This window comes from Micropterus salmoides, unplaced genomic scaffold (genome assembly GCF_014851395.1).
Source record: "Micropterus salmoides isolate LMB-PRFRI ecotype aquatic unplaced genomic scaffold, ASM1485139v1 Ms_hic_scaffold_13, whole genome shotgun sequence".
In the NCBI taxonomy this organism is placed as follows: Eukaryota; Metazoa; Chordata; class Actinopteri; order Centrarchiformes; family Centrarchidae; genus Micropterus; species Micropterus salmoides.
The window spans coordinates 23,402,523-23,530,771 of NW_024040374.1; the positions used below are offsets into that span (position 1 = coordinate 23,402,523).

Below are 128,249 nucleotides of genomic sequence, written 5' to 3' on the forward strand. Positions count from 1 at the left end.
TTATCAGTTTTTTTTTTTTTTAAAGGGTTTGAAAAGCTAAAGGATAATAAAGTTGTGGCTAATGCCACAGAGGATCTTTCAATTGATATTAAAAGATAACACTTTTTCATACAACAGCAATAATACTGTTAATGAAGACAAAATCAAAGTAAATCTAACCTTTAGTTTGAATCTGGACGTGCGAACATTACTTAACACTTTACTGGACAGCAGATTTTCACTACAAATTCCAACCATTATACATTCAACAAGGGACAGGCAGACACAGTGGGAAGAAGTATATTTATTGAAATGTTGCAAAATGTAAAGGTTGCTTTAACATATCCATTTTATTTTGTCACTTACCAAATAACAGAGAAAAATCAAAATACCAATCTCGGCAATTGGCCATGAAGGACACTTTTGTTTCTTCGTAAGAAAAGAAAAATAGTCAAAACTATGAGGCAGGCACCTTTAACTTCCAGTCGGTGCTTACACATCATATAGGTTTGACTGGACCATTGAGCCAAAATAAAAGTCACAATTCATTGGGTTTAATCAGATTCTTAAAAGAGGCTTGTTGGAATGACAATTAGTTCCAATTAAAGTAAAGACAATTACAATAAAAGACAATTAAGTAAATTAGTTCATACTTGGACTATCAGACTGCATTTAAAAAGATTGTGACTTACATGCAAAATTTCACTAGACTGCTGACCCATTTGCAGTTATTGTTTCAGTCAGCCAGTTGAGTCCGTTTAGGTTACATGAGGTCAGATTGAAATAATCCTGTTCAGTCCCACTCCCACGATAGGCTGCATGCAAGCACACTGCAGTCACTAAACAAAAAAATTCAGTCTATCTGAGGGAAAGTGAGAGTAACATTGGCAACAGCTGATAAGGTGCTTTCACGGCAGGGCGCTGACCACTAAAAGCAAACAGTGTAGCTTTTGAAACTTCAGAAACTAAATACTGAAACAGAGTACAAAATAACATCTCCTTTGGGTGTGATCGTTTTCAGAACCAAAATAAAGAAAAGAGGCAAGTGTTTTGGCACATCAGCGCTCAGGATTATGCACTTGTGAAATGTTGCCACACGTTGTTTCACTGAAGCATAAGTCCAGTTTGACAAAAAAGCAGCACTTGTTAAGGCAAAAGTCAAGCAAGATATTTTTTACATGCAAAGTCTGCACGCAATATTAAGGCGCAAGTCAAGAAATCACAGCCAAAGCAGGAAAGCATGGAGATATGAAGCAAAACATATCAAAAATAAACTGAACTCAGAATACACGTATTACATTACACAAGAATTCCACCAGATAAAAATCGTGCAGTTTGCAGACGTTCTCCTGTTGCTCAAGAAAAAAAATCTGGTCCTTAGCATACTATGATTTCTAGCATGCAGATCTGGCAAATACATAAAACAATTCTATCATAAAAAAGGTCCATAAGGCACACGTCCTTCTTATGCTGCTATCCTCAAACAGTTCACACTCTTCTTGGGTTTCCAATTGCATATTTGCAAGACTGTACATTTTCCTAAATACATTTCAAGCATAAAATTGTATTTCTTTCTCAGTCATTTTAATAAACTACATGTAAACAAAGTTGAAATGGAATGGTACATTTTGAAGATAACCCTCTTGTTATGAGAAGTGGGGCTTTAATGAGATTTGGTGCCAAAACTCTTTGATGAAACTTTTATAGCAATCTTATCCTCTCATTAAAAAATAAAAATAAAAATACATTATGCATTTTGTCATGTAAGGGTGAAATGATTTAGTGCTTTGAAGTGCTCCCTTGTGCACCACAGAAATGACCTGCTGTCTGTCTCCATCTAGAGGTGACTCTGAGCTATCACCAGTGACTGTTGTTGGGGTAGCTCGGCACTGCGGCAGGGTACTGGGGCAAGCTCGGGCCTTGGGCCGTCTGAGCAACAGCGTTGAACCCTGCTTCCCTCACTGGTGCACTCTTCCACAACCCGGTGCTCCACTCTTCCTGAGCGCGCTCCAAACTACCGCCACCTCCACGGTACAGTCTGTGCACCTGCCACGTGAAAGGAAAGGTGGGAAAAAAAAGTTATTAATGTTATTTTGTGTCTGTTTTTAAGCATGCGTGTGAGTTAATGTACATGTGGGACAAAAATGTTTGCGTGTATGTGTTTTCAGCATGTGTGCCCACTCACCTTAATGAGAACCACAGCCATTAAAGCAGTCACCAGAGTGAAGAGCAGAGTCGTGATAAGCATCACTATAGCTGAGCCCACATTTTGGCCGAAAAACATCACAGTCACAATCCAGCCGCTTTGATGTGTTGGTAATTGTGAGATGGAGTAGTACGAGTTAGTGGATCATACAGTATGCAATTAGCAAAGTGGATTTAACACAAGTCTAATTTACTAATGAGCTATTAAGCAGTGAGGAAACAGATGCAGTGACAACAGCATAATGGTGATCAGTGTAAAATTGACTTTATATGACACATTGTATCATGAGTGAATGGTGTTATTATCACAAGCAGATGTTCAGTTATTGGACATAAATATACTAAAATAAAATGAAAAAAATAAACGCTTTTCAAAAAAAGATTGATGTGGCATACTGAGTGTAAGAATTTAAATGTGAACACACATGATTTTATAACGTCAAAGCCACTGTAGGATCTAATACATCCTAAATTAATAGCATTTTCAAGAACAACTATTAGTAACATTATTTAGTATCTTTATTTGAAAATAACATCTTTAAAATCATTTTGATGGTACACTGACTTGGGCACTAGCTACTTCATTATTTAATGTTGGAATCCCGGGCAGGACATTTATCACCACAACAGCGTAATGGTTTACAGCACCAACACGACTCTTCAGCAAGGTAGTTATAAGAAGAAGCACAGAAAAAGTAACATACAATGTAAGTTCTTTGAAAGAAACTGGCTCAGTATTCTCTGTAAAGAGACTGAAAAAGACGTCGGAGGGAGCGAGGAAGAGAAAAAGAGAGAGTGATTATGCAAGAGACCAGACAACAGTAAATATGGGACTGGCTTTTGCTCGGCGTGAGCAAAAAGAGCTGAAAGGATGCAAGACAGATTCAGAGCTGGCCTTCTTGTTAGACTAGTAAGTAATAACTTATTAGCTGGCTTGCTCTGTCTTGTGTTTTGCACTTGCTTGATGTTTCCTGTCTTAGCAAAGTTGTCGACTCAAACAAAATCAGCCAGAGGTTTCACAGACAGAGATTTAGAAGCTAACCAAATTTCAAGTTGATGTTAACAAACTTACTAGCTAACATACTTGCACATCTGTAATGTTACAGCAAGTGCTCTTGCGTCGGTTGCTGTATAGCTTTGTTGGCTAACTTGCCACCCAAGTTTCAAGCAACATTATGCTGCTGATGGTGGAGACCGGCGCCACAGCCAGGTAAGCCGGCAGTCTCTGTGGTCATAATGTTAGCAGAGGCGAAGAGACAGAAGAAGACGCTGACGGAGAAGGCTAAGAAGAGAAAAAGAGAGTGACCAAACAAGAGGCTCCTGGACGTTGGCGAGAGCATTGTGAAACAACAGGCTGCAATACAGACGCTGAGCTGGCCTTTTTTCTGTTGGACTAATAAATAATATTGCTATGTTTTGCTTGATGTTTGGCTGTGTCAGCTAAGTTGTCGACTTGCTAGTATTTTATTGTAATGTAAACATAACAAATACAAGTGTACAGCTGTCCTTATTTAAGATAGCTGTGAATTACACTCTAAAATGGCAGGGGCGCCAAATTGCACAAAAACCCCCCCCCCCATACATAATGTTGGTTTAACAAAGCAGAATTGATTACAGCTGATTTGGACAAATGTGAATTATTTTCACATAATTTTACCATATTATTCCACACTTTCAAAAACAATTTTGTGAGCAACACTGTGACATATATTGTGACATGTTTGTTGACAGGTTGCTCAAAAGCCACAGAATTGAGAAAAATCAGTGTTTAGAGTTGAACCCTTCTGTCTTTCAGAAACTCAAGTAAGCCTTCTTTCTGACCAAAAAGACAAAAAAAGATGATCTAATATTTGAAATCAGTGGATATCCCTACAGAAGGCCTCCGGTAGTCTTAAAGTTATGGCTCACACCATCTAATCACCAATTTACACTGAACATCAGGAGTCTGAAGGTTCAGCAAACTGGCCGGGCCAGCAATTCAAAAACAGACTTCAATTGGCAATTAATAGAAATAAAAATGAAGAAAGCAGCAGATAGTGTTTGACTACCCAGTTATGTTAACAACCTCATCATGTGTTAGCTTAATGATTTTATTTTAGTGTTAAATCTATCTTAGCATCTTAATTTGAACAGACATGTGAAAATGCAAGTGTCTGATGGAGAACTCGCTCTCCAGCTGCCTTGATCATTTGACATAAGCCCTCATGACCCACCCTCTGGTAAAAACTGGCAGGCAACATGCACACAGTCTTCAAAGCTGCTTTGGTTCAACTCACCATACTCCCCAGCCAGAGAAACCGATTGCCTGGACGAGGGCCAACACACACTGAAGGAAGAAGACGAAGAAGAAGGCCATGAAGTTGAACGAACTATCGGCCCTATGAACATGAAAAAAAGAGAATACAAAGAGATGATACATTAGAAAAACAAACAAGCCAAGAGTTGCTCTATTTTTGTTGCAATGTTGCTTCTTCCTACTAGTTGTCAACATGTGAATACAGTACTTGTTTCATCATACTGTCCAAACTATGAAAGTACAAAGGAAAAGCAGTAGGTACAATATAGCCAACAACTTATTATATTCCCGCAATACTTTCCAGCATTATAAAACAATAATTCCATGTGATACATTTGAATAAATAAACACAGCCTGAACCCAGATAGGCTGCAAGAAATGGATGTATTAACTGATGAGGTAATGAGCTTCCAAGCTACTGTAGCTAGCTTTCACTGACCCTGATGGTGTTGACTGAAACTGTCTAAATAATCCCACTTTTAGTTGATATGTGCGTGATGCTTCCTAACAACCCACAGTTTTATAATAATACCATTTTATAATTAAATGACTGTCTATAGCAGGCATTACCAAATGAAATGTAAGAGTTTTAATAGCGTGTAAGGCCTTTTTAAGGTGCACTGATGATGTAGAAAAACAGCCTAAGCTGATATGAAATGTTGGATGGATAATACATCATTGATGAATTATCTGACAGTGTTCCATGCCCCTTAAAGTTACAGATAAGTCATAAATCGAAAGAAGCAACACCAGATGTCTCATTTAAAAACCACCCTGCCCACACAGGTTTCCTGTTTGACAGCTGATCAGATTAGGAAAGGGATCACTGCTAAGATGATGTCTCTTTTCACAGATTCTGTTCCTGATTTTTGCAACATCCTACATTTGAATACCCAACGGACCAAATGCTGCTTGTTGGACCAACCAGACAGACACCGTAAATAAATGATTAAATCTTCATGGCTGCACATTTTCACAGATCCCTACAATCAAGAATTTGGGCATAGCTTCTGAACATTCTCTTACCTTTGAGCCACATATCAAGCATGTCCCAAAAACTTCTTTCATTTACATAACATAGCCAAGATTCCCCCATTTTATCCAATTCAGACACTGAAATCCATGTACCACCCATGGCAGCAACAAGAGTCTTAATTTGGTCTTTTAATCCCCACAAGATCTACACTGAACAAAATTATCAACACAACACTTTTGTTTTTGCCCCCATTCATCATGAGCTGAACTCACAGATCTAAGACTTTCTCTGTGTACATAAAAGGCCTATTTCTCTCAAATATTGTTCACAAATCTGTCAAAATCTGTGTTAGTCTGCACTTCTCCTTTGCCGAGATAATCCATCCACCTCACAGGTGTGGCATATCAAGATGCTGATCAGACAGCATGGGTACTGCACAGGTGTGTCTTAGGCTGGCCAAAATAAAAGGCCACTCGAAAAGGTGAAGTTTCACTGTATTGGTGGGGTCCGGGGGGGGTCTGGAAACCAGTCAGTATCTGGTGTGACCACCCTTGCCTCACGCAGTGCAACACATCTCCTTCGCATAGAGTTGATCAGGTAGTTGATTGTGGCCTGTGGAATGCTGGTCCACTCCTCTTCAATGGCTGTGCAAAGTTGTGGTCGAGACCCCAATGAGGATGCAGATGAGCTTCCCTGAGACGGTTCCTGACAGTTTGTGCAGAATTTCCTTGGTTATGCAAACCGATTGTTGCAGCAGCTGTCCGGGTGGCTGGTCTCAGACGATCTTGGAGGTGAAGATGCTTACACGCGGTCTGCGGTTGTGAGGCCGGTTGGATGTGCTGCCAAATTCTCTGAAACGCCTTTGGAGACAGCTTATGGAAGAGACATGAACATTCAATTCATGGGCAACAGCTCTGGTGGACATTCCTGCAGCGGGGAGGCCAATTGCACGCTCCCTCAAAACTTGCAACATCTATGGCATTGTGCTGTGTGATGGAACGGCACATTTTCGAGTGGCCTTTTATTGTGGCCAGCCTAAAGCACACCTGTGCAATACCCATGCTGTCTGATCATCATCTTGATATGCCACACAACTTGTAAAGTTGCAGAGACTCTTACGGAGATGTGCACTTTGAATAAAATGAAGCAGAAATTATTCTGATTCATGAGATTTACCAGATGGTGACTAACCTGAAGGCTTTGTAGAGTGGTCTGAACCAGCAGGTGTAACTGCAAGGGCTGAAGAGGAAGAGCCAGAGTAGGGAGTAGCCAAAGTTGATGACACTTCCACCCCCAGCCCACCAAGCAATACATGAGATCACATTCATGCACAGCGTGCCTGAATACACTGTGAGGAGAGAGGACAGTGGAGATGTGGAGAGAAGCGAAACAGACAAGAATGATAGTGAATGATTTTTTTTACGGTGACAGTAGAGGGAAGAATGCATCTTCTCCTCCCAAAAAATGACTAACACAAAGGTGGAAATTTTTTGTGAAAACACTCACTCATCCAAAGCGTATAGACTCGGCGCACCAACTGCTGGTGGGGTGCAGGGATTTCCTCTTCAATGTTGTGGTAAAAGCATGGTTTTATTCTCACGAACTTGGGCAATGGAGGAAAGTTATTAACCCGATCTGAAACAGGCAGCACCGTGTACATTGGGAGTATTTTACGACATTTACATAGCATAGGAGAGAGGAATGTGGAAATGTTTAGTGTCAAGTGTGACTTTACAGACCTGCCATTTTGAAATCCCAGTTCTTTCCTGGATAATAGGAATATACAGATATTGAAACAAGCAGTTAACATTTCAGGTAGGAAACCCTTAACCAATGTTCATATGTCTTTTTACTATTTATATAAATTACTGCTTTTTTTTTCATGTTTTAATTAGCTTCACGACTAAAGAACATTCCTAACATTGATCACATTTACCTCCTACCGTTAACCTTCATCCAGTTAAAGTAACGGTGACGACATGAACCGGTTGCCCTTCCGGACTGCACGTTATAACTTTGGTCAAACTGCGAACTAATGTTCATTTTTATACAAAAACATGAACTTCTCCAATTTACTTTTTAACTACACCTATGCGAAGTTATCATGTGTTTCCTTTATGTGTGATATTATACAGTAATGTCAGCAGCTAAAGCACATCGTTATTTAGACAGCTCACTAACGTTAACGTTACTCCAACAGCAGAGCAGAGATGACTGAGCTCAGTGTCTCTTTATCTTACGTTGCTACTTCCTTTGACTAACTGGTTGGCAGTTGACAAAAACTACAAAGGACTGTTCTTCTTCTTCTTCTGTTCCTTTCCGGCAGACTAGGCACTGTCAGTGCATTGCTGCCTCCCACTGGTGATAAAGACAGTCTTCATTAAAGCTCCCCCTGACCTATATTTTCCAATATAGGCCCTTGGCTTTTAGGAAGTGAAATAGTTCCAATGCTTTTTCTGTTTGATTAGGACCATCACCCATCAGAATTTTTACAGATAGTGTCCACACCATTGGAGGTCTCACCTGATCTGTTATTTCATCTAACTTATTCATTTCCAACCGAAGACAAGGATTATAAAAATTCACCAATGAAAACCTACCTGCCGTGCTCCATACCTCAATTGCTACACATTCCAATCCTGAGGTAATATTTAATTGTCTATATTGAACAACTTTTTTAACAAATATTGCACAACCCCCTCCAGATGAATTTCTGTCTTTACGTAAACAAATAAAACCTGGCATCACAAAATCTAAAGACGGTTTCAACCATGTCTCCTGAATGCATATTAACTGTGGTTTGTTTTTGCAACCATCCATAAACTCCTTTAATTCCTGTCCATTAGCTATCAAACTCCTGGCATTCCACTGCAGAATACAAAACATTAATAGACTAACTATCAATTTCATCATCATCCTCCTCCATTTGGCCTCCATTATTCTTTTCCCTTCTGTCTCTTGAGAACACATATCTATAGAGGGCCGCTGGCTCAACCTCTACAACCCCAAGACTCCTCTCAGCAGCCTTCACCACACTTCTTACAACATCTGAATTATTCTTAGTCTGCTTCATGTCACACATCAATTCTACAATGAAAGCCAGGAATTTCATCTTACTCACCACCACTGAATCTTCTGTTACATAAGCTACCTGTGGAGGGCATTCTGCTTGTCTTCTCCTTATGTCACTCACCTCACCACATGTTGCAACCTTTTTGACAGCCTCAGTATAAGACACCCCTTTGTTAGTCTCCCTAAACTGCTGCACCCTCATCGCCTGCTTATATTGTTCACATTCACGATTTCCAGCTACGTGCCCTCCACCACATGAACTACACTTTACCACCTTCTCCTTGCACTCAGAGAACTCGTGTTCTCCTCCACATTTCCCACATCTTCTATTTCCTCTACAAGCAGCCGCAATATGTCCATACCTCTGACACTTAAAACACCTCAAAGGTGGCCTTCTGTATGGCTGCACTTTAAATGATAAGCACCCTGGGAACACTCGTTCTGGAAAGATCACACCACCACAGTTGATGATTCCCGCTTAGCTCCATCATGAAAGATTTTAATTCGTGTGGCCTCATCAACCTTCACCCCCTCTATGCCCTTCACCAACTCAACCATGGAAACCTCCAGAGAAACCCCATAAATCACCCCTTTCAAGCCAGCCTTGCTTCCTTTAATAAATCCTTCCACCCGCTTCTTCCCTATCGCATCCAGTGAAACAGCTGTGTTCAACTGAGCCGCAGACTTAAAATACAAGCAGTTTCCCATCAGCCAAAATTCTTGCACTCAGGATATCACCCAACTCTTCCTTCAATGCCCCAGCAAGCCTAATTGGGTTGAGAGAACTAAACCCAGACTGCCCTTCCTTCAACTTAAAAACCACTTTATAGTCTTCCGACTGGCTACTGCTTCTTCTCATTACCTTTACCTACTGATCTCTCCCTCCATCTGACTCTTGTGAATCACTAGTTTTATTTCTCCTTTTCCTATTCTTCCCCTTATTATTTCTTTCCCATCAGCACCCACCATCATCCGTGTCCTGCATTGCAGGAACAAAGTCTTAATTATTGTGCGCTACTGACTGATATTCCAGCACTAGTTAGACTAAATTGGGTAACACCGCTTGTCAAACAATTCTGCTGCCTCGTCGTCGTCCGAGCCAGTCTTCCTGTCCCGGTGAAACTGTTGCTTCTGGATGGCCTCATGTGGCCCCCCAAAGGACTGTTACAGCTAACAAGTCAATATAAAACGTAATATAATAGCCACTATTACCTGGATAACGTTTATCTCCTAATGTTTCCGTCGACAACCGCAGGGATCAGGAATCATTCAGGATGCTCTTTTTCGATCCCACCGAACATACTGCGGCTGCGCTGCACCGTAGCGCTTGTAGTTCCGAACCGTTGACAGTCAACACACTCGGGGGGCTGAAGAACTACAAGTCCCATGATTCATGTGAGCAGTAAACGGGAACCGCGTGATTCCCAACATGACACCCGTTCGCATGGATCCCACCCATGCGATTACGATTTAGGGCAGGTTCTTATCACTTAGGAGCAGAAAAGTGGAAATCTCGTTATTGATCAACATTTGAAAACTTTCTGTCAGTGACAAAAATATAGTTTGTCACTCACTCTCACCACTGACAAGCTATATTTTAGTAATTAGTAAAATTTAGTAAAATGTCTAAAAGCAATATTTCAATAAATCGTCTTCTTGTTGCTGAGACTAATGGTCCCTGTCCAAGATGGTCAGACTTTTCCAGTTGAAAGCTTTCAGGTGCACCACGCCAAATGTAAACAATAAACATGCCTGAACCTGACAAACTGGTGTTTCTTGTGTACACACAACTGAACTATCAGCAGTGCCCTTGGTGTCAATTAAAATTTAACAACAAACAAACTGGCCAAGCATTATTTCCCACCAGATTTTCAACAGCTCTGCTTCTTGAGTAAGCTACTTGTTAGTTAGGGTGGGGTTAGGAAGGGATTAGAACGGGGTTAGGACGGGGTTAGGGCTAGGGTCAGGGTTAGCCAATCAGAGGCAGAGTAGGGGGCAGAACTTGACCCAGACACCATAATAGTGCAATGGTTAACAATCAGTTTAAAGGCAACTTAAATTATGTGTGCCTGTATTTCATTAACAAAATAAATACTATCAAATAGTAAAACATGTTCTACATGTAAATTGATCTCAATATGTTGGCAATGTTATTAGGTAGCTGGTTATAAGATAAGATAACATGAGATATACCTTTATTAATCCTCCATAGGGGAAATTCAGGTTGACACATCAGTACAGAGGAATGTAAAAGAACAGATACCATCAAAGTAGAATCAGTAACAGTAACATTCTACGTAGATGTATAACACACTGTATATACGCTATACACAATCAATATACAATTAACAGTTATTTACAAACAGATAAGTCAAAGTATGATCGAGAATCAAGAATAGAGTCTGTCAGTTGGGTGCTGTGGTGTTGTGGAGCCTGATGGCACAAATGAGCCACCAAAGCGCTTTGAGGCTCGGGGCTGGATGACTCTATGGCTGAGGGAGCTCCTGAGCTGCCCCAGCTCAGCACAGCAAAGAAAATGACACTGGCCACTACAGACTGGTAGAACATCCATAGCAGCCTGGTGCACACATTGAAGGACCTGAGCCTCCTCAGCAAGAACATCCTGCTCTGTCCTTTCCTGTAGAGGGCCTCAGCGTTGTCTGACCAGTCCAGTTTTGTTGTTGAGTTACACCCCTAGTAACTTGTAGGTGTCCACTATCTTCACCCTCTCCCCTCTTATTATGACTGGGGTGTGGGGCCTCTTGCTGCGTCAGAAGTCCACAACCAGTTTCTTGGTGTTAAGCTGGAGATGGTTGCTGTCACACCATCCAATGAAGCTCTCAATAAGGTCTCTGTACTCATCCTCTCTGTCATCTGTAATACAGCCAATGATGGAGGAGTCATCTGAGAACTTCTGGAGGTGGCTCGTTCCAGGGTCGAAGCAAAAGTCAGAGGTGCAGAGAGTGAACAGAAACGTTGGCGTTCCTTGGGGTGTACCAGTGTTTCTCGTCACCACGTCTGACAGGCAGCCACGCAGCCTGACATACTGTGGCCTGTCAGTGAGGTGGTCTGTGATCCAGGCCATACATTATAGTTAAGAAAAAATTTATAATTAAACCACAATTACTTATGAAAATGTTCATGATTACATTGGGTGTTCCATCTAAGTATTTTCTGTAAAAAGCTAGGCTATATGTTATTATAATATTCAACTTTGTATGTTTTTTTATGTGCACAATGTCTTCCTTTACCATTTCCAGTCACAGCCATTTAGTAAAATTTGAATGCAATTCTGATGCTTTTGATTGGTTCTTATGTTTAAATTTGCAGCGCCAGCCATCTGCTAGTGAAATTGCCTCTCAAGCTGTCTTTTGAAAATGCTGAAAACATTAATTCGAAATTTAGCAAAGTAATCAAAAAGTAATTAAATGTTATAAGTTACATTGCTTTGAAAAAGTAATTGAAATAGTTACAATACTATTACATTTTAAATAGGGTACCTTGTAATTGGTAACCTATTACATTTCCAAAGTAACCTTCCCAACACTGGTTATGTTAAACAATCTCTGAAAGTTATCTTCTCTGAAAAATGCCCCCCAAAATATGAAAACATTGGGAAATATATAACATTTACTAACTTTTGCAGATTACCCACCGAACACAGTAACTTATATTTCATTTGTTTTCATTAAAACTGCTATGTTTTTAATTAACACCAAGAGCACTGCTGAGAGTTCAACTGTGTGTACACAAGAAACATCAGTTTGTCAAGGTCAGCCATGCTTTTTGTTTATGTTTGGCGGTCGGAAGTTAATTTTCAACTGAAAAATTCTGACCTCCAACTTTGATATGAAGTCAGCATAACTGCCCCCTTGCGCAGACCATTCTCACAACAATACAGTTTTCCAAACACCATTCAGAGTATATTAAATTATAATGCCATGTAAAGAAACAAATATTTGGAAAACTGGAAATACTTAACTAAAAAAGCCAAAGTGGATGATAATGTTATCTGTCCCTAAAAGAGATTATGAACTGGCAAAATATGACCACAATATGGCAACAGAAAAAGGAAGACACAAAAAATGATGGCACCCAAAATGACACAGAGATGCACTTCCTCCTATGGCGTAAAATATTAAATTAAATAAGGAGCACTCGCTTTAACAAATTCAACTCTGTAATCTCAGATTTCAAAGAGCTAAATAAGCTCTTCAGGAGACAGGGCACGCATCAACCTTGGCATCAACGTGCTGCAAAATGTAAAAAATCTAATTTTTTTAAATGTTGCAGTGTTTGTATAGTTCTCAGTTACTTGTATTTGTAACTGCAAGTCTACATGTGTTATCATTATTATTATTTATATTATTTTTTCTATTTTATTGCACACATACAAGTATATATTTATCAGTTTTTAATAGCAGAATTCTTCTGTTTGTACGTTTTCACGCTTGCTTTGGCGTGCATATGTCTGTTTCCAATACCAATAAAGCACCACTTAACACAATTTAATCTATACAAGTATTTGGAATATCATGTCCTATGCCTAAATAATTATTGTCGAGTAAACAGTGATCCAGAGAGAACCAGACTAATGGAACTTTATTCTGACTCCTTTCTTTCAGTTTACGATCTCACAACATGGCAACCCTGACTTCTGAAAGTCAAACTCTGCGGCCAATCACGAAGCCCAAAACGTCAGACAGAAGGCGTGCCCTGTGAGATCCATCTGACATATCTAGGTTTATAGCACATGGTGTCCCGAAGAGGGTGGATAGTACGTTCATTAAAAAAGAAGAACACGGATTTAGACCACTGAATGGCATGAGCTCACATTATTTTGTCTTTCTGATGAAGTATCACGCATTAGAAACTCTACTGCTATTACAAACATTCAAAGGCGTTCCACCACGCGTAACACCAGGTAGATGTGCAACGCAGTTGTACAAAACAAACGCCCCGACCGGTGATCAGTAACCTGGCTTTGACCAATCAGCGACGGTATTGATGCGAGTGACACACTCCCGCCAATTCCGACAGAGGAGCGCGAGGCAGGCAGTGGGGTAAACGGAGGGAGTATGTGGGAGATGCGGAAAGAGGAAGAGCTATGTTTTATGAGAAATAAATTAGAAATACATGTTGTTTAAATAGCAGCATAATATTAGGTGCGTTATCGGGGGGCATTCTCGGGTGTTTACGCAGCCTGCACCGTAGTTTTGAAGTTGTTTATCTCAAAGGAGAGGAGCACCGGGTTAGTGTTTGGGATGTTGGCGGCGGAAACCCCATCTGTGGACGGACACTTGGCAGCATCGACTCCCCGCAGAAGAGGTAATTCAAATATAGTAAGCTAATATAGGGTTCTGTTTAACTTGTCAAAATGTCTACTATTATACTACGGACGGAGTGCAGTTTGTTTCGTCTGTAACGTTAACTTACGTTTAGGTCCGAAAACAATGCCATGACAAACTAAACATAAATCTTTCTGTTGGTTAACGTTAAGTTAGTTAATGCTAGTAACCTCCTTTCCCGTAAAGGCATCTGTTAGCGACTGTCATTTTTACGAGCCAGACGATAACTGACTTAATCTGGACACTTTTCAAAGATTAAAGCTAACGTTAGCCCTGTTACAGCTAACCGGCTACCCGGCTTTGCTAATGTTATCGTGTTAGCTACCTAAAGTTAATTCGGTAACTTTAACGTCAGACTAGGAAGAATAACGTTGTGTTGAAGTAAGTTAGGCCTTAAACTAAGTTACCATACTTTTCCATTCACGAGACTGTAACCGTGCCATTAAAATGCGTGTAGCTTGGTAACCTGCGGCAAACATGTCGGCTTGCTCTGATATAAGTTAGTTGCTTTGCTAAGCCATAGCTCTACCCGAGGTGCCTAGCAGAGTTGCTAGTTTTGTTAGGTTAGCAGATAGGCTAGTCATGTTAGCATCTTTGAGTTGACCTCGCATGAAAGCTGTTTTCAGAGGTGAAACTTCAGAGCTAACTCTGTTGTCTTCGCTCTTAAAACAGCCACGTCTCTTGTAGCTGTAGTAACGCAAGTTACACCGAACAACTCTCCCTAGTTCATAAGTTTTTCAGCATTGTGGTCGGGCATGCATCCTTTGCCTGACAGCCGGACAAAGTGCCTGCCCTGCGGACTCGACCGGGCCTGCGGCATCCACTGATACACCGGTTGGCGGGAGAGCAAACCAAACACAAATGCTACATTAATTGTAATAACGTTACTGTATTAACGTTACATCGACGGTTCAATATAGTGTGACATTTTATGCAACACCTTCAAAAATAATACTCTCTGTGCGTTTTTGCTATTCGATAGACTTTCACGCCAATACAGGGTGATCAAGACTTGAGGACCCACCGTACACTCGACAGCTGCACTGGTATGTGGTTGTTAAAGTAGCGTTAGTAACGTTGAGTTGCTTCAAGCGGTGTCTTATCAATAAAGTTTCTGGGTGGAGTGGTAATGCGTTAATTTTGTGATCCGCGCCTTGGCTGTTAGTCCAAACTCAGTGATTCAAATTATTTGTATATGCAAAGCTTCAATTGCAGTGATTGTCATTTAAACTCAGCATTGTGTTCATCTGATAAAAGCTTTTTGTTATCACAACAGTTTTCAGTTCAACAGTGGTCAAAACGTGTTGATTTATTTTCTGGGACTAATATCAGTGCCATTTGAATGTTTCAATAATTCATTTATTGAAGTGAAGTTGTGGCATTCAGTATTATTTTCTGATGTGCATATGTTTTTGTTCTTTTCAGGCATGGATTGTAAGTCAAGTAACAATGCCAATAAGAAACTTATCCAAGGTAAGTACATCATTTACTTTTTATTTTTAAGAATTTATACACTATTGAAAGATTATCTATGATAAGACCGTATAATTATCATATTGAATATTTTAATAATATCTGTCTTACAATACCTTGCATATACAGTGCCTGTTAATTATTGCTGCACCTCATCATTCCTCATTTATGCGTATTTTGAGGGACTATCAACCTTACTCATACAGATAAGAGCTTCACAAGTTAAAATTCAGTCATGGTTATTTGTCCAGTACAGTAAAGAGCCCTGAATTTGTTAAACCCTTTAAGTCTGTGTTGTCACTGACATTACTTTGTATGTAGTCTATCAATTAATACATTCAGAAATACGGCACAAAACAAATATATATAAATATTTATTTAACTTGTTTAAAACCTTGTTACTCTCAGACTGCATTTTGATGAACAACTTTGCGATAGCCCTATCATCATCGTTTTCTACATTATGTGGACCGTTAAAACACAACAACCATTATGGTGACTGCATCTGTTTTAATTCTGCCTGCAGCTCGTCTCCCATTCAAGCGCTTGAACCCTGAACCCAAAGAGAACCAGCCGTCTAAACGTCCCTGCGCACATGCCTGCCCTGAACCAGGAGTCCCAGACAGGGAGAATGAGACCTCTGCACTCCCTGTGCACAGTGGACCACCCTTGGTCAATGGTCGCGGGCCCCTTGATGGCTTCCTGAGCCGTAGGTGCCCTGCACCATCAGATGAGAACATGGTAATAGATCTGACAGTGGACAACAGTTCGTCTCCCGTAAAGTGCCTTGTTTCACCTGCTCCTGCCTCTACCTGCCTCCCAACAAAACACCAACATCAGGGCAAGGACAGAACTGCCTCTTCTGGGAAATCCAGCAACGCTGATCAAACTTCTGAAACAAACGTTTTAGACTGCACAATAGACAGCGAAGATGAAGTAGACGAGGTTGAGGAAAAAGATGGGAATCAGACAGCATCTATCTCGCAGCTTGACACAACTCAGGATTCTGAAAGTGAGCCAGAGGAGGAGAACGAGTCAGGAAATGTTTCCAGTTTAGGAAACAGGTCCATGCTGTCGGCTTCATCAGCCAGCTCCTCATCCGAAAGCTCACCAGAGAAATCCAAGTCTGATGATCTGACACCCACTACTACACCTACAGTACGTACATCTCCGACGCAACATTTTTATCCCACATAGTGATGTGCAGTATTACCTGATGCAACATCACACAATGTTAATTAATCAGTATTCCCAATAGTTTGTTTGGTAATGTTGTTATTTATTAAAAAGTACAGCATGGTCAGCAAGTGTGTGATGAAATAGTTTTTCAAACAATAAGCTGTAAGTGGTTCAGTGATTAGAGCCTTTGTTTAGTGTTTGCTTTCTGCTATTAATAGAATTTGTAACATGTCTATTATTGAAATCATTTGTCTATAATTTGCGGAAATAAAACATTGACTAGGCTGGATTGTGTCAGACAATGATTATCAGTTTAATTTTTGTTTTTTTTCCTATCCTCATAGGAGCCAAAGACAACCCCCAAGATACCAGCAGATGAGAAAAAGATCAAAAGACGCTCATTGAAGGTAGGACTCTTGATGCAAGCGGTGTTTGAAACGTGTTTCAAATTCCCTAGTTGTCGGTTTAAAAACATTGTTTCAAAATCAATCTAATTTGTTTGTGCCTTATTTCACATCCACTTTGTGATTTATTAAACAGTTATTTTAGTAGAACAGAAAAACTGACAGGAATTTTGCAATTATAGAGTTTACAAGAACAAGAGAAGAGGCTTCGGCTGCGACAGGAGAAAGAACGTCAAAAGGAAGAGGCTAAAGCCGCAAAGGAGAAAAAGAAAGAAGAGGCTCGCAAGCAAAAGGAAGAGCGAGAGAAGGAAAAACGAGAAAAAAAAGAAAAAGACGAGAGAGAGAAACGAGAGAAGAAAGAGAAGGAGGAGAAGGAAAAGGCAGAGAGGTTAAAAGCAAAAGAGGAGCAACGGAAATCAAAGCTGGAGTGAGTAACGCAGGTCTCTGTTACTATAAATCTACCATTAAAAAAAGATACATACCCATTTTAGATGTTTTCAGGACCGTAGGTGTTGGTTAAAAATGTGATAACGCACTTTGATTTTAGTGTACTGAATGTTTTGCTTTAATTTATGTTCAGGGCAAAGCTTGAAGAAAAAAGGAAGAAAGAAGAGGAGAAGCGAATGAAGGAAGAAGAGAAACGGTTGAAAGAAGAGAAAGATGTAAGTTTATGCAAATTAGTGTTGATATGAGCTAGGTAGGTGCTACATCTGTTCCAGATTTATAATGGACCATTTTACTGACGTCTGTTGATCAATGTGTATCTGTTTACAGCGCCTCAAAGCTGAGAAAGCCGAAATTACACGGTTTCTACAGAAGCCCAAGATCCAACAGGCTCCAAAGGTTAGTAAATATCACAATTTATAACAGAAAAATGCAACATTCCTTTCACTTTAGGTTTTTAGGTTATTCATGCAAGTTTTCCCTCTGGAAACTGTTTTGAGATACAATGTTTGAGTTGTGACACATGCACTGATTCCCTGTAATCCCCCCTTTTAACTAATAGTCAACTGAAAAATGAGTACAGATAATATAACTGCTACTTGCCGTGTCCGTTTTTCAGACACTTGCAGCTGCATGTGGGAAGTTTGCTCCATTTGAGATAAAAGAAAACGTGTTCCTGGCTCCGCTGTGTCGGGTTCAGTGTGAGGACTCTGTTCTGGAGGATCTGGACCGGTGTTTGTTGAACCCCCCTGATAACCTGAATGGACTGAAAGACTGGATTGGGCAAGAACCCCGCTGGTCAGGACCCACCAAACCCAGACACACTGAATCACTCAGGTGAGACTTGCAATAGTAATAATCATGGTTGTTTTGCATCTGATTCACACATTAGTCACATTATCAAAATGGATCAAGTCTACTGATAAAAACTCATATGGTGATATTGTAGTGACCAAGAAACCATTTGAGCTGAAAATACCATCGATATGAACAGAAGTGGGCAAAAAATGCATGCCAGTATCAAAGTTTTTTTCTTTTCTTTTTTCTGGCACCCAAAGTCAGTGTATCAGCTAGTAACTATCTGGAATCTCCATTAGCAGTGCTGTTGTGCCCATGAGCATATGACACCGTCCTGTATTCATGTGCGTCTGAATAGTTTATGATTTCACCGCTTTCCCTAGGTTTGTGGAAGACTAAAGTGCAATTTATACTTCTACGTCAAATTGACAGCGTAGCCTCTGCGTAGCCCCCTACCATACGGCGTCAACTATGGCGTAGCCTGACGTGCACCTCCTCAAAAATGTAACTACACGTCGAGTCGATGCAGACTGTGAGCTCTGTGATTGGTCGGCTGGGTAGCCTCGCAACGCCTCTGAGCAGACAGAAAGTGCCCGTGCTTTGAAGTAACTTTTACTAGCGGCCAAAACGGCAGCTGTAACACAGTGGATCAATATATTTGACCGTCACAACCCGAGCGAAATGACTCGTTTCACTATCAGAATGTGATCCACTCGGTCGATAACATTTGAAACGGCTATACCAGCTGCAAGTATACAATTTTACCCCCATTGACGTTAGCGGAGGGCTAAAATGGAAGTTAGCCTGCTTGGCCGGCAAGAGTCAACACAGTGGACGCTGCTGACTAGCGTTTGGGGGTGTAATTGTGGGAAGTTAAAGTATAAGTATAAATGCCTGGCTACCCTACGCAGGAGTATAAATTAAGTTTAAGGTGCATGTATTTGGTGGGGGGGGGGGTTAGGGATACCCAAGAAACCTTTACTTAAAATGTTGATTATTGAGACCAGGGGTCCTATCTTGCACTTGGCCCGTGTCATTGCTAGTTTCCAGTCGTTGCAGGTGTCATTTTCATGCCTAGCACCCACGCTTTTTAAATAGCAATTGCACTTGCGCAAATGTGTGTGCCCATGGGAGTGTTGGTCTTAAAATTAGGTGTGATCAGGTAAATTGTTGACTCATTGCTATCTTGGCAGCAGAAAAACGATTGCGCCATTGACCAAAAATACCCAGGTCTAAAGTCAATGGCGCAGCATTTCAGGTTGTGTTTTTGTTATTGTAAGGGCGCATTATTCCGATGGGAAGATGCTCTTAAGAGAGACACTGTGCGCATTTACACATGAGGCACAACAGCGTAACTAAGATGAATTCAATTTCCTCTGGAGATTTTCCTCTTTCCTGTCCTGTAATGTTTATAACTACAGTTTTTTTTGTTGTTGTTTGTTTTGATGCTTAAATGCCCCATGATATTTGCTGTGACTTTATTACGCACATGTAAACATTTAAAATGACTCACAGCACGCTCTGTAATCATGAAAGTGAATCGTTAAAGAAAACACTCGTACTGCAATTAAACACAAAATAAAGAAACCACTGGAAGAGAGATGTGTGACTCTCAACTGGTTCATCATAGTTAATAATAATGCAGCGCAGTGAGGATCCAGATGTTTCATAGATGAGACAACGTCTGTTAACAGACTCCAGTCTGCTGCACTGATAAACCACAGAGCTACAGAGTAACACTAGTCTTCATGATCAGAGACGTTTTTTTATATCATGTCCGCACTTCTGTCCATATCCCCCCTCTGCTATGAGTCAGTCAATTGATGGTTTTTGTAATGCGCCATTCACCCGCCATTATAATAGCAAGGTGCTACAGTACAAGCGTACCTGGCTTTTAAATGGAATGGGAGATGACACTGATTGGTTTATTGCATGTTACGCCCAAAACACATCCATGACTAATTCCCACACTAAGTACAACCCTTTTGAATCATGAGCCTGGCGCACTAACCATTTGTTTCACTCGCAAAATTGGAGTTTGCCATGCCCCAAATGCAACTGCGCCATGCGCTTTAACAAGCTGTGCACTGTGGCCCTGAAAGTTAATAAGTGGAATTTAATGTATCTTTAACATGCTGCAGCTGCCCCTAATTGTGTTGCAACTGTCCCCAGGTTTGGGGGTCAGTTGCGTCTGACATCTATTCAAATAAATATTGTGAATGATATGTCATATGTAATAATCATTAAATGGGATGGGTCATAGCAGACAGATGTAAGTTTAATATAACAATTTGATTGAACTAGTCCAAATAGTCTCTGAGGAACTGAGAAAAAAATCAGGCTTCCCTGCTCAGCATCCAGACTGTAGTCTGAAGCACAGGGGAGCTGTTAGTTAGCACTAACCGCCTTCACTTTTCCAGCAGTTTGAAAACAACAGACTTTTCTTCTTCATTAGAAGCTGCGGCATTTATTAACTAACACACTGTAACCTACACTGTACATTTACTGCCAGACAGACGTAATGCTAATCTTGTCCTCTTCTCTGATCACTTTCACCGACACTGCCGCTCACTTTCTTTCTCTCAACCAAACACTCTACGCACACACATTACACATTGCCATATTCCTTAGAGAAGTTACGCTACTCTGATAACGGTGACTTTAAAGTAGATTTCATGTTAATGACGAGGGGGGAGCTAGCTAACCGTGTAATCGTGCAAATGTATGTAAATCATTAGGAGCACATTGATATTAATGATATTGCGGCGGTGCTGCTGAATGAATAAAGGGAAACTGTGTGGAACTGATTAAGATTGTTCTGCTGTGTGTAAGGCAGTGTGAGGCTATAGCTTCAGTTCTTCACTATAAGTAGAGATTTTAATAATAATCTTGTTTACACTTATGCACGTTTTAATTATAGCATAAAGCTTTTTTTAATAATTGTGCATAAGGTAAGGCAAATTTATTTATTTAATTTAAAAACGCGTGGCAGCACTAGAACATCAACCTCATAACGATACCTGTGCACAACACGGTCTATGTCCTCATAAACCAAAACCAATCTGCTAAATGTAGCTCCTCAGTTATTTTTGAACATTTGAAACGGTTTTAAGTTGCTAAATCTTCATTGCTAATTAGCTATAACACCAGTCTTTGTTTTATCAATCATTGTTAATCCTTTAATAAAAAGTGGTTATAACTGTCATCATATTTTGCAGTTAATGCAGGATGTGGTGTCACTGCCTCTATTTTGGGAGTTTTGTGAAGGTTAACAACAACAAATTATGAATTGTCATTGTCTATATTTGTTGCCTAAAAATATTTTACCAAACAAACTTTCCATTTGGTTACATTAGGGTTAACTGCTCTGTAGCATTTTCTGAACAATTTGTAAAAAGCTCACCTGGCTTGGCCACCTGGCCAGTTTATGGCTGTGGGATTCCTGTTATAGTCTCAGCTGTGCGCCATGTTTCATGGCCATGGCAATCTCAGCCAGAGCAAATTAATTAATAATCAAGTTATTTTATCTGGATTGTGTGGTTTGTGTAACTTATATACATTGTATCATGTGTGCCTAAATATATATATTTAGGAAAACTGTATTTTTTTAAAATTCGCTTTATGGTTAACCAGTCATTTCCCCCTATATGTACTGTTTCTCAGCGAGTGTATAACAGTGGAAGGGCCCAAACCAGATGGTGTGCCAGATCGTAAACGATATGGGCCCATGAAGCTGCTACAATTCCATGAGAATTACCGTCCAGCGTACTGGGGCACATGGAGTAAGAAAAGCTCACACATCTCACCTCGCTGCCCCCTCAGACAAGACAAGGTAAGACTGTTCAGTGTAGTGAAATCCTAACAGTACAAAGCATTACACACTTTTTAATGGTAGATGAGATTGACTCTTTTGGCATGTGTCTAAAAAAAACCAACGTCTTTGTCGACTGAGAACCTAGATTTATTTATGTATGCTTATCGACCACTTTCAAAATTTTTGCTTTGACTCAATACTTTGACTTTATCCATGAATTGTATATGCGTAATATCTGTTATCTAATGTTATCTGTTCTGTAACCACAGGAGTTGTTGGACTATGAGGTGGACAGTGATGAAGAATGGGAGGAAGAGGAACCCGGAGAGTCCTTGTCGCATAGTGAAGGGGTGAGTTTCACTGTAGTCTGAAAATTTTGAAAAGTCTATGTAGTGCAGTTTTTCTGCCAGATATTGCGATTGTGTTTGGATTTGCAAATTTTATTTAAGTTTTGCTAAAATTCAATATTCACTGCCAGTCTGTTTTTGACGGAAGCCATGTCAAGCAGCACAGAGCAGATGAATCGGGCAGGATGTCAGAACGGCATAGAGAATCCGGTCGATTTTCAAAATAAAACACCCTGTGCAGACTAAACAAAGTTGAAACAATTTAACTACGAGGCATACTTAACCATAGTAGAAGCACAAAAATCAAGGACAAATAAGCAAAATCTGAACAATTCAACAAAATCAGGCATGCAAAATGCTCTTATTCTGAAATGCTCCATGTGGATATGTAATGTTAGCCTGCACAGAGCGGAACGGGCTCACAGAGAGCTGTGATCGTAGTTGAAGCACAGAAAATGACAAATTGTTGTCATGTTGTTAACAACATGTAGGCTAAACGCTCCACTGCTGAAATACTTCAGTGTGAGGTGACACTGGACAAAACCACGACACAGCCACTGCCTGTGACGGTTAAGCTGACGCCATTATCCCACATTTTCCTCTAGTTTCGTTTGTTGTTATAAAATGTACACGTCCTGTGCCCGCTCTGATTTGTGAGTAGGACCACAACAGGAGGCGCATGGCGCTTGTGATTGGCGAGCAGATCTGTCACACAAGAATGACAAGGGAATGAATTTGAAACTGCATGACTGTTTAAAATGGTTCAGATGTGCTGTTTAATTGACCTACATTTTAATCGCTGTCTTCACGATTAGCTAATCGCGTTCTTTAAAATCGCAATTTCGATTTGAAAACGATTAATTGTTCAGCCCTAGCATCTGTTTCTCAAGTCAACAATTACCAATAAATTGAATTAACAAACATGCAAAACAACAACTTTTTTAAAGGGTTTGAATAAAAATATTTATTAGTGTTTTGACACTGAAATGATGTCTTAAAGAATAAAATTACTTTGACGACAACAGTAATGAGTTTTATGTTGCAATCTATGCATGGCTTTTTAGCTGACCTTTGTCAGAGTCTGTATGACACCAAGTACAGAGGTCAAATAAAATTAATATCTGAATAATCAAAGCATATCATTAACTATTGTTAGTGCCTTAAATGTATCACAGGCCTAGCATGTCAGGAAATAGACTGAACTTGAACAAGCAACAAAACACTTCATCAAATTCGTCATACATCTTCACAACTAGGAAAGTAGTAAACAATGAGATGATAATAATTTCATTTTCTTTTTTAAAAAAGACTTTGAACTGTTGATAATTTTCAGGAAGATGAGGAGGAAGGAGGGGAAGATGATGATGACGATGGCTTCTTTGTTCCTCACGGCTACCTTTCAGATGATGAGGGTGCTCTAGAAGAAGAGGTATGAGGGGAGCTACAATCTTGGTTCTTTTACAACACATTTTTATTTGTCATCTTAATCGGACAAATAGGTGTTTGGATTTTCTTGTTTGTCCCAGGAGGGTGGTGACTTGGAGAAGCAGAAACTACGTCAAAAACTGAAAGCAAGAGAGTGGGATGAGCTGATGTCCACCAAGAAGAAGATGAAGGTGCTGGAGCCAGTGCTGAGGGGCTGCGTCTGGGAGGGAGAAGGACCTGCTCTGCAGCTCTTCCAGCCTTATGCTGTGTGTCTGGTCGAGCCTTTACCCAAGGCAGACACCAGCCCCAGCCCAGAGGAGCTGTCGCAGAGGTGTGAGAGAGACGCGCAATGTAAGTGTGTGTGACTTGATTCACTTGCATTAAAGTTGGAAAAACAGCCTTTCTTTAGGTGAAGATCCATTAGGGACCAGACAAACTGAGTTGACTGTCACCTTTAAGGTGCTGTTGGACTATGAGTATGATGGCTCAGTACTGTTGGTCTGTTCTTTATTTGGTGGATCAATACCTTTAAATACAGTTACGTTACATAATTATTAAGCATAGCCCTCTTTTCTCTTGGTAAACATAGTTTAATTAGGGTTGGAAATAAAAAGCAATTGCAACTTGGTTAAATAAAAAAAAAATATACCTGTATAAATTATCAAACTTTTCTACAGAGAAATTTAAATATATTTCTGTGGAAATATCTTAACTAAACTACTTTTAAATGTTTGTTTATGAGCTAATGATGCATTCTAAAAATTTCTGTTATGCTCTTTTCTACCACAGTACTTGGTCAGCTGCTGCCTCTGCTGCATGGCAATCTCAACAGCAGCAAAGTGATCATCACCGAGTTTCAGGAGTTTTGTCGTCAGCAGACCACCTCCTCATCATCACCTGCTGAACTGTCCAGTCCTCAGAGCCCAGTAGAAAACATTCCCACCAGGTGAAACCACAATATTTGACAATTCTGTGTAAAGATGATCATATAATAAATAATTTAATTAATACAATTGTCTTTGCCCAAACTAAAACAATTTACCTCTCTTTAAAATCTACAAAGTAGAATTTAGTTTCAGTGACTCCATTATCTAAACATATGTTTGGCCGTTAAAATAATAAAGCCATTGTACATCTTATTTAGAAATACATGACTTTTTGTTTTATGTCAATTAAAATGATACATTTTCCCTTTTTGTCTTTCATCAGAATACAGGTGAAGCGCCTCATTAAGAACAATGCTGTTTATGAGAAGCGCTCAACCTACAGACGCTGCTGCTGGTATGTGCATGCGGAGGTCCTGTCCCGCTTTGGTCAGGAGTCTCTTCCTGTGCCCTGCCAGTGGACCTACCTCACCACAGGAGCTCGAGAAGAGTCCCGTGAAGAACCCCAGGCAGCCACAGGCTCTCAGGGAAACTCTCCCACTACACCCCAGACCTCCACCACCACGTCTTCATCCTCCAACAAAAGAAAGAGCACCGGTAGCATGTCAATCACCAAGTTCATGAAGAAATGTACTGACCCCGAGCAGGTAGTGAAACACACTCAAACATATTGTCAAAGTACCATGCAGACTTCACTGCGACTTTTTACTTCTTTGTGTACTCTTATGTTGTGCTTTTTTGGTATATTTTGAAAGTATGCCTGTTTCTGTCTAAAATGGACTTAAAACTATTTGCCAGACGGAAGCAATGGAGGCAGACGGTTTTCAAGCTGACACTGAGGAAGACGACGAGGAAGACTGTGTCATCCTCTCCATACAGAGTGGTGAGTTATGCAGGAGGAATAAAAAGCTGTCATGTCTTTTAATGTTTACTGCTTACAGACTATTAAAAAAATTACATTATCATGATGAAAAAACTATTGCAGATGTTATTGTCACAGACCAGCTAGTGATGGAATAGGACAGCATAATCAGCTTTTACAGCTACAGCCAGACAAACAAAACATTTAGACATACTTTCTTATTACAGATTAATCAGTTTTGCCATCTTTAATTTGTATCTTAGTATAAATACTGGAAGCAGAGGAAAACAAGTAGTTTGGTTTAGTCCACAGTTAAGAATCTGGTAGGGCTGCACGATTAATCTAGTCGCAATGTGCGATTACATAACCGCAAAAAGTGTGTGATTTCATAAAACAGAAAAGGTGTGTGGCGCTGTCTTCTGTGTGCGCTACAGTCTGCTCATCATCTCCGCCCACACCGGGCTCTCGCATGTGGCTCTACAAACGTATGGGCCTAAAAATGATTCATGGGCAGTGTGGAACTTACTAACTTTTAAGGCCACAACCTCCCACCCCGCCCCTAATCGTTCAAAACATAGTCTGATGTGCCACCGGTGCACTGACAACTGCCGGCGCTCCAGTTGCTCTGTGACAGAGACGGAGAGACTGCAGCTGTCTGCAGCTGAAGCGGTCAGACAGAAGAAAACTGTGAGAAGATGAGGAAAGTTTGGGTTTGGCTCGCTGTCGTATCGGTGCCTTTTGGTTTTTTTTACTTTTCATAAAGCGGACGTGCCTGTAAGTTTAAATTTGAATCGCAATATTGTCCACAATAATGGCAATATGACTTTTCTCCAAATCGTACAGCCCTAGAAATTAAGGTTAAACAGTTGAACCATCCTACCAGTAATACTGTGCAGAGCGTCTCTGGCTATAGCGTTGGCTAAGCTAATCGTCTCCCTGCTCTTTATCAATGTATGGATAATTTTATAATGGGTCCTTGTGTGTTTTAATGCACCTGCCTCTTCATTAACAAACACCTGCAGTCTCTTGATAGACTCCGGTTTTAAAATTGATGTATATGTTTGTTTTGTGTGTGTTCATAATGTAAATGACACCTAATTAAATATTAATGTCTAGGTCCAACCAGAGAGGACTCACCCAACAAGGGAGATTGTCTGATGGAAGTCAGCCCCTCCGAAACAGCTGCTCTCCCTGTGGCCAGCGCTGCTCCTACACTTGCCACTGCCTGAGGACAGGAAAGACCGTCTCATCTAACCAAGCTACCCCGATTCCTGGTTCTGAACTCTACCCGTGTCCAAGACACAATCAAGTCTTCAAACAAGATGAAGCACCTCACACTCTGGTACATGCAACTCTCAAGCAAGAGGCGTCAGTATTAGGAGTTTCCTCTCGCCTAATTTTTTTCAAGGAGTCAGGAGTCATCTTGCCTATAAAATGTAGTTTTGCATAAAAGAGTGACTTGGTTATTGAGGGCAGGTTTGTCCAGTGCTGATTAACTATGTCTGAGTTTTACATTGAAGTTTCAGTCAGGCAGGTTTGGCATGGGCCTCTTTAAAGTGGATGGTGAACGTTTCACTGGCACTGCTTTAGCTACATCAGATGGAGTTGAACAGAGGGAGGAAGAGCGGAACAGAAATGCCCAATTTTCACGAGAAGCATCCAAGACATCAAGAACAGCGTTATTTGAAATGTTGAATTGATGATGATATTGGATTTCCTCTAGTCTAAATGTATATAGTTTACCAGAAATAAGAGTTTGGAAATGAGAGGCTTAAAGTCCATCTGTAAATTTCCCTTTTGATTTCAATGGGTGCATTTATTCTGCAATTTCTAAGTCTGACAACTCACTGGATCAGTTACTAGATCTGTACCTATACAGTTAGGTCCAGTGTCACATTGTTTTATAAATATGTATTTTCTGTATTTTTTTTTCTGTATTTTTTTTCAAGAATACTTGAACAGGATCAATTCAGTAAACATGAATAAAAGTACTGCACTTTTATATCACTTTGATTCCTTGACACTTCATCTTGGTGCCTTGGTCACCACTGACAGTCACTAGTTGTTTTTTCTATCAGGAACTGTGCTGTTTTGGTTGGGACTTGGCTGTAGAAGAATATAAGAGTTGATGCTCAACAGTGACATCACAACAGTAGTGTGTTTACTTGACAGAATGCTTCACACACATGAAGCTGCCATCACCACAATTCATGTGTGTTCCTGCTGATGTGTAGTTACAACAAACATGGCATTAAGCATTCAGATCTCAAAGTTGGTCCAATCAGACTGTAGAACCATCTTCCACTTTATTTATTAGTGGCACTTAATCACAGGTCTTACTGTAATCACAGGTAAACAAGCTGAATTATATCTGCTGTTGATTCACTGTTACGCAACAAAACATTAAACAGACGGGAGTGACCATCTTTAAAAGGCACTGTTTATTACAACTCTGGGCCAGTAATCTGTGTTTTGAGGTTTGAGGTGGAGGGGAAAATAAGTCTGCTACTTAAGTATTACATGTTCACATTTACAGTGTGAGACGTGCACTGAACTCTCAATGTTTAATTTGCTGGTTTGTTTTCAATAAATAATTATTTAACACAACTATGTCCCAACACAAGAATGCAAAACATTTCTCAGCTGAAGGAGCGTTTAGGAAATTGTAATGGTGCGTGCATGCATACGTACACGCGCACACACACTGTCATGTGTAGTAGTTGTAAAGCAGCTTAAACAGTGACTTGCCTCAAACAAAAGTTAAGATGCAGCACAAGCGATTTTTATTACAGGCAGGTTATATATTACAGAACACAACTCAGAAGGTCTGGACAGATCACAACTGCTCACGGATTCTTTTAATAAGGTTACAATGCTGCTAAAACATTTACATACTCCCAGTTAATACTTGTGGACAGGCTGAATGAGACAGCAGAGGAGTGCAGAAATGTTGCTTACAGCTGACTTGGCTTTACAAATGCTGGGGTTGTCCATCAGATTTTACACCTGACCTCAAATGACAACCCAGCAGTTACAATATGTTTTATTTTTGGTGTGCATCTATTAAGTGGAGACAATGATGTATATTGCAAAAAACAACAACCTTTTAAGATATCTATTTTTGTTCCTCGTGTGTACAACTCACCTGGAAATTTTTAGCAGTGAGAGGTAGGTAGGTTGTTGTCAACTTGACCAACCACAAGCAGGGGATCCTATAATTAGCTTTTTACAGATTTACCTGGCTTAGGTTCATGTACAGCTGAAACCACTACCAAAATAAATGTATTAACTTTCAATGGAAAAGGCGGACCTAAGACATTTAACACAATGTCGGTACATTTAAAGCTTCAGTCTTGTTTCCCAGCTGGATTTAGGGGGCTGGAAGGTGCTATGAATTGCCTTTTCATATCCTCCCACCATGTCTGAAATAGACCCTTTTTATCTCCAGGAAATGTAATTGATGCAGACAAATACAAGACTCAAAATTTATTTTAACGACCATTATTAAAACGAATTCATGCCTGCCTGCATGCCAGAACAACATGAAGCATTTGCAGTGAGCCTCTACAATTAAACTATTTATCACTTGAGTAGTGTGAACAAAACAATGTTTGAGTTGTTTTTTTTTTTTTACCATTTTACATTTAGAGCCCACTTTCTAATGAAAGTGTTTTATAAAAGTTTTAAATAATCCTCAAAATGTGCTTAAAACTGGTAAAATAAGAAAATATTTTGGTATTAGAATCTCCATCACATTATCAGCACGTGTCAATCTTCAGTGAAATTAACCAGAAAGAGAGGGGTGAAACAAATGTAATTATCGAAGCAACCAGAGAAGTTTGTTGTACAACTCCACGGAGTGCCGGGCCACTGCAGAGTAGAGGACACACGGCAGGCTAGACTCATCACACCAAATCAGACCGGACAACCACCAAAACACTGAACCAAACAAAAGCTAACTGCATTTCAAGTCAGTGCACAGACACCCTGCCGCTTTTAAAATTAGCTAGGTGCTGAGATATCCAATACAACAGTATCTGATCGGAGTTACATGGCTTCACTATTAACAGATTTTCTTCTACATGCCTGTACAGCCAAATGTGTACACTGTTAATCTGGTAAATGGACCGTTTACTTCAAAAAAGGGGGAGGAAGTGTTGACACAGTTAAAATGAGGTCTTTCGACATGCCACGTGACTTATACCTGACTGTTGGTTGCAGAGCACAGGGGACTGATGCCACAGTCTGTTCACTGCACAGCATGTACATTCAGGATGCAACAAAAACAATAAATAAACAATACTTGTCCCTTGCTTCCTTCCTTATGTTTGTTAGTAACACTTCCCTCAACACAATATGCTGCTGAGATCGTCTGTAGTGTGACATTATCCCCACGTTTAGAGAGAAGGGTGTGCTCAGCAAAACAAGCGCATTAGGGTGAAGTTGCCCCTTATCTGTCACTGCTACTGACTGACATTATAAAATAAACTTATCGCTAGTCATCTGTAAAAGGGGCAATTCCAACCCGGTAGCACTACAGAGGAGGGGAGGTAGCAGGGGGAGCTCAGAGTGTCTGCTCAGCTCAGGGTCCGAATGGTATCCAGCAGCTCTGGTTTGAGGAGGGAGGGGCTCTTTCCACCTGCAGCTGCAATATCTGCCTGCACAGCTGCATCCCAGGCAAATGTGAGCAGAGCTGCAGGGACCTGAAACATAGGCACAGTTTGTTTTAACAGTTTAATTATAACTGCAGAAATAAAGGATGACACCTTGGTTTGTGTGGGGACTGCAGCTCAACAACTTTAATTTTTAATATATTGGTTTGTTGTGTCATTAATATAGAAAAATAATGACAAAAACTTAAAAAACTGACCTAAAACATTCACTTTTATTTAAAAAAAAAAAAAGGACTGTGGATTCCTAAACAGCTGGGCAATGTAGTTTTTTTTATATAATATTGTTCAGACAAGCACAAACTCTGCCTTTGTTGGGGACTATTTTCAGCAGTGGATGAATACTCATTTGGTGCCCTAGTGTGCATTTAAAAACTAAAGTGTGTGTTTTCATGGTCACCCAGTTTAATAATGTAATGTAATAATAATAATGTGTAAAAAGGAAACAGTTTACACTCACCAAGTTACACTCTGCAAGAGCAACTTCTTCAGACTCTTGTAGTTTCTGACTTCCAGGTGCAATGAGCTCAAAGGGCTGCCAGCCATCCACCAAGGACTCCCGTACAAACCCGAACAGCACAGGCAGCCGGTCCCACGCATAAAAAGTTCCTGGAATCACACGTCATCTTTATTGACTTCCATTTCTATCAGGGCTTTCAACAAAGTTTTGTTTTGTTTCCTTGTTGACTCGTTTTGCACTGTGCTGATGTATTGACAGAAGAGGCTTACCTTGTAGCAGGTTTCCATCGGGCAGTCTGATCCTGAGCAGGGTGTAGTTGTATTTCCTTCTCTCCCTCTGCTCCTCTTTCTCCCTCATGGCCTTAGTGCGCAGCATGGCGTTCTTCTCCAACATCTCACTCCTGGGAAAAACACATAAGACATTGTAAATCATTGACTGCAGGTTCATGAAAATGAAGATGGACAAACATAAGACCAGGGAGGTGTGCCCGATGCATCCAGCGAGCACATAAGACAGGGAAAGGGTTGAAGGGATCCATTATCGTACATTATTGATGTGTGTGTTGAACGCTGTTAACAATCATGGTCAATTGCATCTGCTCTTTGTTAGGGAGAGGAGGGGGATGGCATGCAGCAAAGGGCCAGGGGTCTCATTTATAAACGGTGCGTATGTACAAAACAGGGCTGGAAACGTGCGTACGCCACTTCCCAAGCAAAGGTTGTGATCTTTAAAAAACAAACTTGACGGGAAAATGTGCGGTCCAGTAAGTAAACTCTGAACCATGCGTACACACATAAAGAGGAGAAATGAGAAATGGCGACTCGCATGGCAGAAGAATGAAACACTTTGAAATGAATAGGGCGACTATTGTGTAAATTAAATCGAAATATTACCTCTGAGTATTATAGGCTTAAAACCTTTCTGGATTTGAATGCAATATACATCAGTCAAATATTCAGCAATAATATAATATCTATTTTTCAATAGAAGTTCTGGACATAGTGAAAGTGTGACTGAAGACATGTGGTTGTTTTGCAAGAGTTGCTGCTTGTGCAAGATGTAATCGAAACAATGAATTAGCAGTGCATAATCACACTTAAAAAAAAGCAGATGTTAAGAATCCGATATAGAGCTTTACTCTCCCGCCCGGGCATCACTACCACAATCAGACAAATTGTTTTATTTTTTCTGTGTACAACATTTAGACATTTTGTACTTCTGCTGTTGCTCCTTCTTGAGGTCCTCCGCTGTCAGGTTGTAGAACTCCGGCGGCAGCTCAAAGCGTTGGGCGTTGGGAGAAGGTCTGAACGCCTGAGGCTGCCTGTCCAGCTGAGCTCGGACTGGCTCTCCTCTCTGGAGACGATCCCTCCGCTCCTTCATCAACTCCAGGTCATCGGGACTTTGCTCCGGTAACACCAGGAACTCCTCTTCCTCCTCTGATGTCCAGGAAAGGCAAGCACAAATCAAAATATGTTTTAACAACTGATGAATGTTAATGAGAGATCCGTGATAGATCATGGGAAATCCCCTGACACCAACACCCTGTTGATAAGGAACTTGTTCATGAACATGCATCAGGATTAATTTACCTTGACCTTCTACAGGAAACGTAACGCTAATGAAGCCCAAGGCCTGCAGGAACTCTCTGCTGCCCTCCACACAACGAACTTTCTCCTGAAATAAATCAAAAGAGGGAATGATACTAAAGAAATGCAAAAAGATGCCACACAATTGTCATTCAATATCATAAATGTTTGCGGGCCTGTGGTGCAAAATCACCTGGAACACCTTGTTGCTGAGTTTAATCCTCCTGTATTTCTCCTCTGTGGGATTCTTACATATATTGTCAACATACCTATTGACAAAATAAACAGGAAAGCACAAAGTCAGCCTTAGTTGGAAGATAACTTTACATCTGTCATTAGCATGATCGTCAGCCACTGCCATGTGTCTTACTTGCTCATGATGTCCACAGCAACCTTCACTTTCTCTCTGTCTTTGTTAAATGTGTGGACCATCATAACAGACGCCTCAACTGCATCCTCCTCAAACCGCTGACAGAAACAACAGTGCACACGTTTTACCACCAGTACTCAGTAAATAACATATTGTCATATTCAGATGAAATTGTTTTGTTGCTAAGCATTGCAAACACATTCTAATTGGAGCTTAAACAGCAAGAAGTGACAATATGTTCAGACGTACCATTAAAATGGCCTCTTTAATGTGTACTTCCCTCTCACTCTTAGTTAAAGTGGCTCCAGTTAGCGGACAGGTGAAATACACACCTGACACTGAGAGGCAGGCGGGATCTTTCACTGGCACTTTGGATCCCTGCAAAGAATTGTCATTCACAAATATTGTCAGACAAAATACCGACCACTGTGAGCCAAATAATCTTAATGTTTGTAATTTGTCTTAACCTAAAAAAAAAACAATCTCTGTAATACATACCTCTGCTGCAGCTGCCTTTTCTTTTTCAGCCAGTGCAGCCGCCTCTGCCTCTAGTTCTCTTTTAACTACAAGCAAACACAGAAAACTGGTGTCTTTCACATGTCAGCAGCTCATAAGCAATGAAAAACTAAATTGTGACTCTTTAATCAAGCCCTTACAGCAGTCTAAAGAACAGAAAACATTGCACTAGTGTTGTGATGTTATGTTTTTCTAAGCCAAAACCAGTCATCTGTCTGTCTCACCCTGGTTCCTGATGGCGTCCTGAGAGGTGTGGACCTTGGGCCGCTGATGCTGCTCAATCCGGGCCAGGGCTGCAGCTCCAGCCATCTGCGCTCCTTCGGTGGGAGCGTGGCGATTCTTCTTGGCAGTGGAGCTGCTCTGCACCACCTCGGGCTTGTTACGGCTTTTATGAAGGACAGAAAAAAAGCGAAGTGATGAGACATGTTGTGGCTCCACGTTGTCTCCGACCCCAAACAGCCACAATCTGCTTTATCGCGTAAGAAGTGTGCAGCTGAGCTAGCTAGGGTATTTCATATGCTAACGTAAAACGTCAGCGACACAGCTAACTTAGTATATTTTTACTGATAAGTTAGGTGGCTTAACAACTAGTTAAAGTCACTTTAGCTACTAAAACCATTGGCTAAATAACTTTAAGCTTCTTCAAGGATTAACTATTAACGTTAGCTACCTTGATTAGATGGCCGCCTTCCTCTGTGCTGAGAGATAACGTTATATAATCCAACTGCTAGCAGCGTAAAACAAACGCTACCTAACACACAGTGATCATCACTAACAAGCATTGTTTTACGACATACTAATAGCGACCCAATAATCAATAAAGCATCTAGCTATTTGCTAACTCGACGTTGCAAACGTTAGACAGCCAGCTGCGTGGCTAGCTCTGTAGCAGCTGAGAAAAGTTTGGTATTTGCCTGGCATCTTCAGTTAGTTTCTTTCCAGGTCCCGCAGATTTAAACTTGATGTCTTTCTTAATGTCATCGAAAAACTTCTTCATTTCGTTTAGCTGCCACCGGAAAGTTTGACCGCAGAACACAAACAGATGAGGAGCACCTGACGTGAGCTAAGCTTGGACAGGAGGAGGACCAAAACAAAACAGCTGACAGAAAACTGCTTCCGCCTCAAAAATGGTCGTGTCGCCCCCGTGTGGCTCAGTCCATCAAAAATATAAAATTCTAGCTGAGGAAGATTTGTGAACAGGTCGAATTTAAATAAACTGCTTCAGTAAAACATTGCTTATTCCAGGGTTGTCTGAGGGACTTCTTTAGTGGCTAACTAAATTTGACAAGGTTGCATTTATTCAGGAGAAATACCAGTGGCTCCTTTTTGAGTTGGTTGGATACAGTGCACTCTTTGCATAAGCATTGCAGAGAGAGAGATGAAGCAAGGTCCAAAGTGCACATGGCTCTTATTCATTGTAGACCATTTGGACTGACTGAACAGTTCTTAAAACATCTCACTGGTTATCAATACAATAATTTTTCAATTTTCTGCAAAAAAAGCAAAAATAAAACAACTTCACACAATCTGGTCTCTATAGCCTCTACAGGTTCTCATTCCTATTCAGAAGGTGAACAACAAATGTTATGTAGTATTTCAACCAATCTCGGTTCTTTCTTTCTTTCTTTCTTTCTAAACACAAATTTGTATGTTTTTTTTAAAACAGGCAACCTATGATTTCTATTCAACTGTCTGTTCATGACAGGACAACAGTTAAATTAGATTTATTTAATAAAAAAACATGTCAGGTATGATATTGTAACCCATACAAACTACATTTTTTCTCAGTAAGTAACCATATCCGTTAATTAATTAATATAATTTCTTAAACCCAATCCAGTTCGATCTATATTACTTCTTAACTCATTTTATACGAAGTGGGTTGAGTGGTTTTGAAAGATTATGTCTTCCTCATATGCCTCACAGTGGCTTGGTCTGCTGCCTACCTTTATCAGACCCTCAGCCACTTTATTTCTAAAAATCAATGTTTTTTTCCCCTCACCAACAGTGACATGAGATATCCACCTTGCGATCACCCTTCATATATTCTGACATACATCCTCAACTGCTGCATACCCAAAAGCACAGGTGGCCCATCTGAGCGTCAGGTGCCGCCAAGCTCGTCATTATACCCTGAACATCATCCGAGCCAAATCCAAACCATGAGATTTAAACATAAATCAACAGTCTAACCACAGCTCTGAATCGCTGTCCAAGGTTGAACTGCAGGTAAGCAAAGGATTGGTATTTTTATAATAAGTTAGTTTAACATTTAATCTTTTGGAAGTTTCACAGTGACCATCACAGTATATACACAGTGTAAATAGATTTATCTGAAAATGAAAATACATGTAATACATGGAGGCCTATATGAAAGTCCAACATTCATATAGGCCTTTCAGTAAATTTCATTTCAGTAAATTCTTTTGAAAATGTTTCCATTTCGTATGGAAACCACATAACTAATTTAACTTGCTTCAGCTGATGCCAAAATTATAAGATACAATTGACATTAAATGTTGGTAACTGAAATTTAGTGGCAAGAGGTAAACATCTTGATGTATAGACACAACCATAAGGAGCTGTTAATACAAAGACTTTTATTTTGGGACAGGCAGAGCAGTGATGAGATGAACAAAAATCAGGTTGTATGGATTCTGTGGTTGCTGTATTTTGTCTCCACGTGCATCATTCAGACGTGATCATCATTTGAACACAAACACACTTTTCAACGGGTTCACTCTGCGATTTCTTGAAAAAGACGACCTCCACCCACTGACGACCCACTAACAAGGAGCAAACCTGTTTCAGCATGGCAGATGTGAGATTCATTATTTGTTATAACACGTTGTTTTTCTATGTATTTTACCTTTGAGATGTTCAGAACCCTCAACATTCACGGATGCATTTCTATTATACTTTCTATTATAATAACATCGTCAGGTTTAACTCATCTGATCTGACAGACATTTGACAACATTTGTGTACCTTACACATTCATTTGTAAAGACAAATGAATGTGTAAGGTACACCAGGTCTAAACAATGGGGGAAAAAAAGATTAACATTGTATCTGAATATATGAATTTTCCCCCTTTTTCAAAATGATTTTTCTCATCAGAATAATTTAGAATAACCTAATCTTTAATAAGCATTGATATTTGCACAGACCAGTACAAACATTATTTTATTTGACACTGTAGTTTAAAAATATATATAGCATCAAAATAAATGTTGCAAATTGAAGTCCAGTCTAAGGTATTTTTATAACTATGGTACTGTTACTAATGTACCGTTACACTGACATGATCAATGCAAGTTGTCAATAATCAGACCATCCAGCACATAAAATGTTTTTCTTTGCTTTCTTTCACGCAAAGTGTAAAGAATAAAATGTAATAAAACAGTTATCTATATTACAGAATAGTGATTAAAGTTTTCCTTGCTCCTACTGAGGTCAAAAGTGATGATCTGTATCAGTATTAGATGTATTCGTGTAAACCGTGATAACACGTTCAGACTCTATGGTTTTATCTAGTAAGTAACATAACTTTTTCAAAATATATAAACCTAAAGGAAGTTAAATGTTTTTGGACTGTGGTTATGATCGTTTCAATTTAAACATCTCGGTACTTTTTCCAGAAAGTCATTATAGTAAAACTGATGGTGTGTTCGCGTGATATGTTTAAAGGTTGGGTTTGTTTCTGTTTTCAGATCACTCAGCGCTACACTTGGACCACCGTCGTCGAGGCAAACCCCAACCGGCCCGGCAGCCCGAGGTTAATCCTGTGAAAGATCCCAGCACCAGCCCTCTCCGGCAGCTCCTCCCCTACCTCCTTCTCCAACAGATTTTCCCCTGACTCAGCCAGTAGCACGTCTCCAAGCTTCTCTTTTAGCTCCTCTTCCAGCTCCTCCTCTTCCTCCAGCTCCTGCTCCTGCTCTTCATGTGTCTCCTCCTCTCGCTCTTCCTCTAACTCATCCTGTAGCCCTCCTAGATTCTCCCCCAGCTCCTCTCCTCCTAGCAGAGGACCAGAGGATGAACTTTGAAGGTGCTTAATGATCAGAACAAGATCATCCTCAGAATGCTGCCAATAGCGAGCTCCCCTGAATAACCCAGCGAGGTTTGGACATGGAGCCCCCCTGAGAGTCCTCAGACTGCCATCAAGCCTCATCTGACAGCTGGCCCTGAACTGAAGTGGGAGAGGAACCTGCGGGCCCTCATGGGGAGGCAGGCAGCGTGGCAGCATGGGAGGTAAGAGAGCTGCTGGAGCTCCTGCAGGTGACGCAGAGGGAAGCGCTCTTTTAACAATTAATTGATTACATTTGATCTGAAATTTGTCTAAATTTGTCTGATCTGATGTGATTTGATGTGTGGATTTTATTTGAATTAACTTTATGTGATTTGTTTGATCTGATCTGATCAGATTTGATTTTAATTGATTTTAAGTGATTTCATCTGGTCGGATTTGATTTGAATTACTTTGATCTGATATGACATGAGTGTGCTTATTAGCTCACTACAGGAATGATTAAATATTCCCCCAAATTTTACTCTGATTTCTGGTCCGTAAACATAAAATAGTATGTCACCTGGAAAAATCTCAAACAGCAGGTGAGACTTTTTGCATTGGATTCTGTTGTTCGGTTGTATTCCTTTTGAATTTTTCAGCTCGAACTTTGAGTGACTCCAGGACTGAACAGAAGAACCCAGAGGACACTGATAGTAGACAAGAGACGAGAGACACCCAAAAGTGAAACATAGGTGAGGGAACAGGCCCACAAAGAAAAAACAAGATGAAAACAATGAAGACAAATCGCACTATGAGTAAAGAGATAAAGAAAAACCCTTAATGAGACCTGAAACTAATGAACCCAGAGATAATGCGCAGCCCAAAATGAGAGAAGGAACTTATACAATATACAATATTGGCCCTATGGATACTGTACAGTGTGTTTACAGACTAAATATTTAATAAATATAGCTGAGAAAATGCAGTGATGTATCTCAGAATTATCTAAAGGTGTATCCATGTTTTTTTCATTCAGACCTGTCTTTGGGAGGTTCCAAGCCCTACAGGATGTGACCGAGATGAGCAGCAGCTCCAGGATGAGGAAAGAAATGAGAAACAAACCAGGATCAGAACATTAGACGACCAACACACAGTAATCTAAAGATTAAAAATGTATGTTTACATGAGTGTGTACAATGATACTGTTACATGAGAAAAATATTATTTATCTTTATGTCAGAATTGATGTGAAATTTAATCTGTTTTTACTTTTCCTTCAGGGCTGTCTCCAAGATTCTCAATTATTAAAATCGACACGATCAAACTGTGTATCTTTTACACAGTTTGATCGTGCCTCATTAAAAAAATCAAACAAGAAGAATTGTCTCTGTTTGGTTTTAAGGCATTTTCCTTTCATGTTAGATGTTCCTTCCATCCATCGTCAACCGCTTATCCTGCGTACAGGGTCGCGGGGGCATTTTAGATGTTGAAAAATCTAATTGTAGAGAAAAATTAAACCTTAAAAAAAACCCAACCCTTTCAGAGCCATTGGCCGTACTCATAAATATAAACCAACATAATAATTTAATACACAAATGCTGCATACCGTTGTATAAAAAGACTAAGCTATTTGCTGCAGTGATAACAGCGACAGCAGAGATCATGATATTCTCTAGTGGGCACAGTTACAACTCTGTCTCCACCAGTCTGAACCATCAGATGTCTTCCCTCCACATATCCCCTCTTCAGTTTATCAGGCCAGCTGGCCAGGTGGATTCAGACACATTCATTATGCACCCAGAGTTTCCATGTTGTTTGAGAGTATGTGAAAATCTCACAGCAGGTTTCTCATGGTCAGAGAATATATAAGTGAATGAGGCAGTACATCTTAGCTTTATGCAGAAACAGTGTTTAACAGATTATTAATGTAGGGATATATAAGAGAGGAAGAAAATTATATTATGCAAACACAATGTAATTGAACAGTGACTTATGAATAAAAACAATAGCTTAATTCAAGGCAATAACAACAAATTCAATTTGGAAGAGGATTTTAACTTCAGTCAAAATGTTAAAATCCAACTTTCAGACATGTATCTCATGCATTTTATAGCTTTTTTGTCTTGTCTCTTTTTGACTTCACAGAGGTAACTGTCCAAATGAGTAAGAAGATATCTCTAAATTGGCTTTTTGTTGAGACGTTTTTCTGACAAAAATAATCTAAAGATTTATAATAAATTAAAATTGTGAATAGGCAGTAGAATAACATATCAACATGCGTGTGTGTGTGTGTGTGTGTGTGTGTGTTTAATATACAATCTTAATCTCAGAAGTAACCAATAGCTCTCAAACAAATAGTAGCCTAGCCTATATAAATAGGAGTGGACTAAAAAGTACAATGTTACATTTTGAAAGGAAGTACAAGATCAAATAGCAAAAAACGGAAATACTCAAGTGAAATACATGTATCAGAAAACTAAATGTACTTAGTTACTCTCCGCCTCTGTACATTGACATTTAGCTTCTCTGACAAGCATTTTTCCAAATCTTTAAGGATTTCTCGGTGTGTGGTGGACAGCCACACTTCTTCCTGACATTCGGAGGATGTTATTATTTACGAGGTGCACTTGAATGCAGCACCGCACACACACATACACACACACGCACACGGCGCCGCAGCCACTGCCACGTCAAACGTGACGTAGCAGGAGGTGTAGTCCGGGTGGGAAGCGTCTCAACCAGTACAAGAAACCTCACAACGACCGGCTTTAATGGTCTTAAACCCGAGAGAGGCACTTGTTACAGGTAAGAGTTTAATATTTCATTCATATTATGTGTTATGTTGTCACCGAGGTAACGGGCTCCACCACAGTCCAGCCTGATTGCTGCTGCTAGTACCTGCTGGGCTCTGGAGCTGCTGTCACTCGTGTGCTGCTCCCGCTGAAGACAGCGGCTAAACACAAGTGATTAATGCATATAGCTTGTATAGCAAACGCGCTTATTGTGAATAGCGGAGCTTAGGAACGGTGAACTTTTCATTTTATTACACCAAAACCGAGTTTCTCTCTGCTACGAGTTCAGTGAGGCATAACGTTACCTGCTGTGTTTTGGTGAGAGTTGCCTTGACACAGCCTCCTGGAAACATAAAGTTTGAAAGCATTATGAGGACAGTAAAAAACGTTAGACCACGATTATGTCTAACTATTAGCTATTAGTTTAAAGCAGATGTATTGTTGGTGTATGTTGCTGTAGCCCTCAGCATCTCTTTCAGCAGTGGTACGATGATTTCCTGGTACAGCAGGCTGCTCATCTTGGGTGTAAAGTAATTAAACATTCCAGTAATTAAAAGCTTTACCTTTAGTTTCAGTGCGTAGAAGATGTATATTTCCTGCTCCTTTACTGGTTGTGCTAGTTTTTCTGGCTGTGACAGCTAAGATTATGGAAATACTTATGTCTTGAGTCCAATTTTCACCAGAATAGCCCTACCCACCCAACACATTTTTGACCAGCCACCAACCAAATATTATTATTTCCCTACATTATGGCAGGTATGTAACTCTGCTAGGGAACACTACAGTCCTTTCATTATGACTTTTTTTTTTGCTTAAACACAATCAAATACAAATCAAATCAAATTATCACAATTAGCCATAATAACCCAGGAGATGTAATATGTGTGTAATTGTAGAATGCAACTCCTCTTCATGACCTTATAATTTTCACGTCCCGAAATATGGACTGAGGTCATGAGGACATGACAGCCCTGTTCTTCCCATTTCTTCATCTGTGTTTCAGTGTGGCAGAGTTAATCAAAGGCATCATGGACCCAAATGCTAGCGGACTAGCCCAGAGGTTGGCTGAAGCCGAGCAGTGTCACCTCCTGCGATTCTGGAATGAGCTGAGCCCTGCGGAGCAGGCCGACTTGACCCAAGACCTGCAGGGGATGGACTTTCAGGAGATGAACGGATTCTTCAAGAACGCAATGCAGGTATCCAGCAACAAACACGAGAAGCTGGACAACCACATAGAGCCGTTGCCCCGGGAGGTGCTGGGGAGTGTGACGAGGGACAGGGAGAGTCTTAAAGACTGGGAGCTAACAGGTGAGCTCCCTCAAAATATTTTCTGCCCCCAGGAAGTCATACAGCTACTGCATTTGCTATAAGAAAACAAAGAGGATGTTTTTGGCAATAAATGTAATAGTAATAATAATGCATTACATTTATGTAGCGCTTTATCATTGATACTCAAAGTACTTCAGAGTGAAGTGTGGAGACTCCACCAAAGATGTTATCACAATGTCATATGTCATACAGTAGGAGAGAACGTGTTTAATTACTAGTTGTTAAGCAAGACTTTCTAGTTAATGCAGGAAGGAACGGTCCTCTAGAGAGACTGAAGCCAAGCACTGAAGTCTTGTTGTTGAGCAACTTTCAAATACGAAGTGATGGCCCACAGGTGAGAGAGAGGAGAGATCTCTTAGTATCAGACTGGGAAGCCTAAAGGGGATTAAAACATCACATGGTACCTCAGGTGCTTTGATGTTGAGATGGGAGAGTGGGTGTCCTGATAATTTGTGTTGCTGGTACTTTAGGCCAACACAAGATTAGCTTTTCACATTGAGCAGCATCAGAATCGTGCTCTTTGCTTGCTGTGTGGTTGTCTAAACTCACAAAATATTCAAACTACGCCCAGTCTCCTGCGTATATTTGAAATATGAGTAAGTCAGCTTGCGTTGTTCGTTGTACTTTTGGCAATCACCCTAGCAGTGGGGGTCTGACCATTTAGCGAGTGTGTTGAGTTTTTTCCTGCGGGACGATGACAAAGGAGGCGGGCAGCAGAGAACATCTGGTTTTGATCTGGGCCTGATGTAAATAGAGTTGCTGCCTGACCCTTATTCATGAGGTCACTCTGCTCTGTCAGGACCAAATCAGGGCGTGTGTGTGTGTGTGTGTGTGTGTGTGTGTGTGTGTGTGTGTGTGTGTGTGTGTGTGTGTGTGTGTGTGTGTGTGTGTGTGTGTGTGTGTGTGTGGGTTTTGGAGAGTAGTCAAAGTCTAGCAGGCCCGCCCAGTCCACTGATATAAAACTTGTCTTTTGGCGCTTGTAATTAAAAAACATATTGCACATCAAGTCACGTAGCAGCAGTCTATGTTAGATAAGCTGGAGCAGTCATAAAGCAGTGAACCATCATAAAGGTAATCAAAGACTCAGGCAAGTTATTGGATTTCGCTTCAGGGCTAATTTATTATGTCACATAGACAAAGTCCTGTAGAACTAGTCATAAAAATTAAAACTTTCATGCTCTCTGCCCTTTCAGGTCTGCGCTGCATCTCTCAGAGTAAAGTAGCTGTCCTGCTGCTGGCTGGGGGCCAGGGAACCAGACTGGGGGTCTCTTACCCCAAAGGCATGTATGACGTGGGCCTGCCGTCCCACAAAACCCTCTTTCAGATCCAGGGTGAACGCATACTGAAGCTGCAACAGCTGGCTGAGCAGCGGCACAAAATCAAGTGCTGTATTCCCTGGTAAGACCTCATGTGGTGTAGGAAGACATGACTGAGGCATTTAGTTAGGGTGCCTGTCAGTAGAATTGCTGCTTTATTTGAAAACAAAAAACAGATCTAAGCTACCACAAACTGTCTCTCTATTCGTAATGACAGCTGAAACCGCGATCAGCTGGATCAGATCACTTAACAGCATCAAAGGAAATTCACTCAAAGAAGTAGTCTTACTGGAAAAGGATTACTTCCCTGTCGAGAAGATCCATGTTAAATTTGAACGATAGAGATACCAGGAAGTCAGTGGAGTGCATAACATCTACCTAACACTGTAGTTAGGGATTAACAGTTACTGTAGATTATATAGCATAGAAATGGCGTAAACTGTCATACTTTATATTCCTTTGGCTGACATTGGCTTTGTTTTATGTTTTTTGTGAGTAGTCACTGAAGAAATGTTCAACAGCATTTAAAAAAAACAAACAAAAAAAACATTTCTGTTTACTTGGAAGGGTTTTCCTAGGTGTGTGTCCCCTCTTGCCTCAGCTACCCATTTCACACCTGTCGTATAAATGATTTAAAATAGAGAGGAAAACAAGAAATGCATAAAGCAATGCTAAGTTCCTTCTGTGTTGCCTTCAGGTACATCATGACCAGCGGCAGGACAATGGAGTCCACCAAGGACTTCTTCTCAAAAAATAACTATTTTGGCTTGGACAAGAACAACATCATCTTCTTTCAGCAGGGCATGCTGCCAGCCATGGACTACACTGGCAAGATCATCCTGGAGAACAAGGGGAAGGTCTCCATGGCGCCTGGTGAGCCCTCTCAGGATTTGTGCCTTTTGCCTCCCTTCACAGGGTTGCCAAGTGGAGTTTTGTGTGTTTCAAACGAGTGTGTCTGTGTTTGTGTTTCAGATGGTAACGGGGGTCTTTACAGAGCACTGGGGAACCAGGGCATCATGGATGACATGGAGAGGAGAGGGGTTGGCTTCATCCAGGTGTATTGCGTAGATAACATCCTGGTCAAAGTGGCAGACCCTGCCTTTGTTGGTTTCTGTGTGCAGAAGGGAGCGGACTGTGGAGCTAAGGTTGGTCACACCTCCTGCCTCTTTTTTTCTGATTCAGCATCTCTGCAGCACTTTTTAAGGATTTCTCAAGACGAATTATCATATAGTATAATTAGGTATGGTATTAGGAGGTTGTGGTCGGAAACTTTTTAATTTTAAAGAACTTAATGTTGTGGTTTCTTTTTCAAGAATCAGCCCATCGATAGTTTAACTATCACTTTTCTCGTCAGCTGGATGCTCCACAACTCACCACTGGGTGGTGATACAGGCCGCTTTGTCTCCTCCTGTAGTCTTCTTCAGCAATCAATTGAATTCAGCTTTCTAGGAAATTTGAGGCTTGAGCCCAGAATCTTCCTTCACTTTTCATCTTGGTCTCAGACAACATGAGTGTGATGTGGCCACTTTTCCCTAAAAATGGTCTTTGGACAGAGTGTACTTTACTCACTGGTAAATACACCATGTTCATGATAAATTTTCTTTTTTTCTAGTTTGGCTAGTAGTTTTTATCAGTGCAGCCAACACACTGTACATGAAATCAGTAGTTGGGAGGCACCTCACAGAACAGGTCCATCAGTTTGAGATAAGTTTAGAAAGAAGTTCCACTGGCAAAGGTAGTTTAGTCAGTTTTGTCCTTTTGGTTACACTGCCCTGCCTATATATTTAATTCATCAAGAAAGACACTACAAAACACACATTATATACAGTCTATTAAGGGACAACAATTCCCTTAAATCTTTTGGAGCCAGACAGAAATTTTAGACCATCAAAATGGTTTAACTGATGTACTGTACTGTAGTGATTAAACATATAGGTATTAGCCCCCTGCTATTTGATTGGACCGCCCGTGCTGAGCGGTAGGGATCTGCGAGGGCATGACATGCATGTCTGAGTGGCGTGCTCTCCCACCAAAGATCTCTGACGAGAACCTAAATGTGAGAGCAAATGGAGGAAAAAAATACAGTAATTATTGCAACAAACAAAACTGCACTGGGTGAAGCTGGAAGTGACTTTCTGGTTGTGCTGATTGGCCTGTTGCAGTGGATATCAGCTGGGTCTCCCACTCTAAAGTGGTCTGAGTAGTTGTTGGGAAGGTCAGCAACAATAGGCGATCTAAATAACAGTAAAAAGCAGGACGAGCCGGAGCTGGAAACTGATGCTTTTGACTGAGAACTTGATGAGTGATGATAGTGCATAAGCAGCAGGAGTTGTTCTCAAAGTCTAAATGCAGTATGTCGTTGCGGTCCAACATCTCCTGCTTGGGCAACAGGATATGATCTTAGATTTGTTCATAGATTTTTAACTAAGCGTTGCTGCCAGGTCCTCCTAATTTAATTTTGACAAAATGTTACCTGCCATGGCAACTTCGTCAAAACAGAGAGTCACGTTTTCATGACTAAGTTCATTTGATCAGTGTTTCATCCACTTGCTTTCACATGTAAATGAGGTCATGTTCGTTAGGTATCCAGAGTGTGAAGCTCTTGTTGTCCTCGGCATGTTATTTCTCTGCAGTACCACAATGAAATACTGTTTGTATTTGCCAGCTAACACAGAATAGGCTGAAATATTTAACTGTGTGGAACTTAAGATCGTCCTGACCCTGCTCCTGTTTGACATTATGAGTTGTGCAGTGGAGCAGAGATGGAAGGATCAGATCAGAGCAGAGTCCCACCCTCCCACCATAAATTACTAAGCTCCGCTGCAGTTCATGTGGCTTCACCACCGCCCCTAACCCCTCACTCCACCCTGTTCACCAACCCCCTCATCAGGACTCACTCTGTCATTAGCAACCAATGCATGGGGAGAGGGTTTTTTTCATTTAGTGCAGACTTTAACTTGATGGAATACACTTATTTGAATGTCAACCTTACCTAAACGTTTGGCCTTTTTTTACTCCTGTCTCTGCTATTTTGCCCACTTTCTTTCAAAGAGCAAAAATCCCATTTTTATAAATTTATTCACCAGCTATAATGTACTTCATCTCTGCCATTAATACAGAAGGTGTGATGAAAGGGGAACATCAGGGAATGTTTTTATGTTGTTTTGTTGTGTATTTTTTAATATAAAATACATGCTGTTTGACATCATTTCCAGGTGGTGGAGAAAACCAATCCGACAGAGGCGGTGGGTGTGGTCTGCAAGGTGGATGGGCGTTATCAGGTGGTGGAGTACAGCGAGATCACCCTCGCAACTGCTGAGAAGCGCAGCGCTGATGGCCGACTGATGTTCAATGCAGCTAACTTGGCCATTCACTTCTTTACCTTCTCCTTCCTCAGAGATGTAGTACAGTAAGACTAATGCACACTGAACAGATGCACACTTTCTTTAGGCTTTCAAGCTGAAAAAAATGTTTTTCAGCAGTTAGACTTCATTATAGTTAATGTGCAGCAATTTTTTTTTTCTTTTTTCTTTTCCGTTTATATATCAGGAAGTACGAGCCACAGCTGCAGCATCACGTGGCCCAGAAGAAGATCCCATATGTGGATTCAGAGGGTCAGCTAATCAAACCTGACAAACCAAATGGGATTAAAATGGAAAAGTTCGTCTTTGACATCTTCCAGTTCGCCAAGTGAGTTATAGAGCGTTTCTTTCCACAGAGGGCACAGAGTGCGTGACAGCGTCAGCAGACGGCTTCTCACCTCAAACTAAAAGGCCTTAAAGTCTACAATGAATATCTTATGCTCCCTTTGAGAGGTGGCTGGAGTGCGTATCTGGCAGGCCTTCAGGCCAGGGGTTTGACTGGTCCTTGATCTGTCCTTCCATGCATGAACCAACCCCTTTTTCCAGTCCCCATCCCCGTCTACCAGCCCCAGTCCTACCATTGCTCCAAAGTCTGGTCCAGCAGACTGAGCCTGCCAAGCGCTCTGCAGGAGGATGGAGGTTTATGAGCTGTTCACTCGTTCCACCTCCTCCAGTGTTGCGTGACATCAGCTTTGAGTCACGCCGCTACTAATAGAACTATATATCTAATGAAAGGATTCCTGTAATAATTGACTGACGGAAAAACACTGCAGTCATGTCCAGCTTCCTTCGAGGTTTATTCGCTGTATTTCAAAGTAAAAAGGATGAGAAATAGCTTTTTGTGTCGCTGAGGAGATGGATTACAGTTGTGCCCGGGCTGGCAGACTGGCAGCTTTAGCAGAATCCAGATGGTCTGACTCACTTTGCAGCCAGATTTCCGACTTTTCTCTGTTCTTTCTCTGTACTGTTTGGTCAAGGTTCTCATAAAGTCTGATGCCGTATATTATGTACATCTTAGTCAAAAGGCATTGCACATTTGGTTGCTATGCACCAGCCAACTGCTGATAATGCACATTTAATTTGCTTCCACCATGTAATGCATTATTTTTGACTCTTTATTTTGTGACAGAGCACTTGGCCTGATTAGTTTGGATAAAGCCTCCAGGAACAGCGCTGATGTGTGAGGTGATTTTGGCACAGTGGCCACACTCGATATTGTAGGATCACACGAAGCACCCTGACTTTCCCCCGTACACACTCATTACAAAAAGAACAAACAACCTGAAATGACTGTGAAAGGATTTATGATCAGAATTTGATCTATTTGGAAATTCTGAATAAGTTTTTAGTTGTATGATCCCTGTATGCAACTTTGAGGAATGAATAAGATGCCATCTTGGAACATAGTATCCAGCTTTCTTCATGCAGCCACACTACAGCTCAATTAATTGTTTGTCCAAGGCTGTTGTTTCGTGAATACCTGGAAGATAACACAATGAATTCTTATTCTTAATTATCCATATTTTTATGATAACCTGTTAATTGTGTGTATTTGGTGCCAGTTAGAGGTTTAACTATTTGTTAACTTTTTTTAGCCAGGGGGTATTTCACCAAGGACAGTGCTCTTATTTCAGGGACAGTGTGTTCACACCAAACTGGGCACCTGAAAGCTGCCCAGTTTGGCTGCCATTGGTGCAGTTAGGGATTAAATGTCTTGCTCAATGGTACCTCAGTGAAAGAAGAAAAACAGCCCTTTTTTAAGCTGCGCTGCATTTTTGAGATAACTAATGGGTTTTTAGGGGGTTTATTTAGGTTATGAAGTGGAAGGACTTTTTTACCTAAAAGGGAAAGAATATAAAATCTTTCAGTTTATATAAAAAAGAAAAAAATCAGCAAATTTGGGAGTTACTGGACAGTGACAAGATGCTGTACCATCTGACCGATTAAGACAGAGAGGGAGTCAGATACAGAGCAAGCTAGGGCAGCAGCAAACAATTTTTCTAGAATAATCTGTTCATTATTTTTTCAAATAATTAATATATTATAGAGCCCAAAGGTGACGTCTTCACAATGCTAGTTTTGTTTGACCATTAGAACAAAACTGAAACGTACTTGAATTACAATGATACAAAACACAGAAAAGCTGCAAATCCTCGCATTTGAGAAAGTGGAAGAGGAGAATGTTTAGCATTTACGCTGGATAGTTGATGATAAACTGATTTATCAGAATTATTTTGGATTAATTTTCTGGATGTCGACTGATTGTTTCATTTTTAAAGCAAGGCTGGGTTATGGTATGATGGCTTGCCATAAAGACTCTGTGCTGTTGTTTACATTATGGTATGTTTGCCTGTGTGCTGACATGCTGCTGTGTGTCCATCAGGACATTTGTTGTGTACGAGGTGCTGCGAGAGGACGAGTTCTCCCCGCTGAAGAATGCAGACAGTCAGGACGGAAAGGACACGCCCACCACAGCCAGACACGCCCTCATGTCCCTCCACCACCGCTGGGTGCTCAACGCTGGGGGCCACTTCATCGACGAGAATGGTAGACGTGTGCCTGCCATACCCAGGTAACCACAGCCAGCCCGCTAAAACACTGCATCGTGCATGTCATGTCACCTCACATGAAACACACACACAAACACACACACACATCATGTTTGGCATGAACACAGACGGGTTCCTCGTGGTCATTCCTACCTTCCCAACACTCCCCACACTTTGTGTACAAATTACATGCATCTGTTATTTTCTTTGTGTTATAGACATCATATTCTTTTAGCCTCACACTCTCACTCCCCCCTCTCTCATGCTTGGTCTTGCTCCTGTGTGTCCCATGCAATGTTTCCAGAGACGGAGCAGCAGGCAGTGTCACAGATGATGGCAACAGAAAGTAATTATTATCCCCCTGCAGTACAGAGTGCATGGTGATGGGGTTTTGGCTTTCTTTCCCTCTCGCTCAGACGTGTTAGCACTATATAACATTACTTCTGACCCTTGACGTCCCCTTTCCTTCGTTGCCACTGAAAATTGGAACACAAGCCAGTCGGCAGCTATTTTTCTGTCAGTTGTGATGAAGGAAATGACAGCAAGGATCAGTTTAGACAAGCGAAAGCGCAGTCCTCTTAGCGTCCTGGTCAGATGATGTGCAGTCATAATGACCTGCTGACAGACCATTTTCCCCTCAGATGGTTGCTACTAATGCACATAATGTATTGCATGCTGGGTGATGGGCACCAGTTACACTTTCAGTGACAGTTCTGCAATAGATGATGAACCTGTTGATTTGTGTGTGAAACAACAAGGCCAGCCGCTCATTGCTTTGCCTTTGAGTTTAAATCCACCTGCTTGTTTTTATGAATTAAAACGAGCATGCGCTTTAATAACATTCATGGTGCCCGTGAATGTTATTCAGGCTCTTTTTAAAAGGGTGTGCTTTTTTTCCTCAATCATTCAGCTTTTCCTTCATTCACATGAAATAGCTGGGCAGCTGCTCAGAAAACACTTGAAGGACCTGATGTGTGATTGTTGTCTGTATCTAGAAAAAACAAGTTGAGTGGTGGCAACGTGGTGGAAAGTTCCTCCAGTTTTTCAGAAGCACTCGGAGGAGATAACGCCACGTTACCTGCCATTCATCTGTTTTCTTCTAGAGGACGTCTGTCCTGGGTCAGACTAATTAACTGGTCGCGTTTGAGAATGATGAAGCTCTGATTGTCTGCCTTTGAACTCTAATCACAAGCTGCGGTAGAAGAACAGCTGTAGCGAGGATGGGCATCAGCTTCTCTCAACAACAGTCCCTCTGCCTTTTCATAAGAGAGTCACTCATTCTGTTTCATGTTTTTCTTCTCATCCTCACTGAATTTGTTCCTTTTCCAACGCAGCCTGAAGGATGGAACAGACCTGCCAATCAAATGTGAGATCTCCCCACTGGTGTCCTACGGGGGAGAGGTAAGGAGGCAAGGCACACTGTATTAAATGGTAACTCCAGATGTTACTCTGTCGCTTGAAATAAACAATCCGTACACCCACTAACAATGTCCCGATGGTGTCGTTTACTTCTTTAAGGGTCTTGAAGAGTTGGTGAAAGGACGTGAGTTTCATCCAACCCTGATCATCGACGAGCATGGGGTCCACGAGCAGGTGAAGAACGGAGTTTAGACAATGAAGGCGAGAGATGGAGACAGAGGGACAACCCAAAGACAAACCTACCTTTTGTCTCTCAACGTTAGCGGGGAGAAACTGTGATGTCATTGTGTGCAATAACAGATGTTGTGTGCATGTGTTCATGAAAGAGCCTGTCTATCAAAAACTAAATGAACTGGAGAAAATGTTTAGTTTAGCAGCAAATTTTACTTTGCTTTGTATGTTGATGTCATACCTGGTTCATATTTGAAGAAGAGAACTTGAACACAGCATGAGATGAAGGATAAAACCCCTGTCACACTGACTGAATGAAGCAGTCTTCTGGTGCATCTATTTATTTTCAAACTTATTTTTATATTTACTGATAGATGCTCTATGGGTGGGAATTGCTATCTACTCATTTTACCTGGTGATTTTTATACAACATTTAACAGATGAAATTATCAGAAAGATGTTTCTTACTAGCATGTAATCAAGGTATATGGGCTGTGGGGGGTATTTATAATATCTGCTGCTTTTCTGCTTGTAGTCATTGAAGATTAGATATCACTCAGCTTTAAGAGATGCTATGATTTCTATAATCTTTATTAAAGAAATGTCCTACTTGGAAAACCTAGTGAATGTATTGTCTTTGTGTGTGTGTGTGTATCTGCTGTGCAGTGTGTTGTTGCTGCATTTGTAGGCACAAACATTTGCCTTTAAGAAATAAGTATTAGGGAGTGTTCAGCAAACAATATGTGTGAGTTTCACAGGCCTTGTGTCTGCAGGGTGTGTTTTTTGCATTATAGCTCCTTGTCTTGAATCAGAGTTTCCAGCACATGGTTTATGTTTAAGCTGGGCCGGAGCATGCATCGCTGCTGCAGCTACTCAGGAAATATTCTTTGTGGCTCCTTTTTGACTCATTTTCTTTCTTGCTCTCCAGCTTCATAACTGCATTATGATGTAAATAAACTCCAGTTTGTGATAACTGAAGCCACAGAAATAACTGCAGTATGGGTACTTCAGCAGAAAAACTCTGTGATGGTACCCTGGTCTTTGTACACATTTTATGTACTTTGAAAGATCTGATTAAATCTGAAAATGAACAGAGAGCTTCTGTTCAGTGTCTAATGAGTCCACATTTATGGTAGCAGCTCTGTGAAGCTGTACTTGAAGCTAACTGCTATCACTAGCATTGTACATACTCACTGTAACAATGCTAACATGCTTATGTTTAATAGGTACAATTCTTACCATGTTCACCATCTTATTGTGAGCAGGCTAAAATTTGTCTATTAGCACTAAACACAAAGTGCAGCTTATGCAGGCATTTCTAACTTGATAATGGCACCAAAGTTATCACAAGTCATCCTGGGGGAAACAAGATATTTAACTCAGTCCACAAATGTCAGCCTCAGATGCGAGAGGAACAGTCAAGGGATCACAAGTCAAGAGGTTTCATCCTCTGGGGACCATGAATAGCTGTACAAAAATTCATAGCAATCCATTCAATAGGAGGGAACAATATTTCAGTCTGGACCAAAGTGGTGAACCAACAGACCAACAATGCCATTCCTAGAGGGCCAACGTGCCTAAAAATGTGTAAAAGTAGCTGAAGAAAATCTCCATAAAAGTAGACAATAAAACCCGTACATTCCAATGTATTCTTTCCAACCAAGTCACTGCACTGCAGGATAGCATGGCTTCCTCATCAAGAAACACTACAGGTCAAAAAAAGTCACAGCGTCTGAATGAAACCTTCACGTGTCAAAATAAACCGTTTAGTTACTTTGGTCCAATGGTTCACGGGCCACATCAGCACCAAAACACACACTTTATGACATCATTAGAGGAAAACCTCTCTCTGACACTTGACTCACACTTTTCATGGGTCTGGTTTGACTATCAAGGCTGTGACGAACTGCAGTGTTAGTGCCACTGAGTTTAATAAAAAAAAAAAGTTTCTTCTTGAGTATTTCAAGCACAAAGATCAGTATTTTATTTTATTTGATAAAGTGACGGTAAAATGAGTTCTGAGGACGGCAACACAAACATTACCTTGAATTACAGTTGCTCGAGCCTCTAGCTGTCAAAAGAAAGGCTCTTTTCAGGAGGAAGAAAGCTTTGTGATTGAGCATCGGATTCGGCCTTAATTGAAACCTTATGTGTGGCATGTGGAATTCTGGGACTTTGGCACGCTCCCAAGAATCCACAGAATGTGAAACTTTTTTTCTGCCTCCCTCTCTCATTTTCTCCTCTCCCTCTCTTTTTTCCTATTTGCAGGGGTGTCTTACATCAGCCCAGTGAGCCCTGGTGAAGGAGGCTGACGGACAGAGAGTGAGCGAGAGAGAGAGAGAGAGAGAGAGAGAAGGGCTCAGATTGTAACATCCAGCCGTTTTTGCCTCACTGGAATAATCCAAAACCACCTCCGAACAAATGGTCTGAAAGGATAAGACGTCTTAGAAGTAAGTCATCCTTTACACTTTTCACCATAACACATCTCTGTTTCATATCATCGTTTGGACTGTCAAGTTAGGACTTCAAACTCTGACCACCTTTCTTGAAGCCTATGTGAAAGTGCCTTAAAGTTCCCTTGTAAGTATTCCATAGTGGGAGCATTGCATGTTTGAACTCCATGTACCTTCTGTGTGAAGTAGCTGCTGTTTGCACGGCAGACAAGAAGACTGGACAGCTGCAGATCCAGCTGTTTGAAACTGAAGCCATTACACACTGTTTTACTTTGCTGATGTTGGATGTGAACAAGGCTCATTCCTTCATTTAAACACCTTTTGATGATCAGGCTTCTTTCTAAACCTCTTCAACCTTGAAACAATATTTTTTATTATATATAAAATTCGGCGCCTTCCTTAACAAATTCAAATTACAATGACATTTCAGAGCTTTAATATATGGCTGTCTGGAGGCTGGAGTGTTTACTGCATCATACAAATGGCTCTCTATTGTGCAGATCGTCTCGGACTCAAAGTTTTTACAAGCGGCAAAAGAAGTGTAAAAAATGTAAAAATTATGTGACTCTTGTCGGGTCGCCTTGCATGAAGCTCACCAACATATTTGTTTGCTTTATTGTGGCGGTAGTTAGGAGCATGTTCTGGAAAAGTTAAACAACTGACTCATTTATGGCCGCTTCGATTCTCTCAAAGTTTACTGTGGTCAGCTGATGAAATGTTGAATGCTCAAGTTACAGCTTTGAGAAAAATTTCCATCCCCCACAAGACACATCCTGCTTTTGTGTCATGGAGGTGGTGTGTATGATCCTCAGTATTATGTAGGTGTTACGTAGGTGGTATGTAGGTATCCTCCTGTGGTATTAGGGTGATAGATGTCCACACACAGGCCTCTTTTCTACCTCTCTGAAGTTGCTTGGTAACTCAACTCAACACTCATCTGAAGAGTTAAGAATATGAATGAGCTCACGGCTCATAACGGCAGACTCGCCAAAGGTGGCACTGATCAATGGAGTCATTGTTATGGAGAGGTCAAGGTGATCCTCTTAGGTCGCTCTTGGTGGCTGTGTGCGACCACAGTAAGTGGGCAGACTTTATGTCTGCACAAATGGTTGCTCTATGTTTATGTTAATGTTGTTGTTGGCTTTTCTAATAATGCAAATAATACCTGATGCTGTCCTCACTGCTTTCATAACATTAGTGAAACCTGTTTTCTTATTACTCAATTGATGACAAATTTCCTAGTTAATTGCATGTCATTTAGCACACACAAATCCCAAACATTGTTTCCAGCCTCTCCAGAATGATTATTTACTCCTTTTCTCAATTCTACTTCATTGTAATCAAAATTAGCAGTTATTTAGTGTTTTTTTTAGACTAAATATTTAATGTATTAATAGAAAAAGATATAAAAGTATGTACTCATGAGCTGCTGGCTCATAAGGCAGGTTGTACAGCAAGAGTTTCAGAAAGGTTTACTGTTTATTTTTGTCCTGAGATATTAAGATAGAATATAACTTCAAATGTTCAGGCTACATGGAACTGCAAATATGTCTTTTACTACTGTGATTAACAGAGAAACTCTACCTTAAAAACCTCAAACACTGTTAAAACTCTTCTTTGAGTATGCTATACACTTCTGGGGAGATTTAGAATTTTGTCAACTGTGCACTGTTTGGACAAAAGCGCTGCAGATGTTAGATCAGCAAATTTTCTTCATCTACGATATTGTGTAAAATATTTCTATCTAGTCCAACACATCAATAGTAAACATTTGTCATTCCTTTAGAAAGGTTCAATACTCATGTTCATATTTAAATATTCTGATTCCACAGGTTTTAAGCAGAATGCAGCACAGGGCCATGGTGTGTTTTGATTTTAATGAGGAATGTAACTTATTTTTACTTTGTTGCTCTTATTCTGCTACCAGTTTTCCCCTCTTCGCCCAAGTGCACGCTTCTTTCTCTGTGCAGCACCGAATCCTGGGGGACAAAGAAGTAATGGAAGTACACTTAGACAAGGCAAGTCGAGGAAAAAACAAGAAGTGCAATTACAAAACTTCACCACAAATTAAGTCCAGGAACGCACTGATCACCACACACTGACTATTTATGACGCCATAAGAGAATAGGGGCGTGGATATTTCCTTCAAGGCTTTTTGTTGTGTGCTCTCAAGGCTGGATGAATAAATGGGAAAACCATCTTTATCAGAGTAAATAAGCTCTTTGTCAGTGTAGAATGGAGGAGTTATTGCTTATGATGGGGAAATATATGACATGCCTGTGGTGGATGTAGGTGGGGAGTGGATAATGTACTCACATGTAATGTTTATTTTTTAGGACAGTCGGAAAAGAAAGAGAGAGAAAGTTCAAGGGGGATTTCATCTCACGCCATAACTCCATAATTTGATATTTGATGAAAATGTACACACATTTAAAGACTAAAACACACACAGGGGTGGATAGGATGAGAGAGAGAGTATGTAGAGGAGCCACATCAGGAGTGTGCTATCATTGCATCTTTCTGACATGTCATTTCAATTAGCAATCCTTTCCTCCAGAGTTTGGAGGCTGACTGACATCCTCGTGTACAGACCCTAATCACACACCACAGCAAGGGCTGTAATTTCAACCCCACATTCAAAACACTGCACTGGAGGCACCCGGTGCTTACTAAGCTTAGCTCTAACTCGACGCAGACGCTGTTTGATTGGAAGTGTTTTCAAATCAATGATTCTGGCAAGAGAAAACCAGCTGTGCACTCGCTAGCTGAGGTGCATGCTGTAATTTGGTATAAATAGATGCATTTCAGGGAACATCATCCCTTAAATACTGCGCTGTTGACTTTGTATCCCACACTCGCTTGAACTATGACCCTGTCTAAACCAGCACCCAAATCACCTACCATTTGAAGGGGGATTAGGTTACTCGTAGCCTAAAGCAGACTGCATTTGGCCCTCTTATTTCTGAGCTTGAATTACTTGTTTGTCTCTGACTTGAAAACTGCATACAAAACCAGAGGGGATTTAGCTGTAGTGACAAAAATGTCTCTCTTGGAAAAGAGATTGAATAAAAATAATTGTTAACATTTACATTGGGCTGCTACTTTGGGAAATGAATCACGAAAAACCAAAAAAACAGCAGAGGAGGTAAAAGATGGATGCACATACACATTAACACACAGTAGTCGGTGCCTGAATCCTTCTCGGTATTAGCACATGTGGCCTCTGTTTTTCCTCATTCTCTCTCTCCTGTTTACAAGGCGCAATCTGTCTTTGTTTGTCCGAAGCGTATTATCTGTCTGTCCACCTCGCTGTCAGTTCCCCCTGTCTTCCCTAATTACAAGCTGTCAGGGAAGATCTGAAGTAGTATTTCAACATCAAAAGGACCTCAGGACGCGCTGCAGGCTGCCCCTGTTTACAAATGACAGCCTGGGCAGTGAATGAGTTGCCACTGCTGACGTATAAGGCTGTATGGACACCATCTGTTACTATCTGCTCTGTTGTTTCAACTGTTTCGAATGTCTATTGAGTGGAATTACTTGTTACAAGTGGTGAAAAGTTCATAAAATTAAAAACCACACATTGTCAAAGATTAAACTAGTGGTTTCCAAACTATTTGGCCTGTGACTCCTAAAAATAAAAGCAGTGTCTGTCTTGGGCCGATTGTCACATTTCAGATGTCATTTCAGACCTTTTCCCTGTAAACTTCTCAGATGGTTTAATTTTAATAGTTGTTCACAAAAAAAAGAATACACATTGAGAAAAGTCCAAACAATGAATACAAATTTGTGTCAAAGAACCTTTTCTTTTCTACACCATTGATCATCTCAGGACCCTTCAGATTTATTTTGTGACCCTTTTGAGGGGCCCTGACTCTTAGTTCATTGGACTGAAATACCTAACAGTATATGTGTTCTTCCAAACTAGCTTCACCTCAAGCTACAACAATAAGATACACATACTTTAATCACATTTACCCGATAACACTTTTGAACTGAACTGATTTTGAATGCAGGACTTTGTAGTGTCAGTGATGCTTATGTGTAACATATGTTTCCTGCAAAGAATAGACATTGTCCTCAACAAGGTAAAGCACCTTTCCACAGTTTCAAAAGTGGTGAATGTTGTAATAATGTAATATAATGAATGTAAAATATATTGAATGTATTATTAATTATAACGGGGTGCTTTGTCAAGTCGTTATACGGGCCATTTAAGAATACACGTGTACTTTGAAATTGAAGAAAGCACCTCTCGTCTTAGCTGAATGCATAAATGCTCTTGATTTAAGCAGCATGCAGGGGATGGACCTCTTTTTTAACGGGGGAAATGGAAAAAAAGAGCTTCTTGGCGTGGGCCAGTGTTTTTCCAATCTGACAGTGTAGCTGTAAAGTTCAGAGCCTGGGTATTCAATCAAAATTGATTTCCAGTCAAATAGTTTTAGGCTACTCTCATTACATAACTAACACAAATCTTGTCCCTGCACGATTTTCACAACAAACAGTTACAAGTTGTTAAAAAAGTTGGTAGGTAGATAAAATTTACCGCTGAGTATGTGAGTATTTACAGGTGAAGCAAGCGTGCTAACAGCCTCTCATGCAGTTTCTCAATTTCTTTCTCCCTCGTGACCACAAAACGTCAGCTGGTAGCCTTTACGAGCACCTGCACGCTGACTGGAACAGTTCATGCCCTCAGGCAGCTATAGGTCCCTAATGACACCGTCAGTGAGGAGCAGGTGTGCTCCTGCTGGAGGCTGTCTAACTTCAAGAACAGAAGTGACAGTGTTAAATACAAACCACAAACCTTAACCTCTGCTTCATTACATGGTATAATAGAGAGTCATTACAGTGAGTGTGTCCTTCACCTTTAAGCCCACATGTCAGCTCCTGCGGTGTTGCTCTGACCTCCTTGTAAAAGAGCTAGCACATTTCTGTACAGCAGGAGAAAACTTAAAAGAAGGTACAGAAACAATTCACCAGATGGAATCAAAGCAATGCAGCCCAGCCTGTGAAGCAGTACATGACCTTAGCTTTTCAGCTTTTGGTGTCATGTTACTGTAAAACTATTGCTTACGAAGCAGAGTCTTGTTTTTTTAAATCCACTCTATCATAGAGCAACACTGTCTTGTATATCATTACATGTGCATATGTGGTGTAAGATATCCTACAATTAAGCGTGTGTACTGGAAAACTTCTCCGCAGGTGTCACATCTTACCCAGACAATAGAGGATTGTTTTCTCTCCCAGTCAAGAAAGTTTTATTACAAATGTGTGTGTGTGTGTGTGTGTGTGTGTGTGTGTGTGTGTGTGTGTGTGTTTGCACCTCACTCTCAGATTTTACTGCTGTGTGTTTACATGGGTCTGGTTGGGAAATGTGATTCGGATTTCATGCATTCCCATAAAAATCAAATATCTGGGATTCTATGTTACAGCCTTCAGGGAGAAACAAGAGAATATAATAGAAAGCACATGTGGATGGTTAAGGCGCATAGCATATGGGCACACTGTATAGCAATCAGGTCTAGCACCATCTAGCAACAACGCACATAAACACACACCCTACATATACTGTGCAGTTTATAGCTACGAGGCCTTGGTATAATTTCTGGGTTGAGTAAAATTTGTTGTTGATATGAATAAAATTCCTGCAAATAGGACTTGACTTGTCTTTAGCAGCTGATGTACTCAATATGCACAAAGACATATCCAAGGATCCTGTTCGTGGACTTCAGCTTTCAGCTCGGCGTTCAACACCATCATCCCGGACATCCTCAGCACCAAACTCACCCAGCTCACTGTGCCAGCCTCCACCTGTCAGTGGATCACAAACTTCCTGACTGACAGGAGTCAGCAGGTGAGACTGGGGAACATCACATCCAGCACCTGGAGGGGTGTGTGCTCTCCTCCCTGCTCTTCTCCCTCTACACCAACGACTGCACCTCAGGAGACCCATCTGTCAAACTCCTGAAGTTTGCTGACGACACAACGGTCATCGGCCTCATTCGGGACGGTGATGAGTCTGCCTACAGACGGGAGGTTGATCAACTCTGGTGCGGTCAGAACAACCTGGAGCTTAACACGCTCAAAACTGTGGAGATGACCGTGGACTTCAGGAGGAGCCCCCCCCCCCCCCCCCCCCCCTCTGCCCCCCCCCATCACCATAGTCAACAGCCCTGTGTCTGCTGTGGAATCCTTCAGGTTTCTGGGATCCACTATATCCCAGGACCTGAAGTGGGAGCCCAACACGGACACCATCATCAAGAAGGCCCAGCAGAGGATGTACTTCCTGCGCCAGCTCAGGAAGCTCAACCTGCCTAAGGACCTGCTGATCCACTTCTACACAGCCATCATTCAGTCTGTCCTCTGCACCTCCATCACTGTCTGGTTTGGATCTGCCACCAAAAAGGACAGGAGCAGACTACAACGGACAGTCAGGACTGCAGAAAAGATCATCGGTGCCAACCTGCCCTCCATTCAGGACTTTTCCAGAGTCAGGAAACGGGTAGGAAACATCACTGCAGATCCATCTCACCCCGGACACAACCTGTTCCAGCTCCTCCCCTCTGGTAGGCGCTACAGAGCACTGTACGCCAAAACCAACAGACTCAGGAACAGTTTCTTCCCACAAGCCATCACTCTGATGAACAGCTGATTTCTGACTCACAGTGTCAGGAACAATTCTTGTGCAATAACCCAGTAACCCTGTCTCTAATCAGCCTCCTGTTTACTGGCTAACACTTATTATTTATTTACCATTCTCTATTTCAGTGCTGTTCATACTGTTACACTGACATATTGTAGATACTGTATACCAAATCCACCTACCTCAAGTCATTACTCCTGCACAAAATACTTATTTATTCCAGCATCCTTTGCACTCTGCACACTGCACTATTTGTCAATATGTCTATATTGTTTTTGTTCATAGTGTGTATATTTGTGTTGTCTACACTGAAGTCTTTTTTATTATTGTGATTTTGTTTTTTTGTATGAGTAAGCACATCGTGAGCATTGTACAATCCAGAGTCAAATTCCTCGTATGTGTACACATACCTGCCAATAAAACTGATTCTGATTCTGATATGTTTGTATTTTTGGGCAGTTTTTGCCTTTATTGAACAGCTGATAGTAGAGACAGAGAGGAAATAAAGGGGGACAGAGAGGTTTGCCATGGTCCAAAGATCCCCAGGTGGAACTGAAGCAGGGATGCCGTGGTTATATGGTATGGGTCTTTACGGTCTTTAGCACCAGGTCACATGACTCCCCCCACAACACATTTATAGCACCATAGATATAGAGCTACAAGCTAACATTCCCTGTTTATAAATGTAAGCAATCATGTGTCACACTTTCATACCATTACAGCATCCAACACATTTTTCCTAAATTTTGGGAATAGCCAAGTGGTTATAATTGTATGATTGGTTATCTTTGCATTTTTAACCTTGGGTAATATAATGTTATAGATTTTTGTGGATTTATAGCCAGAAGATTTACCAGTATTCAAACTTTCAATTTGATGAGACAGTTTTTAGCTTTTGTCCACAACTTTGGTCCAGAATAAAACATCTCAATAACTATTAGATGGACTGCCATGAAACTTTGTACAGACATTCATGTTAACCTCAGGATGAGCTGTGATAATTTTGGTGATTCCATAAATTTTCATTTAGCACCATCATAAGGTAAAATGTTTGTCTACTTCGGCCAGTACTGTGGTTAATGACATTCCCATCAGCTTCAGCCATACTTTATGTTTAGAGCTAATTACTGAATGGTAGCATGCTAACACGATAAACTAACATGCTAAACTTTATACCTGCTAAATATTAGCATCTTAGCATTGTCATTGGGAACATATTAGCATGCTGATGTTAGCATTTAGCTTCTGCCTCACTGAGCTGCTAGCTTAGTTGTAGACTTTTAGCCCTGTCAGGTTGCAAAACTGCTTCCAAACTGCATTCTGGACTGCAGAATCTCTTGACAATCACCCAGTGTAACAAGAAAAACACACCACACAAATTAAACAGTAGTTTAACTTGCAAATTAACTTGTCACATTATTCTCATTATTCTCACATTATTCATGTGAAAGCATTGGAATTGCATTTCACATTTAAATCAACGTGAATTCCTACAGTGCAACAGAAATAATGACCTGTGTCTGAGTGTTTTGGTATGAATGAGGAATTGTAATCATCTAAGTAGTGTTGAGTTTTAAAAAGTTACAACAAACTTAATGTACATCAGTGTTTCAGTGCTTTCTTCAAATGTAAACCTGCTGGGTTTTAGGCCAGACAATTGCATTAGAATGTTGATTAAACCATTGTTTGTATCCTCTTTGTAATGTAAAGAAAACTGACACCTCTTTGTTTAGTGCCAGAAGGACAGTTTTTTGACTGTTTCATTGACACTTAAGACAGGGTGTCAACCATTTTGTAGACAAGCCCTGTTGTTCTCCATGATTAGTTTAGAGCAAAAGACTGTTTTATCCTGTAGATTGAAGGGGGTTTCACGTCTGGGAATTGGCGCTCTTTTGTTCGACCAAAAGTATCATAGAGCAGTAAGGTACACCCTTCCTAATTGGGTGACGAAGAAGTAACCAAATGACCAATGGCTATGGTCCTGAGCCATTTGAAGGAAAAGACCCGCCCACATACCTGGAGGATATTAACAATTCATTTTGTGAGAATCAGGACTGTAAGCTGTGGATCTGGGAGGAGAAGCAGCTTTTCAGTCCACTGCTGGAGGCGGCTTTAGTTCAGTCTGTTCGGACTTGACTGAAAGCTGTAAATCTGAACGGAGGACCAACTTTTCAGTCCACTGCAGTGTTATTTGTTTGTTCTGTAATGCCATCTCTTTATTCACTAATTTTTGTAATTAAATCTTTTTGTTAATTTTCATTGGACTGAGCCTCTCCTTTCTCAAAATCTGAAAAAACGCAACAGTAGCTCTCTGCCTGTCTTCCTGATAACACCTGATCCAAGACTGTTTTTGGTGCCTAGATGGTGAAACGTTTAGTTGTTATTGACCCTCTTCATCCGGGCCCAGACTACAGGAGTGTTAAAATCCTAATAGATTTTGAAATAGGGCTGCATCACGCAAATACGGAGAAACTTAACAGATGTTTTTCTCTCTCCTCTGGTTGCTCACTCTTCTGCAGAGGCTGGTGTAAAGCCCCAAGTGTTGACGCTGCTGTGTGTGTTTGTGTGTGCATGTGAGAGGGGAACAGGGCCAGGTAAACCTGTGTGTTGACTTTGCAGGCTTTCCCAGGGTGCAGGACCTGGTGGTACACCAATGATACTCTGTGAGCCTGCCTCAACCCTCCCAAGAAAAATCTGATTATACAAACAAGAAAGCCTGGGAAAACAAAATAAAACTGTGTGAGAGTTCTGCTGGAGGACATGGCAATGAGATTACTGAATGCATGAGAGTGTTTCAAGTTCCTGACTTTGTAAGACAAGTCAGCATATAGAGGTGGATGTTTGTGTGTGAAGTCTTGATATCCATCAAAGTTGCAAGAATAGTTATTTATGACCTTTCCTGTGAGTTGTACAAATGTAGAAATTCATCGGTGAATCTCCAACGCATTAATTGGTCCTTCTGATTCAAAAATGTAGGTACAGTATCTGTGTGTGTTTCTTGGTTGAGCTCTGTGGGCTGCTGAGTTTCTGAGGGGAGTATCTGTCCTTCACCACTTCCTGAACTAGCCAAGAGGGAGCAGATATTTATGAGGCACAGACTTTCCTCCCAGAATTAGAAATTCAAGTCAATAGTCGTTCTATTCAGGAACGTTCTTCTCCATGTTGATACAATAAACTCTGCTTGCTGCCTATCAACATTTTGTGTTTATAATGACCTGTCTGCAGTCAAACAAAGGTCCAGTCAAAGTTTGTTCTTTCTGTAATACTTGAAAGTATACTTGTAAAAAAACAGTACTGTGACTGAGTGCTATAGCCTAACATATCCATGAATGTATCTGGAGAGATAGATTAGTCTGAGTAAATAATTGACATGTTAGATACTGTGTTTAACATAAAGTGACATGCCATAACTTCCACTGATACAGTGTACAGTAATTTGCATCCACATACGGTAACATTTACCACATATGGTTTAGTTTTTAGATGCGATCCTCTGGGGGTAAGTTAACAGTTCTGTAAATAGCTGTCATGCTATAATTTACTGTTCATTATGGAAAGTATTTAAGATATAGAAAAGTAGGTCTAACTGACTAACTAACATTATTTTGCCTCTAAATGACTGACCTTGCGTGTATTAAAAAATTACATATGCACTCACATATGCATCTTATTTTGGTCAAAGTTCAGGGAGCATGTGTGCACATTAAACATCTGAATATTTGAGTATCATTTGTAGTAGTGTGAAATAAGGCATTTGGATGCTCATGTTGTTATGTCAATGGTTTATAATGACACAGGCCCAAACACAAATACACCATGTAGGCAGCAGCTAAGTTTGATGGCTGCTGTATTTTTGAAACACTCCTCGTCCCACATAAACAGGTTATATTTAACTGAGGGACATAGTGAGGCCATGTACGAGGCCAACTTTCCTTTATGAATTATTACCTAGACATTTATAACATATAGTCTCGAGCATAGACATCTGGAGGTACACTAAAGGCAGGACCCGATGCAAAACTCAACCAGCACTCTGTTATGTCATCATTCTTTATAGTAACAAACTGGTGAAGTAATCAGTTTTTCTTTACTCTTTCTTCTCTATGTCATCTCACCTTCTCACTGTGTTCAATATAAGTTTGGATCTGCTCTCACAGAACAACCTGTAACACACTGACTTGTGTTGGATGAGAAAATACTCCCTTGGACCTTTGAAATGTGTCAGACATGCTTCTCCACTTTAAAGGGCCATGTTTTGATTGCTTTATACACTTTCAGAACAAGTTTATTTTTTGTTCCTTTTCTGAAAGCTTTTAGAAGTGTCAGTGGACCTGACTTTGATTTATTTTGATAATGTGACCCTGGAGTGTGCAGTGTTGTGGTATATACTTTCATGGAGGTTAGCTGCCCTGGATGTAAGATACTGTAGGAGAGCAGAGACAGTTTAGGTTATTTCACATCAGACTAAATTTTAACTTGACTAAGTGTCTACATTGCCTTCCCCAGGTCCACGCTTCTAGTGTGGCCAAAACAACATGTACATATCAGACAATCATCAATACACATAATATTTTTTTTAACGTAATTTAGTGTATTTCAATGATTGTCTATATTTAGTTTTTATAATCTGTGTTGATAGCAACATTATATAAATAAAACCCTCCAACAATACCGATTTTATGCCAAGGATCCCTCATTAGATACATCAGACAGGGATGCCCTTTCTTATGTGTTTTGCAAAATGTCCTGTTTGTGGGCAGGCATCTATATCAAAAACCTAAATCCCAGATTGGCGTCTTTACTCCCCTTTACACCTTGCATTTCTCCCCCTTCTCATCACCTCCTTTTTTGTCTACTACAGGATTTTCCTCCAGTGACTCTCCTGATGGTGTCTGCTGGGCGCTGCTGAATGAATTGTTTAGTTGGCAGTAAAATACCAGACATTCAGTAGCTGGAAGAAGACATTATTTCCATAATTTCACCTCAATTAGAGACTTTCAAAAACCTTTGAAGCATTACTGGCCCATAGTAAATAACAATGGCCTCCTTGTCAAACTTACTGTACACTTCTCTGACATACATACTGGGGAAGGCTATGTGACCTAGATCTCCTGTCTTTCTCCTGCTCCGTCTCTCGGGCGCAATGAGAATAAATTCACCACTGAAGGGTTTGTGCAGCTGGTCCTCGTTGCGGTCCTCTGTCTCCAATCCCCCCATCTCTCTTTTACTGTTACTGCTTGTGTTTTTAGGTCAGAAAATTCAGCGTTACTGCAGAGTGTAGCTGTTTTTTTAATTAATTTTAAAGATCAATGTCCACTTTTCAAGCATAAAGTTGGTTGCACCTACTCGTATGTGTGATTGCCCGGAACAAAGTAAATCATGAAATGAGATGATGACTTTGTTTATTTGATGACAGCGGGAACAAATAAAAAGCTTTGGGCAAATGTATACACATTGAAATTTTACTCTTCTGATGATTTGACAGTGCTTTCTTGAAGTTATTACAGTTTTACCTTAAAAGTTGGAAATATGTCTTTGAAGGTGAAAAGGAAAAAATCCTGGAATAGACACTTTTTGAAACTGAGATAGGACATGAATAAGTTTTTCCTGCTGTGTTCCTGTAAGACGAGAACGGAGAGAAGTTTCCAGAGCTGTGAACCTGTGCCCGTAGCTCCAGCGCTGCTGACTGATATTACTGTAACAGAGGCCAGTGGTGGAATAACAGCTGTTCACTTCGCACAGGTATTGAGAACACAGCTGGAACCACAGGAGGCAATACAGCAATACAAGTGACACACAGGAAATCCATCTCCACATTTTACCAAACCATGATGTTTCCTGTGTTGAACTGACTGTACACTGTACACAACATCCAAGTATAAGAATATTAAGATTTAGACTTAGATCTCATATTTGTGCCTTTAACTCTAATATACTGTATAAATCATTTAAAGGTCTACATTTTTTAGAAGAGCCTTTAACGTTTAGTTTTTCAAAGGATTTTCTCAATAATTGAGTCCATTTTCTACAAATTACATACAGTTTATCTAAAAGCCAGCCACTTTCCAAAGCTTTTAGATTGATCAAAGCATTTTTCCTGTCTAGTCAGGTCTTGGCAGTCATATGTCACAGCACAAATCAATGCAGTATTACCATCAACACGGAGAGACCCCAAATTTACTTGAGATAGGTAATCCAGCATAGAGTTGTGGTTGCCCTGGCAATAAAATGTATTCATTAATCTAACAGGTCTGAAGACATGCTATGAGCCCCATGACTCTGTGATGTTCATGCAATGCAAACAAGAAAACAAAATTTTTGAGCAGATAAAAGATGGAAAGACAGCTTTCACTTGGAGCAAAGTACTAAAACCATGTCATATTTGACGTGAAGGTGGCGCTTGAGGAAAGGCCATGTTCTCATCTGAATTAAACATTAAACAAGAGATTAACCCCAATCCACAGTTACGGCATGTTTTGGAAAATGGTGAGCAGTAATGTAAAATATTTGAGTTTTGCAGTTAAGTGGGCTAAAACATGCAAGCACACCAGTATGGTCCTTTGAGAGTCTCCAAATGCAGAACCAAAGGCCAGTTCTCCTCCCCTATCCAGCACAGGCAGCCTTTACATAAATGTTCTCCAGCACATCTTCAGCACACATTTTTAAACTTCCAAATGCACACAACCCATCAGGTGTTTGTGTTTCATTAGCTGTGAAAAGCCAAGAAGAGTTAAGCTCAGTGAAGGAGTCTCAGTGGGAAGTGGCTGCAACCTGAAGCTGCAGGAAATGGGAGTAAGAAAAGCAATGAGATTATGTGTGAAGGCACAATGAAAGAGGCAAGTCAGACCATAATTAGTGTCACAAAATTCAGTGGGTGGACCATCAGCACCGGTCGCACGAGATTAGTTTGAGTCGTTTTTAGTACAGGACTGCTTTAAAGGTCTGGTCTGCTCGAGCATTTGGCTCTTGATTCAGGAGGCCTTTGGAGAATCAATTTTCATCCACGGCACTTATCTTTGAAAAAAAAAAAAAAGATAAATATCAGTATTTTTAAACTAATTTTTCATATTTCCAAATGTCCAATCATTGTGGCCAGGCAATGTGGAAAGCTCAAGAAATAGTGGCATGAGCTCAAAATCAACAGGTCTGGGTTTGTTTCCAATAGTGAGAGTGCATATGTGAACCCCCACTTCATACTGTATATGTCAGAGGTTAATTTGGACGGAGGTTAACTGGAGCGTTAGCAGACAGAGTTACTGCTGCTGGAGATCCCCTTCTGAATATAAGCACTGAGAGAGAAGTCGCCTGAACAATCACTGACTGAATAGTATGTGAACAATGGCCTGTACTGAAGTCCAGTCTTTTCCTATTGACCAGAGCAGTGAAGGTCGGCTGTCTGAGCAGCATGCTGCTGATCCTTCTGTTATTTCAAAGAGGAAATGTCAGGAAAATGTTGCTTTTGGCAAGTGAAGAGGAGCAGGAAACGTCTGATATACACGCACACACGCACACACGCACACACGCACACACACACACACACACACACACACACACACACACACCACACCACACTGATAGCTCTCTGTGAAAATTCCCACAGTGCTCAGGTAGTTTTGTTTTGGGTCCTGTGTAACTGGGTTTAGATAACCCTGCTTTTAATATTTACATTAGTGTTGTTGCACAAAGCCTGTTGCCTGCTGTACAACAAAGATACAAAACTTGTGTGAAAGAATTGAAAACTTTACACTTGATTTCTTGCCTTTTCTTTTTTACTAACATTTAAGTGTCTCATTTCCCATTTGCTGCACAATTTTGTTACATAAGACGTGATTAACATGGTGTGAACAATAAAACTAACCTCAGTTATATAACAGAAACTTTGAGCGGCAGTAAAAATGCCCAAGCTGGATTCTCCAAGTAGTTAACTCAGTCATTAACAGATAACAACACTGAGCTGTTTGAGTGGAGCAAGCTAAGTGAAAGCTTTTGCTAATGTGGGTAAAAACTGTTCAAGCGTGTAACCGAACTCATCCTTGTCCTACTGTAAACATTTAATAAGCAATGTTGTATTTGAGGGTTAATCCATTTCCTCATGTGTCTGTTTTTTTGTGAAAGCACATCATAAATGAACAAAAACTAGTTGAAACTAGCTATTTTGCTCTGCTGTTGGACTAAGTGGTCAGCTGGAGGCGGCTTGTTGGCGCTACGTCTGTCCAGCTGAAGTCATGTCTGTGACTCAGTGTCTCAACGTCTCCTTCTCGTCTTCCTCCATCATTTTTGTCCCTTCACTTATTCATTCATCATTTGTTCCTACAATTAGTGTGTATTATGTAAAATTATAAAATAAATACATTTTAATTGCATATGAACTGACAACTACTCTGTCTCACATAGTTGATATTGAAATGTCACCACAGTTCAAATGTAATAGGCCTTCTCTCACAGAGTGATAAAGCATTAAATAAATGGAAATTTCAGTTTGGTGGCAATTATCTTTTATTGAGTGGAATAAAAACATGCTTCCAATTAAATTCCCATTTTCTCCTTTTATATCCAAACAAATGTTTGGTTCCCATGAATACAGAGGAATTAATAGAAAATTAAATGTGTTCATCATGCTAACATACTGAGCTATTATATTCACAGTTTTAGCCTCTTTATTAAGCGGTGTATTGCACAGTTGTGTAACCTGCTGTGTCCATCTTGTCTTTCAGATTGGAAGCCTGTCTCTGTGCATGTGTTTGGGATGAAGCCCTTGTGGGACCTTCACTTCCTCCTGCTCATCCTCCTGTACCTGTTAGGAGCGGTCACATCACAGGTCAACCCAGGTCTGTGCTGCCACGAGAGGGCCTACTGCATTTCACATCTTTCTGCACTTTGATTTAGGTGTCTGTATTCAAGTCTCCAAATGCTATGAGATCATTTTCAGGAGTTCGTGAATACTATAAAATTACTTACTTCTGTGAGTTTTGGGTAATTTTTTTGGGTTTGGTGCTCCAGTCCAGTCTGGACTGTGACTGATTCAGATTTTGGATAAGTGCTGCTCTGTGGGAGCCCTGTGGTCCCCTCTCTCTGGTTTGGCCTCTTTGATCCCAGCATGCCCGCCTTTCTCCAGCTCTCCCTACACTGTACGGGTGGTTTTTGTGATGTCAATGAAAAAGGACCAATAATTTTTTAACAAGGAAATAGAGTAGCAACATTTGGCGGGCAGAGACAGAGTCAAATAGGAACCATAGAGAGAGGTTTTTGGTTATTGTTGAAATTGTAAAAATACAGCAGATATTTGCCAGTAAAAACCCCGATCTGGCTACTGTTTATTACTTCAGTCTCATAGCTTCTCTCATCGGGCTGAGTTTTCTTTGTTGTTGAAAGGATAATGAATGACATGTACTCAGACTGAACAGCAATTAATGATGGTTTTGTCAGAAAGGTTCAACGCAGAGTTAACAGGTCATACTGGCCTCACTCTGTCAGTTTTTAAAAAGAAAAAATAACAGTGGAAAAAAAGGCCTCATCACTTCCATATCCTCCCCACCTCCACTTTCGAAATTAAACTTTGGACATTATATTCTACACTGGAATACAACTGTAAATCCATTTTCATTTTGAGAATGTATGAAAATAGAAACAAACATGAGGTCATGATGACAGGCGTTGGGGTTTTCTCATCTCTCAGTCAACAGTGCTGATGGAAAACTACTAACATTACATTTTTCAAACCAAGCAAACAGAAAGCTAGGTTTGAACCTAGCCTTGCTCTTTGCCTGTATCCTTGAATCATTGTCATTTTTACACAGAGACACGCACATATGCACACACAGACACATCATCTGTAAACACACTCAAAATCTGGCTTTCCCAGTTTGTCATCCGTTCTTTCTTTGTGCCAAAGCTAACAGAATAAAAAGAGAGAACATGGAGTTTTAGAAGGAGTTTTTACAAAGCTAGAAAAGAAAAAGACAGGGTGAATGAGATAGAGATCATAGGGAGCGTTTATAGGAGGCGTTTTCAAGTAAAAATGGTGTGTGCATGCTGTGGTTACTTTCATGCGCATGCCTCCTTATACATATACGTATTAATAGCTTCATTTCTGACCTATTTAACCAGATGTGAATATAACATGGGATGCTAAAAATATTAAAAATTTTCTACAGATTCTTGTACCGTTTAGCATTCAGCACCAAACATCTTTAATGAGGTATCTTCTCAACTACACTTTCTTCCCTTGTCTCTCTTCTTACTGTGTTGTGTTTGTGTGTGTGTGTGTGTGCGCGAGAGCGCGTGTGTGTGCGTGTGCATGTGTTTGTGTACTTGCTTGCATGTATATACCCGCATGCACACGCATACTGTGGATCCAGCTATCCCACTGGAGTCTGTGGCTAATGCATACCAGACATTCTGACAGCAGGAAAGTCCATTGAAATAGGCTCTGTCTTTCTCCCCAGTGCTCGTGTTTGTATGTGTGTGCGTGTGTGTGTCTGTTTGAGTGTGCGTGTGGTGTGCGTTTCCCAGTATTTGACCACTCATAAGTCATGGAAAGGACTGTTTGTGCATCTGATCATGGTCAAAGTTCAAGAAGTTCACTATTCAATACAAAGTTTTGTATCTATAATCTGACTCAAGGGATTTCTTCACTCAAAAACCACCAGCGATTATTAAAAAAAAAGGAGAAAATAATCACCAAGAGCTCAAATCTCAACCTGCTCTAATATATGGAAGCAGGTTATATCCACCTATAATTCTGTCTAATGCTTCAGTACTGCTGCATTGAAAAGAGGGTAATTTTTCCACAGTCTGGAAATATTCATGGCTGAATTTAGTAGAGCTGAGATGTTGAGTGATGCCAACTTTCCCCTGTTTAAAATTCCCAAGCAATGGAGTTATACCATCCCTGTCTTTCCCATTTTACTCGTGAGTAGGCGAACTTTATTTCACTGTGGAGGGGGAGGATGTGTGGACAAGAGCAAAAAACCCAGGGCAGAGCAGCCAAATATCAAGCAGTACTATTACTGTGTGGACTTCTTCAAGTGAGGATGTTTAGAGTAAACCTTTGAGTGAGTCAATCAACGAGTTAATGAGTTGAATGCATTAGCACTTTCTCTTTGAATCATTGCCATCACACATCACTGTAATAACTTTAAAGTGAGACTACGCGACTTTTGAAAGAAAAAATAATCTCCCTCTTACAAAGGAAAAGTTGAATTCATAAGCGATAAAACACACCCTTGCATAATTCAAATTTAGCTGCTACCTTCTTACTTGTATGTCTTATATGACCACTAGCTTATGGTGGCTATATGTTAGCTAAATTTATATTGCTGTGTGTTGACATTACAGAGTCCATTTGCTGATCTTATAACCTTTTAAGACTTACTTTACTACTATGCAATGTTTTCGCGTTTCACAGATAAAAAATAAATGGTTTTTTTTTATCAGAAAATTAAAACACCGGGTTCCTCACCAGGAGACATTGTTTGTTGTTTTCGTGTTTGTGATCCATTTCCACTGTTAAGAGCATCTAAATTGTTTTGGTCTCTTGGAGGCAGCAGTGCAAGGTGTGAACTATTGACATAGGCCTATTATAACCTATAAAAGTTGCCTATAAACATCCAGCAGACACAAAGAAAAACTTTAATTAATTTTGCGTTTCTGTGTGTGTGTGTGTGTGTGTGTGTATTTGGAGCCAGCAGCAAACACTACAGAACAAACCTGCCTTTCAGTAGTCAGGGTGCGGTAAAAATCAAGAGGTGAGAGAGAGGGTTTCGTCCGTTACTCCTTCAACTCTCTCTCTCTCTTGCTCTCTCTCTCTCTCTATTCCTCCACCACACAAGGCCGGTATTTTTCCACCTTTTTCTAGGGTGATATTTTTAGATACTGCGGCCAAATGTTGAGCCTGATGGGTGGTGGTGGTGTATGTGTGCGTGCGTCCAAATGAACACACTCGCCTGCCGCCATAGCTCACCCCAGGGATCACCTCTGAGTGGGTCTGGTAGATAAATAAACACAGCAAAAACCAACATTTGGAAGATTGGTTGTACGTCCGGCACGACATACAGAAACCCGTCTCTCTGGCTCTCTCAAGGATGTGGTTAAAGACTCTGATAATGACTCTTATTTTCATCAATTATGTCCCAGGCAATTGCTGTGTTTTCCCCGACTGGTGACGTTGCATTGTCTGTTTGTTTCACTGCATTTTTCTAGCAAGACTTCATTGAAAAAACACACTCATAATCACCCAAGCATTTCCACTAAAAGTGGTTTTATTTATTTTAAACAATGTGCCATCCTGGTGTGGAGATAGTAGGAGAAAAAGATGAAATGCTGCACTGTGGTCATCTCCTTCTTCATGTTCGAGTCTGTTTAAACTCTTCACCTCTGTGTGAACGGAGGGTCATGTGCTGTTCTTCTGGCTCTGACAAGTGCAGGAACGCCAACCACCTCAAACCCCCAAACCTCTGGACGAGGCTGCAACACGGCACCAAACACAGATAGGACATTTCAGCTAGGCCAGTCATTATCATTCCAGCTTTTCCACTTTCTTTTCAAACCTGAATGTTCTTTGTCATCTTATCCTGCCCTGATTTGATTCAAAATCATTTATTGGAGATCTCTGCTGTTTCTCTTGAAGCAGGTTCTGACAATTTGCGTTTCATACAGCCATCGTATGTGCCGTTTGAGCACCACACCTATCATTAAAATGGTTTTGCAATTATGTAGCCAAGGATACCGCTAATATGCTGAGAATAAGAGAAGAGTAAGATGATTTCTGTTGATGTGGTCTACTTTTAGCCGGTGCGAGGAGAGAAAGAGGAAAGGAGTAGAGGGGTGTAAACAGTTGGGGATGAATGACGAGGGCTGAAGTGAAGAGGGCAGCGTTGAACAAAGGTTAGAGAGGACAAGATGAAAGGAGGACAGAGGAGGCGAATGTACTGCAGACATCTGGAAGAGTTTTTGTTTGTGCCTCTTTCAAGCTGTCACTGTGTCCCTGCCAAGACGAAGCCTGTGTGTGTGTGTGTGTGTGTGTGTGGTTGCATCCTCGCCTGGCAATGCGTGCACAGGCATGTGAGCAGAGTATCAGGTCATCAGTCCCAGTCCCAAACCTTAAGGGGTTTCCACATCTTGACTTTTAAGCAAATATTTGGAGGAGATCAAGAAACGAGGAAGAGAGAATCACAGGGAGAGAAAAAGAAGGAAAGAAAGAGCAAGAGAGGGACAGAGAAGGCCTCGGTCCTCGAGCTCTGCTGTTGCTGGCATCGTCTCAAAGGTTTTCTGTGAGACACGGGGCCAGGCTAACAGGGTCAGTCTCCCTTCAACATCCGCCTCATGCTCTCCCAAAAGCCGCGACCCAATGCAATCACACACGCTGAAATGTTTTTCTAAAGGCTCTTTTATTCATAAATGAGGCTAACCAGTGGTCATGTCCTGTGAGGTAGAGTTATCAATGTTAGGCCTAAAACACAAGATCAACTCAACCCTGCAGATAACGTGCCCTTTCTTTTTTTTGCTCTTCGAAACGCCCTGAAATAAGTAGGTTCATTCAGAGCCTTGTAAAAGTTAATAGATACCACGTCGACTGTGTCACGCTCAGTTAGCCACTAGCCCACCGAGTGCTAATGAGATGAATATTTTCTAAATCACGCTGTTAACGTTTATCACCTCGCGCCACTGGAGAGGACAGAAGAAAAGAGAGAGGGGAGAGACCACACAGGAGGAGTGAGGAGAGGACAGAGAGGAGACCGAAAAAAAGGAATATGAGGGGGTGGAGGGGCATGCAGGAAACAGAGGGCATATTGCTTCTATTGACCGCACAGCGGGGGCGTGATGGGCTCAGACCAGACAGTTTATACTCACTCACTCACTCACTCACTCACTCACTCACTCACTCACTCACACACACACACACACACACACACACACACACACACACACACACACACACAGTAACCAACTCCTGTACATATGTGCTTGATACCAGCACTGTTTGGACTGGCAGAGAGACTGAATGGATCCAGCGTATTATTTCAATAGAGCAACCACAGTTTTAGTGCAAGGAGTGTGTAGATGTGTGTGTTTGTGTGCAATCCGCTCACAGCACCACCCCACCCCTTTATCCAGCACTATCCATCACATTTTGCAGGTTCCTTGACAGGAGCTGGGAATTAAGTAGTTCTGTCTTAGAAATGTCTGAAAGCGTCTGGTGAATGTTTGAGTATGGTTTCGAATTTTCATCGCCAACCAGCGCTGTGGTTGGTCTGAGAGCAGTGAGGGGAGTGTGATAATGCAGGTAGCCTTAAACACCAGGGATGGAAAGACTACTAGACTAGCCAGCTTAAAGAGAAGCACTGTTATAGACTTGAGCAAGTAGAAGTAAGAATAAAAACTACTCAAGTAAATGTAAAAACAGAGCTAACAGTTGTTTTATTCCATAGATAATTGTCAAAAGACCAATGTGGGATCCTGAGAGTGAATATTTCACACATTTCAGTATAATTATACCATACCAGCAGGGGTAGAAGAAGTATTCAGAGCCTTTACTTGAAAGAATATTTCAGGGGAGTACTCTTATTCACTTTCTTAATGGTAGGGATGAAAAGAGCAATAGCACTCTCATGTCTGTCCATTAAATACGAAACCACAGCCAGCAGCCAGTTAGCTTAGCACAGAATAAAGCAAATGAGTGTTTACTTAAATGTTAAACTATTCCTTTAAGTTAAAGTAGTAATACCACAGTCTAAAACCCTAAGTTCGAGGATGGAGCTTGGTTTGTTTAACAACTGGTTTGTTTAGCAAGTGTACATCTGGTTAACTTAGCGCACAGTCGCTACCAGCTTTTCTATGGGAACCGTCTGTGACTGTCTAATGTGAAAGCAACATCCTGTTGTTGGCCAAGGTGGAGCCAATAATAGTTACTTTATATACTCCCGGGTGGTTTAATTTACAGAATAACAATGCATCATATTAATATGATCATTGTAGGTTCTTAAAATATGAGTATTAAGTAACTAAAGCTGTCAAAGTGCAAAGCGTTGTGGAGTGGAGCAGGCTGAAAAGTACAATATTTCCATCTCAAAGGCAAGTACAAGTACCTCACCAACCTTTCATGAGTACAGTACTTAAAAAAATGTACTTAGTTACTATGCACCACTTCTAAACAGTCCATTTGAAACTCAGTCAAACTGGTCAAACATTTTTCCTTCATGAGAACTCATTTTCACGGGTTGCCAATGAAGAAAAAGAGGAAACTAAATGTAATATCAAATCTTCCTAAATGTGTCATGACAACATAATAAAGGCCATCCTGTAAAGTCTGGACTTTCCAAAAGTACATGATCAAAAACGGACTTACAGTAAATCAACGTAAAACCACTGCTTTGAAGCACCAGTAAACAAAAAAACAGCACTCACTTCCCTCTCTTGGTAAAATACAGGATGAGTGTTTATGGTTAAACACACATCAGGGCACAGAGTAGACGTTAATCTGTTGACCTTCATGACAGTTTCCATATTCATCTTCTTGTCTGTTTATTTCTTCTAGTCTTTCAATCAGACATGTTGTTGTGTCTCAGGTGTGTGTCGGTATCCTCTGGGCATGTCAGGAGGGCAGATACAGGACGAGGACATCTCAGCCTCCAGCCAGTGGTCTGAATCCACCGCTGCTAGATATGGCAGGTAGGTCTGCGTCTCACACACGCACACATACACACACACACACCACACACACACACACACACACACACACACATACACACACCTGTGTTCCTCTATCCCTGTGGGGACATGTCATTGACATAATGCTTTCCTTAGCCCTTTACCCTACCCTTAACCATAACTTAATTCCACCCCAACCCTAAAACCAAGTCTTAAACCTCAAACAGCCCTTTAAACTTGTGAGGTCCAGCATTTTACTTCCCACAATGCTTTCGGACCTCAAGTATAATGGAATCCTAGTGTTTCAACCCCAAGAATAACACCCAAGCACACACACACACACACACACACACACACCCACACTCTCTTTCTCATTATCAGGGTAAACATAGGCTACTAGCACGTTTTTGTGTGTGTATGTTTACCTTGATGAAGAGAGTGTGTGTGGCTTCTTCTGTTAGGTGCCCATGCCTGTTTATTTGCAGTAAGCCACAAACTGGGGTATCAGTTCTACAGCCACATGATTAAGGAGGCATTCGTGTGTGTGTGTGTGTGTGCACGCACACAGAAGAACATGGGTGGCCTTCAGTAAGTAGGCCTATCAGCATAATGATGTAATACACTTTCCCCATCCATGGCTGTGTTTTCAGTCTCGCCCAGCTCCCCCTCTTCCCTGCCAGCCCCTTGCCCAAAATTAACACTTTGAGATGAATTTACGACACAGGCTGTCACCGAGGTGTTTTTATAACAGGCTGTAAGAACTGAAATCCACCACCACACTCATTTTTACTTTCCTCTCACCTTTTCCTCTCCATCCTGTACTAATTTTTCTTTTCCCTCGCTCTTTTCCCTTTCCTGCTGTAATTCTTATGTGAACATCCACCCGCCGCCATTTCATCTTTTCCCTCTCCCTCCTTTTCTGTCTGTGTCTCTCCCAGGTTGGACTTCGAGGAGGGCGATGGTGCGTGGTGTCCAGAGATAACAGTCGAGCCAGACAGCCTGAAGGAGTTCCTCCAGATTGACCTGCGCTCGCTCCACTTCATCACCCTTGTGGGCACCCAGGGTCGCCACGCGGGAGGCATCGGTAATGAGTTCGCCCAGATGTACAAGATAAAGTATAGCCGCGATGGAAGCCGCTGGATCTCGTGGAAAAACAGGCAGGGCAAGCAGGTCAGTCAACCTATCATAACCTCTACACTGGCTTTCGTGTCACTGGATCATCTATTTTGACCTTTATAACAAACTTATGTTAAAGATGCACTTTGCACTGATACTCATCATCTGCTCTCAGGTCATATTTGAATGGCCTGTCATTGTTTATACCTGGCATGACTGTGTTTATAGTCATAATAACAGATTATATATTGAACTGATTCATTAATTCTATATTATCTGATGATGATATAAGGAGGCCTTGACTTGCAGTTTCAATCATTCACAGTCAGTAGTGAGCTTCTTCAGGAGGTCAAGGTCTGTTTGTTTTACCTGCAGGTGATTGAAGGAAACAGGAACGCTTACGACATCGTACTCAAGGACCTCGAGCCACCAATCATTGCCCGCTTCGTCCGCTTCATGCCCGTCACAGACCACTCCATGAATGTCTGCATGAGAGTGGAGCTCTACGGCTGTGAATGGCTGGGTAAGAGGTGGCTGAGTTAGAAAGGAAAAGACTGATAACAAGAGAGAGGACGGAAGTGGGGAACAAAGATCACCGCTGGGCAAAGGCACCACTCCTGACCCTTGAGCCCATAAAGACAGGATCAGCTGACTCTTTCACCTGTTTATAACACATAAGACACTGTTTATATTCTTAAATTATGTACACTGCAATAATCATGTCACTTACTAAATAAGCTCTTAAATAACCACCTAATGCATGAAACGGTACAATTTTAAATGTTTTTGAGTATGGAAACCTGGTGAAATTTCAGATCCAATCAAACTAGAAGAAGAGAAAAATCAGACAAACATGAAAGTAATAGCACCACTGGCTAAAAGTGAGGTTTTGGTTATATTATTTGTTTCTTGTCCTTCCACTTTGCTGTTAATGAGAATATATATATTGGTTTGATTGGAAGTGTAAAAAACAAAGTAAATAGATGATAAGAAAAGCACATTCTTGGATAGCTGAAACTTTGTGGGCAGGAAAACGGTGAGACAGGTGTCACCAGGTCCTGTAATAAAACATTTTTGCATTAATGGTAAACTCTACCCATATCTTGTGTGTCACTTGGTCAATATTTCTCTATAATTCAGCTGGACATATTGGTGGCTCTAATAAGCGTAAAACTCTCAACTACAATTTAGAGGTTTTGAGCAATCATCCGTTTGCACAACATGAGTTTGGAATGATGGACTCACAGAAAATATTACAGGGTTATGTAATCTAAAAAAAATGAATAATGTTCTATGCTTTACAGATGGTCTTGTGTCATACAACGCTCCAGCAGGACAACAGATGAGTTTGCCTGCAAACCCAGTTTATGTCAACGATTCTGTCTATGATGGAGCTATCATCCACAGGTGTGTGTGTGTGTGTGCGCGTGCGTGCATGTGTGTGTGTTTCATTATTCCCCCCTCCTTCCTTTTTCACACACCACTACACTGCTTCATCATTGCTCTCATCCTTTGTCAGTACTTTTCCTCCATCACCTTGTTGTTGCCCGGTCACCATGGTGAAAGCAAAGAGACACGCGGTGGTGAGCGGGGTCGCTCTGGTAGTTTACTGTTAGGCAATACCGCATGGGAATGACTGAGTCAACCATGCTCACGAAGTTTGAAAAAACAGAATGAACAAATCCGTCTCCTGTTGACAGTAGTGTTTGGATTATGGCATGGTGAATAATGTCCTCCATGACACAGGCAGACTTCCTTCTCTCTGTCCAGGCAACAGCAGAGGGAAAAGAAAATGGCCTTTATAACAATATCACAGCCAACAGCAGAAGTGATGATTGGTTTTAAAATGCTGCCATCTAGTGTTAAATGGTTGTACCATAAAAAAAACTTTTAACAGAAGCGCTATCTTTGAAGATAAAAGATGCTGCTAGGGTGTGTCTGCCTGTCTCCTAAACTCTATTTTCTCTGTTTCTCAGTATGACAGAAGGTTTGGGCCAGCTAACTGATGGAGTGTGTGGTCTGGATGATTTTACGCACAGTCACGTCTACAATGTGTGGCCCGGGTATGACTACGTGGGTTGGAACAACGAGAGCTTCCCTAGTGGATATGTTGAAATCATGTTTGAGTTTGACCGCACTCGAAACTTTACCACCATGAAGGTGAGGCTCCTGATTATTAACTCGAGCTCATATTTCCCCCCAGTGTTCAGTTTTTACTTCACTCATCAGTACTAAAAGTCTCCCCATGTGCCGTTATCTGCGTCCAGGTCCACTGCAACAACATGTTCTCACGGCACGTCAAGGCCTTCCGCCAGGTGGTGTGTTACTTCCGCTCTGAAGCAGACTGGGAGGCCTCCCCACTCTCCTTCAGCCCCGTGGTGGACGAGAAGAATCCCAGCGCCCGCTTTGTCACCGTCAACCTGGCCAATCACATGGCCAGTGCCATCAAGTGCCAGTTCTTTTTTGCTGATGCCTGGATGTTGTTCAGCGAGATCACCTTCCAGTCAGGTAGACTGTGTATAAGTTAGCTTGTAAGCCGTCTGATTTGAGATGAACAATTCAGTTCTGATCAGCTTTGTGCCATCTGGCCTTTCAGATACAGCCATGTACAACACCACGCTGACTCCACCCGAGACAGGACTACCACCTAACATACAGCCAGGTCAGTATACACACAGGCATTCCCCCCACCCCAACAAAAAGAAAATTCTTTCTGCAGTAACACAGTATAAAAGGAGAGAGAAAAGAGGATAAGACGATTGAAAACATTAAAATTCTGGTACTATACATGCTACAAAGTACAATAAAAGTTTCCTGTGATCAAGAACAATAAGAACGGGGATAAGATAACGTGCCAAGCTGTGCAGGGAACCGTGAGACAGTTTATCAGAATTAAGAGCATTCATTGCACGTAGAATAAATGTCAAATTCCTAAAGGAGAGGATGATCTGGATTTGCTGTGATGGATGTAGCAATGTTACAGTTGATTCCTGTTTTGCACATTTTAGATCCCCGTACATGTGCACCAACAAATCAGTGAGAAGGTCAGATTCAAAGATGAATCTGTAAAATAACATCCTTTTAAAAACATTTAACCTGTGTAGAAAACAGCTCTTTGCACGTTCTACTTCTTGCCCTTTAGCATCAGTCTGAGATGGTGGAAGCAATGTTTGGCTTTCCTTTTAATGATAATAATAGTAATACATTTTATTTGATGCGTCTTTCATGGCACTCAAGGTCACCTTACATCAGACAAAAAGTAAGCAGCAATAATAATTGTGTGTATAAAGTCTGTGTGAGTCCAAACTTTATGCTTTATGCTAATAAATACAATAATAATAATAAATAGTTGTCAGTCAGGAAAGAGGCTCCCTGCTCCTTTTCTTCTTCAAACCAACAAAATAGAAAGAGAGCTTGAGTGAGCTAAAGATAAATATAAAGACATAATCTCCACCTGAGCTATAATCTAACATTTCAACCTGTCATAGCATGAAAAGTACAGGTGGAGCTAATAACATTAATTAATTGGCTCTCTTCCATTTAGGTATCAGCATGCGGTTTTTCATTCACGGTCCTTGATTTGGCACATCTTGCTGGAATGAAGCCATTATTAACACTCCTAGTTACATTGCTGTTTGACAAGTCACACTACCTGCCGTGACAAAGGTTTATTCTGCTTTTGCAAAAGAAAAAACCCAGAAACGTTTACTTTTTACTAGTTATTTAGACTGGCAAATACTTACATATACGGTACACATACACATGCAGTATAGTCTCCATCTTAATAAGATGTCCCTCCCCGTTCCCTCCACAGAAGACGACCCCACACACAAAGTAGATGACAGCAACACCCGGATTCTGATTGGTTGTTTAGTGGCTATCATCTTCATCCTTGTGGCCATCATTGTCATTATCTTGTGGAGGCAGGTGTGGCAGAAGATGTTGGAGAAGGTGAGATGCTGTTAAGCGATGTTGTGCATTGCCATTGAGATGCCTGAGTCTTCTTTCGGGAGGTGGTCAGATGTGCTCCTTCACCCCCCACGTCCTTCATTCTAGGCTTCTCGCCGGATGCTGGATGATGAACTAACTGCTAGTTTGTCAATACAGAGTGAGACGTTCGCCTACACCCACAACCAGTCGAGTACAATCAGTGAGCAGGAGTCTAATTCCACCTATGAGCGCATCTTCCCCCTCGGCCCCGACTACCAGGAGCCATCACGCCTCATATGTAAGCTGCCGGAGTTTGCTCAGTGCTTAGAGGAGTCTGGTAGGTGGATACACAAGTCATACTTACATATATACGTCCATTTAAATTGATTTTCAACACATCCCTTATCTCATTCAGATTCCTAGTTAGAGTTTTGCGTATTGTGTTCCAGCCTCTACCAGCACAGCAGCTTCTAAATCCACCACAGCTACTGTAGCCCAAGATGGCGTCCCTCATTACGCAGAGGCAGACATTGTGAACCTGCAAGGCGTGACTGGAAGCAACACATATGCCATCCCTGCACTAGCTATGGACCTGTTGTCAGGGAAGGATGTTGCAGTGGAGGAGTTCCCACGGAAGCTGCTCACATTCAAAGAGAAGCTGGGAGAGGGCCAGTTTGGAGAGGTGTGTGCCACACTTCAACAGCTCCTGTTGCAGCTTGAACTTAAAGCACAAGTGAAGCTCTAAATGTTGTATTCCCCCTCTCCTCTCTCTCCTTTGTGCTTCCTCTCCCTCTCAGGTACACCTGTGTGAAGCAGAGGGGATGCAGGAGTTCATGAATGAAGAGTTTATGTTTGACATCTCTGAGGACCAGCCAGTTTTAGTGGCTGTGAAGATGCTCCGTTCAGATGCAAACAAAAATGCAAGGTAGCGACTCTAGATGCCCGAGTGATTTGCACTGAATACCTAATGTTTAGCCTGTACCGGAAACTGAAAAGAAATATTTGGAATGAAAAGGTGAAAGAAAGTCACTTACCTTTTGTGTTTTGGGTAGGAATGACTTCCTGAAAGAGATAAAGATCATGTCACGCTTAAAGGACCCCAACATCATTCGCCTGCTAGCTGTGTGCATCTACAGCGACCCACTCTGTATGATCACAGAGTACATGGAGAATGGAGATCTCAACCAGTTTCTGTCCCGCCATGAACCCGAGGGACAACTTGCTCTGCTCAGCAATGCACCTACTGTCAGGTGAGCGGTGGTGAACACACAAGTAGGAGACAGCTATAGTTTTTGTCTGACACATGACATGCTTTCTTTTCCCCCCTCTCCAGCTTCAGTAATCTGTGCTACATGGCCGGTCAGATAGCATCAGGGATGAAGTATCTCTCCTCTCTAAATTTTGTTCACCGAGACTTGGCCACGCGGAATTGCCTGGTGGGCAAAAACTACACGATAAAGATAGCTGACTTTGGCATGAGCAGAAACCTGTACAGTGGTGACTACTATCGCATCCAGGGCAGAGCTGTACTGCCGATACGCTGGATGTCATGGGAGAGCATCCTGCTGGTAAGGACCACTGCTTATTGAAATATTTGACTTCTGTTATAGGTAAAAAAAAAAAATCCTTTATTTAATGTTTTCTTGACGCATTTGTTGAGCCTCCCCATCATGTGTGTATCTCCCTGGAATTTAACGAACAGATTTCCAAATTGCGCTGGAAAATTAGCTCATCACTGTTTTCTTGTGCAGGGAAAGTTCACCACAGCCAGCGATGTGTGGGCCTTTGGGGTGACCCTGTGGGAGATACTAAACTTCTGTAAGGAGCAACCTTACTCTCAGCTCACTGATGAGCAGGTGATAGAAAACACAGGGGAGTTTTTCAGGGACCAGAAAAGACAGGTGAGCGTTAATAAAAAAAAGTTTCATCTCCATACAAAAACCTGTGAATCCCTGACTTAATTTCTTTCTTAAATCCCCTGGGCGCGCAGATCTACCTGCCTCAGCCTGTGCTCTGTCCAGACTCGCTCTACAAGATCATGCTCACCTGCTGGAGAAGGAACACAAAGGAACGGCCCTCCTTCCAGGAAATACATCGAGCCCTCCTGGAATAACAGCCGTAAGCCAGGGCAATATTTAAGACAGTGATTCCCAGTCTGCTCATCTCTGGAATAAATGGTGCATGACAAGAGAAGACCATGATTTCAGACACAATCCAGGTTTAAGCTATCTTGTTTCAGTAGAGAAACGGGTGAGAGCCACCTGTGGGCTCTTTGGGAAACACTCTTTCATGGACTTGCACACTACATTGATGGACTGCCAGTGTGTTTTGGTGTGTGTCAGACTTTAACTAGCACAATCACGTCGGCTAAGATGTTTAATAGACATACATGTATTCTTAGAAAATCTATTCTGTTTCATAATACACAAACCCCGGAACTTACACAGAAACGTGAACAAGGTTTGGTTGTGATGAGGAAGCCAAAGTTAAATGTAGCAAGTGACATTCGGCACTTTTGAAAACTGTATTTTTAATTATGTAAATTAATATTAGTTCACATTTCCCATGTTACAGTGTTTGACAGCAAACACATTGTTGAAGAACCTTTTTGTGTTTTCTTTTGGAAGACTGCTTGAATGTAGAGGGAGAGCATTACTGTTACATTTCATTGAATTTCAAGTATTTCATCTCAATTTCTCAGACAAACTCCACACGTTTAGAATAACAAATATCAAGTAGTCTTTCTCATCTCCCTGTAGTTATGGTGATTTGAACATGACGTGTATATGAGTGTGCATTTTCAATAGATAAGTCTGCATCTCAAATAGCAATATTTTGTATTGATATTTATATGTTCATATGTGTTTGTTCTGTTTATGTTGATATATTTGTGGATTAATATGCTCTTTAATTGACGGGTTTGGAGTATCATATTTGATTTTGTAACTTTCCTGTTCTACCAAACTGCTCAAGAAAAGTTTTTGTTTCCCACTGCTCTCTGTTATTGTCTTGCATTGATCACAAACTGTTTGATCAGAGTCATCAGATGTTGCAAGGAGCTTATGGGGAAGCCATACTGTGTTATGGCCATGTGCAGCATCACAGGGAAGATGTTACTGAGTGGGGTGTGGGTGTCGAACGAGAGAATGCATATGAGCTTACAGTTCGTCTCAGCTGACAGAATATATATTGCCTTTTGAATCAGGAATGTAGAAGAAATTGGAATATTCAGGCTGAATAATGTGTTTGATTGGAGTGATGGAATTAGTGACTGCTTCAGATTAGATTTACAGGTTTTAGTTTTTTGTTCTTTATTGATGTATGCTGGATTCTGACTTCTTATTTTCTGGCATAATTCTGTGTATAACCCTCTAACAGCTTGAACTTCACACTGCATTACACTGTTCCAGCCAGTTCAGCTGTATGCCCTGTTGTCAGAGGCCCTTGTCCCACTTACCTAGAACATAAAGACACTCATGTCTGCCCTAATGCATGGTACTTTCAACTCGTATGTGGAAGTCATCCATATCTTTGTGTGTTTCGCCATGTAGGGGAAAAATATGTATGAGTAAGTTAAATATGATATCCCATTTGGAGAAAGATTTGGGTATTTGTGAAGCACGGTGTGATTCCCAATGGAAATCTTGTCATGGCATTTTCAATTCTCTACGGTTGTAAATAAATCTGAGGCAGATGTATAGCTGTAAAAAAAAAAAAAAAAGCAATGGCACCCTGGCAGATTTCTTGATTAGTTTTATTACATATTTGTACTAAGTGATTCTATTTCAGTGAGAATGTTTTTACAGAAATTGTAAACAAAAGTTGTACATTGATAGACATAATACAAATAAAATTTAAACAGGGAAAAATTTGTCTTGGAGAGCTCTTGTCTTTTGTATAAGTACTGAATATATTCAACTGTGTGGGCGGCCCTTCAAGCTGAGCCGACTGGTATCAGGATCTGATTGGCTGACTGCCGCTGTAGTGTCCAATCACAACATGGAGGCGGAGTGATGACTATGACTCCACAGGAGGGGACAACTTTAGGTGGACCAGGCACACAACTTGTTGCATTGACAGAGCATTTAGCCATAAAATTAGTGTTTTCTGTATGCAGATCGTTTCTAGCTTGGACCTGAAAAGATGAACAAGGTGGTTTTGGTGACGGGAGCAAATAGGTAATGGCCGTCTTTATTGTTTTTATAAACCTAAAGTCTGGCAACCTAAGTGTAATGGATGCATAGCATAAGAGACCTTCAAGATCTTTAATGAAATCTTTTGAATTTTTAGCTGAAATCTTGTCAAGAGAGTCCCAACCCAGATACAGGATAAGTTTGTCATACAGTAGCCTACATGTATGTGGAATAACAAGAATTTTTTTGGTGTAGCTGCTGTTTTTTGGTAGTAATAATAGGTGTTACACTACAATACACTTGTGTTTCCCTGCAGTGGCATTGGCCTGGCCCTGTGTGAGCGCCTCCTCTCACAGGACACAGAGGGCCTGCAGCTGTGCCTGGCCTGCAGGAACATGCGCAGGGCTCAGGCTGCCCGCTCTGCCCTCCTCACTTCTCACCCTGCAGCCCAGGTGGCCCTGCTGCAGATGGACACCAGCAGCATCTCCTCAGTCATCACTGCTGCACAGGAGGTCAAACTCAGGTTGGAGGATTGACTCGCAGCAGCATGGCAATCAAACGCACATTCACAGACAGAATAGTCAACAACAACAGCACGGTGCAAGTTACATTCTAGACACGTCTGTTTAATATTTGTAAAAGAACTGAATATGTGTGACTTTGGTTGTCTACTGCAGGTATAACCGACTGGACTACCTCTACCTCAACGCAGGCATCATGCCAAACCCACAGTTTGATGTAGAAGCCTTTTTCAAAGGCCTTTTCTCCAGGTGCTTTGTTAATTTTACATCCTACACTGGATATGTGTATTAGAAACACCTGACGCAATAATATATAGTATCTATTTTAAAATTGCTTATGTGAAACATCTATTTCCCATGCTGCCTTAGAGCGCATATTTTTACAACATCTTTTTTGCAGCAATGTCATCACCATGTTTGCCACTGGCGAAGGGATTCTGCAGCAGAAGGACTGTGTCAACGCTGATGGCCTGCGAGAAGTTTTCGCGACCAACCTCTTTGGTCACTTCCTACTAGTGAGTGACTGCTATTTTGGCTACTGAATTATCTAGCACTAGCAGTGTGGTCTGAGCCACACATTGAATCTAATACAAAACCATGTTCCCTTCGGTTTTCTGCAAGGAGAGAAAAGCTGTTTAACCTTGATGGAATAAATATAGGTGATACTAGATCTGTCTGTCACGTAGCAACGAAGCTCATTAAAAATTAACAGCGGGAACTGTTTTAGCCATAAGGTCACTGCAGACACTTTTCTGTTTACTGTGCGGTTTCAGATGGAATCTGACGTGTATTAAGTTGCCATCACAGAGAAACCCTCTCAAAGTTTCTGCTTACACTTTAAAGAATCCATCTTTGCTGCTGTTTTCACACATTGTTTAGTGAGAAAAACACTTTTTGGCTGTAGTTTTGGTAAGGTCTTTCTGAAATACTCACCAAAGTTTTGTATGAAGTTAATTTTGCTGATTAGTTTAAGGCAGGGGTCCAAGGTCCTTGAGGAGGTTCTAGGGGGTCCTCAGCAAACATGTGAAATTGCAATTTAAAAGAAAGCATGGCACATTTAAATCTTAATATATTATACACAATTCTTTAATTCTATTATTCCACCCATAATGTGACAGAATGTGTGAATAATTTGGTCATGAGTTTCATACACTTTCTATAATAAACTAAAAAAATCCTGTCAGATGGGGGGACCCTGGGACAAAATCTTATCAAATCGGGCTCCGTGGTCTAATTTGTGTCAGTTTAACCGTGGCATGATAAAGTTTGAGAACCACTGGTTTGATCTGAACTTTTGTCTACATGGAAAGAGATGTCATTGTCGTTGCTGCTTAAAATCTACATCTTAACCAGTTAGTTCAAGATATAGATGTATAAAAGTGCAATTGTATGTTAATTTAAAAAAAGTGAGATACAGTTGTGTCACCCATTTCTCATACAAACAACCACGTTTCTAAAATAAAGTTTAATTTTCTTATTTAGCTGTGAAGGTTCTCACTGAGGTTAAATAGCTGGGATTCCCTGCCAGTCAGTCAGAACTGAGGCAAACTGTAGTGGAAAATGTGTACACATTTCCTTTGATTTATGAAAAGATATTATTTTAGACTGAAACTGAGCCTTAATGACTTGTTAAGATTTTTCTTTAACTGAGTATTGTAAGGCTGTGGCCTTCTCCTCTGTTATGGCCCAGATCAGGGAGCTGGAACCAGTTCTGTGCCATGCAGGCCGGACCTCCCAGCTGATCTGGACCTCCTCCAGCAATGCTCACCGCTCAGCTTTTAACCTTGACGACATACAGCACCAGAGAGGCACCCAACCTTACAGCTCCTCCAAATATGCCTCCGACCTGCTCAGCCTGGCGCTCAACACACACTTCAACAAGCAGGTTGGCTCTTGCACACCTCACATGCATGCCTGCAAGGTGAACTTTTTTTTATACCTCCCAAGATTTTGATGAGCGTGATCTTGCTTTTATTGTGCTCTCTAGGGTTTGTACTCATCCGTCATTTGTCCTGGTTTTGTGATGACCAATCTGACATTCGGTATCCTGCCCTCCTTCCCAGCCTTCCTCTGGAGCCTGCTCATGCCTGTCTTTTGGCTTGTGAGTGCCACTCTTGACAGTACAAATTATTGACACATACGTTTTTTTCCCCAGTTAGTCGTGTCAAATTGGAATTATTTGGTAATATGCATCTTTCTTTCATGGGCTCAGATAAGACTGTTCACCAACACTTTCACCCTAACACCTTATAACGGAGCTGAAGCTCTGGTAGGTAAAACACATTTACAAATTTCCATACACAGTTTAGTACAAATTAATTCATGAATGCTGCTCTGTCTTGCAGTTTTGGCTATTTAAGCAAAAGCCTGAATTATTGGACCCTCAAGCCAAGTACCACAGCTTAACATCTGGGCTGGGCAACAACTACACACAACCACGTAAGGTATGGCAAAGGAATACTATCCATTGAAATTAGGTTTGAATAGTCTTGGTAAATAGTTCATGTAGTCAGTTGTGTGTCTTCTGTTCCGCTTTGCAGATGGATATCGATTTGGAAACATCAGAGGCTCTGTATGAGAGGTTACTGCAACTAGAAAGTGAAGTGAGGGAGAAACTGAAGGAAAAACAAAAAGAATCCCAGCATGCTCACAGTCCTGCAGGACCTGGGTCATCTTGATGCATATCAGACAATTCTGAGATGGAGAGTATTTTATTCCTGTCTCACAGGTCAGCTGGGAGCGGTGTGCACATACTGGCTGTCAGACCTGTCAGAAATATAAATATAACACCCCCCTCCCTGCCTGACACAGCAACATGCAAGCCTCAACTCACAGCACAAACAAAGCAAGTTACAGTGACTCTATAAGCATTTTAAGTTTGATTTAGGCTACTGTTTCCAAATGTCTGTAATCAAAGAACCATAATGATGTTGTGATGGTTTGGAAAAGAGTTTCCAATAAAACTGAGCTCTGTCTGTTTTCATCCACTTAATCCCACTTATTTTCAGTCCATTCACGCAGTAAAGTATGATAGGCTATTACATGAGGAGAACAACACAGTTTTGCATGTATGCTCTGATGGTAGACCAGGTCACCAAGTGTCCAGCCTATAGGGTCAAGGAGGGAGTTTCTCCAATTTGGTTGTTAATTCCATGATCGTCGCGGCAAAATGAAGTGCAGTCTGACAGTAGACTGTCAGTATCATCCCAAAAGTTTACGTAAGTGGTGTGTGTGAGCCCCTCCGCGTTGTACGGCGGTGCAGGCAGATGCGTACAGGCGCACCTGACAATCGGCTCTGGAGGATGTGGGGCGTAAACCCAGCAGTCGTGCCCGTGTTCCGCAGAAGGTTTCCCGGTTCCACACTGCTCCTCTGCCCCGCTCAGTTTCGGGTTGCAAAAAGCCCACACCATCCCGCAGAAATAGACGAAAAACGTTCCCATGACCATGACCATGAGCGCGTAGGACTCGATCATGGCTTTGGCGACTGGAGATGTCATCTTTGGATACAAAGGGATGATAGGCTAATCGAGTATGAGTTCCCAAAATGCGTTCAGCAGGGACTGTCAGTGCGACTGGCATCATCCTGTGGGTTGGACCACTTCACCGCTCAGTTCAGTAAAACGTGACATAGAGACATTCAGAAAATAAACATCTCTCCTTGAACATAATGTAGCTACAGTCATTATGACAGCTGTGTGAGAAACAAAACAGTGGTCAAACTGTAGGTGGAATAAAGCAATTTTGACGTTATTAAATTAAATTAACATTGTGCAAAACTATGGGCTCTCACCTCTATCATATTATTAAACCCCTTAATAAACTTAGACTACCTTAATATTTGAGGATATTAAAACAGTGAAATCCAACTGGTAAATAAAGTGTGGAGAAGTGAGATTTCCTCTTTGAAAGCCAATGTATTTACCTAATTAATTGATTTTTTTAATATTGCATTCCATAATTGCTTTCACTTTCATGTTGTTGGACCAAACTGAGTAATATATCGGCCTATCCTTAAATATGACATACTGAATCCTGTGTGGGACAAAGCCATAGAGAGCAGCTGAAAAGTTTAGTATAAAGCTAGTTTACCTTTAAAATCCTCCCAGACAGTGAAAAACTTACAGCCTAACTGATGCTTTGTGGACACACTTTAGAAAAACAGATTAAGCTGAACATGATTCTGCATGCTAATAGCCATACTCATTCCAAACTTGTATTTTTAAATGTTACTTTAATCCTGTTTGTGATAAGTTGTTTCCACTGAATTTTAATAAATAAACTGTAAGAATCATCTTTCTATTTACATTATACATTTAAACAGACCATAAATATGTGTAATCACACAGGTCAGTGTTCCCTAACAAGCACATCAGCTGGCAGCTATCAGCTTATTTGACTTTCCTTATAGGATAAAACACCAGCACCCACAAGTCCCAAAATAGCATCAATGAGACTGTGAAGCTCAGGTTTTGGGCCTTTGTGTTGGGCTTCGCATTTCAGTATGTTAGACCAAGTTTTAAGCTCTGGGTCAAGCCTTGTTGGGTGAAGGATTATAGCAACAAAACTATAACATAATAGAATAATCCTAGGAGAAGGACATACAGCAAACGGCCATACAATATGCCTGTGGGGCTTTTTTGTAAACATTAATATGTCATTACTCTGACAACAACAACACAATTGTTTGTGGCCCCTAATGTAAAAGTTGGCATGAGGTATTAACAGACTATTTAAACAACCATTTATTAAATAAATCAATGTAGGCCTACATTTTTAATGATTTTTGATAAAATGCTTTTTTTATTACATTTTCTTGAACCTTTTAACTCATCCTCAAACTTCTTTGTCTGTAATTTGTTCATCCAGTCAGTTTCAGCCTTTTCATATTAAAAACCGTTCTGAATCATTACAAAACTTGTCAAAAAAGTGGCTTCTTCTGCAATAATAGTTTGTGCTCACACGTAATGAGGAAGCAGAGAAAACTTCACTTTTCCTGTTCATAATCAAAAGTATGTGACATCCACTCTACTATACAAAGCACAAACATCCAATAATGTTACTTGCAAATCTGGGACCACAAAGAGTTGATGTTTACATGTAGGCCTAATCATTTAATGTGGTGATCCTGGATCCAGAAAAACCTCCACAGAGATAGTACAGAGAAGACTGAGGAGAGAGAGCAGGGAGGGACGACATGCAATAAACATAGGCCATCAGGACACCCCCATTTAGAGATTTCTAGATTTGCCAATAAACAGATGTATAAGCAGAATCATGAGGTTGAAAACGTATGGCCTCCTTCCAAACTGATAAAGGTCATAATTGAAAGAAAAAATGACATCCACAAACTGCTACTTGTGATGCACTACACTTTCATCTTCCACTGTGCAGTGCTCGTGATGACTATTGTGGCGTCTTTTGACAAAACTATTAAGCCTTTGGCCTCGTATTCTACAGCGACCATGTTTCACCGTTGCGTACACCACATTGGGATCAGGTTTGATTACCTCACAGACTGGTGCTAACCAGATATCTATATTTTGTGAAATATTGTTTACACTAGCAGTAGCCTACATGGAGGGTTTAAGACCTGGGTCTCAGTGTAGAGTGACAGTCTTGTTCTGAGTCAGACTTCAATGACAGGACAATCTGTAAGTCACTCAGTTTAAATCTTTACCTCAGATTTTGTCAGTAATTATTCAATTATATGTTGACCTTTCCTCACATCCTGTCTTCCATCTTTACTGAAACATATTCGTCCTAGCTACAGAGACACCTGCTGCCTCCCTTAGAGGTTTGTAAAGGTATTACGGGAGTATATTAACAGCAATGACGGAATAGATGAGCCCTCTTTGGTTTGAAAACTAATACCCTTTTGTAAAACGGTGTGAGGAGGTTTTTCTATTGTCAAAACAAGAGGTCTGTGAGTGTGTGAGAGTACCCATGCTTACAGAGGTTAACAACCACGCACCAACGACAGAGAGACTGGCATTGTGGGTAGTGTAGTCGTTTTATAGGTCTATTCCGTAACGAAGTCAATTACAATCTAAGTTTGAAAAAACTACATGTCCCTTCCGCGCCAGCCCCGAGGTCCCGGATGTCTATCGCGCCGGAAGAGAAGAAGGTCCTTTTCCCAGCCATCTTGTGGCTTCATCTAGCGAAGTGTTCGCACCAAGCCTCGTAGAATCGGAGGAAAATCCTGCTGAAGGGGCGCCATCATGCCCGGACAAATGCAAGAAGGTTTTGGCTGTGCCATAACCAATCGGTTCGACCAGTTATTTGACGATGAGTCGGATCCATTTGAACTGCTGAAGCAGGCCGAAGTGAAGAAGAAGGAGGCTCCAGCTCCTGGTGCCGCCAAGACTGCTGCCCAGGCTGCCAAGCAGCCCAAAAAGGAGTCCCAAAAAGACAGAAAGGCCCCACTGGCTGATAAGAAGGAGGAAACCCAGGCACCCGTCCCGCTTAAGAAAGATGGTGAGATCTATTTCTGCGTTTTAGGTCTTAATCAAGCTGCACGTAAACGATTTTATGCTAACAGGCGAAGTTGCTTGCTTACTAGCTAGCAACGGTTCATAAGCCCCGGTGACATGAGGTCCGCGTGGCTGCTTTAATGCCCATGCTGGCTGTCAGTTTCTGGAATGATGACATTTATTCAAAGGTATAATGAACGAGGTGTGTGGGGCTTAACTTCAGCGATTCGACGATAAACAGTTTGCAGGCCAACTTGTTTTGGCTTGCACCCCCACCCCCACCCCTCGGCCTTGTTGAACAGGCAGAACCCGAAAGCCTGGCTACTAGAGAAAGTGGCCTGAAGATGTTTAAATGTTGACGGACTCCTGTCAAGTCATGACTTTCAATAAGGACACTTGTTGTTCACTTTGCTCTGAATTTAAAGTAGGTCGTTTTAAGCGGCTTTTTATAACACCTTAAAATAAAACGGGAATGGCTAACGTTTAGTAAAATCTTACACATGCAAATACACATTGTTAAATTAATGTAAAATAACGCGAGACACGTAAACACTATCGTGGCGGATTTGTCGGACATTAAGAGCAGCACTGCGCTCATGGTGATGAACCTCGTGGTTGTAACGTTAGTGTGGGGCGTGTTAAAAGCACAGCCTCCAAACTGCCACTTCCCATTGGCGCACAATACATGTGATAGACCTCTCTCAAATCACTTACTTTCCCTTTTGAGGCTTCACCTGATATTATCTTTTGTAGATTGTCTCAATATTAAGTGATCATCAAGCCCATCAAGCAAACAAAAGTTTACTGAGAGCATTTTGGGGTTGCATTGTTTGCTCTAACTTAGATTTACTACATGCAGATTAGAGGCATCCGGAGTTGTGGTTCGACTCTGAGATGGATACCTGCTCACAGCCAGCTAGTTGGCCATTATCATCATGTAAGTCTGCCAAGTGTGCTCATTTCTGTTTCCTTGAGAGAAGATGAGACAGGTGCGGTGACTATGGTGCTCCCAGCTGCTGCTGTGTAGTATAGGGTGTCTATTTTGGTAACTGGTGATTTAGGCAATGGGTGGGACTTGCTGTGTCACGCTGGGCCAGTGGCAGTCAAACATGTGCCATGGAGGGTTAAACTTTATGGAGGCGGTAATTCTGAGTGTTTGAACCGATCCACATACTTTTCTGTCAGAGTAGGAAATGAATGAACTGCCTGAAAACCCTTTTATAATGTGAGCTAACCCTAACTCAATAGTTTATATAAACACTGTTAAATCAGATTACATTGCAGCTAGAAAAGTTGTACAGTATTTAATAAAAGGATCTTGCCAGCTGCCTTAGTTCTTTAATTCTGCACATTAATTTGGATTTTTTGCTCCATTTAAACAGAACAATCAACTCCTCTTGTCTGGGCCTCAGCAGTAGGTCCTGCTCTATTAATGCTATTGGTCCTCTAATCCTCCTGTTGTGGTCACTCCTAGGTGCCGGCATGAGGAGAATGGGCCGCAAGCCGGAGGGCGATGGCTCCAGACCCCAGGGCGGCCAGGGAGAGGGGCGCCCCCCCACAGACAGGCGGCCTGTGGACAGGCGGCCCCCGCGCCGCTTCGAGAGGCCTGCTGGTGATGCTGGTGAGAAGCCTGAGGGAGGCGAATTCTCAGTGGAAAAGTGAGTTCAGTTTCTAATGAGCTGACATTTTGATTAATATAACAACTTAACATATATGAAAAGAGAAGAGGGAATCCACGGCTATTCTTTTTTTAATTTTTTATTTTTTTTCAAGGTGTTTTCTAGCTCCACATGAGTCTTAAGCAGTCCTCAGTAGGGTGTGGGGTAGAGTCAGCAACTGTTAAAGGCGTTGCTTACACTGATAAAGCTTAGTATAGAGTTTTGCCCAGTCTTCTATAGGCACATGTAGCTCTTTATCTCTCAACTTGTGTCCAAATGTATCATGTACAAATGTAGTCAGTCAAGCAAGGCTAAAGTAAAAGCATGATCTTTAAAAAAAAAAAAAAAATTATGTAGACTTGTAATTTAAAACAATTCAATTTAAGAAGTAATTAAGTACGCATTAACGGCACCTGCATGAATGTGCTGTTCTTTGCTGGTCTCGCTGTCCATTTTGTCACATAAAATAAAAAACTCAACGGATGTGCCTGTAGATGACCTGCCTTAGATTTAAGCTTCAGATAAACAGAAGCCCGTGCTTTTTGTCCCCCTCTGTAGACCCATTGGTGATAGGCCGATGAGAGGACGTGGTGGTGGAAGGGGAGGCCGTGGAGGCAGAGGCCGTGGCATGGGCCGCACCGATGGTTTTGATTCCAGAGGGAAACGGGAATTTGACAGACATAGTGGCAGTGACCGAACGTAAGTACTCTTTCAGCTCTTACATAGCCCTTAAACAAAATATTCTCAACTTACACCTGGTCTGTTAAAGACGTGTGTGTTTTCTAGCAGTGCATGTGTCATGATCCTGGCTAAAGCAAATGTTGTTTCAGTAGCATGAAAGGTGAGGAGAAGCGTGGTGGAAGTGGATCTCACAACTGGGGCACCGTCAAGGATGAACTAAAGTAAGTAAAGTTACATCACACGTATTTACTGAGAACTTGAGGAAATGACACTTGAGCGTGTGATAAGTTTCTCGTTGTATGATGTATCTTTAGAGGGCACTTGATTGTGTTTAATAGTACGTGCATGATAGGTGGGTCCTGGTGTTCAGATTTTGTCAGTTCTGAATCTACTTATTGATTCCAGATCATGTCCTGGTCCACTATCCTGTCAAATAAGTCAAAATACACTGGTTGCCAGTTTAATAGGTACCTTTTTCTAACCTGTTAAACCTGTTTATAGGGGTGTTAATTCAACTTCATGGTCATTTTGGAGGCTGTAGTTTGTGGTGCTGTTGAACCAGGGCTGGGCAATCTGATGATTTTAGATCGGTCATGTTGCAAGGCGTCCATAATCTTTGGGGCGACTCATAGAGATCACTGTATTTAATGTCCTCTTATATCCGTTACCAAACTTCACATAACGTCATTGACTAGTGGGTCCGTGCTACCTGAATAAACGATGTAGCCAACTAGATGGCTTTGCTTATTGGATTGATTACTTCTCTTCTTTGATGTTGTAAACAATACAACTGATAACAATATTGTGTTTTAATAGTGCAAATGGATCAAATCATAGGCTATTTCAAGCATGGCTATTGTCTACAAGGCATTTTAAAATTGAGAAGAAATGATTTAAATTTAGATCCTGATGGAGATGACCTAAATATTAGAAACACGAGTATAATGCGATACAATTCAACAGAACCGCAAACAGCGGCCTGGTTTGAACAAATTAATATAAATGACAGAATAGATATAAAATTGAATGTAAGATATGTGTGAATAAATATAAATGACCATCAATTTGAGTCAACACCTTTCAACAAAATTATACCTCTTCATGGAGGTAGGATTTATTGCTTGACTGGCAGTTTCACTAAACTGCTTCAGCTAATATTTATGCTCCCAAACAATTGTTTACATTAAATTTAAATTACAAAGGTTTTCCCCATCTTTTTTTAGTTAAACGGCAAAACAAATATATCATGTGGCTTGCCATGCATAAAGACGGCAACACAGTCCAAATTTTAGCAATCGATAGGCACAATGGAAACGAGTATTGCTTAATAATTTCCCAGTTCCCAATACAAAACCTTATGGCTAGTTGAGTCGGAAATGTTCAACTGACCAGGATTTTTTTCGTTATAGTGAGCTTGACCAATCAAACGTCACTGAGGAGAACCCTGAAGGAGAGGAGCATCCACCTGCTGACTCCGAGAATAAGTAAGTTTTTATTTTTTGCAGTAACTAAGCATTCATAACTTAGAATTTGTTTGTGCAGCATAGTAGGTAGGATTACAAGCAAGAACACAATGTTCAAATCAACCTGGATTTATGGTGAACATTAATGCTTTGACACCGTGTGTCTGTGTGTGTGTGTTGAAGGGAGAATGAGGTTGAGGAAGTGAAGGATGAAGGCCCCAAGGAGATGACTCTGGATGAATGGAAAGCCATGCAGGACAAGGAGCGGGCCAAGGTGGAGTTCAACATCCGTAAGGCCAACGAGGGAGCTGAATGGAACAAAGCGTTTGTGGTGCTGCACAAGTCCAAGGCAGAGGTGAGTCAAACCCATATCTCTGAATACATCTATATTTCACATTCACTTTTGGTGATGGCTATGATAGACTTGACTATGTAAAGTGTGTGTGTATATGCGCACGCATTTGTTGTTGGCACAAACATGATTTGATGTTTTGTTTGTATGCATTTCTCAACACAGGATAAGAAGAGCGAGGTGATTGACCCTGAGGTTGATGAGTCTAAGGTAAAATCTCATTACTTGACCTCAGATCATACATATAAATAAAATAAGCCAAAGCTGTAAATGTACAAAAAAATTCTGCTTTTTCACTCTTATTTTTCTCATTCAGTTAGAGGATGAGCACCACTTCCGGAAGCCAGCCAATGACATTACGTCCCAGCTGGAGATCAACTTCGGAGACTTGGGCCGTCCAGGCCGCGGACGCGGTGGACCACGCGGTGGTCGGGGCGGCCGTGGCCGTGGCGCACCTGGTGGTGGTGGCGGCAGTGTTGAAGCCACTAGGCCAGTCCGTGGTGGAAGGACTGACAAGGTAGATAATCTTTTATACGAAGCTTAGCTGTTGTGTCATACCATTAACATCCAAGTATCTGCATTGAAAGTTTGGGTTTTAGTTTCACATAATTTCATATAACACCGCCTAAAAGTAAATAAGGAGTCCACCTGTAAGAATGACTGTTAATAACTAAAATACTGAATCATTTAAGCTATTTTCCTGCCTATGTTCCCATAAATTTCTTTCATCCCCCACATCTGTCTGTGGCACATCTTAAAATATTTGAATTTTCTAACTCCTGCTTAATGTTTGCTTTTCCTTGTAGTCATCTGCGTCTGTGCCCAACGTGGATGACCCAGAGGCCTTCCCAGCCCTGGCTTAAGCCCTGGCTGCTGTCTCTCAGGCCTACAGGAGCCTCTTACGCACCTCCACTACGAGGCTTGCATGTTCCTGGATCCTTCAGCAAAGTGAAATGATGGAGAAAACTGTCATTAACTATGGCACTCAACGTGAGGACTGAGTTTTACCCATTAAAAACAAAACGAAGATGGAAAAAAAAAACAGAAATTAACACAAAAAAAAAACAAAAAAAGAAAAGGACTTCTTGCTACTCCGGAGCAACTTATTGGTAGAGGTTTTGTACTTGGAAACAAAGTAGCAGGGATGTTTTCATACAGTATTTTTTTCAGAGGTTATGCATTGTCCATTGATACATTTTTGTAATTGCTGCTTGAAAATATGCATTTCAAAATGTAAGCATAAGAGTGTCTTTAGCTTGGTGTGAGCCATTGCTTGCTTTAAAATGTGCTCTGGAGCTCCAACCCAAGCTCGTAAGCTCTGCCACACCAGGTATTTCCGATGAAGTTTGAGCTTCACTCATTGAGATTTATGGATTTTCTTTTTTTTCTTTAGCACTGGGGTATTGTTTTATATTTTATACAGGAGGTCTATTCTTCTATGATCTTCAGCCTGTAAATCTTAACTATTTTCATAAATTCTTTCAGAGACTATTCACAAGGTGCATAGAAGACACACCTTGATCTTTTGATCAAGGGATGCTGCCTATATTTGAATGCATTGAAGAAATGGCACCTAAATCTGTATTAAGGTTCTTTTGTACTGAAATGTTCTAAAGGAGGAACATTAGGTCATCTTGGGGGAACACAAATTTGCATTGATCCTGAGACTTTTGTCAAGTGGATTTATTTTAAACTGAAAGTTATTCCATATGATTAGTTACTTGTAGTTGGGGTGCTATACACCATCTCATGTCCCTTCCTCCCTTCCCATTTCAGCTTTGATTACTCAAAGTCAATTAATGCCTTTTTTACTTTAAAGAGTGACACAGAGAGGAAGTGTCTTTACACAGTTGATGTGGCTGTAGTGTAGAAGCCCTCAGACGTTCTGTTTGTTTACACTCCACTCGAGCATCCTTCCACAGACTTGGCACAGCTTCAGTTTTTCTGCAGTCTGCTGATATTTTCCTCCACTGACTTGCCCTGTAGCTTCAACAGTGGCACCACTGCATAATTGCTCTGAAAGAAATACAGTCGTTCATTGTGTGGAACAACTGAAGTGCTCTACAAATGTGTGAATTCTAGCCCTGCTATTAGAGACCTCTGTCGGTAAATAAAGATGGTCGATAAATCTTTTGCATTGTCACTTTTTTCAATCCCTACCAACATGAATGGAAAAGTGTTAACTTTGTTTGCTTCTGCCTACAACCACATATCGTCATGGTCTCTTGACACAAGGGACCCTTGTACTGTGTAAGGTGAGTGCCCACACAGGTCTTAACTGGAAAAACTGAGCAAGTATGTCAAATGGTCACCTCTACCTTTTGTGAAAGTTGCAAAACATCTGAAAGATCAACTTTTATGGTATCCAGAGCGTGGCTTGCTGCCAACGCTGAATACTCATACACCACCCAGTCACTTCATCTTGTTTCAGACCAGTAGGTCATAAAAGAGAGACATGAAACAAATAGTCTGTGCTTCCAAATGCAGAGGATGAAATCACCTGTTTATATGCATTTACACTTAAATATTTGACTGTAGTTAAGGCTGCATGACTAAAGAAATCAAGTTTCCTCAGAGCGGTTGCTGCTTAAAATATTTTGTTTCCAGTCTGTTGATGAAAAGGAAAAAGATAACAGCCATCGATGTTTTATCCATGCTAGCAACCAGCATCTAGGGAAGGCAATGCTGGTCGGTCCACCATTTTGAATAGATTAAAACATCTTTACAGCTATTTGCTGATTTGCAATGAGACTTGTTAGCCATTTCTGACGGTGGTGGTACCCTGACTTTTCATGTAGCACCACCGGCAGGTTGACCAGTGAAATGTCTTGACAACTACGGGATTGATTGCCATTACGTTTTGGTTTACACCTTGATGCTCCTCCCACGGATTGAATTTTAATAACTTTGGTGATCCCGTGACCTTTAATTTGGCCCTATCATCAGGTCAAAATTTGAATTCATCCAGTACTTTGGTTTATGACCAAATACAGTACCTGCAAAACAAATTACACTCCCATCATCCTCAGCTGTACTTGGTGTTGAGAACTTATTAGCTAATGTTAGCATGCTAACACGCTAAACTAAGATGGTGAACATGATGCTACCTGCTTAACCTCAGCATTGTCATTGTTGTGAGCATGTTAGCACGCTGATGGTAGCTCAAAGCAACACTTTACCTTAGTGCAGCCTCACAGAGCTGCTAGCATGGCTGTAAACTCGTTTCCAAATATTGAAACATTTAGATACAGAGCGGCAATTTTTTTATAGATGATTTAGATCTTCAGCAAAAAGCAACAAATCATCTGCCATCATTCACCAACAAATCGGAGAGGCAATTTACTTTTCTCGTTTTAGATGTACAAAGATTGAGGTAGCATAGATGTATTTAAAGGCACGGCCAATATACAGGATGCTCAACATTAAAAAGCTATAATGGAGTATACACTTGTCCTTTTACACAGAACAGGAAACATTTTAACATGTTATGGTAGTAAAAGCACAGGTGTGAATACTAAAAATCAGTGACGGCTGAATTCCATTTAGCTGCCTCACTTTCAGTGTCCTGCTCTTGTTCATGCTGGATCACTGTCACACTCCGAAGGCTGTGAGCTTTCAGTCTATGGCAAGTCAAAATGTCTGCTGAGAAAAGGATTATAAGTGCTGTCAGCATCTGGATGCCTTATTCAAGATGACAGAAATTACAATATCTGATATACTCGCAGCCTGTCCTGTGTTCGTTTTGGTCATGGTATTAGTGTGTCCAATGCTGCTCTGAAGAGAAAACAATGGTAATGCATGAAATGAAAACAAAAGTACTTTCTCCAGTCAAAAGTTATTATTGCATAACAGCTGTGGGGTACTTTGGCAAGAGAGCTGTTTTTGTTACAGTTCTGATTTCAACTAGAAAGGAGGTAGTTGATGCAGATCTCAGCGAGATGTGTGATTAAAAAAAAAAGATATTTAAACAGAAAACAAAGAAGAATCCATCATGAGTCACTGTGTCCCGTCTCTTTCAATTAGCAGTCTTCTTCCTCTAAAAATTGCTTTCGCTCAAACCTCATCTCACCAAAGAGTTCTGGTTTCAGGTTAACACTAACTGTTTTGAAAGAAGTCAATGCAGTCAATTTTGACCGCATCCAGAGTCAACTTTCTTCCAAACTCCAGCGGCTCTTTAAAGATATTGTGACTGGGGAAGAAATCCATCATTCTTACAAACTCTTCCTCGTACTCGTCCTCCTGATCCTCCTCGTCTATATTTCCTGGCCCATGTGATGAGATGTAGTCAACGGTTATGTTCGTGTCCAGAGAGGTCTGCGTGTTGTCGGAGCTGTCTGAGTCATGGGAGAAGCTCTTGATGTAAGTGGTCAGAGGGTAGAGCACAGTGGCCGGCTCTGTCAGGAGGCTCAGGCTGGTTTGGGGGGGAAGTGGCGAAGAGACGTCTGTAGGTGTGCAGGTGTCACTGCTCTGCTTGGGCAGCTCCTCAACATCCACCAGGATAGGCTCTTCTTCCTCTTCGGTTACAGTGGAGTTACTCGGCTGCAGCTGGAGGTTCATCTTGCCCTGTTTAGAAGGGAGATAAGGACTTATACTATGAACAGTAAAGCTGCAGTTTACAGTAGTTTGTATCCTCTTATATATAATTACCTTCTCCTGGGTACACTCTTTTGCCCATTTGCTGTTGGCAGGGTCTGGCACAACATCGAGCATGAGGCACTGGGAAAACAGCAACAACCTGAGGGGGAAGTGGGAAAACTGCTGAACATGTCATTGAAACTTTTATGGGAACATAATAATTTATTTCACTGCAGCTTCAATTGTTGAGTGTTTTCCAAATGGAGCATCTGTTATTCACGTACCTCTGCTTCACTGCTGAAATCTGGTACAGACACAGCAGAAACAGGAAGATCAGGAGGACGACTAAACACCCTAGTAGCAGGGATAATTGGGTCTCCTCTGCAACAGGGACAGTGAAACAGGAGGATGTAAGATTGCAGCACAAACATTGGTCTCCTCTCATCCATGTGCTTAGAAAAAGCATTAGGCGGGGTTGAAAGCACCACATATCACCATGCATCACCTCTTGACATAAGGGACCCTTGTACTGTGTAAGGTGAGTGCCCACACAGAGGTCTTTACTGGAAAAACTGAGCAAGTATGTCAAATGGTCACCTCTATCTTTTGTGAAAGATCAACATTTATGGTATCCAGACCGTGGCATGCTGCCAACGCTGAATGCTCATACACCACCCTGTCTGTCACTTCATCTGGTTTCAGACCAGTAGACCATATGAGAGAGCCATGAAACAAATAACCTGCATACATGTCAGTGCTTCCTCGCTGTTGTTAGACGTGGTAGAATGCAACAGAAGAAGCTGGAGTTTTATTATTATTACTATTTTAGTAAAACTCACTATCCACTCCTCAGTGGGGAATTAAAACTACAGAGTCAATCTACATTCTTTAAAGGATGGGTTCACAATGTTTTAACTAAAAACATTGAAAGAGGTTTTGCTTGCTGCAGTCATTCCTCCTATTAATACTTACTATTACAATAACCCTTTAAAGTGACGGACACAATTCACAGTCCTCATTTATGTAAGAAATTTGGTCTCAATGACCTGGTCTCAATGTTATTAAGTTAATCATACAGTTAATGACAAATCTTAAAATGAAAAGTGACCCTTTAAAGCCAAGTTGGTGTGAAACAAATTTAACCAACAGATCTCATTTCATTTGATGTTCAATAAATAGTTTGACATTTTGGTAAACACACTCATTCGCTTCTTGTAGAGAATTAGATGAGAAGATTGATACGACTTTCATACTGTATATGTAAAGTATCTAAATATAAGGCTCAAGTTAGCTTAGAAGAGTGCTCTGTCCCTAACAAAATCCAACTACCAGCACCTAATGTTCATCTTAATTACATTATATCTTAAGTATAAAATTTGTGGTGTTAAAGGTGTTTTTATGTGATGGACTACTGGAGCAGGTACCAGGCAACCGGTGGAGACTCCACGAAGTCACTGCTGTACCGTCATAATTTACTATACAGACATGAGCGTTGTATCGGCCTCTTCATCTAACTCTTGGCAAGAATGCAAATTTTCCAAATTATTCCTTTAAAGAATCTTGGAAAGCTACTTACGCTGGATGAAGAACTTGACCTCTTGACATGCACTGCCTTCTCCTTTAGCAGTTGACGCCGTCATCCACAGGCTGTAGGCAGCTGGAGACAAGTCACTTATGATATGCGACCTCTCTGATGCCGATATTGAGTCTGAAATGCAAATTTATATGCACACAGTAGATTAAGGAAAGTTACTCATGTATACATCCAAAGAGTACATGCTACAAAGACCCTGCCATCCCGTCTGTGCACAAGATGTTTCAATAAATAACAACACCTCAGATAAATGGTTCTTACAAGTCTGTAGGTTTTTGCCGTTGGAGACTAAATAGATGGTATACTTGGTGATACAGCCCCCATGCTGACCCCTGGGAATGTCTGTCCAGGTGACTTTCACTGTGTTTCCCTCAACCTTCTCTTGGACGGATGGACCAGCTTCTGGGGCTGCAAACAACAAGCAGAACCCAAAAAAACATGTTCTACCAGTTATGTTTTTGAGTTTAATTAAGTTATTCAATTAGCACTGATTAGCTCTTCTTCGATCTTACCTGATTCCAAAGTGGTGACACCTGTAAACCTGGTCCTACTCACTGAGATGTTATTATAGAAAACATACACTGCTCCCTCGTAGCACTCATATGGCTTAATGTCTGCACAAAGAAAGATAGCAGTATACAATCGTGAACAACATAATTGAAGAGAAGAAGAGAAAATGTAGTGTTATTTCACCTGTATCTATCTATCTATGTATCTATATCTATCTGTCCCACCTGTCATAACTGTATGATTGTCATTGCTGCCCAGTCTGACCCATCTGAGCTCCTCCAGCTTGTGGCCCTTTGGGTACCACTCCACCACATATGCACTTAGCAGTGTAGTTTCAGGCTTACTCCAGGAGATGGTGTGGTTGTCAACGGTTACTGTCAGCACATCCTGAGGGTGCCTGACTGAAAAAAAAACAGGAGCGCATATCAATACTTGAACTATTCAACTGTCAAGAGAGAATCATATAGACACAAAGGTCACCCTGGATTCAGTGTTACTAATACATCTGGTTACACTTGTAACTTTAACGACCCAGAGTTTCTCTTTCTTTTCTTTTTCTTTTTTTTTACCTTTTGTGTGATGGGATGTTATTCTGGCAGGAGGAGACAGTCCTTTAGAGTTGCAAGCCCACACTGTCACCTCACAGTTGGCACAGAACGGGACTAAATAATTCCTGGCATCGGCACTAACATTAGTACAGACACTTTCAGAGTTTTGGCTGTCAACTTTGACTATGTACTGTGTGATTTTCCCTCCAGCGATGGAAATGTCCGGCTCCTGCAGTCAAAGAGATGTTTAAAAGTAAGTCATTGATGTTGCATATATATATATATATATATATATATATATATGCATTTGTTAAGGAAAATAAATGACAGATTTTTGTGAAAATCAACACAGTGCTTAAACTAACATGCTGCAAGAACAGTATGTAAGACACATCATTTCTGTTCAGCTCCTCTTTTCTTGTAAACTGAAACTGTGGCATCTGCTGTCGGGTTTCACTTATCTCTTCATGTGACATTAAATGAGTGTGTGTGTGTGTGTGTGTGTGTGTGTGTGTGTGTGTGTGTGTGTGTGTGTAGGTGTGTGTGTGTGTGTGGTTGAGGGTGGGGATATGCGAGTGTGTGTGTCAAGGTGTCACACATCAGCTGTGGTCAAGGATTGACCTTTAGTTTGTGCACAGCATAGTAGTGAAGCAGGAAGATCAGAAAGTGTTACTATGGCTACAACACCGCACGCCCACACAGATGCAGAGTGCGAGAGAGGGGAGAACACATGGAGAGTGCCGTCAAACTCACTGTGCAGCAGTGTTATGTGCACTATCCTTCACGATCATTCAGAATTTAAACTACTGAGAAGCTCTCAACAAACCGAGGGGACTTTTTGAAAGATTTAAAACTCACCTTCCAATAAACCCTCTGCTTAAAGTCAGAGTCTGATTCGGCGTACCACACATCCAACTCTTTGGCAGGAGCTAAAACAATAAAACAATGAAAGGGTGATCAGTGGTTGAATTTACAGGCTAGAATTGCTTGTTTATTTACTGAGTTCAAAGAGTTATTCCTAATTGATAGTGTTAGTCTGCCATGATCTAAAACCCTTAAAATGTGACAAAGATCCAATCTGCAGCTCTCTTACATTTTCCTGTGCAAGCTCAAGTCTGACAGCAATGAGTAACACTTCCATGTAACCATGTGCTGTCTGAATTGACGTTTACAGCCGCATCTGATTGAAGACTAAAAAAAAAAAAAATCAAACAAAAAAACTTGAAGGTTGCTTGAGATGGTGTCAATGATGGTAAGCATCTTGTTGCCTTTATAGTGTCAAAGTTACTTTAAAGTTAGTTGGGACTTCTGTGTTTGCTACCCAGCTGCAAATTTTAAGGATATATTTTAAGGACGCTCATGTTTGTCGAACCCTAATGTTGTGTCCGGCAAGACATACTTAACATTGTTTTATTAGCTTGATACCGCATGACTTCAACTAATTTTTTATCAGAATTGCTTATAAATAAATTAATACTGAATACATTTTGAACAGTTGACATGTCTCAGAAGTCAACTAGAGAAAATGGCACATTTCTTCTGTTTGGAGACTTGAGCTGTAAAACCTGGTAAGATACAAGGGATGTTCATATGCTCTATATCTGGCACTGGTGTTGACTGTTCATAGGAGGTCAAACAGGGAGTTTAATGGCATCTAATTGACCTGAAAAATGAGTTACATCACCTTCCTCCTACATCACCAATCTGCAAGCTCAGTTTGAGGCAAGGAGAAGGGTTTTCACTTCAGTACTTGCCTACAAATTTGGCTCTCACAAGGTCGTAAGGAAAGAAAATGTTATTCAAACAATATTAATTTTTTGTAACAAAACTATGATTTTGCAACAATGAGAAGGATGTTATTACTTTCACAAGAAAAGGCAGCTGATTGTTTATTGCGGTTGATTAGCTTCCTCAAGCATGTTTCAAATCTCTGTAAGTTGACTGTCACACTGTCCTGGATGAAACCAGTGGTTGAAATCAATCTAACTGTGGTCGATGGCGTAATCACATTTGTGGACTTTCCTCAGATGCTTAGACACTATGTCCAGGAATGAGGAAGCGTTCAATACATGCTTAATCAAAGACATGCAAAGGTTAGGACAGGTTATGAAAGGTTATGAAAAAACGTCCCTTCAGCTACCCTTGCTTCTGCGGCTATACTGGCTGTTTCATGGAAAGATGATGATCTGTCACTGCCGTACATTCATACAGTAGCGTACGTATCTGCTCAAATATGTATCTTCACACCATCAGTATTACAAATATGCAGCGATATTTCCCATGAAGCATCACTACCTTCTATACCTCTTCACATTTCTTCACTTTGAGTCCAATGTTTAACCGATATATAATAAGACTCAACTACAGTTTGACATTTTATTACTATCTCAGTGCAAGCCTCTGTGCACCCTGTCTCATCACTGGTGAATGGTTTTGCTCTCAACACACAAGCCACAGTCGTGAGCTGATAACTGCTTAAAAATACTCAAATAAAAGGAAACATTACTGCAGAATCTGATAGCCTGTATAGATAAAATGCCACAGAGATACTGTAAATACTCAAGTCGGTTTGCCTGCAGACAGAATGGTGCTTTCATTCAGTAAGTTCAAAAATAAGCAAATATTGGTCTTTGAGCAGAGCTGCAGGTTATTACAGCCGGTTGACTTACCCTCCTCTTGAGTCCAGCTGGAAACATTTGTGCTCCACTGACTCCACAGGCCGGAGCTGAATTTGGATCTGGCTCTGAAATTGTACATCGTGTAGGACTTCAGAGACTGGACCTGTACCAAACTATTCCGCACAACCTGTAAGTCAAAGTACATGTATTTTGCATTGTATTATTGTCAATGATTTAAACGCACTCATCCATGCTCCCCACTCAAATTCAACAAAGGTTTATGCCTGTGGTAAAGTGCCATTTATGATCAGACGGTGACAACGCCGGATAGAGCATAAAAGGTCAAATTTCAGCTTTTGAGACAATCATATCTACCTTTGGCTTTGAATCAGCAGACCTTTCAGTGGCTGTATGTCTTCAACGGTTTTAAGCAACCTTCTGCAGTATCTCTTACATCATCTCATTGAAAATCTGGACCATTCAGAACAGTTAAGATTTCTTACCGCGTCTGGATAAGATGTCCATGTCTCCGCTTCTGCACTGTGTTGGATCTCCAGGTGCTGAGTCATCACAGACTGCGCCACTTTGATGATGCACTCTCGGGAAGAGCACTCGGGTGGACCAAGAACAGGAGTGGACGGCATCGCTGCTCAAATCAATGCAGTCACCAGTGTGGTGAAGAAAAAATCAGAACAAAAGTCTTGAGCAACTGTCACATGCAAAGGGCACACAAGATTGAGGGTTTTTGATGTTTTCTTACATTCAAAATAAAATAGTAGGACAATCGAAGGTAGTCATCACTTAGTGGAAAAGAGGATAGAGATTATCACCCATCATAAATAAGGACACATTTCACTGCAAAGCTGGTGTCAAGTTCCAGTCAATATATCATTTGATGTCATACCTTAAAAACACCTCAAAACTGACATTACAAATGAAACATAACACACCCTGCATGCAGAAGTTCCCACTGGAACACTTATAGTAAGACTGATATGCTGCTGTCTTACCAATGTCATTGAGCGTGTAGTTGGTGGTGATGGAAATTTCAGAGCCCAGTGGATTTTGGACTTCAACCCACACAGAGATCAGCTGGACGGACGTGGACACATTGAAACTAGCTGACGGCAAAGCAGTTCCCTTACTGGAGACTTTGTACAAAACCGGCCCATTTGTATGGTTTCCAGACACAGTTCTCACCCTGTCATTTGACAGTCGATACAAGCCATATGAGATTATTGATGAGAAAAACATTGTGATAAATAAAATAGGATGTTTCTGTTTCTCTTTCAAACTCACCACAGCACTGAAGTGTTCCTAAGATAAGTGTCTCGTCCTCTGTTCCACGTGCAGAACACAACTTTCCTTTCTTTGTATATGCATGAAATGTTTTTAGGGCGGTCTGGTGTGTCTGAAATACGAAGAAGAAGCTTTGAGCAGAGAACATAAACCCAACCATCAGGCTAGACAAGGCTTTATAAAACATTTGAAACTGCAGCAATACATAGCTTGTGCACGAGCTGTCATTCCAACACATTACTTTAAGGAATATCCAATTAGGAAGCAATATAAGTAGTTCATTACTTAAAACTTTATTTTGGTTCTCAAAAAAATATTGCAAAATATTGCATAAACAAATTGAATCATTTTCATTGCTGCATGCGTCATTACAGAACAAGTATTTGCATTGATACTATTGTGTGCAGCTTCCATGTTAGAGAACTGGCATTCTACATGTATTAGAAACAAGTTGGTTTTTACTCCTCATTTAGTCACAGTTCTGTAGCCAAAATAAGCAACTTATTGCAGTTTTCTTTGACACTTAGCTGCAGTCACAACACACGAACAGTGTGTACCCCCTAAGTATAGAAGAGAAAGCAGAACCAGCTGACAGCTATTTTAGTTTGAATCAAGCCTTAAGACATGATGCATCATGCACTGTAAAACATCCTGCAGGATTTTGTTTGTGGATATTCACATGAGTTTTTAATGAGAAAATAAATTTGGTGACTGAAAACTATTTGAGCTCATGCTGAACTTGTGTGTCATATACTCTCCCTATAGATTTAAAGGCTTGGGCAGTATAAACCGTATGAAATCCACTAAATATGTGCATTAAGAAACTTTTCAGTGGGATAGATGTTTCAAAGATGGATGCTTTCCTGCTCTTTGATTTCATACTCACGTCCAGCTGAGATGTCCTGTCCGCAGGGGTCCAGAGCAGATGCGCAGGAACAGTGGCAGCTGAATGTTCGGTTCTTGGTTATGTTTACCACATTATGAGATATAGTTGTAGAATTCCATACTTTGTGACTCTGCCGTGTGGGCGGGTGTTCGCTGTACATGGATCCCTTGCAACTGCAGTTAAAGGTGCAAAACACCTCAAAACTGGAGCCTAGCTTCACCACAGGTCCAGCGCTGGACCAGATGGCACAGGACTTCTTACCTAAAAGTAGAAATGCTGACTTATAGAGACTGCATGTGCGTGTTATCAGACGAGGAAATGTTACTCTGCATGACTGCCTCACAGAAAAAGGCATCATCCTTATGCAGATGCACACTTTCCCAAACAAAATAGTAAATAGCAGCCTACAGAGATTACAAATGAAAACCAATGACAAACTAGAGACTGGAAACACTGTCAGGTAGAGTTTTTTTTTTTAGAAAGGCTTTTCATGTAGCTGCATCCACAATCTAACTTTCACAAATTGTGAAGCAATATGAAGAAATGTGTAGGCTATATTAAAATGTAACATACCTTCCATGCCAGCTGAAATATCAGAAATATGTGTCCACACAGTAGTCTGGGCTTACCTACGCAAAGCTGCACGGTCAGCACAGCAATGAAAATGGACCATGTTTGGGACATTGTCGCCATGAGTCATCAGTCTGCCTTCTTCTATATGTCTCTTACATTGGGACTGCCAGCTTACCTTAAAACAAAGAAAAGTAGGACACACACGCATGACGTCCATGATGTTTTACATGACAGAGCGATTTTAGAGGAAGTATTTATCGAGGGTGTTAATGACAATAAGGATCAAAAGATAATTTCTGGGAAAGTGCTTTAGGAATGTTCATCCTGGCTTCTACGATCGCTTTATATTAACAAGAAGTCACGCAGGCCTCCTACATCTAAGCCGAGACGTGTAACAGACGTAGCGTCGTAGCCCATGGGTTAAATGCAACTGCGTGCAGTTAACAATGACGGTAATTAAAACAGGAAAAACTCACCAAGACATCACATCATATTAACCTGGAGTGCCTCCTGAGCCCTTTGAAGCGCTATCCGTCATCGTAAGTCTTCACAAGCATCTTTGATTAGAGAAGTGTAAGCTAACCAGGTTGTGGTGAAATGACAGCGGAGACGCCGTGGTAACCCTAACCCTAACCCATGCGCGCTCATAGAACCGCTAAGTAGCACGTATAGACAGAACACCCCCATCTGGTGAGACGTGACAAACTTCAGTCACAGTTCATCAGTGAAGCCAGACACACAGACGCCCCACATAGCCTGTGCAGATGCAGGCTACTGATCATTAGGTGTTTGCCTTAACAAGTAAACAAAGTTCATACAGTTACAGAGTAGCCTATTATGTGATATTCTAATGTCTAGACATTTAGGAAAAAAGTTATGACTAAATGTAGCCTGTAATTTTCCTCCAATATTTTTATAGGCCTATAGCTCAATTCCAGCTGAGACATTTTCATTGCTCCCTGAAATGTTTTTTGTACTCTTTGGCATCACATCCAGAGACAAGGTGTAGCTTCTTGAAGTCTGTCTACCACATTGACAGATGATGATGTAAAGGTCTGGCCTCATACAGGCCAGGAATCCCATATAGAAGATGAGAGGACTGATTTCATGTAGGCTACATGATGAGGGAAGTCTAGGCTAGAGTTCAGATTACATATTACAGTGTATGACACCTGTAAGGAGGAGTTGCAACAGCACAACAAACTCTCAGATCAATTCTCATCATCACATTTTCCACACAGCCCTAAGCCTCTCACTCCCTCATCATATATCCCCGAGCAGTTGGGGACTTTCCCCTATAGTTGCACCACATTTCAACTTTAGATGTACAGGCACAACACTTGGCTCCAGATTAATAAAACAACTGCAGTGTTACACAAAAATATCAGAAAGAGAGATAAATGTGGACAATAAGCCTTTCGAAGATTTCTTTCAATTTCAGTCTGTCAGTGAAGGAGACACCCTCCTGATATTTTGATTATCAATGAGGAACTGAGACAACTCTCAGGAAGTCCTAATAAACAGCATTTAACTGCAGGTGTTGCATGTATTAGTAGAACTTTTAGGTTCAAGAGCAGAACACACACTGAGCCATTATCTGTAAAAGGGTAACCCACAACTGTATTTTGTGGGCATATGTTTTGGTACAATTTCACACCTGGCATCACAAAACAGGACGGCTAACACAGAATCACACAGAGGTCACACCCTAATATTAAAACAACAGAAACAGTTTCAGCAGCTATTTTGACTTGAAGTCTTAACTCCAGATTGTGTAGGCTTTTTACTTTAGGTAGTTCAACAAATTGAAACTATGGCTTTATTTGTGGATAATAAATTATGTATCAGTAATGAGCCAGCTCAAAGAAGCACATTTTGGTTGCCAAGCTGTGAAAAGTTCATTTGGCTGGAGTATATCCTCCTCTGGCTTGGTCATTTTTGTTTTTAGCTCTTGGATTAATCAAGAACATCCTTCCAATGGACAGTTTGACCACTTAGCATCTGGGAAAGGACTGCAGGGCAAACAGACCACAACCCATTTGTTAACATTTTTAAATAAAACTTATAGCTGCAGATTTGATTAATGATAATAGTGAAAAAAAACTTTAGTAAGGAATATCTAATATTTAGCACTGCATACTTGGGGGCTTATTATAAAGTATGAAACTCACTATCTTTTATTAATGATCCAAGATAGGTTAAAATTAAGGGCAACTGGACTTGCTTGAAGATACTTGAAGACATTTTCATCTTCTTCAGTTCAGAACCAAAGAAGCCTCTTAGATGAGAGGCAAAACGTCTTTAACCAAGTCCAGTTGCCCTTGATTTTAACCCACCTTGGATAACTATGACCTGGATGACAGAATCTTCACAGCTTTATCAACAATTTATTCCAGAAGTGTTTCCCATGGAGAAGTGTTTTTATGCATTATTATTGGAAACAATAAGGGTGGAGCTACAATCAACACAAAGTAAAACAGGAAACACAGGAAAACATAATCAAATACAGAGGATGAGCAAACACACACACAGTCAGAGGTACAAATGAGGAAGGATTCAACAAAATAAAACAGGAAACAAAACAAGAACAAACTTTATAGGCTAAGAACCATGCTAGCAGCTGTGTGATGTTGCTTGGAGCTAAATGCTACAGACAATATGCTAACATGCTCAGAATGACAATGTTCACATGTTGATGTTTAGGAATTATAATATTAACCATATTTACCATCTTAGTTTAATGTGTTAACATGCTAACATTTGCTATTTAAACACAGAGCATAGCTAAAGTTGAGGGACAGACTGACAGACACTGCTGTCCAGACAGAGACATACGAAAAGACTGAGGACATTCTGCTGTAGGTAGATATAAGCCAGCCAAAAGGATTTTCCACAATGACAACCCAAATCTTGTCCTCGTTATTTACTGCTGATCTTTAACGGATTAATAAATTATTTATTTAACATAGCGTTACATATGTTAAATAAATAATAAATAGTATTGCTACACACTTACCAGAATGGCATTAAATCAAACTCACTATACACATTTCATATTAATTTATTATCTTGGCCTTTAACAGAGCTGATTATAGTCACATATCATATCTGACTAAACAAGGTCATCACTAGAAGGGAGATAGTGCTTAAATAATGCTTTCTTGAAAATCAGTTAAGTAGCGCAGATTGTCCTGTTTGTGTCATTCCCACTGTCCCTGCTACCTCTGTGCTTCACAGGTTGTAGTGCTGCTAACAGCAGCTACCTGAGGGAAATAACCACCTGTAAGTGTTGTCTCAAGAGTATACAGAGATAAACATGTGTCTGCTGTGTCAGGAGTCATTGTTTCACCCGGTTGTAAATCCAGAGAGGCAGAGGCTGCTTCCACATTGTTCTCTGCCAACCTCTGTCCCATTGAGAAGCCACCATCCAAGACACTCTTTGTTTCAGGAGTTGTAGGCTGCAAAACACTGCCAACAGAGCAGAGAGTCAGCCCCAGAGGTGAATCAGAGAAATCTAACTCCACACTGGATAGTAAACCACTCAGTAATCCTCCAAATGCACTTGAACATCTTTCTTCTTCTCCACTTGTTGGTACATCCCTCTGCTCTTCGTCTGTCTGCTTCACCTCCTCTCCTTGTGAAGCCACCACAGCAATCTGGGGTTTATAGCTGACATGTTCCAGCCGGCTGTCAACAAGGGTTGTCCCAGTATCTGACACTGACAATGGTGCATCCCATGTGGGTAGTTCAGATCCAACCTGTGAAATTTCGACGTGGATGTTGGGATACATCATCTCGTCGTCCCTCTCGTCCTGGGAGAGAAAACTGATGGGGGACAGCGGAGGGTCACTGCAGGAGGACGGGAATGACGGTTCACTTCCATACTGCTGAAACACAAACAAGAGCAAAGCCACAGTTAGATTTGAAGTGAATATGAAGCAAATATACAGTGTCCTCTGGTGTTTACTTGCAGCCACTCACAAATTAGCACATTGTCAGAGTGAAAGCAAAAAGTCAAAACTGGCACACTTCCTACTGCAGCCCAGACTGTTCAACATCTTCACACTAAAGTGTTTGTACAGCATTTTTCATTGTATTGTAGGCTATTCACTTGTATTAAAATAACAGTAAAATGATTTCCCTCTTTAAACAAATATGTCTGATTGTATATAACTATGCTGGTATTGTTGATGTTGGTGCAGTTGCTAGCTGTTGCATGGGAAAGCATTAATGTCAACAGAATTGGCTTTGTTAACCTTCTCTGTTTACCTCCAGTAGTCTGATGGCAAGACTGTTTCCTGGTTTTGGTAAGTTTTCATCAAACCAGGCAGGTCCCCAGGATATACATTTCTGTTTGATCCTGAGACAGAAAGATAATAAGATTTAAAAAGAGCCAGAGCAGCTTTTTTACAGTATTGATAATGATGGTTTATCTGATGCAGTAGTGATACAACATTTACAGAATTTGGAAAAATGAAATATTCAAATCAAACAAAAAAAACCCCAGTGTAATTCTACTTCTGTGTCTGACTAATGATGGCGATGCCACATTGCACGCCATGAAGCACACAGTCAGTATCTCCACAGCTAAAACCACTTATCAGATAGGGCTGCTTTGACCACACATTCTATATTTTTTGTGACAGGGTTTGGGTTTCTGTTCATGTTCATTGTGTGGCTGGTTGTTCATATGCTCATGTTGTGGTGGGACCTTTCATAAAATCTGCCACAGTGGCATCCATCCTGGTTACAGGTAAAACAAAACCTATACACATTAACATCAGTTCCAGGAGACAGAGGGGAAAAAAGTGTTCTCAGGATACTTTCACTATTATTAGACGATGTCTGGCGTCTGTTAGTTTCCACCAAGCACTAATAATGTTTACTAATACCTTTCCCTCACACAACTCCAGCACATTAGGTTGGCTATGATCGCTATGAAGAACGTGATGAAGACAATCACAATCACCAGGCCAACTAGAGGAGACAAGAAAGACATCAGTTTAGTAGAGTAGCTGTCAAAGAGTTAAAAAAACAACGTTCTCTTTAATCTTCCCATTTTAAGCTTTCTTGCTCTGAAATTACAGGCAAATGCTTTCACAGAACAGGCTTACCTACCAGACTGACCTACAGGGGTCGCAGGCCGAGAGGAGATCCAGCTCCCCCGCGGTCCTTCTCCTACTGAAGTGGATGCGGTCAGCTGCAGAGCCAGAGCACCTTCAGGACAGTCCAGCCACTTCTTTCTGGGGCCAGAGCCAGCCACCGTCACTTGAGAGAAGCAAATGGCAGTCGCATTATTTTAGTTATTTAAGCTTTAACATATGCGATTGGGTAAGATTAGCTGACTTGATCAAATTGCTACAATCAGGCAGAGTTCAGTAATGATGATACCATGTATAATTTCAACCCTATCGTTCAGTATGAATATTTGTGATCGAAAGCAAATTAAACAACAGACTCAATCTCAGTTTCTGAATTGAGCGCATGCTGAGATTGTTTTGCAAGTTAAAGTTTCCAAGGTCAACTCTCAATCATGGATGAGAAGTTCTTAAAGTCCCCAGAATTTTTTTAAAATGTGACCGTCTATGACTACTGGACAAAATCCCAATTCTCAAGATTGTGTGATATGATATGACAAAAACTACAGAACAGCGTCTAAATGGACTCAGTTCCTTTCTGATGAGCAGCTGGCAGCTTGCATGGCCTTGGCCTTCAGTGCGTGTATGTGAATGGGTGAATGTGACACGTAGTGTTAAGCGCTTTGAGTGGTTGGAAGACTAGAAAGACACTATCTAAGTATGGTCCATTTACCTTTTTTTTTTATCAGATATGAATGCTGAAAAATTCCAGTGCAGTTTTGTGAGCTCTACTTTTTTAAACTTTTTGGTTGCAAAAGTATTTCAGTTTGCACGAGAGCCCCAGAGTATGCAGAAAAAGGCCATTTGTGTTTATGTCAGGGTGGTGCAGCCGTAATTGCTCTGTCCACACAGGATATAAGTGCAAAATAAGAAGAGAATGAACACATTCCAGTTATTCTAAGTAAAACTTCAGATGAAATGACCTGAATAAAGCGTCCGGTATGCACACAGCATGTCGTTTAAGAAAGAAGGAAAAGAAAGCTCTCTGGTGCTTTTACACTGAAGTTCCAGAAATAGTCTGTAAAGCAGCCTCGTTAGTAACAGGCCTACGGTTGCATGTGTGCATGTAGCCACAAGACTTCCTGTTTGTGGTCAAAGCAGAGTTCTAGAAAACTTGTATGATTCACCGAAGACACTGTGAAAATGATGACAACCAGGGTTTGAAAAACCAATTTGCTCACTACTGAACATCTGCATTACAGTTATATATCGAGAACTTTGCCAAATACATTTTCAAGAAGACAATCAGGACAGGTTAGACACAAAATGATACATCTCCAAGCCAGACTTTCTAAAATTTATGTATGGTGACGGATAAAAAAAAATCAATGTTGTAACATATGTTATGCTACCCCCTCCTTTCGGTAAACAATTTCAATAAACAATTTATTACAAAAAAGAAGAAACAATCAACAGTTTTTAAGATTTTACGGATTGATTTTCAATACATTACTGGAAGTGAGAGGAGAAAAACCCTGCTGATGCACTCAAGATTTGTGGGAGGGGAGTATCAGTGGAATGCTGCTGGTTGCACACTTTCCATTATGTGACAGTGGCTTGTGCTGAAACACAATATATATACTACTGCATATATCATTTCCCACACATGTTTATACTCATAGGCATGCTAGAAAGCTTTAGCCTGGACCAAAGTAAAGTACACACACACACGCACACACACACACACACACACACACACACACACACACACAACATATAGTGAAATGAGCACCATTAAGAGAAGTCCTCTCGATACAAGAACAGGAAACGACTCACAGCAAAGATTCCTCCGAACCTTCAGATCAAGGTATACTTTTATTTAACACAGAGCAAGTTCCCCCTACCTACAAAAACCTCTTTTCTCCCGGCGTGTCAAACCAAGCGAGTAGTTATTATTATGTCCACAGGTAGGGCGGCAACTAACAACTGATTGATTGATTGTTTAAAATTCTGTTCACAATGTCCAAAACCTCATGGGGACACCTTCAGATTGCTTGTTTTTTTCTACTTACAGTCTGAAACCCAAACTGATTCAGCTGATTTCTATCACATAAGACAAAGAAAAGCAGCTAGTCCTTGTGATTTAAAAAAATGCACATGTGAATGTTTGTCGTTTTGCTAGAAAAAGTTTATTCAATGATAAATTAATTATGAAAATAGCTCCACTTTATTTCCTGCTGTTTGAGCTATATTAAGACAAACACACAAAAGGACACGGTGCCACTGCTCACCGCTGACTTCTGTGTTGTTGGAGTCCAGAATGTGGAGATAGATGGTGTAGTGTGTGATGAAGCCTCTCTGCTGGTCTACAGGCAGCTCGTCCCACTGGATCCAGATCCGCCTGGCTTTGTGGACCAGTATTGACATTTTGGGACTGGATCCTGGCTCTGAAACACATAGTAAGACAAGATGATTACTATTGAGCATATATATGAGAAATGTACAAAATCTATCACATGATGAACTCAGATGTTGAAACATTTTCATCTTTAAGCTTAAAATTGTAGGAATAAACTGTTTTTGGGGACATGTGGCATCTATGAAACTTACTCTGTTCTTTGGAGTAGACCAGACCGGAAGATGGAGCACTAACACCTCTGGTGGTCACAGCGTACAGAGAGATACTGTACCTCACACCTGCAGTCAGACCTAAAACAATACAGGAAAAACTAAACTACTCTCACCATGAATGCCACTATATTTCACAAACATTCAAATTTGCTAAAGAACTTCGTCTTCAGTTGGATTTAGAGTATCATATTATTTACAGTTTTATGAAAAGCCCAAACTAGTGTAATTCATAAACTGGCCACAAGATGCCACTGTTCCCAGTTAAAGCCCTTGTGTTTGTTTATAAAGTTTATAAAGTGTTCCAGTGCCTGCAAACAGGGTCTGTTTCGTCTCTCTGTACCTGTGATGGATGTGTTGTTTTGATCTTTGGCCAGTTTTTGCCACAGTACAGATACAGATACAGGTGCAGGTACATGTGTCCATTCTAACACATAATGCAGCAGTTTTCCTCCAGATGCTGACCAATGTTTGTTCCCTGGCGACGTCCAGGAGACAAACACAGCACTGCCGTTTCCTGCAGGAGTCAACTTTCTCAAAACAGGTCGAAAATCACCTAAACAGTTAGACACGAAGAAAGGAGAACATTTAAGTGGGCGTTTTCCTTATTTTCTCCTTTACAATTTTTGCTGTGTTTTGTCTTCTGTGTGTAATATTTGTATACCTGAGTGTCTGAGTGGCACATCCGCTGGTGGAGATGTCCCATACAAGGTGACAGCACTGATGCTTAGCGCCTGGACATCAGCTGGTACCTGAACTGAACATTGGTTCAAAGCAGCATCACAGGGCCGCTCCTCTTTCTGGTCATTACCCAGAAAGATCCTGTACCGTTGCACCTCACCGTAATCTTCTGGGGATAGAGGCTGGGGAAGAAGTCCACTCATCACTTGAGGTTTATTTTCCCAGTAAGTACATTTTAAATATAAATATTTTACAACAAAAACCAGAGTGTGAAAACAACAACTTGTGGTTTCACAGTGGTTATGTTACTACTTCTTGGTCCGCACCGCCCAGAGAAAGTTATTCTTTACCATGCAGACATCTAAGCAGTAGCAATCTTTTCATCTAACTCTCAGCTAAGAAAGTGAATGAATGTATCAGAATAACCATTTCTGCTATTTGGTGTACCTTTGTATTACAAAATGGGCATTATCAATATAATATCCAAAGATAATGAATAGCTTTGACACATTACCTTCCACAAAACTGTCACCATCCGCTCCCCATTTGTCTTCTGGCTGCCTAATATGCTCCACACATGCAACTGCTGAGATGGACCTAAAGATAAGTTCAACCACAAGTTGTGGGTTTTGTTTGAGTGATTACAAACTCTCACATCATCACATTCAGATTGCCTTTGTTACATGATGAGTAAGAATTGTGAGCTTGCCTTTTCCAGGGCTTTTCCCCCTCACAGATGGACTCCATTCACTGCAGAACGACCTTCTGCTGGAGGGTGTCATGGGTCTCTTGGCATATGTCAGTCTTGATGTTGACTTACATGTTCTCATCTGGAACTCATATTCAGTCAGAGGCCTCAGGCCGACCATTTGTATCAGACCCTCGCTGAGCTCTGTACCCTCTACCGCTCTCTAAAAAACATTAAGAGATTAGGTCACCTACACAAGGATGATTCTGCAAAATGAAAACAAAGCTCATGGGTGTCATAACATTTAACAACACATAACTTTACCCAGAAGCCATTTTCTGTGCGGAGCCTGACATAGGATCTGAGATGATCTGAGGATTCAGTGCTTTTCCAATGCAACATGGCTCCTGTGGAGTCATTCCCAAACTCTATATGCATAAGACGAGGGGTCTCTGGTATCACTGCAATACAAAAGAACACAGAAGTAGCGTCCCCAGTGTGATGAGCTCCCAGCACACCAAAATGACTCCAAACAACCAACAAAACAGTAGCTCACAATTCAATAATGACTCAAAATGTCCAGGCTGTTGCAACAAATGTTACATAAGTGGGGAAAGAAGTTGGCTAATTGTTCACTTCAAAGAGATATTACAAAAAAAGAGAACCAGTTCATATTAGTCACACTACGATGATAATGACACAGGATGACTAATTTCTCAAGAAAACCCTTTTCATTTACATTGGTATAAATCTTTTAAAAAGTGATGATTTAGATGTACACTAAAGATAAGTGTAACAGAAATGAGAGCTTACCTATATCCTTTACACAGAGGATGAATGGATCAGACTGTGATGCTCCAAAGTGGTTGTAAGCAGTGATAATCAACTGGTATTTAGTGTTTTCATCTATCTTCGCTCGTGGTATGGTGATTTTCTCAGACGCCTGTTTCTGATGTGAAAGTATCTGGGTCCCATTTTCACTGATAATAGAACACGTGTTAAATATAAAGCATATATACATTGACCTGTGAGAAGAAGGCGACAGCTTAACATGACCTAAACCTAACACCTCACCTGTTGACTGTAACGTTGTAGGTAGTGGGGAGATATGTTTCCTGTCCTCTCTCCCATGAGCAGTTTGTAAAATCTGAGCTCCTTGTTGTTTCACAGATAATATTTTCAGGTTTATCTGGAGGGACTTGAAGGGCAGAAGACGAAAAACAAAATAGATGTTGTTAAATAACTGTTTTGTATGCCAACTGGGAAATGCAAAAACGTGCAATACAGCTCAATGACACAAATTATTAACTTTTCTGTTTTACAATTATGTTTGTACATCGTTCGGTAATTCCCTTTAGAAAATATTGCCTCGTTCACTGATACATCCGGAATTCATACGAATGTAGACATCAAAGCTAAGCGTACGTACGCCCGCCATGAAGGTCCTTTCCATCGACAATCTTCATCGTCAGCTTGCACACCACGGTAGATTTTGGTATCCGGACATTGACCAAATTGAATATCATCATGGTGCAGTTGACTCTCTTCCCAGGTGCCACAGGCTTATTATTTAGCACCAGGGATATGTCCCTGGAAGACAGTGACATAAGTGCATCTGAACAAAACATTTTTTACGTAAATAAAAAGACTGTTGTTAATTGTCGTGAGGTCGAAGTGCTTCAGATGATTAACGTCTCTCTGCTGACAGGCATTTTCCCCACAATACTGAAAACTGCTGTTGTAAAACCCCTCATAAAGCAAAACAACAATGACCCGTTAATACTCAACTACTGCAGATCAATCTAAAACATTTCCCTCCTAAGCAAAATGTTTGACAGCGTGGCTTACAACCAGCTGAGTGACTAAATGACAGCTGCATATTTGAGAAATTTGCATATTTGATCTGGCTTTCCCCCGTCATAGCACTGATGCTTGACGGGGGAAACTCCATCCTGAAATGATTTCAGAATGAAAATAGATGATAAGAAGCTCGACATATTGGTACTCCTAGACTAAGGCGCTGCATTTGACACTGTCAACCATGACATCCTTATCGACAGATCACAGAATTGTGTAGGCCTCTTAGGCTCGGTCCTCAACTGGTTCAGGACTTATTTATCTCTGCATCTATTTGTTTCATTTGTTTGTTTTATCACCTAATGACACCAGTCCTATTAAGTTGTTTTCAAGCATTGATCACATCAAACTATGGATATCACATTATTTACTACAGTTTAACAAAGATAAGACTAAGGTTTTAATCAGTGGTAGATGTAATACTTAGATCCTTTACTCAAGTAAAAGTACTAATACCACATTGTAGAAATACTCTGTTACAAGAAAAACTTCTGCATTTAAAATGTAATTTAAGTAAAAGTATTAAAAGTATTAAAAGTAAAGTAATCACTGCAGAAAAATGTCCCCTGACTATTATTACTTGTGCATTCATGTAAAATCAGTGGAGCTCATTTTGAACCATTCTGAATTGGACTGCAACTAATGATTAATTTCATTATTGATTCATCTGCTGATTACTAGATACAGTGGGGAGAACAAGTATTTGATACACTGCTGATTTTGCAGGTTCACTGTATATGTAGTGAAGTAAAAAGTACAACATTTCCCTTTGAGATGTATTGGAGTAAGAAAGTGGCATGAACAGAAAACACTCTAGTAAGCAAATGTACTTAGTTAGGGTCCACAATTGGTTTTGTTTATCAGAACTAAGGACTCAAGAGAGCTACTTAAATCCTTGACCCCAAAAAATAAACCCCTAGTAAAGAATATTGGTGTACTTCTGGACTGGATCACATATCAGTTATGTCACAAAGAATGCCTTTCATCACTTCAGAAATATAACTTAAGTGCAGCAATTCCTACTACTTATATTACAATTCAAATCACTAAATGGAGTAGCGCCTCAGTATCTATCAGACTTGTTCTATCATATGTCCCCAGTAGACCCCTTAGATTCTCTGGCACTGGCCTTATAGTAACCCTAATGGTAAGGACAACGAAAAAACGGAGTGGAGCTGAGGATGTGTCTAACTTTAAGTTCTTTTAAAAGAAATCTTTCTAGTTTAGCATTTTCCTAATTTATTTTTTATTGCTTTTATTGATCTTACTGTAATATTTGTCTTATTTCTCTTTATGTTTCTCTTTATGTTCTCCTCGTGTCTGTGTGGGTTCTCTCCGGGTGCTCCGGCTTCCTCCCACCATCCAAAGACATGCAGTCTAGGTTGATTGGTGACCCTAAATTGTCCTTAGGTGTGAGTGTGAGCGTGAGTGGTTGTTCGTCTATGTGTGGCCCTGTGATGGACTGGCGACCTGTCCAGGGTGTACCCCGCCTTGCGCCCAATGTCAGCTGGGATTGGCTCCAGCGACCCTGTACGCAGGATAAGCGGTTGACGATGGATGGATGGATTTAATTTCTCTTATAAGATAAGAAAAACTTTATTGTCTGTCATAAGTGACAGAAATTTGTCTTTGACAAGACAGGCTCAGGATGCAATACAGACTCTTTTATTACTGTATTCACTACTGTTGGTTACATGGCTATGCTGTATTTTTAACATAATGTCAAGCACCTTGTATTGTTCTTTTGCACGAAAGATGCTATACAAATAAAGTCTGATTGATTGAATCTGTTTTACACATAATCATAGGCACAGAATATAGTATGTCATATAATATCATATTACATCTTATATATCATTCCTACCCTAGTTCACATTTGTTGATTCGGCAGTACACTGTCAGGTTTGAGCCGATGAGGAATAGCGGAGATGGTTCTACTGTCACGTGGCCATGGCGATTGAGTTGTTGGCAGCCAGCAGGGAGCAAAGGCCAACCTGTTCAGAAAAGACACACACCCAGGTGTCATAGCAGTACTGTTACTATTCTTGTACTGTTAATATTTATTGTCAATTCCCATCGCTGGCTTTGCAATAAGGCATGCCAAGACCAGAAATGGCATGTATGATTCTTTGAATGATTGTCAAAAAATCACTTTTCACCTCACTGCATGCAGTTGGAGATGCAAACTTAAGGTTTAGAGCTCGTAACCACAAAAGCTACCAAACTGTGATACAGTTGTTCTCACTGAACCACTGACTAAACCGCACAAGATAGCTAGGATAGATAGATAGATAGATAACTCACCCTTAATGGAAAAATGTAGTATCATAATGAATCTCCAAATTGTTGAGTAGAGATTCATCTCTTTCTTAATCTCTTAGAACCCACTCAGCAGCTGTAAAGAAAAGTTATTGTCATTATAAATCACCATTTATAATTCCATCTTTGAAGTAATCTTCAACATTTACCTCAGCCATCTGTGTACAGGAGATGCTCTGGCTAACATGAGGAGGAGTTCTGCTGATCTTCTTCTCTTTACAAGTGCAAGTTTGGGGCTGATCATTTACAGAAGTACAGGCAGCTCCAGTCATAGGAGCTGTGTGACGCATGCACTGCGGCAGATAAGAGAAAAGACATTTTTGTCACGACATTATCTTGCGGATACAACTGAGATTAACATGCTTTGCGTCAAACCTGAGCATTTGATTTTATAAGCCGTTTTTCTTGTTTATCAAAGACTCCACAAACCACCAAGATACGTTAGTAGATATGTCCAGATAAAGCTCACCAGAATTTCATGCCGTCTGTGTGCCTTTAAGGTTTCCTTATAAAGATACAATCCAAAAAGTTTTCGCCATAGTCAGACAACTTGCTTTGTGAGATGCATCTGACTAAAGTGATGTTTGTTGCACAAATGACACATCTTAAAGAGGCAAGTGACCTAGTTTGGTGGTATTTTGGAAAACACAGAAACTTTGAACATTAGCTTCAGTACTTTGGTGCCCTACTTCAGTAGCCACAAAGGCTCAGTTGACTTCAATGTGCTTAACAATGCTCTCAGTAAAGTGCTGTTGTTAGCAGACAATCAACCCAAAATGTTACATACTGTGACATCAATTTACTCTGAAAAACATGCTGACCATAGCTTCACAGAAACCTCAATATGTTTGTACCTCCTGACACTTATGTTACAGTCGCTCTGTGCTGATGCAGTGGACAGCAAGCTTGATTCATGTTACATCAAAAACATACAATTATAACTCACTGTTGTCTAAAGTAAAAAAGTTTAAAGTAGTTAGGTTGGTAAAACAAACTTACAGTTTTCGTCTGAAAGAGGTGACTTCAAATGAATAAAACAATCAACCCATATCTTGCAAGCTGGTTGCTTATGCTTATAGTCCCTCAGAGACTGTGCTGGGAAAAATAAGCAGTCTTTCTCAAGCTACCCTAGTTTTGTGATTTCCTTTCGTAGTTTTTTTCATTTCAAACTTCAAAACCTTTAGGCTACAGGGAAAACCCAGAGGTTAGAGTAGGTGTGTGTAGGCCTACATGTCATGATCAAACAGACCTCAAGCTAATTTTCATAACTGACATGTCTGCATAAGGTCAAAGGTTTAATTTAAGGTACTTTATTGACACATACATGTTGCAAAATTCATTCTCAGCATTTAACCCATCCCTCAAGGAAGCAGTGGGCAGCCACTGTGCAATCTTTATCAGTGTCTGGTTAATGGCACTGATTGAAGAAACCTAACATGTTTTTGATAGCGGGGGAAACCAGAGTGCCTGGAGGAACCCCATGCTGACAACATGCAAACTCCACACATAAAGGACGGGGCAACCGGGGTTTGAACCCGCGACCTTGTTGCTGTGAGGCCACAGTGCTATCCACTAGTGTGCACATCTGCAAGCACAACACTATCCTGTATGTCTAGATATTTTTCACAAACTATTAGAATTGCAGTTGCCCTATGTCAGTCAAGCGCACCGTGTGTGTAACAACAGAAACTTTTCTACCTTTTGCTCGACTTGTACATTCACTTTTTTAAAGTGAGCCGTTATTTGCATCCTTGAAACGGCCCAAAGGGAGTTTAAGCTTAGGTTTACAGCTGGTTTAAAGAGTAACCTAAGTGTATTCCACTGTCTCCACAGTTTATACCCCATTGACTTAGATGTGTGTTATGGGTCTTTCTTACATACCACTGCAATTTTCATGGCTGTTGTATGTTTAGTTGCAGCACACAGTTCACGTTGATTATGACTGGTTCGAGCATTCTCCGCAAATTCAGTTCATTTTATTACTATTCCATAATCCTGCCGACAGACGGCCCTGAAAACATAGCCACCTTGTGAAAGTAGGACCTAAAGTGACATGACTGAGTTTACGCAAACTAAATTCCTAATAACAGCAGGTATCATACATGCTCAAGACACACTGAGACTGATTGAATGGTATTCTCTCATTTTAGTGCTTTTCTCACCTAGCAAACCTCAGACTGAACATGAACACATGAATGAGAAGCATGAGAAGCATGAACTAAATCTCTGTATCATTTAGTTACACACACATCAGGTTTTAGTAAATTCGACAACTCCAATGTGCAGTGACAAGAAATGTGGGAATATTGTTTCCAGTTATTTAAAAACAAAACTGGAAAGCATATTTATTGCATATTGAATAGATTAATACAATAAAAAGGTTTATTGAAAAGATCTATTGATTGAGAAGATAAAAAATATTTTCAATTGTTGAAATGATGTTTTAGTAACAATATAGTAAAAGAACAAAATAGCAGATATTCTTGATGCTTCACAAGACAAATGTAGTGGAACGCTGCGGTTCAGTTGGTGGTTTATCGTGGTACGGCACAGACGCGGTAAGGTTTGGGACAGCGAGTGGCTCCCAACTTGAACTCCAGACTGGGCTGCTCTCCAGCGCATGCCGAGAAAGAAAACCTCTGAAGGAGGGAGGTAAAGAAGAGGAATAACTCCATCCTGGCCAGCTGCTCCCCAAGACACACACGCTTACCTGAGAACACAAAGAGCAACCGATGAGTTATATTCACACAATTTTTAAGAGATTCACTTTGATCATATAATATCGCTGCAGCTCAGAGTGTGAAACAACCACAGAATACAGTACGACATGGAGCCTGATCCCCTCCCTACTATGGTAATCAGTTAGACAGGAAAACAACTGGTTTAAACTACAAATTACTGAGTTTCAGAGGCTTGTAACTACTGACTAACCTGCTGAAAAAGGAAGGAAGGCCTCTCTCTTCCTAAATTTGCCGTCCTGGTCCAGAAAATGTTGAGGGTTGAAGGTGTGTGGAGTTTCCCACATCGACTCATCATGTAGAACTGAGTTCAGCGTGGTCAAGATAGCGGTGCCCTGAGGAAATGCAATTAATGAAAACTGTAATTCAAACTGTTTTTTTGTACTTCTGGGATAAAATAAGCAAATTACAAGGTTAATTCTCAACCTTGGAAACAGCAGCTAAGGAACGAATCATAATAACTGAAAATATTATATAAAAATAATACAACAATCATATCACTGAATCTCAAATATAAAAATGCACCAAAAAAATAAATAAAAAGGAAATCATTGCACATCAACTGGGCTGATTAAGATCATGTGAAATGACCAAAAGCTCAAGAACAGCTACTAAATGGTTGTTGATTGTTTTGTGAAATTGTCAGGTGTAAAATGTCTGCACCAAAGTGCAACAGTGGTTTTAACCTACATGTTAATATAAAATAATCTATTGTCCATTTTTTTCTGATTATTTTCAAACAAACTTCTAACCTTACAGACAGTTATTGGTTATTCAGTTTATATCAGTGTAGTATAAAATTTGCTTGCAGATTTGGTTTTTAGAGAATATAAAAGTTGGTCTTTATATTAAAGATATCTTCACGTAGCTGAAACGACTGGGTTGAAAACCATTGTTGATTTTTGACCATGATTGTTGAGTTGGCAGCAAAGAAGCACTGCATTCAAAAGCTATGCTGCCAGAAAATCCAAACAATAAGTAAAATGCTCACAGAAAGCAATTCTTTCTCACATGTGCATCATGTACCTTTGGGATTGTGTACTTGTCAAGCACGGTGTCCTTGTTTGCCATGCGGACCAAATTGAGGGGGGCGATGTTGCCCATTCTCTGGATTTCATGGATGACTGCATCAGTATAGGGCATGTTTTCTCTGTCAGTCACAGAGGGCAGTCTGGATGAACCAACGACAGATTCTATCTCAGCCTGGACTCTCTCTGCACACAGTGAGAACAGGAAACAATATGAGTCTGTGTACTATGTAGATCACTGAGGGGAAAATGCAATACATCCCACACACTCTCCCAACACAGGACTGACCTGTGAGGGACCCCTGATCCTTTAAGGTCATAGCAAGATGCTTATAAAACAAGCGGCATGAGGCAGCACAGATATTACTCACACACACACACACACACACACACACACACACACACACACACACACACACACACACACACACACACACACCTTGTATGTCAGGGTAGTACATCATGAATAGCAGTCCCCAGTGTAAAGTTGTGGTAGTAGTTTCAGTTCCAGCAGCAAACAGGTCCAGAGTGCAAACAGCCAGATTTTTTAAATCAAAACCAGAATCTGTGTCCTCCTTCTATCAATCAAACACAAAATGCAGTTTCTAGTATCAGCTGACATATTTCATTAGAGAGCAAACAAACAACAACAAAGAAACAAACACAATGCAAACACTCGCCTCTCCCATCTCTGTGAGGAAGCAGTCGATGTAGTCTCTCGGTGAGGACGGGTCAAGGCTTTCTCTGTGTTCTTTAATCTTGATCTCTACAAAGTCATCTAAGTTTTGTGTCAGAGTGAATATCCTCTGGTGAGGTCCGGGCACCCACTTCATCAGCCAGGGATATGTGTTATAAACCTACAGAGCATGAAGACAGTTAACAGACCATTAGAGAATCTTGATGTAGTTCACAAGGTGGAGGCCGCGGCAAATGTGGCAAAACTAATTTGTTTGCTGGATTGGTCAAAAAAACAGATGTAAATCACAATAAATCAATATTGCAATATAAAATTTCGTATACTGTGATGGAGGTTTAGAGCCCGACCAATATGGGATTTTGATATTTGAGAATTTTAAAATCTAATACTCCAATAAATGAGACAATATTCGTTTTATTCCCTTCATTTCAGAAACACATAACATCAGATTATCCCTAAAATTGATTTAGTTATGAGACCTCACCAAGATAACATGACATAATGCAGTTTAAAAATAAATAAATAGTACTTTAAACAATAGTACAGCTGATTATGTCAGCTGATTGCTGTGTTTTGTGGTGGATTTGTGGCTTTTCAAACACCTGTGCAACACAGGGGAGTTGCAGAGTGACCTCTGGTGGAAAAACTATGCATTGAAAACACTCATAACATGATTGAAGGATCTGTGATCTTTTAAATAATGATTTATCAACAGGATTTATTTCATAAGCCTATGTATTTATGTTATTTATTTAATATCGACAGAAATGGCATCCATATTCCATATTTGCATGAGTACTTTTTACTTAAATTGATCCTTGGTACATTTTGCTTATAAAACTTTTGTACTTCAGTGAGAGCAGCTACTGTCATGCCCAGCTTCTGCAGTTAGGTTATGTGTTCAGTTTTATGTCTGCAACCACTTCCTGAAATTTATCATCTTGTCTCTTTCCAGGTCTTTGTCTACCCTCCTGCCCTACGTGATTACCTGTCCCCGCTCTAATGTGCTCCACCTGTGCCTCGATGTCTCCCCTGTTATGTGTGCATAGTTTGTACCTGTGCTAACTTGTCTTGATCCCTTGAGTCAGCCAAATGTGTTCCAATGTGTGTGCACTCTAGTGTGTTTTGACCTCAGTTTTTTGTGTGTAGCCTTGATAACAACACAACACTGTCCCACATGTTTCTGACATATAGGCTCTGCCATACTGACTTCACCAGCACGGGAATGGCGTCACAGACACCAGATTTAAAAACTCCTGTATACTGCGAATACAGAGAGATTTACCTGGTAGCATCAGTCTTAATAAGCATTGTGTGAAATCGTTTGGGCTTGAATGTAACGGACGTTTATTTATATGTAAAAGTCCCGCACTTAAGATTTAAATAGAGGTTTAATTCAGGACTTTTACTTGTAATAGAGTATTTTTAAATAGTTGTATTCATACTTTTACTTTACTATCTGAGTACTGCTGCACATTTTTATCTAATTTAATGCATTTTATGTTAGTTTCATTCATTGTGTTGTTCTTGAAACCTTTTACAAAATAGTTAATAAAACCCATCACTGACTTTTGTGGTCTGCATGGATAAATTCTGATTAAGAAAAAGATTCATATGCGCTGCAGGAGGCTCACCTGTGTCCAAAACTTCCCTGTAAGTACATTATCATTCAACTTCTGAAGAATACCCTGGTACTGCTTGTCAGTGTATTCAAAGCGATCACCAAACACCAGGCAGCAGATGATGTTGGACACAGCACTGGTAATCAGTGATTGGGCATCAAAAGGCTTGCCTGTAAAAGAAAGAGGAAATGTAGAGAAAACACACAGAAACTTTGAAAAAAAATATAAGAACGCAAAGTCAAAACATGAACTGTGTGATGAGCCACAGGCAGAAGAAGAGTACTGTGACATATTGATTATAATTATGGATGATTAACAGGCTGGTTTATCAGATACATTTACAGTGTCAGCCACTGCCAAACTGAAACAAACTAACGTCTAAAGTGCATGGTTCAGTGCTCCACAGTGTTGCTGCATGCCTCTGTGTGGAGCAAAGTTGGAGCGAAGTTGAAGGGAAAGGGAACATGTACTTAACATAAAAAAAGACTGTGTCATGGTGAAAAAGCATACTGCCCTGTAACTAGTTATGGATTAGTTGATTAGTTGTTGCTTGTTGAAAAATAAGATTTTTTGTTGCCTTGCTGAAGGGCAAAAGCTTCAGTGAGATATTGGCACTCCTGCTGGATGGATGGCTCCAGGCTCTTCTTGCCCACACCAAAGTTTCTGAGTGTCTGAAGAGCGAATCTCCTCTGCTGCTTCCATGGATTGCCATTTGATATCACCAGACCTTTTGGAAACACAAACAGCATTACATCGAAGGTAACTGGAAATGAGTAAAACTAACAACTAGCTAACCTAATATGGTGTCAGTCTGATGCTACTACCTAAATCCTAACTAGCAACTTTTAAATAAAATACAACACAGACCTCTGTTCCCATTTAATGCTTCTGCCATTGGTATGATGGGGCGATCTATGTAGTCCTCTCCTTTGTGGACCAGGGCCTCTCTTACAAGCTTGTAGCCATTAATCACCACAATCCGTCCACCGAACAGCCGAAGGCTGAAAACGTTCCATTTTCTCTGCAAACTGAACACAGAGATCAGACAGGTGTTCAGAGTTGACCTAGTTTCTGAGAACGTCAAAACAAAATCAGTCTAGCTTCAGAGGGTGACAGCACAAACATGCACCTGGCTGATGTGGGTGGTGTTTCATGTTTATCCTGCTTCCTTTTACATTATTGACATAAAT

The 128,249-nt window shown here is 40.8% G+C and overlaps 10 protein-coding genes across 22 annotated transcripts in view; 5 read left to right on the plus strand and 5 right to left on the minus strand.

Annotated features, from left to right (window-relative positions):
• Window positions 1-263: 263 nt before the first annotated feature.
• Window positions 264-9,882, minus strand: scamp4 (secretory carrier membrane protein 4). Its single transcript, XM_038716311.1, has 7 exons — window positions 9,741-9,882; window positions 7,196-7,222; window positions 6,963-7,091; window positions 6,648-6,804; window positions 4,461-4,562; window positions 2,165-2,282; window positions 264-2,025 (listed from the first exon to the last, which is right to left on the minus strand). Exons 2-7 carry the CDS (start codon window positions 7,200-7,202, stop codon window positions 1,837-1,839), a joined length of 702 nt encoding a protein of 233 aa, XP_038572239.1. The 5' UTR covers window positions 7,203-7,222; window positions 9,741-9,882; the 3' UTR covers window positions 264-1,836.
• Window positions 9,883-13,523: 3,641 nt separating this feature from the next.
• chaf1a (chromatin assembly factor 1, subunit A (p150)) lies at window positions 13,524-27,513 on the plus strand. 3 transcript variants are annotated; one of them, XM_038716313.1, is made up of 17 exons: window positions 13,524-13,856; window positions 14,859-14,922; window positions 15,302-15,349; window positions 15,876-16,507; window positions 16,873-16,935; window positions 17,115-17,359; window positions 17,513-17,594; window positions 17,707-17,775; window positions 17,996-18,213; window positions 21,838-22,006; window positions 22,258-22,338; window positions 23,669-23,764; window positions 23,862-24,111; window positions 24,550-24,706; window positions 24,970-25,291; window positions 25,443-25,527; window positions 26,623-27,513. In XM_038716313.1, the coding sequence occupies exons 3-17, from the start codon at window positions 15,304-15,306 to the stop codon at window positions 26,733-26,735; spliced, it is 2,628 nt and encodes an 875-aa protein (XP_038572241.1). In that variant the 5' UTR covers window positions 13,524-13,856; window positions 14,859-14,922; window positions 15,302-15,303; the 3' UTR covers window positions 26,736-27,513. The 3 variants fall into 3 exon arrangements, with proteins under 3 accessions (XP_038572241.1, XP_038572240.1, XP_038572242.1); XM_038716314.1 differs by lacking the exon at window positions 13,524-13,856 and adding an exon at window positions 14,748-14,751; XM_038716312.1 differs by lacking the exon at window positions 14,859-14,922 and having other exon boundaries at window positions 13,527-13,856.
• A 753-nt stretch (window positions 27,514-28,266) lies between these two features.
• On the minus strand, window positions 28,267-34,210 carry ubxn6 (UBX domain protein 6). 2 transcript variants are annotated; one of them, XM_038716316.1, is made up of 11 exons: window positions 34,023-34,210; window positions 33,333-33,493; window positions 33,091-33,155; window positions 32,842-32,970; window positions 32,593-32,690; window positions 32,416-32,491; window positions 32,226-32,310; window positions 31,853-32,072; window positions 30,906-31,036; window positions 30,637-30,785; window positions 28,267-30,209 (listed from the first exon to the last, which is right to left on the minus strand). In XM_038716316.1, exons 1-11 carry the CDS (start codon window positions 34,103-34,105, stop codon window positions 30,084-30,086), a joined length of 1,323 nt encoding a protein of 440 aa, XP_038572244.1. In that variant the 5' UTR covers window positions 34,106-34,210; the 3' UTR covers window positions 28,267-30,083. The 2 variants fall into 2 exon arrangements, with proteins under 2 accessions (XP_038572244.1, XP_038572245.1); XM_038716317.1 differs by lacking the exon at window positions 34,023-34,210 and adding an exon at window positions 33,779-34,010.
• A 5,595-nt stretch (window positions 34,211-39,805) lies between these two features.
• uap1 (UDP-N-acetylglucosamine pyrophosphorylase 1) lies at window positions 39,806-50,677 on the plus strand. Of its 3 annotated transcripts, XM_038716319.1 has the most exons (11): window positions 39,806-39,922; window positions 40,913-41,217; window positions 42,432-42,636; window positions 43,252-43,427; window positions 43,527-43,699; window positions 45,770-45,963; window positions 46,104-46,244; window positions 48,300-48,488; window positions 48,770-48,811; window positions 49,800-49,866; window positions 49,984-50,076. In XM_038716319.1, exons 2-11 carry the CDS (start codon window positions 40,938-40,940, stop codon window positions 50,074-50,076), a joined length of 1,560 nt encoding a protein of 519 aa, XP_038572247.1. In that variant the 5' UTR covers window positions 39,806-39,922; window positions 40,913-40,937. The 3 variants fall into 3 exon arrangements, with proteins under 3 accessions (XP_038572247.1, XP_038572246.1, XP_038572248.1); XM_038716318.1 differs by lacking the exon at window positions 39,806-39,922 and having other exon boundaries at window positions 40,938-41,217; window positions 49,984-50,677; XM_038716320.1 differs by lacking the exons at window positions 39,806-39,922; window positions 48,770-48,811 and having other exon boundaries at window positions 40,938-41,217; window positions 49,984-50,677.
• Window positions 50,678-52,352: 1,675 nt separating this feature from the next.
• ddr2a (discoidin domain receptor tyrosine kinase 2a) lies at window positions 52,353-83,563 on the plus strand. 2 transcript variants are annotated; one of them, XM_038716321.1, is made up of 17 exons: window positions 52,353-52,505; window positions 67,863-67,976; window positions 74,715-74,817; window positions 75,735-75,966; window positions 76,288-76,435; window positions 77,217-77,319; window positions 77,889-78,072; window positions 78,180-78,420; window positions 78,509-78,574; window positions 79,727-79,863; window positions 79,969-80,179; window positions 80,292-80,524; window positions 80,640-80,767; window positions 80,895-81,092; window positions 81,176-81,410; window positions 81,594-81,743; window positions 81,833-83,563. In XM_038716321.1, the coding sequence occupies exons 2-17, from the start codon at window positions 67,895-67,897 to the stop codon at window positions 81,953-81,955; spliced, it is 2,574 nt and encodes an 857-aa protein (XP_038572249.1). In that variant the 5' UTR covers window positions 52,353-52,505; window positions 67,863-67,894; the 3' UTR covers window positions 81,956-83,563. The 2 variants fall into 2 exon arrangements, with proteins under 2 accessions (XP_038572249.1, XP_038572250.1); XM_038716322.1 differs by having other exon boundaries at window positions 80,020-80,179.
• A 315-nt stretch (window positions 83,564-83,878) lies between these two features.
• Window positions 83,879-87,268, plus strand: hsd17b7 (hydroxysteroid (17-beta) dehydrogenase 7). Of its 2 annotated transcripts, none has more exons than XM_038716323.1 (9): window positions 83,879-84,020; window positions 84,292-84,498; window positions 84,653-84,745; window positions 84,897-85,011; window positions 86,157-86,381; window positions 86,484-86,597; window positions 86,709-86,765; window positions 86,842-86,940; window positions 87,037-87,268. In XM_038716323.1, the coding sequence occupies exons 1-9, from the start codon at window positions 83,986-83,988 to the stop codon at window positions 87,172-87,174; spliced, it is 1,083 nt and encodes a 360-aa protein (XP_038572251.1). In that variant the 5' UTR covers window positions 83,879-83,985; the 3' UTR covers window positions 87,175-87,268. The 2 variants fall into 2 exon arrangements, with proteins under 2 accessions (XP_038572251.1, XP_038572252.1); XM_038716324.1 differs by having other exon boundaries at window positions 86,187-86,381.
• A 3,338-nt stretch (window positions 87,269-90,606) lies between these two features.
• On the plus strand, window positions 90,607-97,253 carry serbp1a (SERPINE1 mRNA binding protein 1a). 4 transcript variants are annotated; one of them, XM_038716348.1, is made up of 9 exons: window positions 90,607-90,970; window positions 92,441-92,624; window positions 93,183-93,323; window positions 93,455-93,526; window positions 94,715-94,789; window positions 94,949-95,123; window positions 95,286-95,330; window positions 95,437-95,637; window positions 95,927-97,253. In XM_038716348.1, the coding sequence occupies exons 1-9, from the start codon at window positions 90,715-90,717 to the stop codon at window positions 95,981-95,983; spliced, it is 1,206 nt and encodes a 401-aa protein (XP_038572276.1). In that variant the 5' UTR covers window positions 90,607-90,714; the 3' UTR covers window positions 95,984-97,253. The 4 variants fall into 4 exon arrangements, with proteins under 4 accessions (XP_038572276.1, XP_038572279.1, XP_038572277.1 ...); XM_038716351.1 differs by having other exon boundaries at window positions 93,458-93,526; XM_038716349.1 differs by having other exon boundaries at window positions 90,608-90,970; window positions 94,952-95,123.
• Window positions 97,254-97,604: 351 nt separating this feature from the next.
• On the minus strand, window positions 97,605-108,386 carry il12rb2 (interleukin 12 receptor, beta 2a). The gene is made up of 16 exons (XM_038716330.1): window positions 108,200-108,386; window positions 107,780-107,898; window positions 107,151-107,411; window positions 106,265-106,376; window positions 105,976-106,166; window positions 105,469-105,611; window positions 105,017-105,152; window positions 103,206-103,276; window positions 102,369-102,576; window positions 102,024-102,200; window positions 101,802-101,903; window positions 101,551-101,697; window positions 101,272-101,403; window positions 99,980-100,076; window positions 99,768-99,855; window positions 97,605-99,683 (listed from the first exon to the last, which is right to left on the minus strand). Exons 2-16 carry the CDS (start codon window positions 107,841-107,843, stop codon window positions 99,216-99,218), a joined length of 2,397 nt encoding a protein of 798 aa, XP_038572258.1. The 5' UTR covers window positions 107,844-107,898; window positions 108,200-108,386; the 3' UTR covers window positions 97,605-99,215.
• Window positions 108,387-110,094: 1,708 nt separating this feature from the next.
• On the minus strand, window positions 110,095-122,780 carry il23r (interleukin 23 receptor). 3 transcript variants are annotated; one of them, XM_038716327.1, is made up of 18 exons: window positions 121,444-122,780; window positions 121,124-121,267; window positions 120,960-121,050; window positions 120,520-120,649; window positions 118,228-118,388; window positions 117,873-117,996; window positions 117,612-117,778; window positions 117,123-117,259; window positions 116,820-117,021; window positions 116,625-116,707; window positions 116,094-116,292; window positions 115,773-115,985; window positions 115,412-115,510; window positions 115,093-115,248; window positions 112,842-112,991; window positions 112,616-112,700; window positions 111,993-112,083; window positions 110,095-111,607 (listed from the first exon to the last, which is right to left on the minus strand). In XM_038716327.1, exons 3-18 carry the CDS (start codon window positions 121,015-121,017, stop codon window positions 110,942-110,944), a joined length of 2,721 nt encoding a protein of 906 aa, XP_038572255.1. In that variant the 5' UTR covers window positions 121,018-121,050; window positions 121,124-121,267; window positions 121,444-122,780; the 3' UTR covers window positions 110,095-110,941. The 3 variants fall into 3 exon arrangements, with proteins under 3 accessions (XP_038572255.1, XP_038572254.1, XP_038572256.1); XM_038716326.1 differs by having other exon boundaries at window positions 110,095-111,610; XM_038716328.1 differs by lacking the exon at window positions 115,412-115,510 and having other exon boundaries at window positions 110,095-111,610.
• A 490-nt stretch (window positions 122,781-123,270) lies between these two features.
• LOC119901367 (cytochrome P450 2J2-like) overlaps window positions 123,271-128,249 on the minus strand; it is a 6,989-nt gene continuing 2,010 nt past the window's right edge. Inside the window, exons 2-9 of the mRNA XM_038716995.1 lie at window positions 127,927-128,087; window positions 127,637-127,786; window positions 127,072-127,229; window positions 125,421-125,597; window positions 125,180-125,318; window positions 124,739-124,926; window positions 123,906-124,047; window positions 123,271-123,684 (exon numbers count right to left, since the gene is read on the minus strand). Of these exons, the coding sequence (XP_038572923.1) occupies window positions 123,509-123,684; window positions 123,906-124,047; window positions 124,739-124,926; window positions 125,180-125,318; window positions 125,421-125,597; window positions 127,072-127,229; window positions 127,637-127,786; window positions 127,927-128,087 (1,291 nt within the window). The 3' untranslated portion in view covers window positions 123,271-123,508. The remainder of the gene's footprint in view (window positions 123,685-123,905; window positions 124,048-124,738; window positions 124,927-125,179; window positions 125,319-125,420; window positions 125,598-127,071; window positions 127,230-127,636; window positions 127,787-127,926; window positions 128,088-128,249) is intronic.

What these genes read in the sequence shown, in the direction of transcription:
- il23r (XM_038716326.1), bottom strand. Translation starts at nt 121,017, where the DNA reads ATGAATCTCTACTCAACAATTTGGAGATTCATTATGATACTACATTTT. An exon ending in AAACAACACATCCATCACAG is followed by an intron (nt 115,511 to 115,772) that starts GTACAGAGAGAC and finishes GTATTGTTTTAG; the next exon opens with GTCTGACTGCAGGTGTGAGG. An exon ending in CAACAACACAGAAGTCAGCG is followed by an intron (nt 112,992 to 115,092) that starts GTGAGCAGTGGC and finishes GCTTCTCTCAAG; the next exon opens with TGACGGTGGCTGGCTCTGGC.
- uap1 (XM_038716319.1), top strand. Translation starts at nt 40,938, where the DNA reads ATGGACCCAAATGCTAGCGGACTAGCCCAGAGGTTGGCTGAAGCCGAG. An exon ending in TAAAGACTGGGAGCTAACAG is followed by an intron (nt 41,218 to 42,431) that starts GTGAGCTCCCTC and finishes CTGCCCTTTCAG; the next exon opens with GTCTGCGCTGCATCTCTCAG. An exon ending in TGGTGTCCTACGGGGGAGAG is followed by an intron (nt 49,867 to 49,983) that starts GTAAGGAGGCAA and finishes TACTTCTTTAAG; the next exon opens with GGTCTTGAAGAGTTGGTGAA.
- hsd17b7 (XM_038716323.1), top strand. Translation starts at nt 83,986, where the DNA reads ATGAACAAGGTGGTTTTGGTGACGGGAGCAAATAG. An exon ending in TTCAAAGGCCTTTTCTCCAG is followed by an intron (nt 84,746 to 84,896) that starts GTGCTTTGTTAA and finishes TCTTTTTTGCAG; the next exon opens with CAATGTCATCACCATGTTTG. An exon ending in TCTTTGGTCACTTCCTACTA is followed by an intron (nt 85,012 to 86,156) that starts GTGAGTGACTGC and finishes GAGTATTGTAAG; the next exon opens with GCTGTGGCCTTCTCCTCTGT.
- chaf1a (XM_038716312.1), top strand. Translation starts at nt 13,793, where the DNA reads ATGTTGGCGGCGGAAACCCCATCTGTGGACGGACACTTGGCAGCATCG. An exon ending in ATCGACTCCCCGCAGAAGAG is followed by an intron (nt 13,857 to 15,301) that starts GTAATTCAAATA and finishes TGTTCTTTTCAG; the next exon opens with GCATGGATTGTAAGTCAAGT. An exon ending in AGACACACTGAATCACTCAG is followed by an intron (nt 18,214 to 21,837) that starts GTGAGACTTGCA and finishes ACTGTTTCTCAG; the next exon opens with CGAGTGTATAACAGTGGAAG.
- serbp1a (XM_038716348.1), top strand. Translation starts at nt 90,715, where the DNA reads ATGCCCGGACAAATGCAAGAAGGTTTTGGCTGTGCCATAACCAATCGG. An exon ending in CGTCCCGCTTAAGAAAGATG is followed by an intron (nt 90,971 to 92,440) that starts GTGAGATCTATT and finishes GGTCACTCCTAG; the next exon opens with GTGCCGGCATGAGGAGAATG. An exon ending in ACCGTCAAGGATGAACTAAA is followed by an intron (nt 93,527 to 94,714) that starts GTAAGTAAAGTT and finishes TTTTCGTTATAG; the next exon opens with TGAGCTTGACCAATCAAACG.
- ddr2a (XM_038716321.1), top strand. Translation starts at nt 67,895, where the DNA reads ATGAAGCCCTTGTGGGACCTTCACTTCCTCCTGCTCATCCTCCTGTAC. An exon ending in TCAGTGCTTAGAGGAGTCTG is followed by an intron (nt 80,180 to 80,291) that starts GTAGGTGGATAC and finishes ATTGTGTTCCAG; the next exon opens with CCTCTACCAGCACAGCAGCT. An exon ending in AGCAATGCACCTACTGTCAG is followed by an intron (nt 81,093 to 81,175) that starts GTGAGCGGTGGT and finishes CCCCCTCTCCAG; the next exon opens with CTTCAGTAATCTGTGCTACA.
- il12rb2 (XM_038716330.1), bottom strand. Translation starts at nt 107,843, where the DNA reads ATGGCGACAATGTCCCAAACATGGTCCATTTTCATTGCTGTGCTGACC. An exon ending in GACCGTGCAGCTTTGCGTAG is followed by an intron (nt 107,412 to 107,779) that starts GTAAGCCCAGAC and finishes TTCTACTTTTAG; the next exon opens with GTAAGAAGTCCTGTGCCATC. An exon ending in CAGCTGGACTCAAGAGGAGG is followed by an intron (nt 103,277 to 105,016) that starts GTAAGTCAACCG and finishes TTATTGTTTTAG; the next exon opens with CTCCTGCCAAAGAGTTGGAT.
- scamp4 (XM_038716311.1), bottom strand. An exon ending in CCACTCTACAAAGCCTTCAG is followed by an intron (nt 4,563 to 6,647) that starts GTTAGTCACCAT and finishes TCATGTTCATAG; the next exon opens with GGCCGATAGTTCGTTCAACT. An exon ending in TTCTCTGGCTGGGGAGTATG is followed by an intron (nt 2,283 to 4,460) that starts GTGAGTTGAACC and finishes AACACATCAAAG; the next exon opens with CGGCTGGATTGTGACTGTGA.
- ubxn6 (XM_038716316.1), bottom strand. Translation starts at nt 34,105, where the DNA reads ATGAAGAAGTTTTTCGATGACATTAAGAAAGACATCAAGTTTAAATCT. An exon ending in GGACGCCATCAGGAACCAGG is followed by an intron (nt 33,156 to 33,332) that starts GTGAGACAGACA and finishes GTTTGCTTGTAG; the next exon opens with TTAAAAGAGAACTAGAGGCA. An exon ending in TCAGCAACAAGGTGTTCCAG is followed by an intron (nt 32,311 to 32,415) that starts GTGATTTTGCAC and finishes GATTTATTTCAG; the next exon opens with GAGAAAGTTCGTTGTGTGGA.